At 41.2% G+C, this 144,179-nt stretch overlaps 4 protein-coding genes and 1 long non-coding RNA gene across 8 annotated transcripts; 1 reads left to right on the forward strand and 4 right to left on the reverse strand.

The window, feature by feature from the left end:
• Nucleotides 1–8,120: 8,120 nt before the first annotated feature.
• Nucleotides 8,121–14,396, reverse strand: LOC121870501. Its single transcript, XR_006089718.1, has 2 exons — nt 14,308–14,396; nt 8,121–8,636 (listed from the first exon to the last, which is right to left on the reverse strand). It is a non-coding gene; the product is annotated as an uncharacterized LOC121870501 (long non-coding RNA).
• A 17,543-nt stretch (nt 14,397–31,939) lies between these two features.
• On the reverse strand, nt 31,940–32,320 carry LOC121870493 (collagen alpha-1(I) chain-like). Its single transcript, XM_042372325.1, has one exon. It carries the CDS (start codon nt 32,318–32,320, stop codon nt 31,940–31,942), a length of 381 nt encoding a protein of 126 aa, XP_042228259.1.
• Nucleotides 32,321–33,496: 1,176 nt separating this feature from the next.
• Nucleotides 33,497–33,913, reverse strand: LOC121870494 (collagen alpha-1(I) chain-like). The gene has a single exon (XM_042372326.1). It carries the CDS (start codon nt 33,911–33,913, stop codon nt 33,497–33,499), a length of 417 nt encoding a protein of 138 aa, XP_042228260.1.
• A 380-nt stretch (nt 33,914–34,293) lies between these two features.
• Nucleotides 34,294–106,715, reverse strand: LOC121870502 (lachesin-like). Of its 4 annotated transcripts, none has more exons than XM_042372333.1 (11): nt 106,633–106,715; nt 75,425–77,257; nt 67,025–67,143; nt 61,781–61,988; nt 56,432–56,590; nt 50,504–50,743; nt 47,425–47,562; nt 42,303–42,452; nt 39,648–39,758; nt 35,789–35,878; nt 34,294–34,940 (listed from the first exon to the last, which is right to left on the reverse strand). In XM_042372333.1, the coding sequence occupies exons 2-11, from the start codon at nt 75,501–75,503 to the stop codon at nt 34,765–34,767; spliced, it is 1,470 nt and encodes a 489-aa protein (XP_042228267.1). In that variant the 5' UTR covers nt 75,504–77,257; nt 106,633–106,715; the 3' UTR covers nt 34,294–34,764. The 4 variants fall into 4 exon arrangements, with proteins under 4 accessions (XP_042228267.1, XP_042228268.1, XP_042228266.1 ...); XM_042372334.1 differs by lacking the exon at nt 106,633–106,715 and adding an exon at nt 106,136–106,561 and having other exon boundaries at nt 50,531–50,743; XM_042372332.1 differs by lacking the exon at nt 106,633–106,715 and adding an exon at nt 106,136–106,560.
• Nucleotides 106,716–134,557: 27,842 nt separating this feature from the next.
• On the forward strand, nt 134,558–142,721 carry LOC121870496 (ribosome-binding protein 1-like). Its single transcript, XM_042372327.1, has 3 exons — nt 134,558–134,571; nt 135,031–135,517; nt 142,356–142,721. The coding sequence occupies exons 1-3, from the start codon at nt 134,558–134,560 to the stop codon at nt 142,719–142,721; spliced, it is 867 nt and encodes a 288-aa protein (XP_042228261.1).
• The last annotated feature ends 1,458 nt before the right edge of the window (nt 142,722–144,179 follow it).

The raw sequence follows: 144,179 nt of genomic DNA on the forward strand, positions 1-144,179 counted from the left end.
TGGTAGAACAGGACGATGAAATACATAAAGTATTCATTTTTTAAAAGTTTATATATAGATACATAAATTTTTTTCATTAAATTTGAAACATCAATCTTTGTTAATTAAATTTGAAACAAAAGAAAACTACAATACCGTGTTTCTGAATATTTTCATTAAAATATTACATCCAACTATATTTTACCTTAACTGTACCTGAATGAATATATTCTCAGAAATAAATATGGAAATGTAATATTTTTTCCGAAATGACGTACGTATTAGTGGAATTTTTTTTTAATTTAATTCCAGTGGAAAGTGGAATACAATTGTGACGAAAACAATGACTTTCGCTTCCTTTCGTAGTTCAAAAGATGTTACCGTAATCGCTTTTTGAATGGTTTTCAGTTAAAAAACTGTTGTATTACAATAATATTCTCTCCTAATTGACTTGAATGGAAATATACAATAGATTTGTTGAAACTACCCGCGTTTCAGTGTAAAGTGTCGTAATAATATATGGTAAACAATGTGCCTTCGGCACTCGGTGTTTCAGGCACGGCCAGCCTCAGTTTATAGGACAAAGTGTTTTTACTGATAAATGGTTGGTGAGAGAAATCTCAACTTACATTACAAAAACTCAGTTAGACTTTTATCATGTGTCAAAAAGCTACAAAATGGATTTCTCTCACCAACCATTTATCACAGTGTACAAAAATAAAAGTTGGATTTCTCGCACCAACTTTTATTGTCTCTGATTTCTCTCACCAACTTTTATTGTCTCTGGTTTCTCTCACCAACTTTTATTGTCTCTGGTTTCTCTCACCAACTTTTATTGTCTCTGGTTTCTCTCACGAACTTTTATCTTATACAAAACTCAGTTGGATTTCTCTCACCAACCATTTATGTTGTCAAGAGTTCAACTGAGTTTTGTGCAATGATAAAAGTTGGTGAGAGAAATCCAACTGAGCATCACTCAGGTTTTTCACAAATAAAAGTTGGTGTGTTGCTCCTTTGGGGAGGTGATTTTTTCATTTGTGGGATTTACCAGTTTGAAAAACATTCTTCATGACAACAAAAATATCCCCAAAGATTACTGTAAAGCTGATTTACTTCCAAAATGATAAATGGTTGGTGAGAGAAATCTCAACTTACAGTACAAAAACTTAGTTAGACTTTTTATCATGTGTCAAAGAGCTACAAAATGGATTTCTCTCACCAACCATTTATCACAGTGTACAAAAATTAAAGTTGGATTTCTGTCATCAACTTTTATTGTCTCTGGATTTCTGTCACCAACTTTTGTCATATAAAAAACTCAATTGGATTTCTCTCAGCAACCATTTATGTTGTCAAGAAATTCAACTGAGTTTTGTACAATGATAAAAGTTGGTGAGAGAAATCCAACTGAGCATCACTAAGCTTTTTGACACATAAAAGTTGGTGTGTTGCACCTTTGGGGAGGTGATTTTTTCATTCTAGGATTTTCCAGTTTCAAAAACCTCTTCATGACAACAAAAATATCCCCAAACATTCCAGTAAAACTGATTTACTTCCAAAATGAAAAATGGTTGGTGAGAGAAATTTCAACTTACATTACAAAAACTTAGTTAGACTTGTATCATGTGTCAAAAAGCTACAAATTGGATTTATCTCACCAACCATTTATCACAGTGTACAAAAATTTAAGTTGGATTTTTCTCACCAGCTTTTATTGTGTCTGGATTTCTGTCACCAACTTTTATCATATACAAAACTCAGTTGAATTTCTCTCATCAACCATTTATGTTGTCAAGAAATTCAACTGACTTTTGTACAATGATAAAAGTTGGTGAAAGAAATCCAACTGATTATCACTCAGCGTTTTTACACATAAAAGTTGGTGTGTTGCTTCTTTGGGGAGGTGATTTTTTCATTTCTGGGATTTACCAGTTTGAAAAACTTCTTCATGACAACAAAAATATCCCCAAAGATTCCTGTAAAGCTGATTTACTTCCAAAATGATAAATGGTTTGTGAGAGAAATCTCAACTTACATTACGAAAACTCAGTAAGACTTTTATCATGTGTCAAAAAGCTACAAAATGGATTTCTCTCACCAACCATTTATCACAGTGTACAAAAATTAAAGTTGGATTTTCTCACCAGCTTTTATTGTCTAGATTTCTCTCAGCAACTTTTATCATATACAAAACTCAGTTGGATTTTTCTCATCAACCATTTATGTTGTCAAGAAATTCAACTGACTTTTGTACAATGATAAAAGTTGGTGAGAGAAATCCAACTGAGTATCACTCAGACGTTTTTAAACAAAAGTTGGTGTATTGCTCCTTTGGGGTGGTGATTTTTTCATTCTAGGATTTTCCAGTTTCAAAAACTTCTTCATGACAAATAAAATATCCTCATAGATTCCTGTAAAGCTGATTTACTTCCAAAATGATAAATGGTTGGTGAGAGAAATGTCAACTTACATTACAAAATCTCAGTTAGACTTTTATCATGTGTGAAGCTACAACATGGATTTCTCACACCAACCATTTATCACAGTGTACAAAAATTAAAGTTGGATTTCTCTCACCAACTTTTATCATATACAAAACTCAGATGGATTTCTCTCACCAACCATTTATGTTGTCAAGAAATTCAACTGAGTTTTGTACAATGATAAAAGTTGGTGAGAGAAACCCAACTGAGTATCACTCAGCTTTTTGACACAAAAGTCAGTGTGTTGCTCCTTTTGGTAGGTGATTTTTTTTCATTTCTGGGAATTACCAGTTTGAAAAACTTCTTCATGCAAACAAAAATTTCCCCAAAGATTCCTGTAAACCTGATTTACATCGAAAATGATAAATGGTTGGTGAGAGAAATCTCAACTTATATTACAAAAACTCAGTTAGTCTTTTATCATGTGTCAAAAAGCTACAAAATGGATTTATCTCACCAATCATTTATCACAGTGTACAAAAATTAAAGTTGGATTTCTCTCACCAAGCATTTAAATTGGCAAGAAATTCAACTGAGTTTTGTACAATGATAAAAGTTGGTGAGAGAAATCTAACTGAGTATCACTCAGACGTTTTTAAACAAAAGTTGGTGTGTTGCTCCTTTGGGGAGGTGATTTTTTCATTCTAGGATTTTCCAGTTTCAAAAACTTCTTCATGACAAATAAAATATCCTCATAGATTCCTGTAAAGCTGATTTACATCCAAAATGATAAATGGTTGGTGAGAGAAATCTCAACTTACATTACAAAATCTCAGTTAGACTTTTATCATGTGTGAAGCTACAAAATGGATTTCTCACACCAACCATTTATCACAGTGTACAAAAATAAAAGTTGGATTTCTCTCTCCAACTTTTATTGTCTCTGGTTTCTCTCACCAACTTTTATTGTCTCTGGTTTCTCTCACGAACTTTTATCATATACAAAACTCAGTTGGATTTCTCTCACCAACCATTTATGTTGTCAAGAGTTCAACTGAGTTTTGTGCAATGATAAAAGTTGGTGAGAGAAATCCAACTGAGCATCACTCAGGTTTTTCACAAATAAAAGTTGGTGTGTTGCTCCTTTGGGGAGGTGATTTTTTCATTTGTGGGATTTACCAGTTTGAAAAACATTCTTCATGACAACAAAAATATCCCCAAAGATTACTGTAAAGCTGATTTACTTCCAAAATGAAAAATGGTTGGTGAGAGAAATCTCAACTTACATTACAAAAACTTAGTTAGACTTTCATCATGTGTCAAAAAGCTAGAAAATGGATTTCTCACACCAACCATTTATCACAGTGTACAAAAATTAAGGTTGGATTTCTGTCACCAACATTTATAAAGCTGTCCTGAGTGGATTTCTGTCACCAACTTTTATTTCATATACAAAACTCAGTTGGATTTCTCTCACCAACCATTTATGTTGTCAAGGAATTCAACTGAGTTTTGTACAATGATAAAAGTTGGTGAGAGAAATCCAACTGAGTATCACTTAGCTTTTTGACACAAAAGTCAGTGTGTTGCTCCTTTGGGGAGGTGATTTTTTTCATTTCTGGGAATTAACAGTTTGAAAAACTTCTTCATGCAAACAAAAATTTCCCCAAAGATTCCTGTAAACCTGATTTACATCCAAAATGATAAATGGTTGGTGAGAGAAATCTCAACTTATATTACAAAAACTCAGTTAGACTTTTATCATGTGTCAAAGAGCTACAAAATGGATTTATCTCACCAACCATTTATCACAGTGTACAAAAATTAAAGTTGGATTTCTCTCACCAAGCATTTAAATTGGCAAGAAATTCATCTGAGTTTTGTACAATGATAAAAGTTGGTGAGAGAAATCTAACTGAGTATCACTCAGACGTTTTTAAACAAAAGTTGGTGTGTTGCTCCTTTGGGGAGGTGATTTTTTCATTCTAGGATTTTCCAGTTTCAAAAACTTCTTCATGACAAATAAAATATCCTCATAGATTCCTGTAAAGCTGATTTACTTCCAGAATGATAAATGGTTGGTGAGAGAAATCTCAACTTACATTACAAAATCTCAGTTAAACTTTTATGATGTGTGAAGCTACAAAATGGATTTCTCACACCAACCATTTATCACAGTGTACAAAAATTAAAGTTGGATTTCTGTCACCAACTTTTATCATACTGTATATAAAACTCAGTTGGATTTCTCTCACCAACCATTTATGTTGTCAAGAGTTCAACTGAGTTTTGTACAATGATAAAAGTTGGTGAGAGAAATCCAACTGAGTATCACTCAGCTTTTTCACAAATAAAACTTGGTGTGTTGCTCCTTTGGGGAGGTGGTTTTTTTCATTGCTGGGATTTACCAGTTTGAAAAACTTCTTCATGACAACAAAAATATCCCCAAACATTCCTGTAAAACTGATTTACTTCCAAAATGATAAATGGTTGGTGAGAGAAATCTCAACTTACATTACAAAAACTCAGTTAGACTTTTATCATGTGTCAAAGAGCTACAAAATGGATTTCTCACACCAACCATTTATCACAGTGTACCAAAATTAAAGTTGGATTTCTGTCACCAACTTTTATCATATACCGTACAAAACTCAGTTGGATTTCTTTCACCAAGCATTTATGTTGTCAAGAAATTCATCTGAGTTTTGTACAATGATAAAAGGTGGTGAGAGAAACCTAACTGAGTATCACTCAGGTTTTTGACACATAAAAGTTGGTGTGTTGCTCCTTTGGGGAGGTGATTTTTTCATTCTGCGATTTTTCAAACTTAAAGTTGGATTTCTCTCACCAACTTTTATTGTGTCTGGATTTCTCTTCCCAACTTTTATCATATACAAAACTCAGTTGGATTTCTCTCACCAACCATTTATGCTGGGTTGGTAATTTTTTCATTTCTGGAAATTACCAGTTTGAAAAACTTCTTCATGCAAACAAAAATTTCCCCAAAGATTCCTGTAAAGCTGATTTACTTCCAAAATGATAAATGGTTGGTGAGAGAAATCTCAACTAACATTACAAAAACTCAGAATTTATTCATGTATCAAAAAGGTACAAATGGATTTCTCTCACCAACCATTTATCACAGTGTACAAAAATTAAAGTTGGATTTCTCTCACCAATTTTATTGTGTCTGGATTTCTCCCACCAACTTTTATCATATACAAAACTCAGTTGGATTTCTCTCACAAGCGAGGTATAACAGGGCAGTGTAATGGATCTGTTGCTGTTTGTTTGTTTCATAAATGACATGTCAAAAGCTGTACACTCCTCCATACAAATGTTTGCTGATGATGCCAAGTTATTTTGGGAAATTAAGAACAAAGCAGACTGTAAAGAGCTGCAGAAGGATCTCTGTGAGCTTCAAGAATGCTTGAAGAAATGGCTGCTTAGATTTAATGTCACGAAGTATAAGAGGATGCACCTGGGATGTACCATCGGTAAGGAGGCATATGATATATCCCAACAGGATGAAGAAACTGCATTAATTGAGACTATGTGAAGACGACCTGGGTGTGTATTGTCAAGGTATTCGTTAAAGGTTGTTACATCTTCACACCAGTTATGATTAACTCTGCATTTATCCCTCAACTACGAATGATTGTACCAAAGGAAAAATAGGAATAAGTTTAAAAACAAAAATGTATTAACAATAATAAATTAAGAATAGTGGCAGCATATTAAAGAGAGCATTCAAAATATGAATCATGGCTGGTAGAGGTGGGGCCTGATGTCACATGGCGACTCAGGTCAACTGGATTTCAAGTACACAGGGTTACACTGGAGGCTGCATCTATCATCGAGGGTGTGAGAACTATGTTGAAAAGTTGCTGTAGTAGGCTAGTGGCACACACGAATTCTAGTGAGGTAACACGCTATGCCAGCTAGCTAGGTCGCTAGCGACAGGCCACACAGGTCACTACACCACCACACTGCAGCAGCTCTGCCACTCCATATATGAAAAGCTGAAGGATTGAACAAGTCCTACGCTTTGTACTGACTAAACTATTTACTTGTAACACCAGTTAAGTATGCCACTTCTTTGCTAAATACACTACATACATATACTGCATACAGGGGTATTAATTATTAATCATACTCACAGGGTGGAAAAGTGTCAGCTGTGAGGCAGGTCCCGACTAAGTGACATGGCCTGCCTTGCCGGCCTCTCACAACAGCTCTTGTAAAATAAATCTTTAGTTTCAAAACATGCACGTTTCAAACTCAAGCAGGATTGAAATAAGACAGGGTAATTCATTCACATATATGTTGACAATGAACTGAAGTTCTTGAGCCATTGTGAGAAGGTGAATCAGGCAACTAAAATAATAGGACTTATTAGGTCATTCAAATATCTAGACGGATCCCTCGTAATGATCTTCATGTGTGAAGTGCTTCCTCGTCTGGAGTACTGTCACCCCGTTTGGTCCCCGAGGTATACTAGGGACTGTCAGTTGATTGAAAATGCCAGCACTTCGGCACCTCAGCTACCCAGAGAGATAAGAGCACCTGCAATTGCCTACCTTATACAGGTACTACAGACGGGCAAGGGGCGACCTAATTGAGGTGTATAAACATCTCGAAGGGCACTATTCAGTCAAGTGTCCTTACTTGGAGCTGGCGGACGCTCGCCCCACAAGGGGTCACAGCTTAAGGTTGAAGACGCCACAGGTCCAGAAAAATATGGAGCAACTTTTTCGGAGCGAGTTGTGAACTCTTGGAATAATCAGCCAGTGTGTGTTGTGATGCCACCGAGTGTGACTCTTTCAAGACTAGACTTGACGAACACTGGAGCAGGTTCAGGTAGATTCAGGAGCCAGTGCATGCCCAGTACTTGCCAACAGCGCGTAACAAAGACGTGACTGATCACCCAAGAGGCTAACGAGTCGATCACTGATGAAGAGGATAAAAGTAAAGTAATATCACTTGGTACATTATTGTTATTATGAAATACTGTACTAAGAAGAGCACAGTAGTACTGTGGGATGTCCCATAATGTCTATTACCTGAATCATTATTTTCTATGTCTGCTGCTGTATTAGATGTTCGACAGCTGCCTGGCAGCCACAAGCAGGACCAAAGACTATTATAAGAAAGACGAGAAAGAGTCTAACTTTACCGATTAAAAAACCCGAAACCTGAGCTCTGATCAACGCCATATGTCGACAACGTGGTGAACTAAAAGCCCGGGTCGCGTGAGGGTCGCGTGAGGGTAGCGTGTCCATGTTTCCATGGTAACCAGCGGAGTGAACTTGTGTTTAACGTTTTCACGTTGCTGTATATCATTGAACATAAAGAATTTACTGTGTAATATTGTATGTGTGCGTGTCAGTGAGTACGTGTGTGTGTGTGCATGTGTACACATTAAGAACATCAAGGCAAAGACGTCAAGGTAATAGTATTACCTTGACGTCAATGATATATAACAACGTGAAACACAAGCTCAGGGTGATCTGTTTTTGTACGTGTGTATACAGCACACGAGTGATGGTGATGCCCACTCATGCTTAAATGACCCGGTCTTCATGTAAACAAGGGGCCCACAACCTTTTTATACTAGTCGGCCACTTCAGCTGGAAAATAATCAGCGATCGGCCGCAGCTGTATTTAAACAACAAAAGTCAACAATACATTCCACAGGATTGAATGAGCAAGCAGAAATGCAGGACTATATTTTACTTTAAGAAGAATTCTTACAAACAATACCAAAATAAAGGCATTTACTTTTGAAATACAAGAAAAAACAAAGAAAAGTACTTAACGATATATTGTGGTGCAGAAACAAGAAAAGACTTGTGATATTTTAGAATAAAAATGTCTTTCAGCTGTTACTATAAGGTAGCATAAAGCTGTTTTTTTGCAATGCAAAATAAAGGTTCACATTCCAGATACAGATTCACAGAACAATACTAAAACTAATGTGAGGGTTGAATCTGGATATGATTTGCAATTTCCACAAAATTTGGTTTAAATTTGGTAAAAGTAGCCTTCACAAGTTCTGTGGTGTGAATGTTGGTGAGCTTTGAATGGTACTTGTATTCACAAAGGTAAGCAAATACAGTTCTGATTGTTTTGCAATAACGAAGAATTCCTCTTCCCAATGAGGGTTAAATTTGAGATTTTCTTATTAAATTTTTCGTTTTTTTGTTGCTGGTGACGGCATGTTTCCTTTCAGGTCTGAAACAGAATACTGTACCTATATTACAGAACCTCTACCTGCCACCTGACTAAGAGTCACTCATATTTAAAAAAGTATTAATTGTAGCAATTAATTATAGACACAGTAATAGGCAAAAGCTAAATTTGTAGGTTATTCATAAAAGCCAAACAAAATGCAATTGAAAATAAGCCTAGCCTTGTCCATCATTCTGCTGGCCCCAGCAGACGAAATTCGTCAGCAAGCAACTTATCCGAACATACAGCTGTGATGTATGCAGAAATCCCCTCGTGTTTGTTATAAAAATGTATATGACCATCGTAATCCCAGTGCAGTTACTTGAAATATCTACGGTAGTGGGCGTAGCCTAGTAGCTATCAGTTAATGCAGTTTTGAGGTAGCAACAGAAACACACGACTTGCGATAACACAACTCTTTTCTTCTACATTAGGACTAAATAATTCATTGTTATATAAACTACCTTGTTCTACATACATTCACGATTAATTTATAATGTTATTATTTATAAAAGTTACCAATAATTGGGGCTGTGCAAAGAAAACTAGGGAGCTCTCATGGTGGATCAAGCCCGGGATGACGTCATGGCTTGTAGTGGCGTGGCAGATGTCAAAGTCCACCAGCAAGTCACACGAATCCCATGCTTGCGGTTAAAACTTCTGGCCACATAACCCGAATTTTGAACGCCGTTCAGCTGGCAGCATGTATAACAATTCCCGGCCACATATGGCCAGAAAAAAGAAGGTTGCAAACCCCTGACAGACGACCTGCGCCTTGCACACTAATGCCATCTGTTGATCCCGGGGCCAACTATATGCTATGTGGCTTACACAGTTTTTGCCTTGCTTTCCTGACTTACTTATTATAGTCTTTGGGCAGGACGCCCGGCCGTTATGATTTATGAGTAATGAGTGTACTGTGTCAGTTGTATCCAGTCTCTATGGAGTAAACATATCGCTCACGACCCGACTCTCCTTCCTCCCAGACACTGCACAATTATCATATGGGGTACAGTATGGTGCAGGTATATTATAAAATTTCCCACACATGTGTATTTTTTAAGACAGTGCATTACCTTTTAAAGTTGCTAAATAATCTCTACATTGAAAGAGAATTTTGCTAAGAATTAAGAAGTGAAAAAGGTACTTAAAAAATATTTATTCCATCTAAAATTTTCTGTCTACACTTTTGCACTTTATAGTAGTTTATAATCAGTTAATTGCTCCTCATCTTAAATACAAATGTTAACAATTGAAGTTCAGTACTGTACAAATAAAATAGCTATAATCATTTGCTATGTACAGGATCCAAGGAAGCCCCTGTGGCTACGGGTCTGGGTGGCAAAAACGATAATACTGTACAGAATTGTATATATCTAGACTCTGGCAAAGCTTTTGACAGCATTCTTCATGATAGGCTGAAGATTAAATTCGAAGGAAACGTAATTTGGCAAAGCATCCTAGCTTGGATCAGAGTTTTTTTTTAACCACAAGCAGTATGTGGTGATTACCGAGACAAAATTGTCAATGTGTACCTGTGACAAGTGAGGTACCACAGGGCAGTGTACTTGGACTGTTGTTGTTTGTTCATTTCATAAATGAACAAATTTTAATGATTAATGCTATATTATTCAGGGAAATTAAGAACTAAACAGATTCTGAAGCATCAAAGGAGATGCTTTCAGGAGTGGTCAAAGGAATGGCTGTACGATGCAATGTCATGAAATGCAAAAGGATGCACCTAGGTCGTATGAGGCAGAGAATCAGTGACTGAGAACAAACATGAAAAGGATCTCAGACCTTTGTATAAATCAAGCAAATAAGTAAGTGCTGTACAGTAGGTCTTATAAGAATGATATTCACAAAGCTAGATAGTCTGTCCCCCATAATGCTGTTCAAAGGAGAGGTGCTTCCCCATTTGAAGTATTGTCTCACTGCCATACCCCCGAGATATGCACTAAATACCCTGGATGTTACAAACTGGATTCCAATATATTTATCAGAGTAATCTGTGACTAAAATCCCATTTTTGTTTACATTAAAATCATTAATCTATATTATTTAACATCACTTTATTTACAATACAGTATTTACATTCTTTGTTATGTATGAAATATTATTGTTGTTTCTATGAGTAGGGTTGTGCTTTAACCTAACTAACTTATGGAATTAACACTGTTCCGACTTACCAACAGCTCAACTTGCGAATAGGGTCCAGGAACATAACCTGTTCATAACTCGGGGACTGCCTGCACATATATACAGTACAGCCAGGAGAAGAATACACACAAAAAACAACGAACACGTTGAATAATTCTGACATGATACCAACACGTTGAATAATTCTGACATGACACAAACACGTTGAATAATTCTGACATGATACTAACACGTTGAATAATTCTGACATGATACTAACACGTTGAATAATTCTGACATGATACTAACATGTTGAATAATTCTGACATGATACTAACATGTTGAATAATTCTGACATGATACGAACATGTTGAATAATTCTGACATGATACGAACATGTTGAATAATTCTGACATGATACTAACATGTTGAATAATTCTGACATGATACTAACACGTTGAATAAATCTGACATGATACCAACACGTTGAATAATTCTGACATGATACTAACACGTTGAATAAATCTGACATGATACCAACACGTTGAATAATTCTGACATGATACTAACATGTTGAATAATTCTGACATGATACTAACACGTTGAATAATTCTGACATGATACTAACATGTTGAATAATTCTGACATGATACTAACACGTTGAATAAATCTGACATGATACCAACACGTTGAATAATTCTGACATGATACTAACATGTTGAATAATTCTGACACGTTGAATAATTCTGACATGATAACACGTTGAATAAATCTGACATGATACCAACACGTTGAATAATTCTGACATGATACTAACATGTTGAATAAATCTGACATGATACCAACACGTTGAATAATTCTGACATGATACTAACATGTTGAATAATTCTGACATGATACTAACACGTTGAATAATTCTGACATGATACTAACATGTTGAATAAATCTGACATGATACCAACACGTTGAATAATTCTGACATGATACGAACATGTTGAATAATTCTGACATGATACTAACACGTTGAATAATTCTGACATGATACCAACACGTTGAATAAATCTGACATGATACCAACACGTTGAATAATTCTGACATGATACTAACATGTTGAATAATTCTGACATGATACCAACACGTTGAATAATTCTGACATGATACTAACATGTTGAATAATTCTGACATGATACTAACACGTTGAATAAATCTGACATGATACCAACACGTTGAATAATTCTGACATGATACTAACATGTTGAATAATTCTGACATGATACTAACACGTTGAATAAATCTGACATGATACTAACAAGTTGAATAATTCTGACATGATACTAACACGTTGAATAAATCTGACATGATACTAACACGTTGAATAATTCTGACATGATACTAACACGTTGAATAATTCTGACATGATACTAACATGTTGAATAATTCTGACATGATACTAACACGTTGAATAAATCTGACATGATACCAACACGTTGAATAATTCTGACATGATACTAACATGTTGAATAATTCTGACATGATACTAACACGTTGAATAAATCTGACATGATACTAACACGTTGAATAAATCTGACATGATACTAACACGTTGAATAAATCTGACATGATACTAACACGTTGAATAAATCTGACATGATACTAACACGTTGAATAATTCTGACATGATACCAACACGTTGAATAATTCTGACATGATACTAACATGTTGAATAATTCTGACATGATACTAACACGTTGAATAAATCTGACATGATACTAACAAGTTGAATAATTCTGACATGATACTAACACGTTGAATAAATCTGACATGATACTAACATGTTGAATAATTCTGACATGATACTAACACGTTGAATAAATCTGACATGATACTAACAAGTTGAATAATTCTGACATGATACTAACATGTTGAATAATTCTGACATGATACTAACATGTTGAATAATTCTGACATGATACTAACATGTTGAATAAATCTGACATGATACTAACACGTTGAATAAATCTGACATGATACTAACATGTTGAATAATTCTGACATGATACTAACACGTTGAATAAATCTGACATGATACTAACATGTTGAATAATTCTGACATGATACTAACATGTTGAATAATTCTGACATGATACGAACATGTTGAATAATTCTGACATGATACTAACACGTTGAATAATTCTGACATGATACTAACATGTTGAATAATTCTGACATGATACTAACACGTTGAATAATTCTGACATGATACTAACATGTTGAATAATTCTGACATGATACTAACATGTTGAATAATTCTGACATGATACGAACATGTTGAATAATTCTGACATGATACGAACATGTTGAATAATTCTGACATGATACTAACATGTTGAATAATTCTGACATGATACTAACATGTTGAATAATTTTAACAATACAGTATTACCCCGCTTTACACGGTTTCACTTTCCGCGATTTCTTCCGCGATTTCTCATTTACTCGGTACCTTGCCAGAACCGGGACTTTCACTTTCCGAGGTGCATCTACTCATATACGCGGGGAAGTATAATTTATTTTTTATTTTTTTTTATTTAGCTCATAAAATTCATACAAATTACCCAGCCAGAATATAATTTCCATGCTGGAATTCGTACAATATGATGATCATTTTGAATATAAACATCATGGATTTTGTATTAGACATACAAATTTTAGATCTAATGTAATAATTTGGTTTACACAAAGCAAATATTTTATCTTTTGTGCAAAATATATGAAGTTTACATTCAAAATATTCCTTGACCTGCAAGAAATCCAGAAATGTCAATTATATTATCCTAACTTTAGTCTGAGGTATTATTTATTACTAAACGTTAAAATCTAGTGGTTTCACCCAAACATTTCTCAGAGAGGTAGGAGCTAGTGAGCTGGGAAGAGGGGGGGGATTTGAGTCCATTATTTGAATGGACATTAACCTGACGACTGTATTTCTCTTAAATATTAATTGTGTGAGCATACCATCATAAAATTTAGATGTTATTTTTACTACAACATAGGTATTGTGTCGGAAAAAGTGGAGTTTGGGGGTCGGGCCAGTCTCTATTGGAATTAATCCCATATGTTCTGTTGTTCACTTTAATGCGGTTTTCACTTTCCGCGGTACCCTGTGGGTTCAATTGACTGCGTAAATAGTGGTACTACTGCACCTATATTTCACTACAGTATAGTGTCCTATATATGACCATCATTAAATTTCAAACCATTTCTTGTTTAAATATTCTAATTTCACTTCATTTCTCTTGGACGGGTGAGGTACAGCAGGTGTTATACCCTTCGCTCTGCGGTCACGGATAACCTTTCTCCAGAACATCTTGCATATGCGGTAATTATCAAAGAATGGCATACAGACATCTCTCTGTAGGACATTCTCAGAAATACAGTTCATAGACAAGTTGTACTCTTTGATACAGGGGTTAGTGTCCTCATGTATAATGCTTGTATCAGTCATCTTACAACCAGACTCAGGGTGTATCTTTACCTCCTCCCAGTACCTGTTGCCATGACTCCAAGATGACTTCTTTGTCTCATAACTTCTGCTGGTTTCTTCACGATGACTCTGCTCGTCTGTCATCAATCTGTGAGATGTAATTATGGATCATTAATTTTATCTTTGTCAAATAAAATATCTATAATTATTTACCTTATTTACCTAATGGTCAACCACTAGAGGTGGCCATTCCAAAGGAAGAAACCCAGTGGCTTGTGCCAGATCCTTCCAGTGTTCTTAATAATTTTGTCAAGGGCCATTTTGAAGCTGGTAGACTGTTCCAAAGGTCTAACAGCCTCTGTGTTTCGATGAAATCTGCACTATTCCACAAAGCCTCTTTAGGGCAAGCGGTTAGGGAGATTATTGGCTAACAAGAGCTGACTGATAGTCTGCTTCAATATGTGCAGTGGTGGTGGCGGCGACAAGGTAGTGTGAGGTAAGAGGGGATGGGTTTGGGGGATTGGAGACAAATCCTTATGCTGTGGAGAAGGGAGGGGGAAGGTCCACTGAGTCCAGAGGGCTGACCCCTCCAACTGTTACTATGTCTTAACATGTTGCAGATATATTGCTAAGCCCGATCAAAGTTTATACCATACTAATCTGACTGCAAAACTGGTGACTGCAAGATATTCATTTGATTTACTATATCACATCAAGAGAGACGGCAGTTTGGGGGGGACCCGGGAGAGACTATGGCCAGCCTATCTTTTGGTCTATTACAGCCTACTTTATCACCACCGATTATCCGGGAACTGATGGTCCGGCACCTCCTTTAGTCTGGACAAAATTATGAGAGGGCACTTAACTTCCCTCCCTCCCTCCCTCCCTCCCTCCCAGCCAGGGTGACGGTGGGTTTTAGGGTAAAAGTTTTTATCTTATAAAATATAGCTGACTAGACTTAGCAGAATATAAATTGCATTGCTGGAATCCTTGTAAGATGGTGATTAATTTGAGTATAAATATCACATACAGTGGTTCCTCGATTAACGAACACTATTGGTTCCACAGAGTTGGTTGTCAACCAAAAATTTCGTTAACTGAATCTATTATTTCAATGGGATATTGGGTAATTGGTTCCAACTCACAGAAAAAGTATACATACAGTACAAAGTACTGTATACCGGTAATAGAATTAACAAAACATTAAATATAAACTAAATACAGTACTGCACTACACAGTATACTGTACATATTGTATAATACTAAATAAAAAACAATAGACTATGTACTGTATTTTTACTAACTTTGAGGTGTGTGTGTCGTATTCCCGGCAACTTTGTTTACATAACAAACAGCTGACTGTAGAGGCAGTCGATGATGACATGCCATATTCTTTACAGAGTAGCTGCTCCTCGACTTATGACAAGGTTACGGACCCAAATCCAGGTCATAAGTCGAGTTGGTCGTACGTAAGTTGAAAATGCTCAAATTTTATACATAGGAAATCTAAAATGCATCTCTTTTTCTTCTCAGCACCACAAAACTCTCACTTTTAAGCTTGCCAGCCATTTTAAGGGGAATTACAAAAAAAAAATTGTCACTACACAGCGCAATCACTAACGTCGGGACTCGAAAAGACGTAATTTGAAAAGTTTTTGGTACTACTGAGGCGGTCGTATGTCCGGGTGGTCATAAGTCGTGGAGTAGCTGTATTGTATTGGCGGGCTAGCTGATCAGCTGATGTGCACAACAAAGCGTGTTTTTATTAAGGCTGTCGTTAATCAAAGTTTTGTTCGTTAATTGAACTGTTCGTTAAACGAGGGACCACTGTAGTTTGCACGAGATAACAAATTTAGTCTAGTGTAGTACATTTGAGTACAAAGTGTGTACAGTGACCCCTCGTTTAACGAACGCCTCGGTTAACGAAATTTCGGTTAACGAACTGCCTTCCATAAGGATTTTCAATTCGGTTAACGAACAAAAATTCGGTTAACGAATTTCTTACGAACCGACCTCAACATGTTTTCACTTGCACTGACTGGGCAACCAGCTTTAGTATCAGTCCGCCAATACATTAATCGGTTCTAGGGCTTAAATTCCTTACTATTTTAGTAAATATCAAGAAGTTTATACTATTCAATAATTTTAAAAGTTTAATATTCAATTTTTTAGTCATTTTAACAATTATTGAACATAATTGAAGGTAAAGTGACTAGTTTAATGCGCGGCATCCAGCCTCTTAACACAGCAAACAGGTGTTAGTCTCTCTCTGTTTTCACTGGAAGTAACATCTTGCTTGAGACTCTCTTCAACTAAATGCTTTTTTCTGTGTTTCCAAGCAAATTATTGGTCATTTTGAAATATATTTTACATATTGACAATATATAATGCAGTGCAGTGTTGATTTAAAGAAAATAATCTTGAATTACACCAAGAGAGCTAAAATTTTATGGGTGAAATGGCGCCATGGGGTGACTTCTCTTCCACCCCAATGCCTTCTCTTCTTCCTTCTCCTCCACCCCCATTCTAAATCATCATCATCATCATCCAGGAGCCTTCTACATACACACCTCAAAGTAAGTGAACTTTTCTACCATTTTTGTTGAATTTAGGAAATTTTCGGTGAGCTGGAACCAATTACCCAAAAACCCATTGAAACAATGGTTTCGGTTAACGAACTTTTCGGTTAACGAACGACCTTCTGGAACGGATTGAGTTCGTTAACCGAGGGGTCACTGTACAGTAATGTTGCTCAAAATTATGTTTTTTCACACTTAATTTATATTTAATATTTGTTTAATTTAAATTTCTAGCAGTCCATAGTGCTTTAGAGACACAGGAGGTGTATCATTAGTGGGTCAGAGGCGTATTGTTAATTTATTATTACCTGACCTCGGTTGGTCCGACAAAACGGATAATCCGGCAAGGCTTTGGCACCAAGGATCTGTATTAATGTATCATAAGTTGCCATAAATGTGTTCCATGGCCCTGCATGGAGGTAGAGAGCTCTTACTGATAATTCCCTTGTAGTTGGAGGTTTCCTTGTATTGAATAAAATTGTCTGGCATTAGACGAATTAAATTTTAAAAGTGGCGTCCCCATAGTGAAGGGTTAAGATGTAAAAAATTAGTTCTTATTGGTACATAAAAGACACATAAGATAATCTCAAAACCAAAATACATCCCTTAACCTACTAATTCCATAACACTTCTGATATTATCAATCATATGAATGACTGCACTGCCGCCCTAGCTAGCCTCGACCAACCACCCACACAGTGACCCAACACTACCACACCACCTCAATATATGATTACTGTATCAATGGACAGTCGCACAGTGTAATTTACAAGTTTTACTTTAATTCTGGGAAACCAGCAAGCGTAGTACACCAAGTCCTTGTTATTCACACTACCCTTTTACATGTTAGTTGGCTTACTGCATGATGAGGCTAGACTGTTAAACCTACAAGTACACCTATCTATAAACAGGTTAAACATTTACTTAAGATTACTGTACAAACAAATACATGGAAAGATTTTTCATCTTTGGGTAAGTATGAACAGAACAACTACAGGTAATGCTAGATTCCTTAGACAGACTGGTCACTTATACAAGTCCTGTATAACTTATAACTAAAGTGTACACTACCAATCACAATTTCAAATGTATGTTTTTTTTATTTTTAAATATAGGTTTTTAGTTTAGTTTTTAACCCTTTTGGTAGTTTAGTTCTTATAATTCAGCCAATAAACTTTTAATGTTGAAGTCTATTACCTGTAATGTATATTTTAATTATTTTGAGTGTTGATATTCTGTAAGAAGGGTGAGTTTGAACAGGGGGTGTTTCACTCTGATTTACATGAATTTGACCTTCATTTATGATGGAAATAAGTACCTTGTGGGGCAAAAATAAGCAAAAACGACTCAATTATCAGATACAGTACTGAAAACACATCTAACTTAACCTAACCAAAACTTACTTTAATTACCAGATGGAGAAGGCTAAAAGTGATGCCCCTTGAAGGATGAAGTGGTGCAGTATGGTGTTATAATCTTTATGAGACTTAAGAATGTCAACAGCTGTGGCTTCTTTCTCAAATACAGTAATATCTCCGTTAGCCGGAATCCCTCAAACCCGGAACTCTCCGATAGCCGGAATTGAAAATTTCTCGGAATACCATTCCCAAAGCTGGAATTTTCGGGAAAAGTCTGGCTTTGGAAATGATTTTCCAAAGGGCACATTTTCGGAAAAATTCTGTGAATAATTTTTCGTTACCCGGAAAATTCCGGGGATGAGGAATTTTTTACGGCTTTGAGAGAGTCGTCTCGTTACCCGGAAATCCCTCATTCCCGGAACTGCTCTGCACCAATTGTTTTGGCTAACGGAGATATCACTGTACTCGTTGAATTACACACCAGTCTTCCAATGAGCAACCTTCACAGACAAAATATGACAGTTGAGGATGACCTGATCACAAGATCTGAGGTTGAAGAGTTCCACAACAATTTAAAAAATGAGTTACTTAATGCACAAAGGGAGAACATACCGTACAAAAAACTCAGATCAAACAAAAATTACCCCAAATGGTTTAAAAAATTATTTAAAGAATATTATTGGACAAAGGAAGGCTATAGGTATATTATAAATCGTGGTGAAGTTTACCTCCAAGATTATTATAAGGTATTGGCCAGTAGGGTTAAGACCAAGATAAGAAAAACAAAGAGGAATAATGAACTGAAGGTAGCAAGGGAGGCAAAGTCAAACCCCAAGGGATTCTTTCAAATGTATCAAACTAAAACACGAGAAAAGATTGGACCAATACAGAGGAATTTTATAAAAAGAAAGACCGCTGTCCTGACTAATTCTTCCTCTAGTAAATCCTTCTGGTCCTTAACCAAAAACATCTGTAATAACTTCTGCACTCCTTCTTTTCCTCCTCTCTTCCGACCTGATAACTCTATAGCCAACTCTCCCCCTAACAAAGCCAATCTCTTTGGCACCTTATTCTCCTCTAACTCCACCTTAGACGATTCCCATTCTATCCTTCCTGCCCCTGCTCCTCCTACTGAACCTATGCACTTTCCTATAATCTCTACTCGCAGGGATGCCGGTGTGTTATCCAGGTTGGATGTGAGTAAGGCACATGGACCCGACGCAATAACCCCTCGTGTTCTGAGGGAGTGTACAGTGAGTTCTGCTATAACGTGTGTTTTGATAACGTGAATTTGCTCTAACGCGATTTATGAATAGAGGAACAATATTTGTATAACGCGAACGCCTGTTTGCTGTAACGCGATTTTTGCTTACTATTTCTCCAATTTTGTGGTATTAACTGTGAATATGGTAAAGAAGAATATCTCCAAGAAGCGTTCTGGTAATCGAATTCCCGGTGATGATCGTAAAAGAAAGGATATAACACTTGAAGAGATGCTCGATGTTATCAACCTCAAAATCACCCTTCTCCCCCATCAAGTTACATTCATATTTTTTCAAGGTAAAGTGTTACATTTACTGTATGATTTCATTATTAGATATGAATGTAACATTTATTTAGACTGTGCTATCCTTTGTGTTAGGCTAACTACTAATTTTTTTTTTATTTCGAGTAGTAATCTGCACCTAACCCTATTTTCTCCATAAGCCCTGTTATTTCTATTACGCGATTTTCTATAACACAATATTTTACAAGAACACAACTATCGCGTTATAGCAGAACTGACTGTACGTCCATCGGTAAAAATGACATGCTCTGACCTTACGACCGTCGGGACATACGACCGCGGCAGTCGTGACCAAAAATATTTTCAAATGACGCGCGCATTTTCTATACTGAAACATTTCTGTCCCGGGCGAGAGGGTGGGTACACTCACTCAGTGAAGCGCTTAGTTGGTGTTTGGCTATCGTATACTATACTGATCGCGCTGTGAACTTTCGTTATTATCGTATTTAACTGACTTTATAATGACTGGAAAGCATAAAAGTGAGAGTGCTGGTGGTGCTCCAAAGAAAAGGAGACAGGCAATTACTTTTGAGATGAAAATGAAGATAATAACTCAGCATGAGAATGAAAAACTGTAGCAACAATCTCAAGTGACCTAGGTTTCTCACACTCGACCATATCCACTATTCTGAAGGACAAGGAACGTATTCGTGATGTAGTGAAAGGAACAACAGGGTTCTGTTCTTTCACCTAGCCTCTTCCTTCTTTTTATCAAAGATTTACTTCACACTACAACTAATTCTATCCATTCTTAAGCTGATGATTCTACTCTTCACTCTTCTTCACATTTTCCCCTTCCTCCCTTCCTCCTAACTCTCAAATTAGATCTGTTTCTAGAGCTGATATCATTACTTCTACAGTATTAATGCGGATCTGTGCAGCACCTTCTGAATGGGGAGGTAGAAACTTGGTTAAATTCAATAGTAATAAAACTCAGTATTTACCAATTACACTTTATAAATTAGATGATCTCCCACCAATTACATTTTAGGATGCTATCATTCTGCCAAATTTGGAAATAGATATGCTAGGCCTCACCATTTCCTCCAATATGTCATGGAAATCAAACATCCTTAACATAGCTAAAGCTGCCTCCCGAAAGTTGGGAATGCTGTACAGATGCCGTAGCTACTTCACTCCTGGGCAGTTGCTTCAAGTATATAAAGGATTCATACGTCCTAACTTGGAGTACTGCTCTCACATCTGGGGTGGCTCTTCTTCTGTCCAACTGTTAGATAGGGTGGAATCAAAGGCATTTTGTCTTATTAACTCTCCTCCTTTAGTTGACAATCTTTCTTTTTCTCTTCGCCGCAATGTTGCTTCACTCTCTTTTACAAATATTTTAACAGGCAATGTTCGGTGGATTTGGCATCCTGTGTACCACCGTGGGTTCGTAACACTCGTCTTGCCCACGGTGCCCACCATTTCTCTGAGGATGTCGGTCACACTAGAATAACCCATTATAGTATAACCTTTCCTCACACAGCCAAACTGTGGAATGCTCTGCCTTCTTCTGTGTTTCCATACTTATACAATCTGTCTCACTTTAAAAAGCTGGTTTTCCGGCATCTTCGTGGTGTAGACTAACACAGAATAACCTTTCTTCTCAATTTTTAATTTCTTTGTTCTTATTTTTTCACCCCCTAAGCACCGTTGTGGGTCGTTTGACCTGTACTCGGGTGGGATAATTCCCGTAGAAAAAAAAAAAAGATCCTGGCGAGCTAACTGATAACGACGGAGAAAAGAGCAATAATCTAATTACAGTAGATATTTTTTAACAGTTTTCGCCACCGAAAATTTAAACATGATACCCGAGGCACTGACTACAGTATACACAGAGATAGTGAAGAAAATAGATTAAGCGAGATAGAAGTAACTAGTAACGATGTTAGTAAGCAAATAGACAAACTAAAGCCAGAGTATTAAAGGAATGTAAGGAAGAGCTTAGTATGCCCTTAGCAAATATGTTTAACATGTCCTTAAAAACTGGTGTAGTACCAGAATCCTGGAGGATAGCGAATGTAATGCCGATTTTCAAGAAGGGAGATGGATCTTGTACCTACTGTCCAATCAGTTTAACATCAATTGTAGGCAAATTACTGGAAGCAATAATTTCAAACTCTATTTGAAATCACCTGGAGAAGCACAAGTTGATCTTTGATTTCCAATATGGCTTCACAAGTGGGTGTTCATGTCTAACTAATTTATTAACATTCTTTTCAGCTGTTTCCGAATCAGTGGCATATCTTGACTTTAGCAAAGCCTTCGACAGAGTCCCCCACGAATGACTAATAAGAAACGTGGAGGCTCATGGCATTGGAGGAGATATTCTAAAATGGATTAGGTGCGTGGTTTAAGGACAGGAAACAGCGAATTAGCATTAACGGCAGTAAATCCGATTGGAGTAACGTCACTTGTGGAATACCCCAAGGCTCAGTACTTGGACCATTATTATTTATTAGATATATATAAACGACATTGATATTGGCGTAGACAGCAACATAAGTAATTAAATGAGGACACTAAAATAGGGCGAGTAATTAAATCTGACGAGGACTCCGCAAAACTACAGGAAAACCTAAAAAATTTTTTCGAATGGTCTGAAAAATGGCAGATGAAATTCAATGTGGACAAATGTAAAGTACTTAGTCTAGGAGATGTAAACAGAGAAACCAGATACCAGATGAACAACGATGTTACGGAGAAATCCGACTAAGAGAAAGATTTAGGAGTACATACAGTAATGATAAGTAGGAATCTTAAACCAAGTAAACAATGTGTATTTACTTAAAACAAGGCTAACAAGGTACTTGGGTTCATACAAAGGAGAGTTAGTTACAAGACTTGCGAGGTCATCCTAAAACTCTATCTTGTGCTCGTGAGACCTCACTTGGATTACTCAGTTCAATTCTGGTCACCGTACTACAGAATGGATATAGAATCCCTAGAAAGAATTCAGAGGAGAATGACAAGACTAATCCCAGGCATTAGGAACCTTGAGTACAGAAACAGGTTTAAGCATCTTAATTTGCACTCCCTCGAGCGAGTGAGGGGTGATATGATCGAGGTTTATAAATGGAAGTCAGGGCTAAACAAAAGTGCCATTACAAAGGTACTCAAACTATCCAACCAGGAGCGAACTTGTAACAATGGTTTTAAATAAAACAAATTTAGATTTAGGTGCAAAATAGGTAAACATTGGTTTGGAAATAGAGTAGTGGACGAGTGGTACAAGTTACCAAATATCATCATTAACTCGAATACGCTGAATAGCTTCAAACATAGGTTGGATGGATATATGAGTGATTGGGGTTGGGTGTAAACGGGACTGCCCAGTATGGGCCAATAGGCTCGCTGCAGTTTCTTCCATTCTTATGTTCTTATGACAGAAGCTATCTTCTCACAAAACGCCCATCGAGATACCACAGCATCATGTACACAACGTAAGTTCTTGCATATGGACCTTTTTCCAGAGATATCACCCTTTGACACTGTTGTTTGTTCTTACTGACTCCTTAAATGCTCTCCATGAGATGGTACGCCACACTCTGTTATTTATCCAATTCTCGTGTATATAATTCATAAGATCATTTAGAAATTTGATGACCGACTTATCTTTTAAAATGGCATACAAGGGAGAGATGTGTTCAGTAAGCATCATGGGAAGGGTAAATAAAATATTCAGTATGTGTTATGTGCCTTCTCTTCTGTATGCTGATGACAAACCCAGCTACTATGTTTCCCCCTAGATGGCCAGGGACCAATATGTCACTCCACCAATAGTTACTACTACAGTCCTTTGATTTTTGTTTAAAGTTTATTTATGGATGACACATAAGAGATACTGTATAAATTAAAAAAAGTAAAGGTGTAGTTTGGCTAACACGAGGAGTTTGTTGATTTTCTTTATTTTTGCTATACTAACTGTTTTGATGATTTTAAGTATATTAAAAGAAACAAAAACTTTCTAGTATAATTTTAATAATTTTTAATTTTTGATTTATTTTTTATTTACTTTATAATGCTTCACAATTCCTCCCGGCACCATTTTTGTTGTTTACCTAGCTGAATCCCTATTCAAGAGACGTTTCCTATAAATGACGGTGAATGCTTCCATGAATTCCTCCTGATGTACATGAACCTAATAGAACCTGACCTAACATACCCAACCTATGGGTATATTAGGTCAGGTTCTATTAGGTTCTCTGTATTGCCGTTTCTATGTCTGTGTTTATTAGCATGCTATTAGTGTGTAGAAAAAATTTCAACGATTTCTTTAAACTCCTTCTGGTGTTGGTCCTAAACTACACCTCTATCTTAAAATAGAGTAATCCTGGTGCAGATGGGTAACAAAACAAAGTGTTGTTCGACTTAGTTTATTCTACCACAGATGTTCTATGGATGATAGTTGGTAATAAAAATTATATGACAATAAACAGAACCTAATATAACCTCACTTAACCAACTAAAAAACCTACTTCACCTTACCTAACCTCCCAGGTTTCTTTGGTTAATTAGGTCAAGTTTTATAAGGATCTAGTAAATGTCGCCTCTTTTAAAATACTGTACTGGGAGCCACGAATTACCCAAAAGTACCCAAAAGTATAGCAAATAAGGGTAAAATCTTAACGAATATCTGCTATACATACACAAAACATGTTTAATAATATTTTTAGTGTAATTTTGTAAAAATAATTTGTAAGATGAAATAATAAACAGCGAAAAACTTTCAGTATTGACGTACGCTAAATCCAAAGAGTTGGTGAACAAGAGAGATAACTCAGATCCATGGTGATGCACTCGGCTAACCTAACCTAACCTAACGAAGAGTAAATCCTGCGGCTATGTTAAATACCCCAAAGTAACAGAAACATCGGTAATTATATCTCCATTTTGGATAGGTGACTCATTGGAATTTAGCGTTTTTTGCTGTTTATTATTTCATTATTTTGACTACATTTCAATGAAAACATTATTAATCAGGTTTTATTGATGTAAAACATATATTCGTTAAGATTTTACCCTGATTTAATATACTTTTGGGTACTTTTGGGTACTTTTGGGTAATTCGTTGAACCGTACTGTACTTACTTAAAAAGATAAAGAAATGAACGAAATCGAACAATTCCTTCTGGTGTTAACCATGTGTTCCAGTATTACCTTAAAATATTACTTCCTATGAATTATTTACGGTGTCATTAACATAGGGAAGCCTAGTTTGTATCACAGCAATTTCACCTGAAAGAATAATTAACAACTATAAAAGCATATCACTGAAAGTTATTTTAGTGAATGGTCACTACGGAATATTAACCCACTTTAGACTAAACACCATCTTCACCTTGTTTTATTAAATGTTCAGGCTCAGTTTTCCTCTTCTACACGACGTAACCGGACGTGATGGTCAGCAGGTCTTCACTGAGCCGGACGTGATGGTCAGCAGGTCTTCACTGAGCACAGCCACAAGTTGTTGTGGTCACTTACTTTTCTGTGACGTCATTTCCATTTTCTTTGTGAAAGTTTTATTAATTCTATAATCAATTAATTATTATACTTACTTATCTTCTCTAAACCTCAGAGGGTCATTTACTTATCTTTTGCAGACTATTGGAAGCTTTTGGATATGCACAGGCTCTTGAAGGTATTAGAGGAACATGTTCCAGTGATCGGCTCGTTAGCCGCTTGGGCGATCGGTCACTTCTCTGTTACGGTCTGTTGACAAGTACTGGGCATGCACCGGCGCCTGAATGTACCTGAACCTGCTCCAGTGTTGGTCAAGTCTGGTCTTGAAAGAGCTCACACTCGGTGCCGACACAACACTTTCTGGTAGATAGTTCCTAGAGTTCACAACTCTCACTCAGAAAAAGTTTGCCCTCACAGTTTTCTGGACCCGCGGCTTCTTCAATCTTGAGCAGTGACCCCTTGTGTGCCGAGCGTCTGCCAGCTCCAAGTAGGGACACTCGACTGAGTAGTGCTCCTTGAGATGCTTATAAACCTCAATTAGGTTGCCCTTTGCCCGTCTGTAGTATAAGCTAGTCAAGTTCAGGCGTTCCAATCTCTCAGGGTAGTTGAGGTGCCGAAGTGCAAGCACCAGTCTGGTGGCCCTCCTTTAAACATTTTCAACCAACTGACAGTCCCTAGAATATCTCGGGGACCAGCCGGGGTGACAGTACTCCATATGGGGAAGCACTTCATTTTTAAAGATCGACCTTCTTATAAGACCCAATAATTTATTTGCCAGATTTACCTTCTTCTCACAATGGCCCGAGAACTTCAGCTCATTGTCAACATACACACCTAGGTCCTTCTCACACACAGTCTCAACTAGTACATTTTCTTCATCCCGTTGGGACATATGGTACGCCTCCTTACCGTTGGTACGCCCCAGGTGCATCCTCTTACACTTCGTGACATTGAATCTCAGCAGCCATTCCTTCGACCATTCCTGGAGCCCACAGAGGTCCTTCTGCAGCTCTTCACAGTCCGCTTGGTTCTTAATTTCCCGAAATAACTTGGCGTCATCGGCAAACATTTGTATGGAGGAGTGTACAACGTCAGGCATATCATTTATGAAACAAGCAAACAACAGCGGGCCCAATACACTGCCCTGTCGAAAGCCTTGGCAAAATCTGAATAAATAATGTCGATATTACCACCTCGTTCCTGAATATGGGTCCAAATATCCAATACCTTGAGCAATTGTGTTAAGCAGGACCGCCCCTGCATAAAACCGTGTTGGCAATCCTTTACAAGTGGGGACGCTATTCTAGTCATAAAGTATATGAGACTAGACATATATTAAATTGGGTAAGAGTAGCGAAACCCAATTGTCTGTTTCTTCTTTCATTGAAAAACTTTTGTTTATATAATACATGAGTGTAAATCAACCGTAACTTCCACTATTTATGGGTGTGAAGGGAGAGGACGGCGGCTATGTAAATAGACCGTTTAATCACGTCCTTCCTATGTGAGATTATGAGGGAGACTTCTATGAGTAGTGACCCATCGAGGGAGAACAGAATAGGCACGTCGTCCTCCCTCGAGGGAAGACGGAACCATCCACGATGGCTCTCAAATAACGTTTTCCTCTAGTCAAGGATATCAAACTACTGCCCACTTTAGGTGACGCAGCTTCCCGTGGGCACACCTTATCACGTGCACCTCATAGCTAGTGGAAAGTCACAGGGGATGAATCAGTATATAAATCAAATGTAATTAACCCATTTATATAATTCTTGTTTATAAAACAGGAGTCATTACATTGTTCGGTCACCTACCACCCGAGCTCCGCGAGGACTAAACTAAACTCGCAGATAAACATCCTATACATAAGCCTAACCATGTAACAAACATATGTGTAAACACTAAGCTGGGGACTCTGAAACCATAGGCTCATCAACTACTGGGGTCCTTGCCTCAAGTGTCTTACGGGCTAGTATCTCATGTACAATGGCAAAATTGGATGATTCTGACTTAAAACACAAACATTATTGCCAATATCAACACAATCGTGGAAATCGTTAACTTGGGTAAGCAAATCACGGAATTACATGGCAGAAATAATCTTCGCCTACTTTGTGTTTTAGAACGCACCTTCTTAGCAATGTACAACTTTTGCTACTGTGACGCTAGATGAATGAGTGTGTGGTGCATAAAACTCTTTCTACGAAACATTCATGTTTGCAGAGAGCAATGGTACTGAGTTGTGAATGGTTCTACACGGCTTGGCTGAAAATTTACAGTGATACTTTAGTGTAGAACTATCATATTTTTAGTTTGAGAAGATGTGTCTGTGATATCATTAAAATATGTATTTTGAAAATTATGAACATTATTATCCACCCTGGGATCAAAACAAAATGTCCACGTTTTCTATGTCTAAGGTTTGAAAAATTATTTCGATACAAACTAAAGAAATAACCTTGTCCATCCATTTACAGGAAATTAATAAAATTCATAGTTAAAATAATTAAAGTATCAATAACTGAACAGGTAAGAAATAAATACTGGAAATTACGTCAGTATGTATTAAAATAAGTAAGGCACTTATAACACGATGTCCTATCAGTGTGAAGTTATGTCACGAACATGTAAATGTGTGTACTGTATATATTTAATGTATACCTAGATACTACATATTCCTTGTAGGCTTGATTGAAGAATCCTTTCTAGAATTTCTTGAAAACGCGAAATTGTTGCCGCAATCCCGTAGACTTGCATGTGTCACTCACATGAGACACAGCTGATTCCAAGGTCCGGTGACTGGGTCAATGTCCATGAAAATCATGAGTACAGCAAACTGCTGCTCCTGTCAGTAAACTCAAAGACTCTGGGGTTCACTGGGTACACTAGTGCATCCACCACAACATACCTCAGAATGCTGAGACCATCTCTCATGATCGAAGGTGTGTCATCACTGGGTAGGTGCTGGGGTGCTGGTAACTGGGAGTTACTCACGCCATACGAAAGAATTTTTTTGACAGGATGTTGATTGATGAGTAGTCACAACAACTGCAGTCACGTCCTGTCACACCCTGGGCAGTGAACGAATCATTTGCAGAAATTAATGTTCACTTCAGCTCACAGGATTTTGTACATCATCTTTAGATGACAAAACGAAAGAGACTCGACTATAACTTCTCACTACGGGATATATCACTACACTTGGATATTTCATGTAACAGGTCACTGTTTTTTGTTTTTCTTGTTTTGTAAAACACTGATGACTTGTTATGTAGAATGTGTATATAGACCGGAATGTTGTTACCCGTTACTGATTTCTTTGATTGTTGTAACATGTAACAGTAGTATAACGGTTTCTTTGTAGATCCGCTGCCACGTATATAACAATTCTTCTTCCTTGTAGTAGTAAATGTAACACATATAACAATATCTTTGATTGCTATTTCATATTTACGTTTACGTTCCATATATGGGCTCTTCTTCTTCACCAGTATGCCACAATAATGGGGAGGATAATTCCTCTACCTTTACCAACTGTCATATATGCAACAACCTTCCTGGGTTGTCATCACTTGTAACAATCATTTGAGAAGCTATTTCGGATACACGTCCAGATGTAGATCAACCGTATGTTAATCACTGTAGCTATGAGTACGACGGCTATGTAAATAGACCGTTTAATCATGTCCTTTCGGTGTGTGAGGGATTGAGTCGTAATTTCTATGAGTGGTGACCCATCGAGGGAGAACGGAATAGGCACGACGTCCTCCCTCGCGGAAAGACGGAACCATCCACGATGGCTCTCAAATAACGTCCTCCTCTAGTCAAGGATATCAAACTACTGCCTGCTTTAGGTGGCCAGGGAGCCGGCTACTTAATGCCTTAACTCAGCATAATATGACGAAGCTCCCCGTTGGCACACCTTTCGTTCATCCAAGCATTTACAAAACAGGATCTTCAGGGGCTCGGCAAGCTCGTTACTGAACTCTTTTAGCATTCTAGGATGCACCATGTCAGGGCCGGGACTCTTATGGACCTTTAGCTTTGACAGAATACTCCGGCTACATCAACGCTCTCTCCACCCTAGAAGTGCCATCCGTCAGTGACCTTCACCACCAAGCACCGGAAAGGTTTGGCAGCCAACTAATGCACCACCCTCGCCATCGCCACCTCCTGCCGCCCCCCACCCACCTCGCGCAGTCCGCCACTACAACAAAATTCAGCCCTTCAGAGCCACACCGATAGATATAAGAATAGCACCATCCCATCTATTGTTAAAATAATAAACAACTCCTGATTTATGTACTGTACAGCCCTGTAAATGTATTCAATGCATATTATATCATTATGTCTAAATTAAATGTAAGTCTGTATATTTTCAGCCACCGGCTGCAACCCTATTAATAAACCGTTTATTATTATTATTATTATTATTATTATTATTATTATTATTATTATTATTAACCCAATAAGTGGGGTTTGTTTGGTCAGGTTCTATTAGGTTCTAGGCAATATCGTGTTAATTTATGCAATGGTGAGGAGTTGTCGTTTCGTACACTTCTGGTCCGGGTAACTTCTGGTCCGCTACACCGGCTTCCGTCTATTCTCCGAAACTATCTCGTTTACTAAACTCACCGTATGTTGATTACATGGTGACGGTTCCTCCTAGGTAGGAGGACAAGGGGCGAGGTTTGTCTCACTGTCCACTGGTTTTGGAGTACCAAATTTGCCCCCACTACTTTCCCACTATATATAACCCACCAATTCCGTCTCCACAAAACTACAGGAAGATCTAAACAAATTTTTCAAATGGTCTGAAAAAGGGCAGATGAAATTCAATGTGGACAAATGTAAAGTACTGTACTTAGTCTAGGAGATGTAAACAGAGAAACCAGATACCAGATGAATAACGGTGTTATCGAGAAATCCGACTGTGAGAAAGATTTAGAAGTAATGATAAGTAGGGATCTTAAACCACGTAAACAATGTGTATTTGTTCGAAACAAGGCTAACAAAGTACTTGAGTTCATCCAAAGGAGTGTTAGTTACAAAACTAGCGAGGTTATCCTAAAACTATATCTTAAGCTTGTGAGACCTCACTTGGATTACCCATTTCAATTCTGGTCAGCGTACTACAGAATGGATATAGAATCCCGAGAAGGAATTCAGAGGAGAATGACAAGACTAATCCCGAGCATTAGGAACCTTGATACAGAGACAGGTTAACTATGGCGACATCGACTGGAGAAACGAGTTCACCCCAAATGACTTGAATAACCCTGCTACTCTTTTTGTAGAAACTCTGAGAGATAATTTTCTGTTCCAACATGTTAGAGACCTGACACATTACAGAGGGGAGCAGACACCCAAGCCACTAGACCTCATCATAAAAAACAAGAAGGGTATGGTGGCCAAACTGGAACACCTTGCCCCAGTTGGCACCAGTCACCATATAGTGTTGTCATTCAGATCTAACTGTTACCTAGTTCAAGATAAGGCCAGGCCAAGGTGCAGATATTACAAGATAAATTACATCGGGATGAGGGAAGAGATGAGGGGTATCCACTGGCCTGACTCATTAAGGCACAAGAACGCAGACACTACGCTGAATATCATAACAAGTAAAGTGACCCATTTGATCGATAAATATATACCCAAGACCAAACCCAGTGCCTCTAGGAATACGAGGGGATCCCTACACATGAACCATGCGGCGGTCGACAAAATTTAGAAGACAACCCAGAAATTCAAAACGTGGGTTGGGTCAAACGATGAGCAGCACAGAATGATGTATGCAAAAGCCAGAAACTAAGCAAAGGCAGAGTGTAGAAGTGCTGAAAAGGAGTTCCAGAGGCTGGTTGCAAGCGAGGTCAAGTCAAACCCAAAGGCGTTTTACCGCTATGCAAAGTCGAAATTAAAAACGCGAGTAGGAGTATCAGACCTGAGGCTTGAAGATGGTAGTTATGTAGATTCTGACCTTCCTGTGTTTGAGGACAGACGGTTCGACACATCACTGACCCACATTGTGTTCACAGAAGAGGTTATTAGAAATAAACTGTCAAATAATAATAATAATAATAATAATAATAATAATAATAATAATAAAGAACCACAAAGAAATACAAAATGAAAAAAAATCAAAAGTGAGAAACAATATATGTATGTTGTGTTGTCAATAGTAAGAGAAACAATTGAGATCCTGCAATTGTGTGTAAATGAGGCAGAAAGTCAGATCATCAACCTGGGACTTGGTCACAATTTTCGTGATGCCATGTGGCAGCAGGGTCTACCATAGACAACACATTATGCTTCCAATATCTTCCCAGGTGGTAGTACCTCCCTGTTTGGTAGCTGCCTAATACCTACTACCTATCAATGGGTATATCCGGGATACGGGCGGACATTTACCCAGAAGGGCCATGTGGGCCCCTTCACATTCATACATAATGGCCCTGCAAGAGAAATTGTTGGGTCTCATATAGAACCGCTAGATAGGACCCAGACGGTTCTTGGATACAAATGTCTGCAGGTACCGTACTGGCCCCTTCTGGGAGTTGAGACGATCTGTAACAGTGGCAAGTGAGAGTGGGTGGACACCTCCAGCCTCAACTCTTCCCATAATCGTTAATGAAGGCTTCTTACCTGAAGGTGAAGTAAGTGATCCAACCCTTCCAGTCCACCTCATAATTTATACGTTTATGAGGAGCTTAAATAACTCATTTTAATACAAAGACTGAAAGTGTAGGCGGTCCCATTTGTCCTACTGGTCCCATAGGTCCCACTGGTCCCATAGGTCCCACTGGTCCCATTTGTCCTACTGGTCCCATAGGTCCCACTGGTCCCATTTGTCCTACTGGTCCCACAGGTCCCACTGGTCCCATTTGTCCTACTGGTCCCATAGGTCCCACTGGTCCCACTTGTCCTACTGGTCCCATAGGTCCCACTGGTCCCATTTGTCCTACTGGTCCCATAGGTCCCACTGGTCCCATAGGTCCCACTGGTCCCATTTGTCCTACTGGTCCCATAGGTCCCACTGGTCCCATTTGTCCTACTGGTCCCATAGGTCCCACTGGTCCCATTTGTCCTACTGGTCCCATAGGTCCCACTGGTCCCACTGTCCTACTGGTCCCATAGGTCCCACTGGTCCCATTTGTCCTACTGGTCCCATGGGTCCCACTGGTCCCACTTGTCCTACTGGTCCTGGGTCCCACTGGTCCCACTTGTCCTACTGGTCCCACTGGTCCCACTGGTCCCACCCACCGGTCCCTTGTCCTACTGGTCCCATAGGTCCCACTGGTCCCACTGGTCCCATGGTCCCACTGGTCCCACTTGTCCTACTGGTCCCTGGTCCCACTGGGTCCCACTTGGTCCCATAGGTCCCACTGATCCCACTTGTCCCTGGTCCCACTTGTCCTACTGTCCCATGGTCCCACTGGTCCCATTTGTCCTGGTCCCATGGGTCCCACTGGTCCCACTGTCCTACTGGTCCCTGGTCCCACTTGTCCTACTGGTCCCATAGGTCCCACTGGTCCCATTTGTCCTACTGATCCTCCCACTGGTCCCTTGTCCTACTGGTCCCATAGGTCCCACTGGTTCCATTTGTCCTACTGGTCCCATAGGTCCTACTGGTCCCACAGGTCCCACTGGTCCCATTTGTCCTACTGGTCCCAGGTCCCACTGGTCCCATTTGTCCTACTGGTCCCAGGTCCCCATAGGTCCCACTGGTTCCATTTGTCCCTACTGGTCCCATAGGTCCTACTGGTCCCACAGGTCCTGTCCCACTTGTCCTACTGGTCCCATTAGGTCCCATTTGTCCCACTGATCCCACTGGGTCCTGGTCCCACTTGTCCTACTGGTCCCATAGGTCCCACTGGTTCCATTTGTCCTACTGGTCCCATAGGTCCTACTGGTCCCACTGGTCCCACTGGTCCCATTTGTCCTACTGGTCCCACAGGTCCCACTGGTCCCATTTGTCCTACTGGTCCCATAGGTCCCACTGGTTCCATTTGTCCTACTGGTCCCATAGGTCCCACTGGTCCCACTTCCCACTGGTCCCATAGGTCCCACTGGTTCCATTTGTCCTACTGGTCCCATAGGTCCTACTGGTCCCACTGGTCCCACTGGTCCCACTGTCCACTGGTCCCTGGTCCCACTGGTCCCACTTGTCCTACTGGTCCTGGGTCCCACTGGTCCCACTTGTCCTACTGGTCCCACAGGTCCCACTGGTCCCCATTTGTCCTACTGGTCCCATAGGTCCCACTGGTCCCATTGTCCTACTGGTCCCATAGGTCCCACTGGTCCCCATTTGTCCTACTGGTCCCATGGTCCCACTGGTCCCATTTGTCCCACTGGTCCCATAGGTCCCTGGTCCCACTTGTCCCACTGGTCCCATAGGTCCCATGGTGTCCTGGGTCCCCATAGGTCCCACTGGTTCCCATTTGTCCTACTGGTCCCACAGGTCCCACTGGTCCCATTTGTCCTACTGGTCCCATAGGTCCCACTGGTCCCATTTGTCCTACTGGTCCCATAGGTCCTACTGGTCCCACAGGTCCCACTGGTTCCATTTGTCCTACTGGTCCCACAGGTCCCACTGGTCCCATTTGTCCTACTGGTCCCATAGGTCCCACTGGTCCCATTTGTCCTACTGGTCCCATAGGTCCTACTGGTCCCACAGGTCCCACTGGTTCCATTTGTCCTACTGTTCCTATACGGACAGTGTGAATGCAGTGCTCTTGTTAACCCTCCTTCACTTCCCCAACTGTACAGGTAAGTGCACACTCAGCTGGGTCAACTGAGTGTGTCTCGGGCACGAACCGATGAAGCTTGCGGCAGGAGGTGAGAACTGTATCAAGTTTAGTTTTTTAATGAAACCTTTAAAATTATATTTAACTCAGAAAACTAAAATAATTTAAACTCAGAACAGACTTTATGACGGTCATGAGGGGAGGTAATGCGAGGTTACAGGTCAAGTTGTGGTCAACCATAACTATTTTGGCTTTACAACAGAGTACAACAAATCTGTTATTATAACAAATTAAACATATCTGTAAAATAGGAATTTAAGACAATATTAAATGTTTTAACCATTTTAATGATTCTGTATTTTCCATTTTAGTATCTTAAAGTACTGTACTTTATATATCTAATACACAGGCAGACACCATTCTGGCATCAATTTTTAATTGCATTAACTATCTTTAAGATTATTACTGTATTTCAAAGTAAATGAACAAAGGTGATCCTTGGCACACAGATATACTGTACACTGCGTGGCTTCAGGCTTCACTGGTAACATTACCCAGACGCTCTAAGCTTGGAAGATACAGTACAGGACCGGCATCATCAACAAGCTAAAGTTGTACAAGAACTAATCCCTAGTAAAAGCAGTAGACGGCAGGCAGACTCTCGCCCACAATCATTTAATATATTCAGAATACGGTGGTCGCTTTTGAGAATCTCCCAGTGAAAAAAAAAATTAAATTAGTTTCATGAAATAGAAACATTTACAGAAACATGACTACAAGACTTGTCAAATTCGTTGTCACACAAGTGTTGGTGGCGAGGCATAGAAAGCTGTGTTGGTTACTATGACAACAAGAACCACCGCCACCAGCAGGGCCACAGGACACGTCGCCTCTCCAGCGTCGTGTTCAACCACGTCAAGTGACTCCTGCGGCGACAGTCCTTGAGGCGTGGTTGGGCCGGTGTAGTGAGAACCTGTGTGGGAGAAGTAAATATTGGTTAATGACGTTAGGAAGTATTGCTATAGGTTATTATTAAGGTTAGGAAGTAGTGGAAAAGATTAAGCATCTTGATAATGTTAAGGAATCTGGGAAAGCTTCACAGTATGAAAATAATAGTAAGGTCTAAGATATACGTTTAGTAAACGATGAAGTGATAACAATTTGAAGATATTCTGAGAAGAAGAAACAATAAACAAACTTTTGGATATGTTAACGACAAAATAATAATGATGCATACAAGCATTTGTGAACGCACCTAATACAGTGGACTTTAGGAAGGTATAATCAATCTGGAGATATATATATATATATATATATATATATATATATATATATATATATATATATATATATATATATATATATATATATATATATATATATATAGAGCTACAGCAAGAGAAGAGAGTGAGTTTATTATTAAACACAAAATGTTGTATTGTTGAAGTGATCCGCCAGCCTCGGATAGTCCAAGAGCAATGTAATGCTTGTTGAATACTCCTGTAGACATACTATTACTGATTAGAGACCAAGAGTAAGCCTAAACAAAGGACCCTCCTGGATATAAGCAGCTGACAGCTTTGTTGGTTATCCTTGGTCAAGTTGCCTTACTATTTACCACTGTTGTTTACCTGCACTGTCTTGGTACACAGTTTACTCTCACGGCCTACCTGCACCGTATACCTACGTTGTCTACTATACATATATGCTGAACTGTATAACTGCAGTTATATACACACCTATCCAACTATAGACCTGAATGACAAATTTACTGAACAAATATTATTATTCATTTCTATTAGATAATTGAATAAGATTTACCTTCAAAGCTGGAAGACTTGCCTAGATGCTGCTGATCCATGATGTCGTTAACACCTTTAGTATGATGAAAACTGTGGTATTTCTTGCTTTCTGCAGGAACATGGAACAAACTCTTGTTATTACACCTGTTACCAGTGTACAGTGTATCATATTACTGCTTGATAATATCGGTAACACTTTTAAGTAATTTGCTGCATTGTACATAGTTTACACTTAACTTTCAAACAGTTCTCCATATCCTTGACGGTCATCTAATACACGATCACTAAATTGTCAATTGTCTAGAAATAGGTAATGATATAATTTGTACATTATATACATAAACAATGTCTGGCTGAGTTAGGGTGACAACATATTTTGGCATTGCGCTACAATTATCTTTAGTTGAACGTGAAAGTTGGCCCCAAAGGCCCGACGGTTCATTAGGGGCAGTGTGGATACAGCACACTGTATACTAAGTCTTGGCACACAAGGGGGCAGCGTAACCAGCTGTGTATTCGACCGCCTTCACTCCTCACCAAATGCCAAGTATCAACGTACTGTAGGTGTAATGGTAGTGTGGCCAGATAGACTAACACTGCCAAGCTTTATGTGCAGGAAAGCGATACACACGGGCCAGACTGATGCTAGCCGATCCACGTGCCGCCTACTTGATACTGGTAAAATATTTACTACTGGCCGCCGCTACCCAAGCACCAAGTAACTGAAATGATCCATACATGAACTTAATCCTTTAGAGGGCAGCTCCACACTTAGGTGGAGTTTGTAGCCTCGAGGTGAACTGTTTACTGTATACCTCAATTGCGTACTTCTATGCCACAGCTTTAATTAACAAAATCATTTGATTTTCTGGTGGACCAAACTCCAACACATGCCGAGATAAATCAGGATATAGTGTCTTTGTGTTGTAACGTAAGGATATTGAATGACCTCTTTTTAAATATACTACAGTATTCTGGACGAAGAAAGACACGATTCTTTGACGTGGGAGACTTCTTCTCTGAACACATTTTCACACACCACAAAAATTTAATCACATCTTCATACGGGGGAAAAAATAGGCGGCCACTACTTTTTAATTTATCAAAGAATGCATTTGGTTGTAGAGACTGAAGAATAATATTATGTAATATAGTTAACAGATGCCTATAATTGTTGTAACTAGCCTTTCTGCTCATGTAACTGTTGTCGAGTCGGCTGGCTGACGTGGCTGAACTTGGTTCGAAACTTGAGCCGAGATAGCTTCGTTCAGTCAGCCGATATATATATATACAGTACTCGTGGGCGGCCTCGGGAGTCTACATCGGATCTTTGAGGTGGGAAGTCTCCTTCGGAGCTCTGATGGAGGGCCGACAAATGTTGGTCCTTCCAAGCTCATTGCGAGATATGAGCCAGCGTTGCTGGCAAACCGAGTTTCACGATGACCCAATCGGGTCGTCGTCATGAATCAACTCTGAGTAAAGAGTCAGGTTGGCTGACAACAGACAGACATTCGGGGAGGGCTAGTGGTGACTTCCCAGCCTGAATGGTGTGCGAGTAAGAAGACCTGAGGAAAGAAGACCTGAGGAAAGAAGACCCGAGGAAAGAAGACCCGAGGAAAGAAGACCTGAGGAAAAAAGACCCAAGGAAAGAAAAAATACATCAGCTCCGGCCGAAATAGCCGAAAGGCGAAGTGGCCAGTAATCTTCAAACAAGAAAAAGAAGAGGCGGCCTCGGAATGGCCACGACTGCTGGACTCGGAGCTGTAAAGTGCCTTTTCTCTGCTGCCTGGTTGAGAAACCTGCAATTTCGTTGTGAATGGGCACTCAATCCTAGTGGTTGGCCTTACCAATAAGAACATAAAAATGGAGGAAACTGAAGCGGGCTTATTGGCCCACACTGGGCAGTCTCATTTACACCCAACCCCTATTGCTCATACAGTATATCCGTCCAACCTATGTTTGAAGCTATCCAGCGTACTCGAGTTAATGATGATGTTCGGTAACTTGTTCCATTCATCCACTCCACAATTTCCAAACCAATGTTTACCTATTTCGCGCCTAAATCTAAATTTGTCTAATTTAAAACCATTGTTACGAGTTCGCTCCTGGTTGGAAAGTTTGAGTACCTTCGTTATGTCCCCTTTGTTTAGCCCTGACTTCCATTTATACACCTCTACCATATCGCCCCTCACTCTACGTCTCTCGAGGGAGTGCAAATTAAGATGCCTTAACCTGTCTCTGTACTCAAGGATCCTAATGCCCGGGATTAGCCTTGTCATTCTCTTCTGAATTCTTTCCAAGGATTCTATATCCATTCTGTAATACAGTGACCAGAATTGAACCGTGTAAACCAAGTGAGGTCTCAAAAGCGCAAGATATAATCTTAAGATGACTTCGCTAGTCTTGTAACCAACACTCCTTTGTATGAGCCCAAGTACTTTATTAGCCTTGTTTCGAGCAAATACATATTGTTTACTTGGCTTAAGATTCCTACTTATCATTACACCTAAATCTTTCTCACATTCAGATTTCTCGATAACATCTTTGATCATCTGATATCTGGTTTCCCTGTTTACATCTCCTATACTGAGTACGTTACATTTGTCCACACTGAATTTCATCTGCCATTTTTCAGACAATCGAAAATTTTTAGATCTTCTTGTAGTTTTGCAGAGTCCTCGTCAGATTTAATTACACGTCCTATTTTAGTGCCATCAGCAAATTTACTTATGTTGCCGTGTACGCATATATCTATGTCGTTTATGTATATAATAAATAATCATGGTCCAAGTACTGAGCCTTGGGAAACTCCACTAGTGACGTTACTCTAATGGGATTTAGTGCCGTTAATGCTCACTCGCTGTTTCCTGTCCTGTAACCACGCACTAATCCATTTTAGAATATCTCCTCCGATGCCATGAGCCTACACTTTTCTCATTAGTCTTTCATGTGGAACTCGATCGAGGGCTTCGCTAAAGTCAAGATATACCACATCATAGTCGTGCCCGTTTGTCCACTGATTCAAAAACAGCTGAAAAGAATGTTAATAGATTAGTTAGACATGAACACCCACTTGTGAAGCCATGTTGGGAATCATTGATCAACTTGTGCTTCTCCAGGTGATTTCGGATATAGTTTGAAATTATGGCTTCCAGTAATTTGCCTGCAATTGATGTTATACTTATTGGACTGCAGTAAGAGGATAGTGATCTATCTCCCTCCTTGAAAATCGGTATTACATTTGCTATCCTCCAGGATTCTGGTACTACACCTGTTTTTGTGGACATGTTAAACAACTTTGCTAAGGGCATACTCAGCTCTTCCTTACATTCCTTTAATACTCTGGCAAATATCTCCTCGGGACCCGGTGACTTATTAGGTTTTAGCTTGTCTATTTGCTTACTAACGTGGTTACTAGTCACTACTATCTCGCTTAATCTATTTTCTTCACTATCTCTGTATGGAGTCGGTGCCTCAGGTATCATGTTTAGTTTTTCGGTGGTGAAAACTGTTGAAAAATATATATTCAGATTATTGCACGTGATCTTCTGAAGAAGTCAGGAATATGAACAACCTTTGAGTGTATATCAAAGGTTCATAATACCACAAGAAATATACCAGTCTTATCTCCTGCAAATACAACTTGTCAGTCAGTAACAGTGAACATAAGATAACACTATCTTCCACGAGACCGGTAATGTGTGTGTGTGTGTGTGTGTGTGCACAAGACAAGGGAAGTAATGAAGTAATTTACAAAGAACATATATGAGCATCGACCATCATTAGTCATAAATGGAGGACATATTACATCAGGGGAGCGACACTTATAGTGCTCACGACTATTGCAGGAACTAGACGAGAGAAACAAATCGCGTCACCTTTCTTATGTGTTGGTAAGGTCGCTGGAGGTTCCCCAGTAGCCTCGGTCGTCTCCGCATCATCCTGCTCCTCCAAGCCTCCGTTGAAGTGGGACTTGGGCGGGTCGATCTCTGTGGACGGCAGTGGGCGGCTGTTCCAAATCATTTCAGCAATATATAGGTAATGATGATAATTTACAGCAATCTAATGGGTAAACAAGTGAGGTGGTGTGTGGGCAGTTGTCGTGGGTCTTAAGTGTGGGCAGTTGTCGTGGGTCTTAAGTGTGGGCAGATGTCGTGGGTCTTAAGTGTGGGACGTGGGTCTTAAGTGTAGGGAGGTGTCGGGGGTCTTAAGTGTGGGCAGATGTGTGGGTCTTAAGTATGGGGAGATGTGTGGGTCTTAAATGTAGGCAGATGTCGTGGGTCTTAAGTGTGGGCATATGTCGTGGGTCTTAAGTGTGGGACGTGGGTCTTAAGTGTAGGGAGGTGTCGGGGGTCTTAAGTGTGGGGAGGTGTCGTGGGTCTAAAGTGTGGGGAGGAGAGAGTGGCGGGTGGAGAAGAGGGTGGTGGAGGGGGTGGGTGAGGAGAGGGTGGGTGGAAGAGAGGGTGGTGAGTGGAGGAGAGGGTGGTGGGTGGAGGAGAGGGTGGTGGGTGGAGGAGAAGAGAGATGAGCAGTGTTTTAGGAGCTGTGAAACAGTTACTGTAGACAGCACCTCTATCAATTAAATAATCCTGATTTGTTTTGAAGAGTTGAATAAGGAATAATAACATCTTAAATCCAACAGAATTATGTCTCTATTTCAAGTGCTCTTCTGAAGATCAAAGTAAACGGTATTGTTATGGGTAGAATATACAATTAAATTACAAAATGGGTAAGTACAACACTCTTAAGATACTCAAAGACTAAGATTTAGTAAGAAAGTTAACCTAAGTTCCACTCATGAAAAAAAAGTAGCGTTCCCGAGAGCAATAATAATCAGTAACAAATGTAATACGTCACTAGGCTCGTAAATGGATTTTTATTATAACTATACTTAATAGTAATATATACAAAATACACACAATTAAAAAAGTTATACAAAAGTTAAAAAAATCACTACAAACAGGAAACTGAAAAGAACACTGTGATGGTCTTCCATTGAAGTGTAAATAACACTTAGAAAGATCACTGGCCAGGAAGGAGTGCCGTCGTCAGTACAAAAAAAAAATGGAATGATGGTTTACGCCTGAAAAGTTTATTAGTGCGACCTCATACAAACACAGAAGGCAGAAGGACGAGACCCTAACCAATGCTAGACTATTAAATTCTTCCAAGATTTAATACACTTTCTATATAATTATTAAACGAGAGTAGTCTATGCACGTATTCAATGGAATACCCCTGGTATATGTAAATAACAAAAGGTCTACTATTAGAATTTAACCACGTTACTATCCTTTACTGGATGTAGCCCTAAATCTCCATTTTATACTGCAAGGATGTTTTATACCACCCAAAATGATACAGATAGAACAAATAACCAGACCAAGATTGTCCCTGCAGATTAGCACCGGTGACAATATTAAGTCATTATCAATTAGACTTAATTTACACCCATACAATATAACATAGATATGGATATGGTAATTTGAAACCTCTGGACCTTCAAAAATTTAAGAAAATAGCCAGTACGTCTGTTAGGTTTGCTGTCGTCAAGCTCTCTGCCGCGTGGCATCACGACATTGACCAGTCTCCGAGACCTGGCATCCTCATCTGACCGTTTTACCGGCAAAAAACACTTATACATTACATGGTTTTCTCCTAAACAACAAATCTATAATTATTTATATTTAGTGATTTTACTATTTTACTATGAGGTAGTTTTTCTATTAAATTTAGGTAACTAAGCAACATCACGTTGAAATATAGTTTCTGACTTGCTAGTAATTCGGGTGTTATCAGACAACCAAAGATACAGCGACCCCACCTGGGTCTCGTACTGGCAATACTTGGTAAAGTAAGGTTGTATGTAAAGGTGATTGTTATTGGCTGATTTATTTTCAGCTGTATCACTGAAGAAAATTTGATCTGAAAATCTTGTGGCAGCCCTCGTTCATAAATATAATTTCCTCATTATTTAAGCAAATATACGAACATTTGGAACTTCTCATGATCTTAAATAACAATGAACAGTTTATTATTATAACAATTCTACCTTTGGATTGTTCAATATTTATCCTGACAGTGATACATCCTTAAATAGATCCACCAATCACAATCACCTTTACATGCAGCCTTCCTTTACCAAGTATTGCCAGGGAAAGTGCGAGTACGAGCCCCAGGGTGGGGTCGGTGCATCTTTGGCGGACTGCTTTTAATACTTCTTAGTTTGGGTAAGAACACTGTCTTCACTTTTTGATGTGTGAGGTCTGCCACAAGTGAGGACAGTGTTGTTGTTGTTGTTGTAATACACTGTCCTCACTTGTTGATGTATGAGGTCTGCCACAAGTGAGGACAGTGTTGTTGTTGTAATACACTGTCCTCACTTGTTGATGTGTGAGGTCTGCCACAAGTGAGGACAGTGCTGTTGTATTATCAAACATTCCCGCGATCACAAAAATCAGCAGTGTGAGACACCCTGCATAACCTATTTGTCTGTGTCTCTCTCACCCTCTCCCTGTCTACCCCAACGTTACCATAGACCTTGATGGCTCCGTCAGTCTCTCCCAGGGAGTTCTTGGCCACGCAGCGGAAAGTACCGAAGTCCTCAGCTGTCACGTCTCTTATTCTCAGCTTCATGTGCGTCTTGTAGTAGCTCTCCTCCAGGATGGGCTCGTACCGCTTCCCTGCCAGGTGACGGACGATAAAAGCCCAGCCATTAGGTTACTGGATGAAGCACGAAGGTAGGTGCGGTGAGGAAGGGATTGTTAAGAAGGGGGTTGAACTAGGGAGTGTTGATAGGGTGGTTGAATTGGTTAGAGATTGTACGTTAATAGGAAGAAAAGTTGTCAGTTATTTGGGTAATATTAGAGATGGTTGAAATCTGGATATTTTCAGGGTCAGGTTTAGTACCGTCTCAGTGCGTACGTGCGTGAGTGTGCGTGTGTGTGCGCGCGCGCGCGTGTGTGTGTAGAGCCACACACAGGGTGGTGAAATGCGTCTAATGTGGCAGCATTATGTTAAGTGTTAAGGTGCAAGCACTGCTTGCTCCCTCTCGCTTTCAGCTGCCGCCGTTGGCTAGCCCTCGTGGCGAACAGGGAAGCAACTTGTCAGTACACGGCCTCTTCACCACGAAGACTCCTGCTGTGCCTCCTTGTGGCAACACACGGTAACTGGGTGCCTCGTGGGCCCAGGCTTGACCAGCAAGGGATCTCGGAGTAGCAGTGGGCCCCAGAGGGACAGCACATAGGCCCAATGGCATGTGGACACGTCCTGGCGCCTACCAACCACCGTGTTATGCTATTTCCAATAGAATAATAGAGTTGGTATTAACAACGTGTAAGGGTGGACTTAACTATTTAATAATCAAAACGTACAACACTGGTATGGCACACGGCAACACTCCCACGCCAACACTCCCACAACACACGGTCACACTGGACTCGCGCGCACGCACGCACACACACATACACTCACGGCAGGACTCCCACAGCACACACAGCTCACGGGAGAACTCCCACAGCACGCACAGCTCACGGCAGGACTCCCACAGCACGCACACCTCACGGCAGGACACCCACAGCACGCACAGCTCACGGCAGGACTCCCACAGCAAATACAAGCTCATGGCAGGATTCCCACACACACAGCTGCGCTCCCACAGCACGCACAGCTCACGGCAGGACTCCCACAGCACGCACACCTCACGGCAGGACACCACAGCTCACGGGTGACTCCCACACGCACAGCTCACGGCAGGACTCCCCACAGCACACACACAGCTCAAGGCAGGACTCCACAGCAGACACAGATCACGGCAAGAGTCCCACAGCACTCACAGCCTGTGGGCAGGTCTCCCACAGCACACACACAGCTCACACAGGACCCCACAGCACAGCCACAGCTCACGGCAGAACTCCCACAGCACACACAGCTCTCACTGCAGGACTCCCCACAGCACACACAGCTCACGGCAGGACTCCCACAGCACACACAGCTCACAGCAGGACCTACAGTAGACACAGATCACGGCAAGAGTCCCACAGCACCTCACAGCCCAGGCAGGTCTCCCCAGCACACACACAGCTCACGACAGGACTCCCCACAGCACACACAGCCCTGCAGGACTCCACAGCACACCCAGCTCACGGCAGGACCCCACAGCACACCCAGCTCACGGCAGGACTCCCCACAGCACACAGCTCACGGCAGGAACTCCCACAGCACACACAGCCACCGCAGACTCCCACAGCACACACAGCCTCACGGCAGGACTCCCACAGCACACATTGAAGCCCGCTGCAGGACCCTACAGCAGACACAGATCACGGCAAGAGTCCCACAGCACTACAGCTCAGGCAGGTCTCCCCACAGCACACACACGGCTCACGACAGACCACAGCACACACAGCTCACGGCACCCCACACCCAGCTCACGGCAGGACTCCCACAGCACACACACAGCTCACGGCAGGACTCTGGCCAGCACACACAGCTCACGGCAGGACTCCCCACAGCACACACAGCTCACGGTGGAAAATTCCCCACAGCACACACAGCTCACGGCAGGACTCCCCACAGCACACACAGCTCACGGCAGGACTCCTACAGCACACACAGCTCACGGCAGGACTCCCTGCAGCACACACAGCTCACGGCAGGATTCCCGCAGCACACACAGCTCACACGGCAGACTTCCCCACAGCACACACAGCCCACACGGCAGGACTTCCACAGCACACACAGCTCACGGCAGGATTCCCGCAGCACACACACAGCCAAGGCAGACTCCTGGGCCAGCATTGGGCCAGATCACGGCAAGAGGTCCCACAGCACTACAGCTCAGGCAGGTCTCCCACACACACACAGCTCACGACAGTGACTCCCACAGCACACACAGCCTCACGGGCAGGACTCCCACAGCACACCCAGCTCACGGCAGCAGACCTCCCCACAGCACACACAGCCACGGCAGGACTCTGCAGCACACACACAGCCATGGCAGGACTCTGGCAGCACAATTGGGCATGCAGGACTCCTGCAGCACACACAGCTCAGCGGCAGTGATCTCGCAGCACACACAGCTCACGGTAGATTCCCACAGCACACACAGCTCACGGCAGGATTCCCGCAGCAACACACAGCCTGGCAGGACCTCAGCAGCACACAGATCACGGCAAGAGTCTCCACAGCACTCACAGCTCAGGCAGGTTCTCCCCACAGCACACACACAGCTGGCCGACAGGACTCCCACAGCACACACAGCTCACGGCAGGATTCCCCAGCACACCCAGCTCACGGCAGGATTCCCAGCCACACACAGCACACAGCTCACGGCAGGATTCCCATGCACACACAGCTCACGGCAGGACTCCCACAGCACACACAGCTCACGGGGACTCCCAGCACACACAGCTCACGGCAGATTCAGCACACACAGCTCACGGCAGGACTCCCACACACAGCTCACGGCAGCTCACGGCAGGACTCCTGCAGCACACACAGCTCACGGCAGGACTCCCACAGCACACACAGCTCACGGCAGGACTCCCGCAGCACACACAGCTCATGGCAGGACTCCCACAGCACACACAGCTCATGGCAGGACTCCCGCAGCACACACAGCTCACGGCAGGACTCCCGCAGCACACACAGCTCACGGCAGGACTCCCACAGCACACACAGCTCACGGCAGGACTCCCACAGCACACACAGCTCACCGCAGGACTTCCACAGCACACACAGCTCACGGCAGAAGGTGTTGACCGGGCCAGCCAGGAGTCCGACTGCCGGGGTGATGGTTCGCGGCTGCCAACTGACCTCCGTCACATCACCTCGTAGTTCCGTCTCATTGGCCAGTTATGACGCGCTGTGACGTTGATTGGAGTCAGTATTGCTGCTTGACCCAGCCAACGAGTCCTTATCCAGCTGGTCCACAGTCATGGCATGACATTCGCCCCTGCTAAAACAAATTTTTCTTTTGGAAAGGAAATTTTCACAATTCTATGGCCCTGTTTCCAACGTTGGTTCATCTATTGATTATCTGTATCATTTACCATTAGTCTAGAAAGAAGATCAGCTCCGACATTTGCCTTTCCTCCGATAAATCGAATCGTGAAATTGAATTGTTGGAGGTATAACATCCACCGCGTTAATCTTGCATTTGAGTTTCTAGATGTGCAGAGGCTTGTTAAAGGCAGGTGATCTGTTTCTAAGGAAAACTTTTCACCATATAAAGAACAATTATTTTTTATACCTTCCACTACGGCTAATAATTCTTTTTCAACCGTGATGTAATTCTTCTCTGCGGTTGGTGGAGAAGTCTGTGCACGAGAATTGAGAGCAGCAGCAGCAGTGAGGGAGATGACAAAGACCATGACGTGGAGGATGAATTATTCCAGGCCCTGTACGAGACCCCCCGCAGGAATGAAAAAATACAGTGACCTTTTCAAGTGTTTCCTGGGGGAGAAACCTTCGAAAAAAGTTTTCGACAAGGACACCTTACCCCAACGAGGCCATGAGGGAGTTGTTCATCAAATACGACACCTCCATCCTCTCTAGTGCTTGTCGCTCATTCTGCCGTCTTGAGGCCCAAGAGCAGCAGAATGAGCGACAAGCATTTTGAAACGCTAGTATTCTTGTGGGGGAACAAATGAATAATTAAAATTATATAATATAAATCATAATAAATAATTGAAAATGAATGAATATTTTTTTTATTTTGCATATGTTACTCCCATACACAGGAGAATATGCGTTTCGGGGCTGCATTTGTACGTCACTGAAAACTCGTTGACGCTAGGTGTTGACGCTGACGCTAACGGCGTCAATTTATGAAATCGTTTACGCCGACACTGACGCATCAAATTTCTTGGCCGTTTACCCTGACGCTGGTGGCGCCACTTTTTTTGTTGATGCATACAACACTGTGCGTCCTATATACAATAACTATCCAATATTTCCCCTCTGTGAAGTATTGATGTCTTAGTCCCCCTTACCAGCCTCCCGGCTGAGTCTCCCCTGGCTGGTGTGTGGGGGAGGGCCAACTGTAAGCCTATATCACCAGTCGACCGCAACCATACACAATTACCTCCCTCACTCTCTCCACCTCTCACGGGTGTAACGAAAGAGAAAGAAGAAAAGGTATATAAATAAATAAGTAAATAAACAAAGAATTAAAAAGACATTGAAAGAGTAAGTTGGTACATAAAATATGTTACATTAAAGTAGGGACACATATAAACAATCCATTTGTTACAGTGGTGGTGGTAGCAGTAGAGTGTGTGAGCTGTGGAAGTGTGGTGGTTGTGGTGGTAAAGTGTGTGAGGTGTGGTGGTTGTGGTGGTAGTGTGTGCGAGGTGTGGTGGTTGTGGTGGTAGAGTGTGTGAGGTGTGGTGGTTGTGGTGGTAGTGTGTGTGAGGTGTGGTGGTAGAATGTGTGATGTGTGGTGGTAGAATGTGTGATGTGTGGTGGTAGAATGTGTGATGTGTGGTGGTAGAATGTGTGAGGTGTGGTGGTGATAGTAGTAGAGTGTGTGAGGAGTGGAAGTGTGGTGGTAGAGTGTGCGAGGTGTGGTGGTTGTGGTGGTAGAATGTGTGAGGTTTAGTGGTTGTGGTGGTACAATGTGTCAGGTGTGGAGAGAGAGAGAGCTTTACTCACCTGACACTATCATGTCACCGTTAGCGTTGGTCCAATAGTTGATACTCTTGGGGTAAGCTTCTGTGTGGCACTCAATGGTCAGGTCCTGGCCCACGTAAGCACCCTCCAGCTGCTGTGGCACCCCAGTCATAGGAGGGACTGTTACATAAAAAAACACTCGTAACTATTGATGTTTTAACTCCGGGTTTCTTAATTAGCATGAAAATTTTAACCTACAAGAAAACATATTTTTGTAGACGGAAATGAGGTTGGATTCTAAAGAATGGGGTGGTGGTGGTAGTGTGTGAAGTGTGGTAGTAGTAGTGTGTGAGGTGCGGTGGTAGGGTGTGCGCAGTGTGGTGGTAGTAGTGTGTGAGGTGTAGTGGTGGTAGGGTGAGTGAAGTGTGGTGGTAGTAGTGTGTGAGGTGTAGTGGTGGTAGAGTGTGTGAAGTGTGGTGGTAGTAGTGTGTGAGCTGTAGTGGTGGAAGGCTGTGCGAGTTGTGGTGGTGGTGGTAGGATGTGTGAGGTGTGGTGGTGGTAGTGTGTGAGGTGTGGTGGTGGTAGTGTGTGAGGTGTGGTGGTAGAGTATGTGAGGTGTGGTTGTAATGGCCCCTGTCTCATCAACAGAAGTATTATATAAATGGGTTATTTACATCTGATTTATATTGAGATTCATCCCTGTAACTTTAAACTGGCTATGATGTGACATGTTCAATGCACGTGATAAAGTGTGCCCACGGGAAGCTACGTCATACTATGCTGAGTAAAGGCATAAGTAGCCAGCTCTCTGGCCACCTGAAGCGAGCAGTAGTTTGATATCCTTGACTAGAGGAGGACGTTATTTGAGAGCCGCAGTGGATGGCTCCGTCTTCCCTCGAGGGAGAGCGACGCGTCTATTCCGTTCTCCCTCGATGGGTCACTACTCAAAGTCACTCACACCAACTAACATCGAACGGACGTTGATCCACGTTTATATTACATAAACGCCGTCCTTTCTTCTCACACTCATAAATAGTGGAACTTACGGTTGATCTACACTCAGGAAATATATAAACATAATACTTTTCTAATAAAACAAGAAACTTCGATTGGGTTTCGTTACTAAAGCCCAATATAATATATGTGAACCAACCTGGTTAATTGGGAATTAACCAACCGTTTCATATAGGTGGGAGCGGTGGGACTTCGAGGGGGGACGAAGTACCAATTCCATTCTCCCTCGATGGGTCACTACTGAGAGAGTAGCACTCCTAAACTTACATGGAACGGAGGGGAAAGTAACCCCCTTTCTCTCTCTTCACGCTCATAGATAGCGGAAGACATGGTGACACTTACATGGTGGTAGAGTGTGTGTGAGTGGTGGTGGTGGTAGAGTGTGTGTGAGTTGTGGTGGTGGTGGTAGAGTTTGAAGTGTGGTGATAGTGGTAGATTATGTGACGTGAGGTGTGGTGGTGGTAGAGTTTGTGAGGTGTGGTGGTAGAGTTCGAAGTACAGTGATGGTAGAGTGTGTGTGAGGTGTGGTGGTGGTGGTAAAGTTTGAGGTGTGGTAGGGGTGGTAGAGTATGTGAGGTGTGGTGGTGGTGTGTGAGTGAGTGTGTGTGGTAGTTTGATGTGGGTGGGTGGTGGTAGAGTGTGTGTTAGGTGTGGTGGTGGTGGTAAAGTTTGATGTGTGGTGGTGGTAGAGTGTGTGTGTTAGGTCTGGTGGTGGTGGTAAACTTTAAGGTGTGGTGGTGGTAGAGTATGTGAGGTGTGGTGGTGGTAGAGTGTTTGAGATGTGTGGTAGAGTGCATGAGGTGTGGTGGTGGTGGAGCACGTGGGGTGTGGTGGTAGAGTGCGTGAGGTGGTGGTAGAGTGTTGAGGTATGGTGGTGGTAGAGTGCGTGGTATGAGGTGTGTGGTGGTGGTGTGAGGTGGTGGTGGTAGAGCGTGAGGTGTGGTGGTAGAGTATGACTGCATGTGTGGTGGGAAAGTGAATGAGGTGTGGTGGTGGTGTGGAGTGCGTGAGGTGTGGTGGTAGAGTGCGTAAGGTGTTGTGGTGGTAGAGTGTGGAGGTGTGGTGGTGGTACAGTGTTTGAGGTATGGTGGTGGTAGTGCGTGTGGTGGTGGTAGAGTGCATGAGTTGTGGTGGTGGTGCAGTGTGAGGTATGGTGGTGGTAGAGTGCGTGAGGTGGTAGTGGTAGAGTTCATGAGTTGTGGTGGTGGTGCAGTGCGTGAGGTGGTGGTAGAGTGTGTGAGGTGGTAGTGGTAGAGTGCGTGAGGTGTGGTGGTGGTAGTGTTTGAGGTGTGGTGGTGGAGTGCGTGAGATGTGGTGGTAGAGTGCGTGAGGTGTGGTGGTGATTGAGTGTTTGAGGTATGGTGGTGGTAGAGTGCGTGAGGTGTGATGGTGATTGAGTGTTTGAGATGTGGTGGTGGTAGAGGGAATGAGGTGTGGTGGTGGTAGAGTGCGTGAGGTGTGGTGGTGGTGGTGGTGGTGGTGGTGGAGCGCGTGAGGTGTGGTGGTAGAGTGCGTGAGGTGTTGTGGTGGTTCAGTGTTTGAGGTATGGTGGTGGTAGAGTGTGTGTGAGGTGTGGTGGTAGAGTGCGTGAGGTGTGGTGGTGATAGAGGTGTGTGAGGTGTGGTGGAGGTGGTAGAGTGTTTGTGAGGTGGCGGTGGGTGTGTATGTGTGTGTGTGTGTGTGTGTGTGGTGGTGGTGTGTGTGTGTGTGTGGTGTGGTGTGTGTGTGTGTGTGTGTGTGGTGTGGTGGTGTGTGTGTGTGTGTGGTGTGGTGGTGGTGTGTGTGTGTGTGGTGGTGGTGTGTGGTGTGGTGGTGGTGGTGTGTGTGTGAGGTGTGTGGTGGTGGTGGTGGTGGGTGTGTGTGTGTGTATGTGTGTGGGAGGTGTGGTGGTGGTGGTGCTAAAGTGTGTGTGAGGTGTGGTGGTGGTGGTGAGGTGTGGTGGTGGTGGTAGTAGTGTGTGTGTGTGTGTGTGTGTGTGAGTTTTGGTGGTGGTGGTTGAAATGATAAAGTGTGTGAAGTGTGGTGGTGGTAGGGTTTGTGAGTTGTGGTGGTGGCGGTAGTAGAGTGTGTCAAGGAGATACTCACTACCACCACCTCCAACACTCACACTGAACACGGAGATGGGCTCTTTTACTGATGGAGGGAGGAATGCCGTTGGAAGCGATGCACAAGTAGGATCCCATCTGCAGACGAGACACCTTTTTCAGGACCAGCGTATCTCCTTCTATCACTCGTGTCGAATCATCCACACCAAGTCTTGAGGTTCCAGCTATATCCACACTAGCTGCAGTAGTCTCTCCTTCACCCACATCACGAGATATTGACTCAGTATGACTCTCACCTCGTGCTGGAAATACAAAATACATCACCCTCATATATTGTTACAGATCAAAACACCGATACAAACAACCTGGTGTTTTGCCTCGCTTCCATAACATTACTACCTAAATCTATAATAAATTACAACCTAAAGCTACAATATATTACAACCCAAAACTACAATAAAATACAACCTAAAACTACAATAAATTATAACCTAAAGCTACAATACAATACAACCTCAATAATTCTATTAATTGCAAAACTAAATGGTTCTGGTAAAGGAAAAAAAGAACATTTGTAAAAGTTTTTTTCCCCGTGTTGCCTGTCTGTGTCAACACATGCAGTAGGTCACCAGATCACCTCAGGAACTTTAGTACAATAAGTTAGTCGATGCGCAATAAGTTGGATTTATTAATATACAATACTCATAAATGACTATTGAAGTTCAGGAAATACATATTCATTGTTATTAGAAAATGTCTTCTTCTAAAACACAATAGTTTTTTCGTACTTCACTATATATACTGTATGTGAAGAGCCGAACAGATTATAAAAAAATATTGGTTCTTTATATTCACTCTCAATTTTATCTCACAATAAATAACAAAAGAATAACACGGCATCAAGTATCAACGAGCAGGAATTATAAGGATAGTCTTTATGTCGCCATTATTTCCAGTGTTCGTATTTTGTGACACGACAATGGAGAATTTAATATCCATTCGCAACTCGCTGGTTCAACATCCTAGGCTAAAAACACAAACATCTTGCGAGGTAATGTGTATCAGTGAGGTCTTGGGAGGTTGCCGCGTGCTGGGGGTAATATACTGTACTTGACGTCTCAAGTAAGCATCTCCATTCGCTCAACATTTACCATTATGCTTAAGAAAACCTTCCTGGGAAAAGTTTGCAAAGTGACGGCAGCATTTCAATATCGTGTAGTGTGTGCCCACCTAATCTTTGCTTCTTGTAAACGGCTTCTCAGAGTCACGAATCATTGAAATTTTCCTACAGTCGCGTTTCAGCAGAAGATAGAATATCACATACACCTAAAATTTTCTTTGTTATAATAAAGGCAAATGCAAAGTGATATAATAAAAAAATATAGAAATATATGTTAAGATGTTATTATAAGATACATGGTGCACAAGGAACACACACAGACACATTCACTCACATGTAATACTTTTTTGTTCTTAAAGTACAGTCACCCAAAAAAGTCCTGTCGCGAACCACAAACCCCGAGATTCAGACTCGTGAACCCGAAGCAGTAGACACTGATACATTATTCTGTCCATAAATGCTTCGGATTCAAGAGTCTGAATCGCGGGGTTCATGGTTCGCGACAGGACTTTTTTGGGTGACTGTACATGTACCCTGTATAGTAGGCCAAAGATGCACCGAGCCACCGACCCCACCCTGGGTCTCGTGCTCGCAATTTTACCTGACAATACTTGGTAAAGGAAGGCTGTATGTAAAGGTAATTGTGATTGGTGGATCTGTTTTCGGCTGTATCACTGTCAGGATAAATATTAAACAAACCAAAGGTAACATTTATATAATAAACTTTTCATTGTTATTTAAGGTCATGAGAAGTTTCCAAATGTTCTTATATTTGTTTAAATAATGATGAAAATTTGATCTTGTGGCAGCTGTGGTTGTAGTTGAGTTGCCAATTCATTAATAAAATTTTCTTCATTATTTAAGCAAATATACGAAAATTTGGAAACTTCTCATAACTTTAAATAACAATGAAAAGTTTATTATTATAAAAATGTTACCTTTGGTTTGTTTAATATTTATCCTGACAGTGATACTGCGGAAAACAGATCCACCAATTACAGTCACCTTTACATACAGCCTTCCTTTACCATGTATTGTCAGGTAAAATTGTGAGGACGAGACCCAGGGTGGAGTCGGTGCATCTTTGGCTGACTGTATAGTTCTATCGTGCACAAAAGTCGTGTCCACTACCCAGCCACAGTGAGGTTTCGAATAGCCTTGAGTCTGAAGTTTCGAAACAGCTGGGGGAAATGCTATGGTCGGCCAACAGATGTCGCCCACTGTAGTGTGTGGGTGTGGGGGGGGGGGGGGGGGGGTAGAGAGGTGGGGGGGTTAGGAGGTGGGGTTGGATGAGAGGAGGTGGGGTTGGATGAGAGGAGGTGGGGGCTGGATGAGAGGCAGGTTTATCTATTATTTATACCCCATAATTTCAAGCTGCCTTTTTAATTAAGTTTTGTCTTACAGTTGTTTCTTTATGGTTACGAATTCATGGAACAGGTGCAGTGCCCTGGGTGCTTATTGCCTCTTAGGTCACAATGATACTTTAAAGAATGGAATATATTAAGGATAAAAGCGAAATATCCAAGAATCAGGGTGAAGGGCCTTGGTCAGCTAGTTTTACTCAGCAACCACGTCACAATTTTGTTGTTATTCCGACAAAGAGATTATGGTAATATTTATTTATATTCCACCCATCCTTTGCTTAATAAATATTTGTGATAATATGCAATATTATATAATTATATACTTATGTTAAAAAGAGTGGAGTGAAAAAGTTATTAGTATTGTAAAATAGTATTTCGACTTATACTAGTTCCAATTCTTCCAAGTTCCAGTGTTTAAACACCCCACCACAATAAGCAAGCTTCATATATTTTGCAGTGTGCTCAGTTACCGTTAATATTGTGTGCTGAACATCATGGGCATTTCAATGATGGTAGCAATTGTAACTATATAATTATCTTGTGTTATAACACGACACATTCCACGACGTGTCATACAGATCATTGTATACCACACAATACATAATTTGTGGCTGTTAAGTTACTTTGTTATGAATTTTCATGCGATACAGTTCAAGACATCATTAAAGACATGGATTTAAGATAACACTGTAGATGCGTTAATATATATTGATTGTATTTACAAACAATACTAAAATCCAAACAATACACCAATACACACATCTTAGTTTTTGGTCCAGCCTCCCATTGCATTCAGGACTTCATCAAGGCGATTAGGGGATGGAGTCGACCAGCTTCAGGCACACCCCTGGTCGTCGACGTATACTCTCCCACACGTCGTAAACTTTGGCCTCTATTGCTGCACAGGCTCGCTGCTCCCCAATATCCCAATCACATTTCATCATGTCCCAAATATGTTCAATAGGATTAATATCACATCCTAGTGTTGGCCAGTCAATGACCTCAATTTCAAGGTGATCCTGGAGGTAGTCCTTCACTATGTTGATGGTATAAATGGGACTGTTGTCATGAACCAGATTGATAGTGTGGGGGGGATGGAACTGTCATAGCCCAGACTGTAGGAATTAGCACTTGCTCCAGGATGTCTATATACTGCTCACAAGTGAAATGGCCATTGATCTTGACCAGTTCACCTGGCCCATGTGCCCACATCCACCCCCAGAATGACACTGACACTGCGCGATGTTGAATGTGTTTCTCATTGGTAGCATGTGTTGGGGGGCCGCCAGCACTGCCTTACTTCGGCTCCCACTGACCTGAACACCGTTTCATCGGTAAATATAATGGTTCTCCAGTATTCTTCTCTATGTGGAAGGTATTCCAATGCAAAGCCGAGTCGACTCTCCTTGTGAATAAGTGTTAGCCACCCTTTGTCAGCTGGAATATTGCAGTCGATCCTGGCTTCATGAAGTCGGCGTCTCGTCGTTATGTGATGGCAGTTGAGGTACATATTTCTTGTATGCTCCACTGATGTTCGCATTGGATATGCCGTTGCAGCTGCCACGATCATGGCGTCCATCCTTGCCGACGTTACTCGTGGCCTCCCACTTCGAGGTTTCGTCTCCACTGAGCCCTCTTCCTCCCACAGGCGGATCCACCTGCTAATCATCTTGGTGCACCTCCCCACTTCGACAGCATTGTTCGGCACAGTTGCCCCGGCTCTCCGCATCACGATGATTTGGCCTCACTCAGCAAATTCATTCAGGTGTAAATCACTGTTCCAATCTTTTTTCTGACACCCGTTTCTAGAATTTAATATACATAATCTTTTATTGTCAACAGGTTTTGTAACAAAACTATACTAAATTTTTTCTCATTTATTGTAAATTACATACATCAACAAATGATAATATGAGATCAGAATTTTACCTTTAAATATGTACTAATAATATTTACACAGTGAACACACCCGAAAGATTGTAGAAAATTACTGTTGTATGACCCTCCGGTTTGACCCTGTTGACAGCTGATGCAGTACTTTAAAAACTACACTAGAAATATGGACTGTAGTGTAATATTAAATCAGAGTTTGAGACGTCAGAAAGTTTATTTTGGGGGTCCTGGTTTTCATTTTATTTTCTCCCTTCAGGAGTGGGAACACGACCACTCCTCCCCACAACCTCCTATTAACATTCACAACAATAACTTTGCCAATAAAAAGTACTTCTCTTCAGCTGCTTGAGACGATAATATTTCACAATCTAGATAAATTTTCAACTATAAGAACAGTGGAAGCTCATGGAATTGGAGGAGATATTCTCAACTGGATTAGGGCGTAGTTACAAAACAGGAAACAGCGAGTAAGCATTAACGGCACTAAATCCGATTGGGGTAACGTCACTAGTGGAGTACACGAAGGGTCATTACTTGGACCAATACTATTTATTATATACATAAACGACATAAATATCTGCGTAGGCAGCAACATAAGTAAATTTACTGACGACGCTAAAATAGGGCGAGTAATTAAATCTGACGAGGATTCCGCAAAACTAGAGGAAAATCTAAAAAAATAATTTCGCATGGTCTGAAAAATGGCAGTTGAAATTCAATGTGGACAAATGTAAAGTACTTAGTCTAGGAGATGTAAACAGAGAAACCAGATATCAGATGAACAACGTTGTTATAGAGAAATCCAACTGCGAGAGAGACTTAGGAGTAATGATAAGTAGGAATCTTAAACCAAGACAAAGTGTATTTGCTAGAAACAAGGCTAACAAAGTACTTAGGTTCATGTAAAGGAGTGTTAGTCACAAAACTAGCGACATTATCCTAAAACTATATCTTACACTTGTGAGACCTCACTTGAATTATGCGGTCCAGTTCTGGTCACTCCACTACAGAATAGATATAAAATCCCGAGAAAGAATTCAAAGGAGAATGACAAGACTAATCCCGGGCACAAGGGACCCTGAGTACAGAGACAGGTTAAAGCATCTTAATTTGCACTCCCTCGAGAGATGTAGAGTGAGGGGCGATGTGATCTAGGTGTATAAATGGAAGTCAGGGCTAAACAAAGGTGATATAACAGAGGTAATCAAAGTTTCCAATCAGGAGCGAACTCGTAGCAATGGTTTTAAATTGGAAAAATTTAGATTTAGGCGCAAAATAGGTAAACATTGGTTTGGGGAAATAGAGTAGTGGACGAGTGGGAAAAAGTTACCAAAGATCATTAACTCGAATACGCTGGATAGCTTCAAACATAGGTTGGATGGATATATGAGCGATAGGGGTTGGGTGAAAATGGGACTGCCCAGTATGGGCCAATAGGCCCGCTGTAGTTTCTTCCATTCTTATGTTCTTATTGTATTCGTCATCTCACAAGTATGACCATCGTTACTCCCTCTCGATAAGTACCTTCATCATCATGGCACTCCAGTACACCACATTACAAGGTATTGAGATAATGTACACATACCCTAAAACTACACCTGTTGTTTACTCACCTGTGTTTCCATGGTCGGGAATAATGTCTAAGTTGTCTTCTCGCCGCCAGATGATGGTCGGTGGTGGATGACCTTTGGCTCGGCAGGTCAAGGTCACATCTTGACCTTCACGGATTGTCAGGTCACCGGAGGATTCACGGTCAATAATATCGGGTGGAACTGTAAAGAATGAGAGATTCGCGGTCCTTGTTAAATGAAAGATAATAACACATCATACAGGCCATTTTGTTCCGATAATTTCCGTCAATCACTCACCATGTTATGTAATACACGGTACATGGCACGCATCTTACCATTCTACCACTAAACTTCTCGTCACTCACTAACCATACACCTTATCCTCGAGTCACTCACCCACTCAATACTTATTTATACTCCCACGTCAACCGCAACCCTACGTTACTGACAACAACCCAACGTGAGTTATGATAACCCTAAGTTACTTGTAACATATTCACGTTATTTGTGACAACCCTACGTTTTTAAAACAAAGCTTTGTTAATAACTACAACCACACATAATATAACCTTGTGGTAGTTGTGTTCTGACCTCACTAGGGGAAAGGTCACGGCAGGGTTAGCTCTCGAGGGATAATTATCAGATATGGCCAGTGCTATGTGTGGTCTGGGGTGTGCGAGTTTGTTGGCCAAGCTGGAGAGGGCCAAGGAAGAATTAGAGAGGGCCACATTGGAGAACCTGAAATTAAAGGAAGAGATATCAAGGATGAAGGAAGAGGCGAGACAAGGAAAGCCCGTGTCTGACGAAAACTCAGGCGAGTGGAAGGTTGTGAGGAGAGGGAAGACCAAACTGGTGGTGAAAAAACACACCAAGGATACATCAACAACGATATCAACAGCTAAGTGTACCAACTCGTTCAGTCCCTTGATAGACGAATTGGACGTTAGTACAGTGAGGGACAGGGCTGACAAGGAAGGTATACAAACTTTAATTGTTGGCGACTCACAGGTAAGGTACGTGGACAGGGCTTTTTGTGGTAAATACAAAAATAGGATGAGGGTGTGTTTGCCAGGAGCTGGGGTGGGGGATATAATTGACAGGATGGACAATATCTTATCTGGTAATGGGAACAAACCCATTATCTGCCTCAGTGCAGGAGGCAATGATATTGGCCGGTGTAGGAGCGAGGAGCTTCTTGATAAGTTCAAGGCAGCTATAGATGGTATTAGGACTAAGGGAGGGATCCCTATCATATGCGGTGTCCTGCCTAGAAGGAGAGTTGGCAGTGAATGGTTGTCAAGGGCGGTTGGTGTCAACGGCCGTCGTGACAGATATTGCAAGTCAATATCAGTCCCACTCATTGACAACTGGGACAACTTCTACGGTAGAAGGGACCTTTATGCTAGGGATGGGGTGCACCTGTCTCGGGATGGGGTGCACCTGTCTCGGGATGGGGTGCACCTGTCTCGGGATGGGGTGCACCTGTCTCGGGATGGGGTGCACCTGTCTCGGGATGGGGTGCACCCTGGCGGGGTCTCTAGAGGGGGCAGTTCAAAAGATATCGAAGTCTTTAAACTACTAGGGGAACATATGGGCACGGGGGTGGAGGAGACTGTAGTGGGAGCGGGTAAACAAAGTGAAATTTTACAGAGAAATAGTGTTGGGAATGATGACAAAGCTAAATTAGACAGCGAGATAAGACCTAAACGCGGTAAAGGGAGGACTCAGAACACGACTAACCTAAATGTCTACTACGCGAACAGTAGAAGTATGAGAAACAAAATGGATGATATTAGGCCCTTGGTATGTACCGAAAAATTCGATATAATAGCATTCACTGAAACATGGATCAACCTAGAGTCACGTGAGTTACCTGTCGAATACCAAATTGCAGGTTACAAATTGTTCCATACCGACAAGCAGACCAGGAAAAGAGGAGGAGTAGCAGTCTATGTCAGGGATAACCTGAAGTGTGAAATAAACAAAGAAATAAAAACTGAGTGGAATACAGAAACAATTTGGATAGAATTAATCGACGGTAGGGAAAAATTTATCACAGGAGTAATATATAGACTTCCCAATCTTGATAGAGTTAATGAGCGACTTATCTGGGATGATATGCTCAGGGCTTCCATACACAACAAAGTCTGTATCATAGGTAACTTTAACCTTGGCCAAATAGATTGGACTGACCTTACGGGTAACTCAGTATCAGAGGATTTTCTCGAAAAGATCCAGGACTGTTTCCTAAGTCAACATATAACCGAACCCACCCGGGGTAATGATATACTCGATTTAGTTCTGTCAAACAGAGAAAACCTCATTAGCAATGTCGAGGTAGGGAACGAACTTGCAAACAGCGATCACAAAGAAATTAGATTCCAGTTAGATTTTCAGGGCGGACGTAAGGAAAATTCCATTAAAGTCCCAGATTTCAAAAGGGCAAACGTTGATAGTTTGAAGAGGCAGTTGAGGGAAGGGGTATCACGCCTGGGGGTGACTCACACCGACCTCACTCCACCCGCGAACCTGACGGTTGACACACAGACCTGATAACGAGATGTGAGATTGCCGAGTTCCACGACAATATAAATAATGAGTTACTTAATGCACAAAGGCAGAACATACCATACAAAAAACTCAGATCAAACAACAATGACTCTAAATGGATAAAATTATTATTTAAAGAACATTATTGGCCAAAGGTAGGCTATAGGCAGAAGGATAAATCGTGGCGAAATTTACTTCAGGGATTATTTTAAGGTATTGGCGACTAGGGTTAAAACCGAGATAAGGAAGGCCAAGAGGAATAATGAGGTAAGGATAGCAAGGGGGGCGAAGACAAACCCCAAAGGATTCTACCAAACGTATCAAACTAAAACACGAGAAAAGATTGGACCAAGACGGTCAGATACCGGCGAGCTAACTGATAACGACAGAAAAATGAGCAATAATCTGAATAAATATTTTTCAACAGTTTTCACCACCGAAAAGTTAAACATGATACCCGAGGCACCGACTCTATTCAGAGATAGTGAAGAAAACAAATTAAGTGAGATAGTCGTGACTAATAACGATGTTAGTAAGCAAATAGACAAACTAAAGCCTAATAAGTCACCTGGTCCCGATGAGATATTTGCCACAGTATTAAAGGAATGTAAGGAATAGCTTAGTATGCCCTTAGCAAAGTTGTTTAACATGTCCTTAAAGCAGGTGTAGTACCAGAATCCTGGAGGATAGCGAATGTAATACCGATTTTCAAGAAGGGGGATAGATCACTATCCTCTAACTATCGCCCAATCAGTCTAACATCAATAGTAGGCAAATTATTGAAAGCAATCATTTCAAACTCTATTCGAAATCACCTGGAGAAGCACCGATTGATCAAAGATTCCCAGCATGGCTTCACAATCGGGCGTTCTTGTCTAACTAATCTATTAACATTCTTTTCATCAGTTTTCGAATCGGTGGACGAGGGGCACAATTCTGATGTGGTATATCTCGACTTTAGCAAAGCCTTCGACAGAGTCCCCCACGAAAGACTAATTCGAAAGGTAGAAGCACATGGCATCAAAGGTAATATCCTTAAATGGATTAGGGCGTGGTTACAGGACAGGAAACAGCGAGTGAGCATTAACGGCACTAAATTCCATTGGAGTAACGTCACTAGTGGAGTTCCCCAAGGCTTAGTACTTGGACCATTATTATTTATTATAGACATAAACGACATAGATATATGCGTACACGGCAACATAAGTAAATTTGCTGATGACACCAAAATAGAACGTGTTATTAAATCTGACGAGGACTCCATAAAACTACAGGAAGATCTAAACAAATTTTCAAATGGTCTGAAAAATCGCAGATGAAATTCAACGTGGAGAAATGTAAAGTACTCAGTATAGGAGATGTAAACAGGGAAACCAGTTACCAGATGAACAATGATGCCATTGAGAAATCCGACTGCGAGAGAGATTTAGAAGTAATGATAAGTAGGAACCTTAAGCCAAGTAAACAACGTGTATTTGCTCGAAACAAGGCTAATAAAGTAATTGGGTTCATACAAAGGAGTGTTAGTTACAAGGCTAGCGAGGTCATCCTAAAACTATATCTTGCGCTTGTGAGACATCACTTGGATTACGCAGTTCAATTCTGGCCACCTTATTACAGAATGGATATAGAATCCTTGGAAAGAATTCAGAGGAGAATGACATGGCTAATCCCGGGCATTAGGAACCTTGAGTACAGAGACAGGTTAAAGCATCTTAATTTGCACTCCCTCGAGAGACGTAGAGCGAGGGGCGACCTGATAGAGGTGTATAAGTGGAAGGCAGGGCTAAACAAAGGGGACATTACAAAGGTACTAAAACTATCCAACCAGGAGCGAACCCGTAACAATGGTTTTAAATTAGACAAATTTAGATTTAGGCGCGAAATAGGCAAACACTGGTTTGGTAACAGACTAGTGGATGAATGGAACACGTTACCAAATATCATCATTAACTCGAATACGCTGGATAGCTTCAAACATAGGTTGGATGCTTATATGAGCAATAGGGGTTGGGTTTAAATGGGACTGCCCAGTATGGGTCATTAGGTCCGCTGCAGTTTCCTCCATTCTTATGTTCTTATGTTCTTAACTCACTAGACCTACATCACATAATCACAACAAGACCTGCATCACATACTCTCAAGACCTACGTCACAAACAGCAAGGCTTGCGCCATATACAAGAAGGCGTTCGTCACATATGTGCGTCGCATACAACAATACCTGCATCACATACTCACAACAAGACCTGCTTCACATACACGGCTAACATCATAATTATGCTCACAACAAGGCCTGAGTCACATACTCACAAAAAGATGTGCCTCACACACTCACAAGACCATCGTCGCACTCTCACAGCAAGACTTACCTTCCTCACTTCAAGTCCAGGGTCATCTGTAAGTTTCCCTGAGGTTCTCTCACGCTTTACCTCACTCACAAACTGGTTTCTTATTATATTCTTACAAAATATAAATAATACATTCAGAAACAAATCAGCTAAAATCAGTGTGTTACCGTCGACGCTTAACTTTGCCTTTGGTGTTAGAATATGACCTTACAAAGTAGTTTTATATATGAAACCACTGGTAGTTATTCTTAATAGTAATTTTCCTCTGGGTTTGTCCATAAAGCTTCAAGTTACTCACCCATAAAGCTTCAAGTTACTCACCCATTAAGCTTCAAGTTACTCACCCATTAAGCTTCAATATACTCACCCGTTAAAATTCTTGTCACTCACTAACGATATAAAGTAACTTACAATATATTACTTTAAGTAGCGTCACTCACGGATTTACGACGTGGTTGTTACTCATTGACTCTCAAAGTAGTGTCACTCACCTACAACATCAACGTATCCTTGGCGGGACCTCATAGGATCAGTGTTCACCTGACACATGTACCACCCACGGTCGATCTCCCTAACGTTCTTGATTTTCAGATGCCAAGTGCGGTGGTCGTTGTGTAGCAGCGCGATCCTTGGGTTCCTGGTGATGACTTGCTTGTGGATGGTAAGGATAGTTTGTGTGTCTACCTGCACCCACGCCACCTGTGATGGAAAGGTGGGAACAGTTGTCATTACCTGAATAGTTCACCTGCACCCACGCCACCTGTGATGGAAAGGTGGGAACAGTTGTCATTACCTGATTAGTTCACCTGCACCCACGCCACCTGTGATGGAAAGGTGGGAACAGTTGTCATTACCTGAATAGTTCACCTGCACCCACGCCACCTGTGATGGAAAGGTGGGAACAGTTGTCATTACCTGCTTAGTTCACCTGCACCCACGCCACCTGTGATGGAAAGGTGGGAACAGTTGTCATTACCTGAATAGTTCACCTGCACCCACGCCACTTGTGATAGAAAGGTGGGAACAGTTGTCATTATCTGAATAGTTTACCTGCACCCACCTGTGATGGAAAGGTGAGAACAGTTGTCATTACTGAATAGTTACCTGCACCCCGCCACTTGTGATAGATAGGTGGGAACAGTTGTCATTATCTGAATAGTTCACCTGCACCCACGCCACCTGTGATGGAAAGGTGGGAACAGTTGTCATTACCTGAATAGTTCACCTGCACCCACGCCACCTGTGATGGAAAGGTGGGAACAGTTGTCATTACCTGATTAGTTCACCTGCACCCACGCCACCTGTGATGGAAAGGTGGGAACAGTTGTCATTACCTGAATAGTTCACCTGCACCCACGCCACCTGTGATGGAAAGGTGGGAACAGTTGTCATTACCTGCTTAGTTCACCTGCACCCACGCCACCTGTGATGGAAAGGTGGGAACAGTTGTCATTACCTGAATAGTTCACCTGCACCCACGCCACTTGTGATAGAAAGGTGGGAACAGTTGTCATTATCTGAATAGTTCACCTGCACCCACGCCACCTGTGATGGAAAGGTGAGAACAGTTGTCATTATCTGAATAGTTTACCTGCACCCACGCCACCTGTGATGGAAAGGTGAGAACAGTTGTTATTACCTGAATAGTTCACCTGCACCCACGCCACCTGTGATGGAAAGGTGGGAACAGTTGTCATTACCTGAATAGTTCACCTGCACCCACGCCACTTGTGATAGAAAGGTGGGAACAGTTGTCATTATCTGAATAGTTTACCTGCACCCACGCCACCTGTGATGGAAAGGTGAGAACAGTTGTTATTACCTGAATAGTTCACCTGCACCCACGCCACCTGTGATGGAAAGGTGGGAACAAGATTATTACATGCAGTTTTTATGAGAGGAAGTTTATGATTTTACATCCATATAATTTGATCAGAGGGGACAGGAGGAACAAACACTTGACCAGAGCCTAAAGGGACAAAATATAAAACAATGCACCAATAATACAAAATCGACATGAAACCAAAGAGTTAGTTGATTGACAGAAGAAGTCAAGGATACTTAACAGACTAAGGTGAATAGAGTAAAGTGCTATGGCAAGTGTACAAAAGGAAAATAGAGGTACACAGATCTTAATGGGAGAAATACAATAGTTCACACGAGATAATATCATCTCATAGCAAGTTTTAGGCCTGTTTGGTTGCAGTCCTTATCGAGAACGGTGACGTCCACGTACTGTATATTAACGGGTGGTCATGTTGTTGAGCTGGTTCCTTACCAGAGTGAGGTATGAACGGCCTCTACACCCATTGTTCATTCCCAACCGAGCAAAGCAAAGCCCTGGACAGTAAACATGAACGAAAGTTAAAAAATAAGCAAACACAAAATAAAAACTGTAACGTGGATTGTGAGGACATTATATGAGGCTGGTAAGTGTTGGTATTGTTGTAGACCAGAAGTTGAGCAGTAGTGTAAAGGGATACCGGGCAGTGTGAGAGTTTTGTTAGTCAAGTTTAATGCTCAACCGACGAACTTGGTAATAATACAGGTTTATGCACCAACAAATGATAGTGAGGATGGAGTCCTAGAAAAATATTATGAAGATTTAAAGAAAGCAAAAGACACCGTAAAGTTTAACGAATGTCTGATTATAATGGTTGTTTTTAACGCCAAAGTTGGGAAAGGGAAAGTAGCACCTGAAGTAGGACCACATGGGTTGGGTAATAGAAATGAGAGAGGAGAAATATTAATTGACGTTTGTAAGGAAAACAAGATGATAATTGCCAATACTTGGTTTGAGTAACACCCTAGGCATCTGTATAAAGGGGTCTCACCCCAGGACAATGTAAACACCATAGTCAGGAGTCAAACAGATTACATTTTAACTCAGGAAAGATTCAGAACTTCAGTGACCCAAACCAAGACCTATCCAGGGGCAGAGTGTGGGTTAGACCACGTCCCAATAATGAGTTTAGTGAAGCTAAAAGTAAAAAGAAAAACGATGGACAAAATCAAAACAAGGGCAGGGATGGAAGGTGAAATTGAAAAAAAAAATGGTTTTCAGTATTGCTAGAGGGTGACGTTGATGAACAAGGACTAGGACAGCAATTTAATAATTACACAGAAGTAGTTTTAGAGACACTCATAAACTTAATAGGACATAGGGGGAACGAGGCTGACAGTGAGTGGTTGACAAATTAAATTTTAAAGAAAATAGATAGACGAAGAAATTTGAGAAAATGAAGTGCGGCTTAAATAAAAATTAATAAAGAAATTCAAAGGGAATGTAGACAGGCCAAGAAAGATGACCTGGAAAGGTAATGCAAGGAGACTTAAAATGATGACAGAGGGCATAATTATAGGGAGGTGTACAGAAAGATTAAACAAATGAATCAGGAAAAAATAAATAAATGGGGTCGAACTATTAAGAGCAAAGACAATAAGCTCCTTTTGAGGGAGAAGAAGTAAAAGAGACTGACAGAGTATGCAGAAGAACTATACAGAGATAAGGGCAGAGTAGCGGTAAGACACGAAATAGAAATAAAGATCGAAACGCGAATTCTGGAAACAGAAGTTGAGGAGCTGTGAGAAAAATGGAAATGATAAAGCTTGTGGGGCTGATCAGCCTCCAGCAGAATTTATAAAACAAATGGACAAGAATGGGATAAAATGTTTGATTTAAATATGTAATTCTATATACTGTAAAGGAGACCTTCCCAGTGATAAAAAAAAACAATATTTGTATTATTACCTAAAGAGCCAGGAGCCTTAGAGTGCACCCAGTTTAGAACAACATACTTAATAAGTCATGCCCGCAATGTTTTATTACACATAATTTTAAGTAGAATAACGCTTAGAATAAAAAAAGTGAGTTATCTTAAGAGCAAAATTTATTTAGAAAGGCAAAAGGAACTAGAGAAACTATATTTGGTTTTGAGAATTTTGAGGTCCAAAGAAATTTGTATATCTGCTTTGTTGATTTTGAAAAAGATTTTGATAAACATACAGAGATCTTGGAAAAATATAGGCATTATGATGGAGATGTCAGAATTTAAAGAATCTTTACTGCAGCAGGAGGCTGCAGTGTTAGTAAATAATGAGCAGCTTAGTAACTGGTTCACAGTTAGATAGGGAGTAAGACAATGACGTGTTTTATCTCCAACATTGTTTACTATATTCAGAATTCTTAATGAGACTTTATATGGGAAGGACGGATGAAAGGGTCAGAAGTGTGGACACTTTAAGCAGACACTAGAAAGAAGTTGGAGGCTATTTGAAATGTGGTGGTGTAGGTGAATGCTAGAAAAACAAATGCAAAAGTACTAAGAATAACAAAAACTTCAAGAAAAACAATTGGAATGTACAGAAAAAGAAAAATGAGATACCTTGGTTATATAATTAGGGTAGGAGGCCCAGGGGAAGGCAGAAACTGGGATGGATGAAAGAAATTAAAAACTTGGTCCCCAGAGAGATACAAAACCTTAGAGGATTGGTAAAAAAACAGCCTGAGAACGTTTAGAGTGGAGGACTGTCGTTGCCAACCCTCCGATATGAAGACGGTACTCTGATTGATTGATGTTGGTGGACGTGGTTAGGAGTTAGGAGTCTTTTATATTTAGTTCCTGTGTTTGAACCTTTACATGTGCATATTTTGTGGCTAGCTGTGATGTATAAACCCTGCCTATGGTTGTATAGTGCTTAACTGTGATGTATGAACCCTGCCTATGGTTGTATAGTGCTAAGCTGTGATGTATGAACCCTGCCTGTGGTTGTATAGTGCTTAGCTGTGATGTATGAACCCTGCCTATGGTTGTATAGTGCTTAGCTGTGATGTATGAACCTTACCTATGGCTGTTGTAGTGCTTAGCTGTGATGTATGAACCCTTCCTATGGGTGTATAGTGGTTAGCTGTGATGTATGAACCTTACCTATGGTTGTATAGTACTTAGCTGTGGTGTATGAGCCCTGCCTACTGTATAGTGCGCGGATCATGAACTATAGGTTATGTCGTGTTCAGTATGGGAATGTTGATGTACTGATCTATGATGCATAGGAGTGGACTTTAAACTATTGATAACTTATTATGACTTTGGTGTGTGATGATATTAATGTGGATCTATTGTGTGGAATTTAGTTCTGGATATAGAGTCTAAACTGGATATAGAGTATAGATCTTAACTGTGTTGTTGATTGTTAAGGGTTGCGGTTGTGACTCTTACACATCAAACTCTAGATAGAGTCATCCTCTACCTTATAACCCTGGTGGAGGTTATAGTTCTTTGTTTATAGCCTTGGAGGGAGGTACTGTAGAGTTTATCTTTGACCTGTATGGTAGATGCAGTAATCATTATATTGGAGCTCTCAAGAGGTTGTAGACGTTGAACTAAACCCCTGATGAGGTGTAACCCTTAGGAAGACCTGACCTCAGCAATACAAATCTGAGAAGGACCAAACCCTTAAATTACGTCTGAGGGAACGTCAGTCTCAAGAATTCAGGAAAATCGGAACCTTTTATCAAGGTCTTAAGCTAAACATAACGTTTATCCAGAAGTTCTCTGGCACACGTAGCTCTGACCACTATCGCTTACAGAACTCGTGGTTGTTACTTGATAACTCGAGAGGAAGGTGAGGTAGGTGTTACCCACAGCGAACAAAAGGCCAATATTTAGAGCCACGAGGACCGGTGTCATTATCTAGCAGTAGTGCTGAAGCTCACAGTTGAGTGTGACCCTTACCTTGAAGCCCTTAAGCTGCTCGACAGTGCAGGGCAGGAGAGCGTCGCGCCCCACCGTTACCGTAATGTTAGGGACGTTCTCCACAAATTTCGGCAGAAGACCCACGTCTTCACTGCTTCCTAGAAGAGATGAGAAGTTCAGGTGAGTTTGGAAGATGACGGAGTGATGAAGGAGAGACAAAGTGAGTATAAAAGAGGAGATAGTGAATGGAACAAGAGAGAGAAAAGCCGGATAAGTGTGGCCGAGGAATAATAGGAAGGAGGTTGAGAATACACGAGTGACATTTACTTATCCCCTTCGTCACTTATCAGCTGACTAGGTAGTCTGGGGAAGAAGGGGGGGGGGGGGTCAGACAAATTTCTATTGGTCAGTGTAGTCATGTACAGTACCACACATGCAACGACTCTTCAATGTACAGTTGGGGACTTTTCCGACTGACACACTCAGCGTTGTCAATCAACCCTCCCGTGAGGTGTGAACCTCGAGAGTATCGACTCATGAATCCGAAGCCTGCATACATATATATACGAGGAGGCACAGAGGGGCACGTAACCTGCAATGTTTGGGGATTTTTGCACAAGTGTTCATGATCGATGCCTCATCCACACTGCCAGAGCAGCCAAGCAGTGGTTTGCTGACCAAGACAATTTGCGGCTGCTGGATTGACCTATTGAGGGGGGGGGCTATATAAACCCCCATCGACAATTTGTGGGCGAACATCATGAACACATGGAGACAGCTAAGGGGAAATTATTTGCCCACACGACAGCAGAATAAGAAATGTTCTGGAACAAGCTTCAACTCAGCAGGAATAATGTAAAATCGATGCCTGACAGGCTTCAGGCTGTTGTTGAGTTGAATACCATTATTAATGTAAATACTAGAGGGATTCCATATCTGTCTATAAACCTACGAATAAATTATTGCCTTATTCTTCATAATACATTTGTCTTTCATACTGGAAATGGAGAGTTACTATGAGAATGTCAATGACCAATAAAAGAGCAACGAATGGGGGAAAATAATAGGATATCCTTAGAAAACTTATCACGAGTATATCTTTGCAAATGGAATAAGTCATGTGGTTTGATATTACATCTCACACCATACATATATATAATATACTGAATATGTACTGAAACGATCGAAACATTTATTGCCATTAAAGATGTCTATATATGATAGGAAGCAATATATGCATATTAGGCACAAAAGAAACTTGTATATATTAATAGAAAAATATAAATGCAATAATATATCAAGGAACATTTGAATAAATGTAGTCTTTCATATGTTGAGGTGTAATACTTTAATCCTGGGACGTTAGAGCTCATGGATTGTTGATATAAAGTTAATCTTGGGTTACTGGGGTTGTTGTGTATCATTATGACACGTTGAGTAAGGACGAGTCAGCTAATAGTTGTTGTGGTTAACAGTTTGAACAGATAATTGGGGATGTTCAGTTTGATACTGTCTTTGTTCAAAGATTTACCTAATCATTACAAATGGAAGATTATGACAGAAAACTATAAAAAATCATCTGATCATGCTTGAAAACATACATATCGACACCAAGATCACTCATATTGACCAACTACATCAATTTCTATAAGAAAAATCAACTTTTGAAAATCAACATGGCGGCCATCTTGAAAAATGGCCGCCATCTTGGATTTTCAAATGACCAATAAGGCAGACTTGACCAGTAACCATTAGAGAATTACCATGCCAAATTTGGTGCTTGTATCACCATTTGCATGATTCTCTTGAAAAATTGCATTTAGCTGCCCCACTACACTGCTGACAAAATGCAACCGAGCAGTTGTAAGCAGTGTTCAGGTTGAAGGTGTGATCGATGGCATAAGGTGTCCGTTGGTGAGTGACACAGCCTCGGAGCAGACTTTTGTGAGGCCGGACATGGTTAGTCATCGAAAACTGCCTTAGACATCGCAGCTCTGCGGGATAACTGGACAATGTGCGGTACTAAAGGGACCAGTGGATATCAGCATCAAGCTGGAAGGGGAAGAAGAAACCCTACAGGTTTATGTAGAGGACAAAACAAACCCTTGCATCCTGGGTCTGGACTACCTCCTTCTTCGCAAGTGTCAACTGGACCTTGGCTCGATGCATTTGACAATAAAAGGAAAGTGGGTACCGCTGAGGACTATGAAGCATGCAAGTGCTCAGATTACAACTAGGCGGGTTGTAGTTATTCCCTCAAGATCAGAGGTGCGGTTGCCACTCAATGTGAACGGTGCCTTGCATACCTGTCTGAGAGTGATGAAGCCTGATTGTCAGCAGTGTTGCTGGAGAGAGGCAGTTCCAAGAAGTGTAGTTGCACTACAATGGAGGAGGATCCAGCCGTTACTGAGGAAGGCCTTGAGACGCTGTAGCTGGAAGATCAAGACCAGCGACCAGTGGTCGAGTGGATGAACCAGAGCTCAGTTCGGCCAGAATGGGAGATGATCTCTGGAGCAAGTCCTACGACTAAAAACTACTGGGCGCAGTGGGATGCTCTTCGGCTGAAGGATGGTCTGCTGCAGTGCCAGTGGGTGACTACCGATGGCCTCAACAGGTACAGGCAGACAGTACTTCTCTGGAAAATGGGGTCAGATATCCTGAGAGAGATGCACAACAATCCAACCAGTGGACATCTGGGAGTGAAGAAGACCCTGAGTTACCTGCGGCTAAGGTTTTACGGGGTTGGCATGTGGAAGAGTGGTGCCGTTCATATGATGTATGCTGCCCCAGTAGTGACCAAAGCTTCACACGCGTGCCTCACTGCAGTTGTACCATGCAGATGCACCAATGGAGAGGGTCGCAATGGATATTGCCGGACTTCTTTCACTCACTGCAAATGAAAATAGGTACATCTGTGTGGCCATGGATTACTTCACTAAGTGGCCAGAAGTATATGCCATCCCGTATCAGGAAGCCATGACTGTTACCAGGGTGCTGGTGGACCAGTTCTTCTGCCGGTTTGGTGTGCCCCATGAAATTTTGAGTCAGCTGTGTTCAGCAAGTGCTGTAAACTGTTGGGCATAAGGAAGACTAGGGCCCCTCCACTTCGGCCCCAGTCAGACGGAATGGTCGAAAAGTTTAATAGGACCTTGGGACAAGAACTGGCCAAGTACTGTGTTGAGGGGCAGACAGAATGGGACCAGAAGCTGCCTGCTTGGCTGATGGCATATCGGTCGGCTGCCCACGAGTCAACTGGAAACACCCAGTCAAACTGATGCTGGGTCACGAACTGCGACTGCCAGTGGACCTGCTGACAGGAAGACCAACTGATGAAAAACTTCCTGAAGAAACCACCAGTTACGTCAAAAGCCTCCAAGAAAGGTTGACGGAGGTCCACCACCAAGTTCGAGGAGCTCTGGAGTTCTCGGGTGAAGTGATGAAGTGCAGCCACAAAGTCAAAGCAAGCCAGTTCCGTTACAAGGACGGTGATAAGGTCTGGCTGTGTAACCCTCTGCGGAAGAAGAGTCAGTCATCGAAGTTGCAGAGTCCATGGGAAGGACAATATACTGTACTGTAGTGGAACGCCTTTCAAATGTGACCTACCGGATCAGGGGAAGAAGGAAAGCTCAGCCGAAGGTAATCCACGTCAAACGTCTGTGGCAGTATCATGGGCCAGGGCAGTACACCTGGGAAGACTGAGGAGCAGTCACCTACCACCGACGAGGACCAGACCGGAGATCCTGGAAGAACTCAGGGCCGTACCGATCAGGGGAACCCTACCATGGACCATGAAGAGAAACACTGTTCCCTCTTACCAGAATTGGACGTGACAGGGGAAGGGGACCGATCTGAGGATGTGACTGAGGTTGCTGCGCCAAGGGAGGACTCTGAAGACATCCCAGTACGTCGACGGCAGCAGCGGAAGAAGAGGAGACTTACCAAATTTCAGGATTATTATGTATATAGTGAATGAGTGTGCCGGAACGACACAATGATAAGGGAGGGATTAGTGTTATAATGTTTGATAACTAGGTGTTTTGATTGTTCTGTCCCAATCAGCAGTTATTTTAGCAAATTTGGGGAGATTTTCTTGTATATTTTGATGTATTTTCTGGAATGTATTACATAATTTTTTGTTATGATTTACATCTTATTGGAAGCCTAGATCACTCTACAATTCTCCAGGCGTGTCTTGAAACAACCTCTCGCGTCTGTACGTCGCTAGAATGCTCTAGGCGTCTGACGAAACACATATAAAAGCGGTCCTGCTCAGAATGTAAAGGACAACAAACCTATTAAAATAACTGAAGATAATTGTTGTGCAAGTATTGTAGAAGCGTGGTGATCAATATAAAGGGAAAATAACGAAGGAATTGTACACTAGTAGTGTTTCCGACTACAGTATATATTCGAAGTGAGAAGTCCAGCTGTGAGCCATTGCTCTGTTTAAAGTGTTGTGAAGAGTTAGTGGCTATTAAAGAAGAGTACAGTGCACAAGTGCGTTTCTGTGACCTGTTGGAAATTTGCCTGCCTGTTGTTGTCTGTACACTGATACCGATCGTCGGGAGATTACCGGAGACTGGCGGGACAGCCAGTGGTAATTCGACGACACTTGTGAGATATCTACTGCTTCTGTACATACGACGCTGGCCGCTGGTAACCAGTGGTGGATAGTTTGATAGTTGTTGTTTATTGTATTGTTCTACTTAGTAACCGAAGCAAAGGAATATTATACGTGTTGGACAAGATATTTTAGTGAAAGCTCCGTGCGCTGACTGCACATACGACTACACACACATTTTACGGAGTTCTATACCTACCTTAGTCCAGTACTGACCTGTTTAGCTTCAATATGATGAAAGTTAATTATATCATCTCTAGTAAACACTGAAAACATAAGAAAATAAGTGTATATCGTATTTACCTCGTGTGTATATCGTATTTATTTCGTGTGTATATCGTATTTACCTCGTGTGTATATCGTATCTCGTGTGTATATCGTATTTATCTCGTGTGTATATCGTATTTACCTCGTGTGTATATCGTATTTATCTCGTGTGTATATCGTATTTACCTCGTGTGTATATCGTATTTATCTCGTGTGTATATCGTATTTATCTCGTGTATATATCGTATTTATCTCGTGTGTATATCGTATTTACCTTGTATATAGCGAGGCATTAAAGACAGATCAAAACAAGATAACAAAGAGAGAAAGAGAGAAGATGAAGATGTAAACTAGGACATAACAGAAACACAAACAGCAAACAGAGAGAAAGATTAGAATGGAAACTGGAGAGAAACGTAAATATAAAGAGAAGAAGATAACCAGAGAGAGGACACATGGAGAGAGGAGGAGGAAGGCAATTGGGTTAGCTGGAGTTGGTTGTGTGAAGGATAATAGGAGTGATATTAGACCTTCACCAGAGACGCTGTGACGGAATAGGTAAAGGGGGGAACGACATCAAGTATTCAGAGGCCTCTATCTTATGTAAGCACTGAGGATTTTAATCTCAGGCTATGGCGAGACTCTGTGTGTGTGTGTGTGTGTGTGTGTGTGTGTGTGTGTGTACGACCTCTAATAAATATATATGAAAGCGTGCCTGTATGTATTTTCATAATTGTCGTACTTATGACTGAGTCTTCAAATAGTCGTACGTTTGTCTAGGTGTACGTGTGTGTTTATGTGTATGTCTGTATGAATGTTAAGCGGGAATATAATGTAACAACACTAGGGAATCACAGTTGCGAAGAGACTAAACTGTGAATAGGAAAATTGGTATAATATCTTCGTGTAGCTTCGTGTCCCCCCCAAAAAATCTATCTCGTGTCCCAGCCAAGCCCCCAGTATCTGCCAGTCTCACTTCTCATCTTCACTGCTTCTTTCTTTCACCTCACATTGGTTTTTGTTTTATATGCAATTATTTTATCTGATTTTCTTCATTTTTAATATTAATTTCCACTGATTTTTTCAACTCTGTTAACTTCAGTCTAGGGAAACAAAGGGTGAGTGGATACAGTACTCGGCTTCTATCGGAAAGTTCACAGGTTCGGACCCAGCTTATCCGCACTTCACCCAGCCGTAGATGGGCACTGAACTCCACATATGGTGAAGTATTGTGTTATATTGGTATGTGGTACTAGGGCAATTATACCACTGACATACTCTTCCGGACACAAATATATAACAAACGTAACAAGAGGTTGAGTGAATATAAGAACAAATATATCAGCAGATCAACACAGCAGCTCTGGGCTGTCATGCATGCTGGTGGGTCATGACGGATGAATGAGACCAATATAATATAGCAATGTAATATAGTACAATAATATAACAAAATAATATAGTAATAAAATATACCAATATAGCATAACATAATAATATACATTGTTCATGATAATTATAATGAGTTATATAATATTACCGTGGGTTATAGTTGTTATACAAGACTTTAAGAAGATCCGTTCTATCCAATGTGATATAACGTATCGAAAGAACTTAAACGGCGGGTGATGATTAGAATAGATGTTCTGTCTGTAACCCTGTGTAACATATGCCTGGAAGAAGTCATCTTTTTATACACCAAATGTTTGACGTCTCCGGCACACTTAGCCAATAAAGAAGGTACAGCCAAGGTAGGATAAGAGAACAGCATCTACAGACTCTGCCTGGTCGCTTGGGGCTACCAGGCACTTTCCGCCTCAACAGGATACAGCCAGAAATATTACTACATCACCCATGGTTAAGACATTGTAGGCAAAGGGTTATGTTACCGCAAACAGTAATGAGTAGGAAGACACATGAATAAACATTGTTAGGCTGTAATGTCAGTGATGTCATTAACATAACTGCCAGTGATGTCATTAACTTACCTGCCAGTGATGTCATTAACTTACCTGCCAGTGATGTCATTAACATACCTGCCAGTGATGTCTTTTACATAACTGCCAGTGATGTCATTAACTTACCTGCCAGTGATGTCATTAACTTACCTGCCAGTGATGTCATTAACTTACCAGCCAGTGATGTCATTAACATAACTGCCAGTGATGCCATTAACATAACTGCCAGTGATGTCATTAACATAACTGCCAGTGAAGTCATTAACTTACCAGCCAGTGATGTCATTAACTTACCAGCCAGTGATGTCATTAACATAACTGCCAGTGATATCATTAACTTACCTGCCAGTGATGTCATTAACATACCTGCTAGTGATGTCATTATCATACCTGCCAGTGATGTCATTAACTTACCTGCCAGTGATGTCATTAACATAACTGCCAGTGAAGTCATTAACTTATCTGCCAGTGAAGTCGTTAACTTACCTGCCAGTGATGTCATTAACATACCTGAAAGTGATGTCATTAACACACCTGCCAGTGAAGTCATTAACTTACTTGCCAGTGATGTCATTTACATAACTGTCAATGAAGTCATTAAGTTACCTGCCAGTGATGTCATTAACATACCTGCCAGTGATGTCTTTTACATAACTGCCAGTGATGTCTTTTACATAACTGCCAGTGAAGTCATTAACTTACCTGCCAGTGATGTCATTAACTTACCTGCCAGTGATGTCATTAACTTACCTGTCAATGATGCCATTAACATAACTGCCAGTGAAGTCATTATCATACCAACCAGTGATGTCATTAACTTACCTGTCAGTGATGTCATTAACTTACCTGCCAGTGATGTCATTAACTTACCTGCCAGTGATGTCATTAACTTACCTGCCAGTGATGTCATTAACTTACCTGTCAGTGATGTCATTAACTTACCTGCCAGTGATGTCATTAACTTACCTGCCAGTGATGTGCCAGTGATGTCATTAACTTACCTGCCAGTGATGTCATTAACATACCTGAAAGTGATGTCATTACCTGCCAGTGATGTCATTAACTTACCTGCCAGTGGTGTCATTTACATAACTGCCAATGAAGTCATTAAGTTACCTGCCAGTGATGTCATTAACTTACCTGCCAGTGATGTCTTTTACATAACTGCCAGTGAAGTCATTAACTTACCTGCCAGTGAAGTCATTAACTTACCTGCCAGTGATGTCATTAACTTACCTGCCAGTGATGTCATTAACTTACCTGTCAATGATGCCATTAACATAACTGCCAGTGAAGTCATTATCATACCAGCCAGTGATGTCATTAACTTACCTGCCAGTAATGTCATTAACTTATCTGCCAGTGATGTCATTAACTTACCTGCCAGTGATGCCATTAACATAACTGTCAGTGATGTCATTAACTTACCTGCCAGTGATGTCATTAACTTACCTGCCAGTGATGTCATTAACTTACCTGCCAGTGATGCCATTAACATAACTGCCAGTGATGTCATTAACTTACCTGCCAGTGATGTCATTAACTTACCTGCCAGTGATGTCATTAACTTACCTGCCAGTGAAGTCATTAACTTACCTGCCAGTGATGTCATTAAGATAAGGGCCCAAACCCCCGATAACAGTAGAGGGGGGTGAACCATCTTGAACTCTCCCATGACTTCTGGCCAGCAGTTCTGAACCACACTTCTGGCCAGCAGTTCTGAACCACACTTCTGGCCAGCAGTTCTGAACCACACTTCTGGCCAGCGGTCCTGAACCACACTTCTGGCCAGCGGTCCTGAACCACACTTTTGGCCAGCGGTTCTGAACCACACTTCTGGCCAGCGGTCAATTCACTCTTGCTCTGTCGGTCGTCTCAGCCACTTTGTGTTCTTGGTCGCCAGGGGGTTAGCTCTCGGTGTTATTTCCTCATATTACTAATGTCCACTTAATAATGGCCGCTTTATAATGACTATGACCACTTAATACTGACCACTTTATAATGACCACTTAATAATGACCACTTAATAATGACCGCCTACTAATGACCACATAATAATGACCTCTTAATATTTACCAATTAATTATAACCAATTAATAATGACCACTTGATAATGACCACTTAATAATGGCCATTTATTAATGACCACTTAATAACGGACACTTAATAACAGTCATCTAATAAGGACCACTTACTAATGACCACTAAATAGTGACCACTTACTAATGACCACTTAATAATGGCCACTTAATAACGGCCACTTAATAACGGCAACTTAATGACCGCTTAATAATGACCACTAATTAACGACCACTTAACAACGGCAACTTAATAACGGTCGCTTAATAACAGCCACTTAATAACGGCTACTTAATAACGGACCACTTAATAATGACCACTTAATATTGACCACTTACTAATGGCCTCTTAATAAGGGCCACTTAATAACGGCGACTTAATAACGACCACTTATAAGCGACCACTTAATATTGGCCACTAAATAATGGCCATTTCATAATGGCTACTTAATAACGACCATTTGATAATGACCACTTAATACTGACCACTTATTAATGGCCACTTAATAATGACCACTTAATAATGACCTCTTAATTAAGGCCACTTAATATTGATCACTTAATAACTATCAAATAATGATGGCCACTTAATAACGGCCACTTAATAATGGCCACTTAATACAGACCACTTAATATTGATCACTTAATAACGATCAAATAATGATGACCACTTAATAATGGCCACTTAATAATGACTACTTAATAATGGCCACTTAATACAGACCACTTAATATTGATCACTTAATAACGATCAAATAATGATGACCACTTAATAATGGCCACTTAATAATGGCTACTTAATTATGACCACTTAATAATAACCACATAATAACGGCCACTTATTATTGATCACTTAATAACGGCCATTTAATAGTGACACTTAATAACGGCCACTTAATAATGACCACTTCCTAACGGCAACTTAATATTTATCACTTAATAATGGCCACTTAATAATGACCACTTAATAATGACCAAATAATAACGGCCACTTATTATTGATCACTTAATAACGGCCATTTAATAATGACACTTAATAACGGCCACTTAATAATGACCACTTCCTAACGGCAACTTAATATTTATCACTTAATAATGACCACTTGATAATGACCACTTGATAATGGTCACTTATTAAAAGTAATGTCTTCCAATTTGTACTGTAATACCGTTTTGAAGTGATTACATTTATATCAGTAAATATCTATGTAAATGTTTATTATCGTGAGCATCTTAGTTTGTTATATTTTGTTGTTGTTTTGATCAGTTGTCATAGTAACAGCGCTAAGTTGGTGTGGCCTGCAGTCTGGCGCTGGAGAGGGAAGAAGTAGCAACTCGTGACCTCCTGTGTCTGTGAAGGAAGGAGGGAACAGCCGTAAGTTAAATGATACATAATTATTTGTTTTATTATTGTTTTATGAAAAGTTGAAAATGTACACTGGTAATTAATTTCATTTAGATTAAGGTCTATTTTTTTCTTCCAATATCTTGCAGTAAGAATTAAGCCAACAAAAATTTTGGGATTTATAGGAATAAATTTTGGGTTGAAAAGGAAAATTAATACCGTCTGTGGATATGAATAGCCTATAAAGTTTATGTAAAGAAGCGTTAAGCGCACAGGTACTTGACCACAAGAACACCAGTTCGATTCCCCACCCCCCTCTTACCTTTCCTTTTATTGCAAGACACACAATGAAAACATTCAACAATCATAAGATATTTGTTTATTGTGAAGATTAAAGGATTACCTGTAACTAAGACACAGACTCTCTCTCTCTCTCTCTATATATATAAATATACTAGCGGAATCGCCGCCCTTTCGCTAGGCCACAGAAGGACGCCACCTTCCGGGAGGCTCCACATTGTCTCACTATAGTGCATTAAGGTAGACCACATTTTTGGTTTTGCCATTTGCAGCATGTACAGATTTTTGCCAGTTCCCACTCTGGAGCATCCAACATAGAACTGTCCATGAGAGAAGCAAGGAAACACCATCCATCATCACTACATATAACATCATCTATCATCACTACATATAACATCATCCATCATCACTACATATAACACCACCTATCATCACTACATATAACACCATCCATCATCACTATATATAACATCATCCATCTTCATTACATATAACACCATCCATCATCACTACACCAAGTATCATCACCCATCATCACTACATATAATACTATTCATCATCACTACATATAACACCATCCATCATCACTGCATATAACACCACCTATCATCACTACATATAACACCATCCATCATCACTATATATAACACCACCCATCATCACTACATATAACACCACCCATCATCACTACATATAACAACATCCATCATCACTACATATAACACCATCCATCATCACTGCATATAACAACATCCATCATCACTACATATAACAACATCCATCATCACTACATATAACAACATTCATCATCATCACTACATATAACACCACCCATCATCACTACATATAACAACATCCATCATCACTACATATAACACCACCCATCATCACTACATATAACAACATCCATCATCACTACATATAACACCACCCATCATCACTACATATAACACTATCCATCATCACTACAGATCAGTAAAGTAATTTCCGAGATTCTCGTGCGGACACATACACACACAAAAAAAACACACAGACATACTTCTTTGTTTCATGAGCGAGCGAGTGCTTAATGACGTGAACTATATTGACTCAAGGTAATACTTAAAATGGATGAGCAAATGCTGTATTGGCTGGTGACATGTGTGGAGGTGTGAGTTGTACAAACCCTGCCCAGTGGTAAGGTCGTGAGAGTTGGGGACAGCCAGGTGAGGTTCTCAGATAGGACTTTTTGTGAAAGAGATAGGAAACGTAGGACTAGGGTGTGTTTTCCTGGGGCTGGGATAGGGCATGTAGCCGAGAGGATAGATAGGGTTTTGTAAGGGGAAGGTACCAAGCCAGTAGTGTGTCTTAGTGTAGGAGGTAACGACATAGGAAAGGTTAGGAGTGAGAAACTTTTCAAGAGGTATAGGGAGGCGCTAGGGAAGGTTAGAGATTGGGGAGGGATCCCGGTAGTATGTGGTGGTTTGTCTAGAAGAGGGGTTGGTGGTGAATGGCTGTCCAGGGTAATTACTATAGATTGCGGACTGGAAAAACATTGTGCAAGCAATGGTTGGGCATTCATTGATAACTGGCGACGATATCTATGACAACGACTACATCACAGTCGTGACGGGTTACACTTGTCTCGCGCGGGGATAAAGACGTTGTCTGCATTCCTGGAGCGTGAAATTGTCACTCCAGAGGGGGGCGGGGGGTCACCAGTAGAGAGAGGTCAGGGTAAGTGGGAGTAAAAAAAATAAGCAGGTCCTGGGGAGTAAAATTGGTTACTCAGGACAAGGGGTAAAACAGGACCAGGGAAGGGTAGGTTTAAATGTATACTATACAAACAGTAGGAGCGTTGGAAATAAAATAGACTTGCTGAGAGTGGTTGTATGTACCGAGAGTGTCGACTTCATAGCAATCACCGAAACTTGGATGAATCTGGCGAGCAAGAACTTTTGATCAGAGTATCACATAGAAGGGTACAACCTTTTTCACAAGGACAGGGAAGGTAGGAAGGGGGGAGGTGTCGCACTCTTCGTCAGGGATACATTAAAATGTTGTATTAATAATACAATAAAGGACGAAATAGGAACCGAGTCGGTATGGGTAGAAATTACGGAAGGAAGAGAAAAACTAATTATGGGAGTGATTTACAGGCCCCCAAGTCTTGGCAAAGAAGCAGCTCAGCCCATATGGCAGGAAATGAGTAGGGCAGCAAGATACCTGTGCATTATGGGGGATTTCAACTTCAGAAATATTGACTGGGACAACGTTATAGGTGACTATGAAACTGAGGACTTCCTAGAAGCAGTACAGGGAATTTGTTTAAAACAACTAATTACAGAACCTACTAGAGGTGACAATATATTAGACCTAGTATTAACAAATAATGAAAATATTATCAGAGTTATCACAAGAGGGGAAGAACTAGGGAACAGTGATCACAGAGAAATCAGGTTTACCCTAAATTGGAAAACGAAAATAATGACAATATGGTCAGAGTCCCAGACTTTCGATCGGCGGATTATGAGGGGTTAAGAAGGTATCTAGATGAGGTCACCTGGGAACGGTGAGGTCAGTTTCCGGTAGGAATGGGTGAGGTCACCAGCGACACAACATTTGATGACGACTATTCTAAATTCACTAGTATACTACGTAAAGCACAGGAACAAAATACCTGTATGCCATACAGAAAAATTAGGCCAAATAAGAATGAGCCAAGGTGGATGACCAAAAAACTTAAACATGACATAGGAATAAAGAAAGAAATTTATAAGAAATTAATGGGAGAGGAGGTGCAGCTCAGAAATAGGTATAATGAACTATCTAGGAATGTTAAGAAAAATGTAAGGAAGGCAAAGAGGGACTACGAAATCAGGATAGCAAGAGAATCCAAGGCGAATCCTAAGGGATTTTTCCAGGTATATAGGACAAAGGTCAAGGACAAAGTGGGGCCTTTAAAGTGAGAGAGAGGGGAAGTGATCGATGATAGTGAGTAAATAGGCAAAGCATTAAACAGCTACTTCCAACCAGTTTTCACAGAAGAAATTCATGAGGAAACACCAGAGGTGGAACTGATATTTAGGGGAAATGAAGAAGAGAAATTAATGAATATCACTATCAGAAAAACTGGATGTTCTTAAGAAGATTAATAAATTAAAGACAAAATCCCCAGGGCCGGATAAAATCTTCCCTTGAGTTGTGAAAGAGTGTAAGTAACAGATTAGCAGACCCCTCGTAAATTTATTTACAAAATCATTACACACGGGAGTTGTGCCAGACTTGTGGAAACAGGCAAATGTAGTACCCATATTAAAAAAGGGAGACAGAGCATCAGCGTCAAATTACCGACGTCAGTTGTGGGGAAATTTCATGAATTATAGTAAATAGCATCAGATCTCATTTGGAGAAAAACAAATTATTCTACGACTCTCAACATGGATTTACAAAGGGAAAATCTTGTCTAACAAATCTGCTGTTATTTACTTAGACTTTAGCAAAGCATTTGGGAGAGTGCCACATCAGAGGCTTCTGAGAAAAGTTAAGGCTCATGGTAACGAGGGGAAAGTTTTAAACTGGATAAAATCATGGCTCACTGATAGAACACAGAGGGTCAGCGTTTGATGAATTTCAATGTGAGTGGGGCTGTGTAACCAGTGGGGTTCCCCAGGGGTCAATACTGGACCCACTCTTGTTCATAATCTACATAAGCGATCTAGATACTGGGATCAGCAGTGACATAAGCAAGTTTGCGGATGACACGAAAATAGGGCGGCAGATTAATTCAGGGCAGGATGCAAATGCACTACAGGAGGATTTAAATAAACTGCAGGAGTGGTCAGAAAAATGGCAAATGAAATATAACACCAGTAAGTGCAGCATACTTACAGAAATATTGGAAGAACAAATACTGTCAATGTATCCAGACTTAACATCAACCTAGAGAAGTCGGCTTGTGAAAAAGACTTAGGGGTACTCGTAAGCCCGGACCTTTGGCCTAGAAAACAGTGCGTTAATGTTCGAAATAAGGCAAACAGAGTAATAGGTTTTATATCTAGAAGTGTAAGTAATAAGAGTGCGCAAGGTCATAATGCAATTATATCTTGCACTAGTCAGGCCGCACCTCGATTATGATGTTCAGTTCTGGTGCCCTTATTATAGAATGGATATCAATTCACTGGACGCGGTGCAGCGAAGAATGCTGAAAATTATTCCGGTACTTAGAAACCCTCCATATCAATATAGGGTAAAGAAACTAAACTTGCATTCCCTAGAAAGAGGAAGAGTGCGGGGAGATATGATAGAAGTTTTTAAGTGGGTGAAAGGAATCAATAAAGGGGATATAGATAAAGTTCTTATAACATCCGAGCAGGATAGGACTCGGAGCAACGGATTTAAGTTGGATAAGTTTAGGTTTAGGAGGGAGATAGGAAGGAACTGGTTCACAAATAGGGTGGTGGACGAGTGGAACAAGCTTAGCAACTTTGTAGTGAGTGCTGGAACGCTGGAAAGTTTTAAAAGGAGGCTAGATAGATTCATGGATGATAGAGAGTGGTAGTAACTCTCAACAGGAGCTGCCATGCACAGGCCAACCGGCCTATTGCAGACTCCTTATTTTCTTATGTTTTTATTAGATATTTGCAGTGGTGGGCACGGTTCTGCTAATCTGCTAACAGCTAATTAGCGAAGCTAACTTTCTCGTTAGCGGATTGGCGTTTTCGCTAACTTTGGAAACCATTAGCGGACCAATTAACTTCCACTAAATTTAGTTCCGCTAACTTTAAGTCCGCTAACAAAATTTATACATGTTTGTTCCTGTCTGTTGTAAGGTGTGACGCAGCAACGCGTGTCTCCAACAGCCGGTCAGGCACGCTTGGCTGACTGGCTGTTAGTACGTGCAAAGATTTCTTGAGGGCCAAGAGAGCCACCCTGTCAGATGGCAACTTTGAGAGGCTGATGTTTATGAAGGGCAACCAGCATCACGTCGAGGCGATTATTAAAGTTTAATACTTTTTTTACAGTAAATGAAGACTCTCAGTATATGTTGAAAGAATCATAGAATGTAATTGTAAACTAATGTATAATTTCATTTCTCATTTATTTGTTAATTGAAATAGGATTTTTTCTATCAATATACTTGGTTATGCTAAGTACTGCATAAGTTCATAACCAGGATGTCATCCAAGGTGTGTGCCAAACAAAATTTTCTAAAAACTTACTTTTCATTAAAGTTTAGAGTTTTCTGTTTATTTACATGACTAAGACCAACAATAAGTTATATAAAAATGCACTGGTATAATGTGTCTGTGGTTGGTATTGCATATTTGCATGAATAATGAATAAGGCCGATAGGTTGTATGAGAATGCAAATTAATTATTTGTGAAATTGTGTAGTGTACACCTTGATAAGTTGATCATCATTTGATCTTGGCATGATGCTATTTGCTACCTATGCTATACAGTACTATAGTTTTTGGATTCGTTTAATACTTTCTGTCATTTCGTACAGTAAATAAAGATTATAAAGTGTATGTAGAAACTTGAATGTAAACTAATGTTTAATTTCATTTGTTCATTTAATTATTTGTGTACACCTTGATCATCATCTGATCTTGGCATGCTGTACCTTCTTGGAAAGCTCTATGTCTAAGCTAAAAGACAACATATGAAAATTTCAGCTCTAGGTCTGTTTTTAAGGGTTTTAGAGCCCCCCCCCCCCAAAAAAAAAGGTTAGCGGTTAGTGTTAGCTTCCGCTAATTTTTTTAGCTGTTTAGCGGTTTAGCGTTTGCTTAGTTAACTTTTTAGTTAGCGGATTAGCGGTTAGTGAAGCTAACTTTTCGTTTAGCTGTGCCCACCACTGGATATTTGCCAGAGTATTAAAGGTATGCAAGGAAGAGCTTAGTATGCCATTAACAAATTTGTTTAAAATTTCATTAAAAACGGGTGTGATACTGATGTTCAAGAAGGGAGATATGTCTCTATCCTCTAACTACCGTCCAATCAGTTTAACATCAGTTGTAGGCAAATTGCTGGTAGAATAATACGGAATACGAAAAGGAGAGGCTCATGGAATTGGAGGAGATATTCTAATATGGATTAGGGTGTGGTTACAAGACGGGAAGCAACGTGTAAGCACTTACGGCACTAAATTCGATTGGGGTAACGTCACTAGTGGAGTAACCCAAGGCTCTGTGGACAAATGTAAAGTATTTAGTCTAGGAGATGTAAACAGAGAAACCAGATATCAGATGAACAAAGTTGTTGTAGAGAAATCCGACTGTGAGAGAGATGAGGAGTAATGATAAGTAGGAATCTTAAACTAAGTCATCAATGTGCATTTGGTCGAAAAAAGGCTAACAAAGTACTTGGGTTCATACAAAGAAGTGTTATTTACAAGACTAGCGAGGTCATCCTAAAACTAAATCTTGCGCTTGTGAGAGCTCACTTGGATTACGCAGTTCAGGTCTGGTCACTGTACTACGGAACGGATATAGAATCCCTAGAAAGAATCCAGAGGAGAATGACAAGACTTATCCCGGGCATTAGGAACCTTGAGTACAGAGACAGGTGAAAGCATCTTAATTTGCACTCACTCGAGAGTCGTAGAGTGAGGGGCGATATGATCCAGGTGTATAAATGGAAGTCAGGGTTAAACAAAGGTGATATAACAAAGGTACTCAAACTATCCAACCAGGAGCGAAATCAGAGCAATGGTTTTAAATTAGACAAATTTATATTTAGTACTAGATAGGTAAACCTATATATGAGCGATAGGGGTTGAGTGTAAACGGGACTGCCTAGTCTGGGCCAATATGCCCGCTGCAGTTTCCTCCATTCTTATGGCCTTATACTCTTACATTCAACTTACATAATGCTGCATACCTGTTGGTGTCTCTAACCAGCCCGTGACTAACAGCGCGGCAGAGTACAGGAGTGTGGCAGAGTACAGGAGTACAGTAGAGTATAGGAGTGTGGCGGAGTACAAAAGTGTGACAGAGTACAGGAGTGTGGCAGAGTACAGGAATACAGTAGAGTACAGGAGTGTGGCAGAGTACAAAAGTGTTACAGAGTAAAGGAGTGTGGCTGAGTACAGGAGTACTGTTCAGTATAAGAGTGTGGCAGAGTACAGGAGTGCGGCAGAATACAAAAGTGTGACAGAGTACAGAAGTTGTGTGTGGCAGAGTACAAGAGTTGTATGTGGCAGAGTACAAAATTTGTGTGTGCCAGAGTACAGGAGTTGTGTGTGGCAGAGTACAGGAGTTGTGTTTTTCAGAGTACAGGAGTTCTGTGCGGCAGAGTACAGGAGTTGTGTGTGGCAGAGTACAGGAGTTGTGTGTGGCAGAGTACAGGAGTTGTGTTTTTCAGAGTACAGGAGTTCTGTGCGGCAGAGTACAGGAGTTGTGTTTTCAGAGTACAGGAGTTCTGTGCACGGTGCGGCGTTGTGTGTGGCAGAGTACAGGAGTTGTGTGTGGCAGGTGCAGGAGTTGTGTGTGGCAGAGTACAGGAGTTGTGTGTGGCAGAGTACAGGAGTTCTGTGCGGCAGAGTACAGGAGTTGTGTGGCCAGGTACAGGAGTGGCAGAGTACAGGAGTTGTGTGAGGCAGAGTACAGGAGTTGTGTGAGGCAGAGTACAGGAGTTGTGTGTGGCAGAGTACAGGAGTTGTGTTTTTCAGAGTACAGGAGTTCTGTGCGGCAGAGTACAGGAGTTGTGTGCGGCAGAGTACAGGAGTTGTGTTATATGATTCGCGGGCCTTCACATGATAAGGCAGGTGGCCGTGGGACAACTGTATTACTGTATAATAGTCAGTTGTATTGCTGTGTTACGGGGAGAAATTCTGCACATTACCTTGTTATTGGTACAGGTAAGAATTGTTCTACATTGTGATATAAAGAGAGGCAACCTTGCATAGTGACCACGTTCCCCTCGTGCAGTACGCAGACTACACACAGCCGAGCACAAATAAATAGAGCCTGATTGGTACTCACAGCCAAATCATGAAAAATTAGCTTTCTAATTTAGAGAGCTAAGCGTTGGGAGATTAAATTATGACTTTTTATGAGTACTTCACGATGCTCAGCAGCGAGTGACTCTCGGAGACAAGACTTTAGAGAAAGTGTAAAGAATAAATAAAGAATAATAATACGTACGAGGATATAAATAAGGTAGAACTTTGAGTATTATAGATAATATCATGATGCAATGTGGCAGAAGAAGTAAAAGAAAGGTTGGTCGAAAAGTAAATTCAAATTAAGTTACAATTTACCGTATAAGCAGAAAATGAGGCAGATTGGGGGCTGATCAACTTCCAGCAATATTTTGTATACTAATGTGTAGACATGTAATCAAATGTTTGATTGAAATATACAGTTAGTACAAGGCGAGACTTTCCCAGTTATTCCACAAAAGATAACGTATTTATGTTATTATTTAAAAATGCCTGAAGACTTAGGGTGCACTGAACCCAAGACAATTAGTTTAATAAGCCAAAGAGGAAAAAAATAATTATAAATTGCGAAATACAAGACCTTGCAGGTAGAGTTCTTCATTCTTTATCACAACTATTCTGTAAATAACATTTTCCTGGATACTGTCGATAAGGAGAAAGAGCTTGGCGCTGTGAAAGATCAATCACTGAAGACAGCACAACTGGGAGAAGCAGTGACAAAAGCAATCCTAGTTTTGGGAATTATAAAGCAAACCTTTGAGTACAAAGATAGGAACTGCTCCTTCAACAGTACAAATCTCACATACAGTTGCCTTCACTTCCACCTGGTTTAGTTAACATTGCCAATCCTCACTCTCTTTGATGAGTGAACCCAGGGAGTATCGAAGCATGAATCCTAAGCGCCCACGAGATAGGGAGAGACTCCCAGAATGCCCCTAAGGAACCTCGCAATAGTAGGGAGAATAAGAATGCTAAATAAACATTCCACCTCTATCACTGAATGCAAGCATTTCTTACATGGTTATAGTTTTTATACCTGCTAGCTGCTAGACGGTGGCAGTGTGGCGATGTATGGGGGGGAAGGGGTCGGGGGTTTTCTTCGCCGATAATGTTGGGAAAACCTTAAAACTTTATTGTGTCCAGTCTTCTTTATTATGTGGACATCATGCATATACATCATAAAGCCACCAATACAGTCTTTGACAAATAAGTGATCATACACAGAATAAGTCATTCTTCATGACGGTTCACTCACTCAGTATATATTATATTATTATTACCGATCATTACAAAACTACTGTGAGACTCAGGATGTATAATTAAAATTTAGACCTTCTCATAATATTCGGCCTTTATACACGAGTTCTGTGTCTGACACCTGACTTTATACTTATCCAAGATCATCGTCACTGGATTGTCCCTGATCTTCATCACATTGTTGAGGCGTAAAATAGGTTGAGGTGAGTTTGGCGGCGGCATTTAATAAACTTCTGGTAACGTTTAATGTATGGTTCCAGAATTCTTAATGAGAGAAGTTATAAGTAATATTGAAGGACTGTAAGTTAATGGTAAAGTACTAACAAACATATGCTATGCGGATGATACCGCTCTTACAAAAACTCATTAACAGATTAGTGGTGTAACAGCGCCTTTGCTTTATATAAATACACCCAAATGAATAACACTAACTTATTCACCAAATGATTCACCATGTTATTCATGACTAGATCACTTAAGTTGCATCTTTCTCAGGAGTCGAGCCAGGATCAGCTGATTTAGCAAACAGCCGCTCGCTTCGCTTAATCTCTCCCACGCCCAGAGAAGAGCAGTTCACTTACTACCACTGGACAGGGAAGCTGGGCACTTAATATAAGTCTTATCTCAAAGTGTTATTCACAACACTTCCCTGGAGAGGATTCACAATTTATTCTCTCAGATTGTATCTGTGTATATACCTGCTTCAGCAATAAAACAGAAAACTCCCAGAAGTGTTTACATCCAGAACTTAATGTGACACCAAAACAGCTCTCACAGTAGAAGATGGCAACAAATATGGGTTAAAAGTTAATCCTGTAAAGACTACAGTAATGGTTGTTTCCAAATTGAAAATAAATCCCCTAAATAAAAATTATGATAGGCAACAGGGCCCTTAAACAAGTGGAAAAGTTGTCTGTATTTGGGAAATAACATTAGTTGTGATGGTTAATGTATGAAAGGAATCAAAGCAAGACTGGGGCAAGTGAAAACAGGACCTAAACTACAAATTTAAGAAAAAATGCTGCTGGAATGCGATTATTAGTCAGGACCTGTTGTATGGGTCAGAAGCATCGACACTTTCAGCAGACACCAACATTTTCTTGGATGACTTTGGAATGTGGTGTTATAGGCGAATGTTACAAATAAGTTACACTGACAGGAAAACAAATGAAGAAGTACTAAGATTGGCAAAAACTTTAGAAGAAATACTTTAAAGTTACAGGGAAAAAAAATCGATACTTTGGTCATATAATTTGGGATGAGGGGATAATAACAGAAATATTAATGGGCAGAGTTGAGGGTAGGAAGGCCAGGGGAAGGCAGAGTCTGGGATAGATGAATAGAATTAAAAACTTGGTCCCCAGAGAGATACAAAACCCTAGAGGATTGGTTAAAACAGTCCGAGAACGTTTAGAGTGGAGGACTGTGGTAACCAACCCTCAGATAAAAGGACGATACACTCATTAGGCAGCTTACACCGAGATTTGTAGTTCTGAAGGCAATTGTGTGTATTTGTATTGATGAAATGCTTCTTTAACATAAAATATGGCCTAGCCTGTGTATGGTCACTTATTTCTAACATATTGGTTGTTTTATGATATATCTGCTGATATAAATATTTTTCAAACAAACCCTGATAATTTGCGAGTTGACAATCAAATTTGAACATCAGGAATAAGAGATCGCAAACGAGTATTTATTCCCAGCCTAACTACCAATATACTGTGTGTGTAGCAAGAAATATTTTCACGGTAGAATTAATGTGGAGAATGGTAGGCTTTATCGTGGAGTGTGGTGTGAGTGAGGGTGTGTGGTGGTGACAGGAATGGTCTTCATATACTTGCTCGTAGCCTTCATGAGTGATTAATACAGACACCAAGCCTGGTATTGTCAGTTAGAGTACAGAGAAGTCTAATATCAGGTCACCTTGGAGGAAAGCTTACAAATAACTTTTAAAGTTTAGATAAACTTCAGTATACTCATCCAACTCACAATAATATAGCGCCTTTATTCTGAAACAGTCTATGTCTGACCAGCCACAGTGATGTCATGTCACCCATTTTACTCCTTCACCACATGTGACTTACGGTGACGCAACTGTATCATCAATTACCATTAACAGCATATTTATTCCATCAGTATGATACAGTATAGTGTCCTAGCATACAGCAAACGCATACTGTACAGTATGAATAACATTTCTCCTTATACAATGGCACATTTTGCCTGACAAAGCAGCTAGCAGGCAGAGTATGAATGTTGTCCACATAATAAAGACGAGTGGACACAATAATGTTTTATTGTTTTTCCCAATATTATTTAAAGCCACATTTGTAATACCACCATTCTCACATTGAGGAAACACTACTAAACATGTGGGTGCACCTCTCGGCGAAGGGAACCCCTCCTTCTCCTTATGGCACACCTCGCCACACTGCCACCGTTTAGCTGGTTGGAACCAATGACGATATATTTTGTAACCTGCATTAAAACTATAACCATGTTAGAAATGCTTGCATTCAGATATTGAAGTGGAATGTTTATGTAGCATTCTTAGACTAGCTAATATTGAGAGGTTCTTTAGGGCCTCTCCGGGAGTCTCCGGAAACTGTACACTCACTACAAAAAGTATCTTTTTTTTTTTTTGCTAGACAATATGAAACAACGGACGACGGATTTTGACAACCCTACCGACAACAGTAGTCGAGGTGTTCAATCTGAAATTCATCGGACCTCATCCTGCAGATACTTGTACTGTACGTCCCAGTCTTGATTACTGTATACAGGCATGAAACTCTACTCCCAGAGAGATCTAACATCCCTAGAAAAGGTTCACCACAGAACCACTACGATGATTCCTCAACAATGTCATCTAGATTATCCAAGTAGACTGAGGGCCTTAGAACTAACAACCCTTCAGACAAGGCACAATAGGGCAGCTCTCATTGAAACATTCTAAATCCTGAAAGTGATGGAAAACGAGAACCCGGGACTCATTTTTGTGATGTCCCGCACCACCAACACGAGAGGACATAACTACAAGCTCGCCAAGTTATCATGCAGAATGAATATAAGGAAATAATACTTCTTCACGCAGAGGCTGGTAGACCTATGGCCCGGCCTACCAGCCCAAGCTGTGGAGCCAAGAACACCACTTGATAAAATTATCAAGAACAATGGAGGGATCCTACACAGGCCACTGGCCTTCTTCCCTCGGCATGGTCACCTCTAGTGGGGTGGCCATTGGGTAAATAAGGTTATGGGAAAATAAATTTAAATAGAATAAAAATAAGACAATGAGTTATTTGAAAATCAAAATGGATTTAGATATAAAAGGAACCAAGGAAAGTTTCTTTTGTTTGAGGATGATAGAAGATGATTTAATGTAACAGCCCATCGCCATTATTTATGTTCAACCAAAACATTATGATAGATGCTTTAAGTTGTATTAAAGGGATAATGATAAATGGTAAGCGAATAAATAATAGGTATAACTGTTGCTTCTGTAGGGAGTGATAACAAACTTCAATAACAGAAAAAGGTGCAGAATAAAGGATTAAGGATGGGTTATGACGACGATGTTTCACCTAACCTAACCTCTTAACACGGGGGTTCATAATTAGGGGTAAATTACTCCCACGGGATTAACTTGGCATATTTCGAAGGTAACGACAGTTCATCAGATAGGACTGATAGATCCACTGTCCTCTGCTTCGGTGCTCCTGAACAGCTGCATCAAAGTTAAAAACAGACTGAATCCTGGAAGCAATACCACATCTTCCCTGACAAAGTTATCACCACGTATTCAAAAAATGGCCACCAATCAAAAGAACCATTTTGCTCATTAGTAAAACTCATTTCTTGTTAATTTAATGACTTTTGTATTTCATTTTAATATTGCAATTACTATATAATACACAATTGGCAATAAAGGAGTGGCATAAATTAAATATGGAGTTTTTATTTGCAATCATGCAAAGTGTGGTAATGAAGACAGTGGCCTCGACAAAAAAAATGAGTATTGCTGTCAGGCGTGTTTTAGGGTACTGCCTGAAACTAACTGGGAATCTCTGACCTAAACCTTTGACTAAGATGACTTAACCCCTTGAGTACGATGAATTAACCCCTTGATTACGATGAATCAGCCCCTTAAGTACGATGAATTAACCCCTTGATTACGATGAATCAACCCCTGACCACAATGTCATCGTACTCAAGGGTTAACCAGCAATCAACGCCTTCCCTCCACACGTCTCACGAGTCCTTAAAAAAATTCCACTTAAATTTCATAAAGCACAAGGGATACTAAAACCACAACAACAACATAAACCACAACATCAACAAAAACATCAACAACAACTGAATGCGACCCGATTTCATTATGCGGGAACAATAAACCTTTAAGTGAATTTAGCTTTACCAGTACGAGTCATTTATAATGATGACCAGAAATATTTCTAACTTCAGGGTGAGTGAGTATAGCTGACGTCCCGAAGGTCTCTAGTATGTTGTGGGTTCTTCATACTTAAAAACAATTTCTTACTAAGAGATATGTTATTCAGTATTACTTTTAACTCACAAATTAAGATTTCTTCGAGAATTAAACAACTAAAATATGACTAATATTATTTTATTAATTACAACTCTTATCTCTCATTAATAATATAGCTACAATTATTATCTCTCATTAATAATATAGCTACAATTATTATCTCTCATTATTAATATAGCTACAATTATTGTCTCTCATTAATAATATAGCTACAATTATTATCTCTCATTAATAATATAGCTACAATTATTATCTCTCATTAATAATATAGCTACAATTATTATCTCTCATTATTAATATAGCTACAATTATTATCTCTCATTATTAATATAGCTACAATTATTATCTCTCATTAATAATATAGCTATAATTATTATCTCTCATTATTAATATAGCTACAATTATTATCTCTCATTAATAATATAGCTACAATTATTATCTCTCATTAATAATATAGCTACAATTATTATCTCTCATTAATAATATAGCTACAATTATTATCTCTCATTAATTGTTACGAACCCCTCCACCCAGCACTACGAAGCACGCCATCTATTGTCCTGATCTACCTACCCAGCACCACGAGCAACGCCATCTAGGGACGAGACACGAGTATGACTCGTCTTAGTTACCACTCCGAGGTTTCCCTTCTCCCTATCCTGGTTGTTGCGTCACCTCCTCAAAGTCTTCTTTGTCAGCTCCAATTCGAGGAGAGGGCACTTGGCTCTGGGAAGTGACCACAGGATCATCTATCCTCTAAACCTACGTGCAGTGACTACCTACCGTCTTCTACAATACTCAGCCTTACTCGTCAGCCATCTCAGCTCCTCACTTAAGTACTAGTATCTTGTATTAATTTCCCCACGTCCACTTGCTTCGAGATTGTTTTATGTTTATTAATATGTATATACTGTTAATGTTTAGGTTAAGTTTGGTTAAGGGTAATTTATAAGCTGAATATTTTGTTAAGGGATTTATGGTACTCTATTATATACAACGAAAACTCGCATCCTTTGTCTACCCTTTTATAGTCCGATTGTCTTTGTTTTTTTTTTTTATTGTTGTTACCTGTTGGGATCTGGGTAGACGTATAACTATATTCTAAATCCCCAACTCGTAACATTAATAATATAGCTACAATTATTATATCTCATTGATAATATAGCTACAATTATTATCTCTCATTAATAATATAGCTACAATTATTATCTCTCATTAAAAATATAGCTACAATTATTATCTCTCATTAATAATATAGCTACAATTATTATCTCATTAATAATATAGCTACAATTATTATCTCATTAATAATATAGCTATAATTATTATCTCTCATTAATAATATAGCTACAATTATTATCTCTCATTAATAATATAGCTATAATTATTATCTCTCATTATTAATATAGCTACAATTATTATCTCTCATTAATAATATAGCTACAATTATTATCTCTCATTATTAATATAGCTACAATTATTATATCTCATTAATAATATAGCTACAATTATTATCTCTCATTAATAATATAGCTACAATTATTATCTCTCATTAATAATATAGCTACAATTATTATCTCTCATTAATAATTTAGCTACAATTATTATCTCTCATTCATAATATAGCAACACTTATTATCTCTCATTAATAATATAACTACATTTATAACTATCTCTAATCAGTATTATAATTCCCGATAATATATTGTAGCACCTGTCAGCCAGATAGTAATTATGGGGTATCATAGACAGACACAGGTGATAGCAGTGACAGCAGCGTCCAACCCTCTCACATCCTAAGACAATATCCCTCTCTTCACTAGTCCTCCCCTCTCCATCATCAGCACTTACGGTCTTAGCGTAATGATTGAGGCCGTAATGAAGGTATCTTATAAATACTGCTGCATTGTCTTCCTGAATACGTTTATTAATGCAAGTGTTGCGTGTAGTGGTATGTGATGCTAATGAAGGAGGTGAGGTAATCCCCTAGACTGACTCTGGAGCTAATACACGCCTCGTATTCTCTTCGTTATTCTCCACCTGGTCGACGCTCACTTCCCGCCCTGGGTTGGTAAGAGCTCCTGTACGGGTCCCACATTGTATACTTAATACTAAACACGTCACTTAACCAACAGAGAAAATTTAATCTCGTAAGGAATATTGTTTAACATATCATTAACTATAAAAAATAACAAATTCATGCATGTTGGGTAAATTATATTGTTGGCCACAAAAATGAACAAACGAACATTATTATTTACATAATATTAACGTATATAATTATCTGTGTTAACAAGTTGGTTCCACTCCTGCGTTTACCACGTAGCGTTACCAATGCTCTCTCTCCCTGAAGTGTGAACCATGAAATCTGAAGTGTGAATTCGAAGCATTTGTTAGTGAACGGGGGGGACAGGGGAGGGGTTGTGTTGGGGTAGGTGTCTTACTGTAGCGGTGGGAGGGGAGACGAGGTACTGTGGATGAATAGGGAAAGTGTACAGTATATCAGTTGGGAGAGATTATAATGCAGAATAATTCTTTGACAGTACGGACGGGGGTTTCCTCAACTGAGTGTGATCGTCTCGCACTAGCCAGATGAAAATACTGAAGTTACAGTAGGATGAGAGAGAAGGATGAATTCGTGTTGTAGGTAAGGTGTTCCTCACCTCCAGTACCCCGTCTCCATCCCCCCAACAGAAAGACACCTACCCCGACACACCCCTCCCTTCTCCCTCACGTTCATTAACAAACGCTTTCGAATTCACACTTCAGATTTCATGGTTCACACCTCAGGGAGAGAGAGCATTGGTAACGGTACATGGTAAACACAGGTGTGGCGCCAGCCCAGCTGTACCCATTAACTATAGCTAAGTCGGCTGTGAGTGCTGTGAGAACACACTAACAACCTCAGGACACCATCAGGTCAACCACACACTATAAACACAGTCGGCAGCCATAAGTAGTTATGTGAAGAACATTAGTCACTCGCACTGTGTTGGCATGTCTCATCAGGAATAAACTAGTAGACATATTTACTTAGTCTCTTACTGAGTCTTATTGAGGACTTTGATGTCAATATTTAGAACAACTTTTGTTGCCCAACTAAGCTTTGTTTACCAACTTGGTCTCAAGTTGTTCAGAAAATTGCCAAAGTTTTCCCATAACTTACCTGTTGACGTTGTGTTATTACATTTAATGTTGTTCACCCTTTTCGCATTTATATATATATATATATATATATATATATATATATATATATATATATATATATATATATATATATATATATATATACCGGATGGTGATAGGTGTTCCTGTTTATTGTTATAACTTCCTGGAAGTTTGTTCTGATAACCGTTCTGATCACCAGAAGATTCACCTCACCCTATTTCACCTGGATATCAAGCACCCTATAGCTCATCTAACTTAACCTGACTTAACCATTCAGGTTCAGTCAGGGTGTTTACTGCAATAAGACTTGAGGTTTCTAGTGTTGCAAACTAGGCGCAAATAAATTTGTTTGTTTCTCAAATTTGCATTCAAAGTCCTTCCAAATATTTGCCCGGGGGCGGGGTTCCATTACCTGGCATTAGAGCAGGGAGGTCAATAAAGGTCTCCGTCAATAAGACTCAGGATCAATAAGACTCGGGGTGAATGTCTAATTATTATAAAGATAAATAATCCTATAAAATCATCAACAACTGGGTTATAGTAGACATTGATTATGAAGAGTATAAATATTTTTAAGCGGGTTTCATCGGTCATGGAGTTCCTTTGAGGATTTAACATTAATATATCATTACTGGGGATGGTCCGTGTCATGCTGTACATCTTGGTGATCATTTTCTTTAAGAACAAGAGAACGACATAAACAACCACCACCACAACAGCAAACAACTTTAATAAATAAAAATATATCCGTTATATATACAAACCAATATATGAAGGGAACTAACAACTAATAGTGTTCCCTCTAAACCAGTGGTTCCCAACCTGTGTTCCGCTCAACCCCAGGGTTCCGGGAAGAGGTATCAAGGTTTTCCGTGGGACAGCACAGGTCTCATCGGCGTCCGACTTGAAAATTTTAGAATCCTGACAAGTTAAAATGTGCTGGAGTGGCAGACCGGAAATTATCGAACTGGTGAATGTGAAAAGTGAATGAATTTGTTTAACGTCATATTTTTCTATAAAACAATATTTCAGACCAGTGTTTAGGATACCAAATAAAACCTACACGCGTGGACTCTCAAAGTCGCCGCGACACAGAGATGGCGATTGGTGTTGCCGTAGGCCTGGCCTTAAAAAGAATTACCATTTTTGAAAAGTCTGTGCATAAGGATGTGTTGTTGTGCCAAGTTATTGAAACCACTTCAAAGATCAGGATATATTTAACATCTTGGACACTTTCATATAAAGAAATAATCTTAGTTAGGATCTCTGCACAAATGTTTGCACTGACGATGCAAAAGCAATGAATGACCCAGTAAAAGGTGTATTGGTTCTCATCAGAAATGTGGTACCAGCAATAGAAAGTAGACACTGTTGCATTCATAGAGAGGCCTTAGCTGTTAAAAAAAATGTCAAGTGAACTAAAAGTTATACTTGATGAAGTAGTCAAGGTGGTAAATTTCATCAAAGCTCGACCACTTAATTCCAGTGTTTACTTGTCTGTGCCAGATGGGCTCCACTCACACTACTCTGTTACTACACACGGCGGTGCTTTGGTTATCCCGCGGCAAAATTCTTTCACGTTTGTTTCAATTGCGACATGAGATTCAAATTTTTCTGGAGGAAAACAAGAGTAGATTCACTGATAAAATCAAGTCTGGCGAAGGAAACTGGCCTATCTTGCAGATAGTTTTTCAAAGTTAAATGAGCTGAACTTATCACTGCAAGGTTCAAATACCAACATATTGAACCTTATAGACAAAATTAAATCCTTTCTCAATACCGATTTTTGAAATGATTGTTCAAAGAAAAACTAAATTTAAGTTTTCTTTTTTCTTCAAATCTTCACGAATTCGTAAATGAGAATGGCTTGACACTGGATGAAGGTTCAAGAGACAGCATAATTTAGCACCTAAAACAATTAAAGAATACTTTGTGAGAGTATTTTCCCAAGAAGCCAGACCCTCTCACATGGCTGCGCAATCCATTCGTGGATTCAAGTACTGTAATGGAGCAAAATTTGTCAACAAACGGAAAAGAGCAGCTAACTGACATATCAACTGACCTCACACTCAAAACTATGTTTCATAAGGACTTACTGCTTCCTTTTTGGATAAAACATTTACATGAATATTCTGACATTACAAGAGAAGCTTTGAAACATCTAATGCCCTTTGCAACAACGTATATGTGTGAAGGTGACTTCTCACGCTTCATCGATACCAAAAACAAATACAGAAACAAGTTGGATGCGACACCTGATATGCACCTGCCAGATTGTGATGGAATCTAGCCAAAAACAAGTCCAACCATCACACTAAAAATGGTAAGAATCATGCTGATGTGTAATACACCCTTGTTAACTTTCTTCATGCAGTAGAGATCAAGGGTTTAGGTACAGTAATTGGAATCGCATAAAATTGCAATATGTTCACAAAATTCTCCAAATAGTAAAGTTTGTGTGATATATATATATATATATATATATATATATATATATATATATATATATATATATATATATATATATATATATATATATATATATATATATATATATATATATATATACACTAGCGGAATCGTCGCCCTCCGGACGGCTCTTTCGCTTGGTTCAATATTTCTTAAGAGCATTATAGGAGTTCCAATCTTGAGAGTGAGGTGGTGAGGAGGCATTCCACCGGGCTCCAAAGAATTAAGGAATTCTGCAGGGTGGACTGCTTGGTCCTGGTCGATTACTGTATCAACAGATTTGAATGAGGTCTCACTGCCTGGAAGCTGTCTGAGTAGAGTCATGTTGATTTCAGCCACTGTTTCATTCTTTGGTGCCAGAATTGCTCGTTCACGCAGCCACTTGTGATCCATGTAGTGGTGAATAATGCTTGGGTAGACCATGTTAGTGAGCTCAGTTGAGGACTTTACAACATTTCCACATCCTTTTCAACCTCTGTGTGGTTTAACGGGTCGGGTCGGGTCGGGTGTGTCGGATCGGGTTGGTTGGGTTTTTTTCTGAGATCCCCACATGACACTTGCTATCCATGCCAAGTTTGGTCCGGGCAGCTCATTCGCCAGGACACGGTAGGAAGCCACCCTCTGGGAGGCTCCACATTGTCTCACTGTTCAGTCCCCAAAACTCCATCAATAGTTCATTAACGGTGAAAGTAAGTTCCACTACAACGGTACAGGAAAGTATAATTTTTCAGCATTAAACTGTTATTATTTTATTGTCTAATCATCACTACATATAACACCACCCATCATCACTACATATAACATCATCCATCATCACTACATATAACATCATCCATCATCACCACATATAACATCATCCATCATCAATACATATAACACCATCCATCATCCCTACATATAACACCATCCATCATCACTACATATAACATCACCCATCATCACTACATATGACACCATCCATCATCACTACATATAACACCATCCATCATCACTACATATAACACCATCCATCATCACTACAGATCGGTAAAGTAGGTTCCGAGATTCTCGTGCCGACACAAAAACACACAAACTTCTTTGTTTTATATATATATATATATATATATATATATATATATATATATATATATATATATATATATATATATATATATATATATATATATATTTTTTTGTTAAGACCGTGTCGTATTTTTCTATTTTTTTTATATAACATGCTTCCATGTTGTTCCATATTATTCCTGTAATGATGTGTTATATTTACTATTATATAATCTAGTCACCTTACCCTGTGCTGTTAAGGTTTTAACTGTTATTATTTGTTCAAGCCCATCTTATTTCTTCATTTAGTATTGTAACAAGCATTCTTAGTTTCTCTAACGACCATCTGCATCGTTAAACGACCCATGTTTCACAGGCTGGTCGCATTGGCGGGAAACGACCCTATATACTGTATAGTACTCCACCTGTAGACAGAGTTCAGTCCAGTCCTCTCGTCATTCAGTTCACGTTCTTTTGAGTGACACTTGTCACCTGTTACTTATACGTTATTTTATTTCTGTGATTGTTCCTGTTGCCACCAATGTGGTATATCTATGTGAGTACCTATTTATGTCTCGTATGTGTCCATCAGTGCTTGCTTAGTTACATTTAAGTAATTCAGTGTTGTTTCACGATAGTTATTTTCAGTGTTAGTTATTTATATGTTTATGCAGTGTTAACGTAATCCAATGCTTTATTTTTATTCTATATGTTTAAGCAGTTCTGTTGAAGTTTCGATGTTTTAGTATCATTTGTGTCTTAAAGGTTTCGATAGTGAATCAATTTGTTGTGACAGCCCACGAGGCTCTTTATTATTGTTATTATTTAATTTAATTAAATTCTTAAAGGTTTACTTTATTTATTTATTTTTATTCTCTTTTAATTTACTTCACTTTTTTTTGTTTGGTTACGCCTAGAACCTTGGATATTAAAGTAAATTAAGAGACGGCGTAACATATATATATATATATATATATATATATTTAACTGAAAAAAAAAGTGAAATTTATTACATGACTAAGGAGTCTACAAGTAAACACTGTCAGAAGTAGGTTACAATTCATGTTTAATATGTGACCTGTTTATATCATAATTTTTTGCATTGTGCCTGACTACATAATTACGTTGTTAAGCAGCGTAATAACACACAATTTCTTCGTTACAATTCTGTCATATTTCTTTTTGAGGTGCAGCAATATTTAACTAATTTTCATTACAAATCATATCCGCCGTAATTCATATTTGACATGTGTGCATTTGTGATATTAACTGGGAGTACATTTATGTGATCAAACAAAATAACATACTTTTCCAAGTTACAATTCTGCGATAAATTGTATGCAGTATGTCATATTTTACATCTGACACGTACACGTCATCATTTGATTAATTCTCTATAGGAAGTTAAGCAACACACATACAATTTTCTAAGTTGAAGTTTGAAATACGGTTTCGGTAGTAAATTTTTATAAACACCATTGACGAGAAAGCTGCCTCACAGACATGGGTGGTTCCAAATTTTACCAGAACCTTGATAGCTCGACTTTTTACTGATGAATGTTTCTTAGATAAAGTAATCCAAAACTTTGCTCTGTCATCATAGACGTCAAAATTCTGCCATTTTAAAAGCATAAGAGCCACACCGTTTTACGTCTCTCTTGAACGGAAACTGAACAAAATTAAAAGACTCTGTAAACAACTCAGGGAATCTGTCATTGAAGATTGTTGTCAGGTTCTGTAAATATTCCAGCAAATCGTGTTTGTCCTCCGTGAGATCTAGTGTTTCATCAGAATCAACATCTATCGTAGCTGTGAATTCCAAGTAGTGATGGAAAAGACAAAACTGTCAGCTTCACCTTGTTCTTGGAGTATCTGCTGACAAACGCCCTTATTGCTCACTGAAGTTCAAACACTCATTTACCTTTTCCTTGAAGTTCAGTATTGAGTTTGTTGACATGATCAAACACGTCTGTCAGGCGAGCAAGGAAGTGGTGGTCACGAAAATAATGAGCATTCTTATGACCCTGATCCTGGAGGGAGGTTGCTAGTTTATTTCGAAGAAGGAAAACCCTTTCCAAGGTCTTTTCCTGTGAGAGCCTTCTGACAGCAGTGTCTTGTGTTCACTATTTTCAGCAATGCACAACTGCTTGAATAAGCGCGTGTTCAGGTCCCTAGCCTTGACGTAGTTGACAGTTGTTATAACTACCTGCATCACATCAGAGAAGCTCGGAGACAGGTCTTTTGATGATAAACTCCAACGATGGATGATGCAGTGATTTGTTTTAATTTTCGGATGCAATCTTGATATTATTCCATATAATCTTATGTTCTTCCCTATGATTGATGGAGCACCATCCACGCTACATTCACTTACTTTACTTCGGTCCATGTTATTTTCTGTGAAAAACTTATCTATAGCATTGAAAATATCCCCTCCTCTCGTGGTGGTTTCAAGTGCAATGTAAGCAAGCAGTTCCTCAACTACTGAGGACTCCTTAAGAAACCTTCCAATGGTCAGAAACTGCGGCTGTGATGTAATATCCATTGACTCATCTACTGCCAGTGCTGTCCATGGGGAATTTCTGAAGTCTTCCAAAATTTGATCCTTCAGGTCTGCTGCAGTGCACTGGGTGTGTCTTGTTGTTGTGTTATTACTCAAAGTACAACCTTCAGCAGCTTCAGTTATCTTCTTGGAAAATAGTTCACCTACAAATATAACACAGAAGCTTCTTAAGGCTGGCTTAATAACGATCTCTCCCTCCGTGAAAGGACGTTTCTGCTGAGAAATGAGGAAAGTTGTCTTATATGAAAAGATTTCCATCTTCGCTTTTTGAGACAGAGCTCTGGTCAGAACAGACTGAGACTTAGTCAAATTGTTGTAACGATAATGAAAAATTCTTCTGCGAGCCTCTTCTGACAGTACAGCAAGGTTGGCGTGAGTTTCCAAGTGCGTCTGACCGCCGCAAGACACAAGTGACTTCAGCGATCTTATGAGCTCTATGCGACCCCAGCGACCCCATGACCACTATGCGACCCTTTATGATGCATCCTGCGACCCCATTTGGGGTCACGACCCCGTGTTTGGGAACCATTGCCCTCGACCATGGGTTAGTTAAGACGTCCTCATCCACCCCTCCCTGAAGGGAACGGGACGCTACAGTGTCCTTTACCGTGACCCCGTCCTGTGGACTGTCAGTGACACGAGACTAAGTGTGCCAACCCAAGGTTTGTATTCCCCGTGGAAAGATCACGTGTGGAAGTGTGGAAGCCTGGTTGCAACAAGAGCGATCCAGGCTGGCAATAAATGTATCACTTGAAGAATTAAGGCTCTGTTAAGTCATACCCATAGTAGAGTAATCACAGGTGTGTCCCAAGTTGAAAATTCCGTCTTTAGAAGATTAATTTTATTACGGCGTGAATGTGAGTGACTCATATATCCCTGCAAATTGTAAATCATTGTATGGAAGCTGGCCAAATAAATGTAAGTGCAATTATCTGCCCGTATCTGTGATCCTATCTTATTATTACTAAAGGTAATGACTGATTGGTTATGACAAAGTACAACCAATAACTTAGATGGATGTTGAAAATTAATGGAACTCATTAAATCATCATTTATCAAGTATAAATCATGGAATGTCGAGTGGTGGAGTGAATTTCTACGTAGATACACCATAATCTCCTGTAAGTAACTAGTGTGAAGGTATCGAATTCTACGGCAAGAAATTAAGAAACATAATAATAATATCATAACATTATACGCCATCCAGACTAATAAAATCCGTGACACTGGGCAAACAGCACGATGAGTGTGATGTTCCATATACTCAGTGGGAGCTTGACGCCGCCCTCACCAGGGGTAGGTCTACTGCCCCTGGGGAGGACGGAGTAACCTACAATATCATCAGATTACTAAAGAGTGTGCCGGGCAATCCATTATTGCATTGTACAATATGAGTCATGCCGTAGGCTAACTACCCATATCATGGACCAACAGTATTGTCGTATCAATACCGAAACCAGGACAGCCTGATGCCTTTCGTCCCATATCACTAGCCAGCTGCCTTTGTAAAACTTTTGAGATGATGCTTCTTGGCAGACTTATATAGAATTAGAGAACACATGTCTCCTAACATAAATGGCGTCACCCATGGTAAAGGTGTACATAATTGCATCACCACATTCCAAACTGTGCATGGTGATGAAAGGCACAGATAACCCACATTTCTTGACCTAAAAGTTGCATTTCATATTACCCATTGGCAACTGATATTGTTACACTGGATAAGTGGTTACCTAACCAACAGAAGTGCTGTTGCACTGTTTCAGGGTTACAAAGGTGAAGTTAAAGATATGCAACTTCGCACCCCCCCAAAGTGGAGTACTTAGTTCCACTTTATTTAATGTTCTTACGAAAGCATTATTAAATTTAATACCAGACAACCCCAGCAATATCACAATCAGCTATGCTGATAATATTCTCATACTTATCGTAAAATGCAAACCACCCTGAAACATGTACATGCAGACTGTGAGAACCTCGGTGTTATTGTGTACACTGAGAAAACTAAGGTGTTCAACAAACAAGCTGGTAACCGCAAACGCGGCCCCGCCAAGTTCAAGATAGGTAACAACACTATTGACTATGTTTCTTCTTTTAAATATCTTGGTGTTTCCGTCCCTTGTACCCTACCTGCCATACAACAGCTAACCCGCTAATGTACTGACAGACTGAAACCTCTTAGATGTGTAGCGGGGTACAGTCCGCACTATGGTACTAATATTAGAATTGTTTAATGTACCTAGGCTATATAAGATCTCTGATAGATTACCACGCACCAGCCCTGGTCCTTCGTGACGGGAAAGGTATTGACAAGCTCGAAAAATGCAAAATAAAGCCCCCAGAATTATCCTAAGATGCCTCATGGGCACTAAAGTACTTAATAAGAGAAAAGAACTTGGTATACCCAATGTCAAGGGTAGAATCATTGAAGTCAACCTCATGATAGCCCTGAGGCTTTTGCGTGGTGATCCTGATAACATTATTTCCTTAAAATTGCTAGAATGTACGAACCATGGGACTGGTGAATATAAATGGATCCAAACTACAGCTACACATATGAAGATGTTTGGACTAGACCACCTGTGCAAAGCTGAGACACAACAGCGCTTCCTTCCACAATACCGACATATCCGCCTAAAAAAAAAAATATTATGCAAAATCTTTATCGCCAACTCATTGCCAAAGTGAGAGCTCTTGAACACATACACACTCTACAGACTGATGATAACATCACACAGACCATCTACACTGATAGATCTCTTAACACCGCCTGTGGGAGGGCTGGAAGTGCTGTCGTTGTGACTCAACCTGGCGGTAATACAATTAAAAAAGGAGTTGGAATTAACAACTGGGCATCCACTCTATAAACTGAATAAGTTGCCATACTCACAGTTATTAAATTTATTGAAACCACTGTTACTGACAGTCTCATCATCACTGACTCTCTATCCTCACTAATTGCCCTTGACACCCTCGACTCAAGTTGTCACGCGCTTATCTCTGAAGCCAGACACAAATATGCGTACCTTGTTGACCGGGGTGTCAGATTAAACTGTTGTGGATCCCCTCTCACATAGGCCTCAAAGAACATGACAGAGTTGATGCCCTCGCCAAACTCGCGTCTAACAAAGACACCGTTGAATACAATCTGGGACTATAAAAAATAACCTTTAAAACTGTAATTAGGAAGGAACTTATTGATGAATTTGACGAAACCAGACAGGTGCAAACAGGCACTAGTCGATCTACTGTCGACCATAATGAGATGTATCAAATAAAACATGTATATGGAGCAAGTAACAAGATCACTAGATTGCAAGTTGTTGTAACCGCTACACTAAGGTTAGGATACAAGTAACTCTGGCAGTATGTTCCTCAAGCAGATGTGAACAAGACTAAATGAAAAGTGTGTGGCCAGACATATGGCCACACATTCGAACACCACGTCCTCGACTGTGTGAAGATAGAACCTTTTAGAGACAGGTCCAAGCACACTGTGTGTGAAATGGCAAAACACTCTAACGCGAATGGCAAGATAGCTGACATATTAACATTGTATCCACTTTTTTTGCACTTACAGCGTAGTAGCTATATCAACTCCCATGTATAGAACCAAACACACAATGTGCTTGAATACCTCACACTCATATGTGAATAACAAGTGTGCGGCCAGATATACTGCCTCACACTCCTATACTCACGCAGTTGCGAATAAGTTACCCTCTTTGTGTAGAACTAAACGAAGAATATATTAGAAATTCTGTGTAACATTCAATGCCATAATATCCTGATCACGGGGGTTAGTTATACTGACCCGTTGTGAAATCGATTCTGTACAACTTTTGTGCTACCGCTCACCACCTCCCTCACTACCTCCCTCACAATCTCCCTCACCACCTCCCTCACTACCTCCCTTACCTCCTCCCTACCTCACCTCATCTCCCTCCCACCTCCCTCACCACCATCTCCCTCACCACCTCCCTCACTACCTCCCTCACAATCTCCCTCACCACCTCCCTCACCATCTCCCCTCCTACCTCCCCTACATCACCATCTCCCTCACTACCTCCTCACCATCTCACCCTCCCCACCACCTGCCTCTCCATCTCCCACCACCTCCCCTGACCATCTCCCCACACCATCTCCCTCACTAACTCCCACCATCTCCCCTCACTACTCCCTCACTATCCCCCTGACTATCTCCCTCACCACCTCCCCACTCCCTCACCCCCTCCTCACCACCATCTCACCCTCCACCCTCCCTCCCCTCACCTCCTCACCACCTCAACTCCACTCTCCCACCACACACCTCCCCCCACCATCTCCCCTCCCACCTCCCTCATCCCCTCTCCCATCTCCCTCACCCTCTCCCCCACACTCCTCACCATCCCTCCCTCCCACCACCATCACTCCCTAACCCCTCACCACCCTCACCATCTCTCCTCACCTCCCTCCCTCACCACCTCCCTCCCTCCTCCTCCCCATCCCCCCCTTCCTCACCATCTCCTCCCATCTCCCTCACCACCTTCCTCACCACCACCTCCTTCCCATCTCCCTCCACCCCCCTCACCATCTCCTTCACCACCTTCCTCACCATCTCCCCTCCCCCACCACCTTCACCACCTCCCTCACCCACCACCTCCTCACCATCTCCCCTCCCATCTCCCTCCCTCACCCCTCCCTCACCACCTCCCTCCCATCATCTCTAACACTACTCTCGTCACCACCTTCCTCACTATCTCCCCACCACGTCCCTCACCATCTCTCTCACCACCTCCCTCACCACCTCCCCACTCTCCTCACCATCTCCTACACCAACTCCCTCACCACCTCCATCACCACCTCCCTCACCACCTCCCTCCCATCTCCCTCACCACCTCCTTCACCATCTCCCTCCCCACCTCCCTCACCACCTTCCTCACCACCTTCCTCACCATCTCCCTTCCCATCTCCCACACTACGTCCCTCACTACCTCTCTCCCCATCTCCCTCCCCATCTCCCTCACCACCACCCCGTGTACATCATAAGGTACTGTGTACATCATAAGGTACTGTGTACATCACAAGGTACTGTGTACATCACAAGGTACTGTGTACACCACAAGGTACTGTGTACATCACAAGGTTCTGTGTACATCACAAGGTACTGTGTACACCACAAAGTACTGTGTACATCACAAGGTACTGTGTACATCACAAGGTACTGTGTACACCACAAAGTACTGTGTACATCACAAGGTACTGTGTACACCACAAGGTACTGTGTACATCACAAGGTACTGTGTACATCATAAGGTACTGTGTACATCACAAGGTACTGTACATAAGGAGCAGTATACAGTAACTCTGTGAACTGTGCCAGAAAAGTAAGATGTTCACCGCTAAGATAATTGAATAATTCTGAGCAATAAACTGTGTTCCCACAATATAGTGGTGGGTGAGGCAGGTGGTGCAAGCTCAGCCATCGTTGCTGGCTGGCTACTTGTTAATACAGATCTAATGTTAATACAAAAGGGTTTGAGCAATGTAACTTTCCTTGAATACAGATGATGATTTACACGAAAGCAGTGGTGATACTCGGGTCACTGGTGGAGAAAATATACTCACAGTTGTACTATAGATCTTCATGTCGTTTTACAGTATTTCTCTGGTTCATCCATACCTCAAGTTTCTCGAGGTTGGTGAGTGTCGCCGTCTGTAAAGTTCAGAGTTCTTCACTAAAGATGCCTTAATACTGTCGATAACGATCTGTTGGTCCCTGTTTTGTCTCTCTGACGTAGTGTTAACATCTATGGTACGTGCTGTGGGCTTTGTTAACGTTAGAGTATCGCTGTTATGCCACTTGCCATTTTAATGTGACACACTACAGTTGTTAACACACAATATTCTCTGGTACAGCAAGTGGTCTATAATTCTTGTTTACTAAGAGTCGGTGACAACGGTGTGCAGTTGTTTGTTATTTGTTTAAAACAACATTTGCACTTGTCTACATTTCATTTGTCTATATTAGTCTAACCATAATGTTAACTTATAAAAAAATAACTTACTACATAACTATTTATATAAACTAAGACAGGATCACAACAAACGTTGTTTTCTATTACCATAAGTTCATAGCGGCCAAGACAATATAACCGAGAGACCCAGCGGGAGGGAGGACGTACAACCAACCGCGCTGAAAACTGTCCCAGCACTAACTGGCTTACTGAGTCGCTCACACTATACCTTCACCCTCACCTTCCCTGTAGAGCCAGGCCACGCCCCAACGCCTGTCAGGACAGGCCCCCGACAATTATCAGTCACGCCCCCAACAATTATCAGTCACGCCCCCAAAACTTATCAGGCCACGCCCTTAACACTTACTAGGCCACACCTCCAACACTTGTTAGGCCACGCCCCCAAGACTTACCAGGCCACACCTCCAGCAATTGTCAGGCAACACCCCAACACTTGTCAGGCAACACCAGCAACACTTGTAAGGACACGCCCCCAACACTTACTAAGCCACACCCCCAACATTTATCAGCCCACATCCCCAACACTTACTAGGCCACACCCTTAACTCTTGTCAGGCCACACCAACAACAATTGTCAGGCCATACCCCCAACACTTATCAGGCCACACCTCCAGAAATTTTCAGGCCACACCCCAGCACTTGTCAGGCCAGACCCCCACCACTTATCAGACCACACCCCAGCGCTTGTCAGGCCACACCCCCACCACTTATCAGGTCACACCCCCAGCACTTATCAGGCCACACCCCCAGCATTTGTCAGCATCGTTAAAGTGATACTGCATGTTAATTAACAGTAAAAATGGACTAGAGTTTGATCCAAAAAGTCCTGAGGTGAAATTATATATAGCCAATGGACTGTCTAACTTACAGGGAATTTCGGGCCAGAGAAGTCTAGTAAAATCTTCATCTTGTTCCTGTACTTTAGTCCTACTCTGAGAACGGCCTTGTAGAATGTCAGTCACACAGGCATACGTTTTACTTAGTCCTACATTTAAGCATTATATCTCTTAATTTCTCTGTTCAAGCGAGGTATAGTACATCTTTGGAAGCTCTAAACAGTCTAGAGCTGCTATTAAATACCACCCTTATAGGAGACTTCCTACATAAAATCACTTCTACGTTGGTTCTTTTCCGCAATTCACATAACAAAGTTTGGATTTGTCCCTCAGCGGCTCTATGATTAGTGAGTAATCGAGGGGCATTCAATTTCTATGGTAAACCCACCCAATATTGACCGTCTTCATATTTCACTGTTTCTAAATAATGCTCAATGGTAATGCCATCTTCGGGAGTTGACTGATCATGGATTATTCCTAAGGTGTCAAAATACCAAAGTGTGAGGATCGGATCAGTATTTTCGTCTAATATTTTTTATATTTCGGAGGGCACCATCTCTGCCCTTATGTGTAGGGAACCATGAGAGCTTGTGGCGTTACAAATACCGGATCCACCAACTATTTACAGAGACAACAGGCTTACTGAATGGTAGAGGACGCATTATTACTGTAAGCCCTCACCTCCCAGCACTGGTAAACATTTGAACGCCAAACTTATTGACAACCCTGTTAAAAAATCGTCCACAACAATCGGAACCAATGGTGAGTTGATAGATCCAACTACATTAATATTAATGTTCCTATCAGCCAATTTTACGCCCTTAGTTGATACAAAATCTACAGTGTCTTTCAAGCCTTTGTGTACATTTTGTCCACTACTGCTGCTGTTACTCCACACTTATATCTTCCCAGCTGTACCAGAGGTCTAACCAAGTCAAATATTTGGGAGTCCTTATTGGCTAGAAATCCCGTTATAGCCAAATTTACCTTACCAACTGTCGGCACTTCAGTGCGCGGCTCATACAGCTTCTCGGCAGATATATGTTTTTTTTTTTTTACTCCTGTATCAAACAAAGCTTTCGCCTTCAGGGACTGGCTTCCCTTGTTTAATTTGATCTCAGCAACAGGTATAAAGCAGCAGGACTATTGATAGAGTTGGGAGTTTTCGTTAAAGACATACCCATGTATAAAGAGCATTTCCTCCTTCTATTCGAGGACACAAAGCTGAAAGACGCTTGGCCACATTGCATTGGTAATATATGGACAGCTTAGCAGAGCATTTAGATGATTTATGGTTTGATTCAAGTTAAATTAGACATCTACCTAATTCCTTTAACCTTGACAGTCTGATCGATATATCAGGATAATTCCTACAGTATTGAGGGTTCCATTACAGAATTTACAGGTTTTATTATTATTGTCCCTCAAAAGAGACTTAGGTTTAGAACTTGTTTCATGACTAGTTTGATAAAGTTTAGAGGAAAGACTAGATTTTGAAGGACTGGTTTTGTTGTTTTAGAATCAAGTCGTTCACTGTTAACCGGTGCGGTATATTTGCCAACTTGGCTCTTTTATCTGCAATCTTTCCTTTGGTACTTTATTTTTAACATTCAATTCACCTAAATCACTGTTGCCTTTGGGACACGGATTTTCCCTTCCTTGTAGATTGTTTTGTTTACACAACTGCAGAAGCCTCTCTTCTATCTGTTATGCCTAGTCATAATTTGTTATTATATTGTTTGTAAACTTGGTGTTTTTATTGTTTTTTATTCCAAGCGACAGCTATTTTGGCAAGTTTAGGAAGATTTTCTTGTATATATTGATGTATTACCCGTGGGAGAATTTTATGGAATGTATTGTGTCATTCTTGATATGACTTATTTCTTATTGTAAGCCTAGATCATTCTAGAATTCTCCAGGCGTGTCTCGAACCGACCTCCAGCGTCTGGACATTGCTGGAATGCTCTAGGCCCGCAGGGGTCACCAAACTACGGCCCGCGGGCCGGATCCCAAGTCCTTCCCCGGCTCGTGGTAGCTCCGCCTACGCTCTGACGTTACCGGAGCTTTCGTTCTGGCTTGCAAGTATTGAACAGAATGATTATGCGGCCCGCGCTCGTCATTCTTTCAGTTATCCGGCCCACTGTGAAAAAAGTTTGGTGACCCCTGCTCTAGGGAGTCTAGGCGACTGACAAAACATATAAGCGGCAGCGAACGGCCTAGAGTCAGTCAACCGTTTCTGTTAAAGTACAACGAGCCTAGTAAAACAACTGAAGATAATTGTTGTGCGAGTATTGTGGAATTGTTGTGATCAATATAAAGTGCAAAGACTACGGAATTGTACACTGGTTGTGTGCAGACTACAGTGTATAATCGAAGTGGTAAGTCCAGTTGTGAAGCCATTATCCTGTGAGCAGTGGTGTGAATAATTCGTGACCATTAAAGGCGACTACAGTGCACAAGTGTGTTTCTGTGACCTGGTGGTAATCTACCTTCCTTTTGTTTGTCTGTACACTGATACCGATCGTCGGGAAATTACCGGAGACTGGCGGGACAGCTAGTGGTAATTCGACGACACTTGTGAGATATCTACTGCTTCTGTATTTAAGACCCTGACCGCTAGTAACCAGTGGTGGAAGCTGGGTAAGCGGAGAAAGGAGGGCCGCAACATATCTCTTTGTAAGTGAAGTAATTCTTATTGCATCTATGATACAACTCGTCATTCGCCCTTTGAGGCAACTTCCTTTGAACTATTGGGTATGTAATTTATTAACCAGGAAGCAGATGTTAAGTCCTGCACGGAATTCAACGCCTTTAAAGTAAAACTCAAGATGAGACGAAACTCTATTCGAAATCACCTGGAGAGCACAAGTTGACCAATGATTTCCAACATGGCTTCACATGCGGGCTTTCATGTCTGACTAATCTATTAGCATTCTTTTCAGCTAGTTAGCTAGTTAACTTAATGTCGGGTTCACCCATAGAGGCCAACTCGTAACAAAAGTAAGGTAATTTAAAAAAGGTTCCAGGGGAAAAGGGTGGACATTATACAAGGAGGAGTTTTTAATATTTAATAACAATAATGACTAGTTATAAAGACAAATCCTAACCGCTAACCTTACACCGGTGCCCTAGCTAAACATATAAATATACTAACTAGATACAAACTATAACATGGGGACAAGAGCAAAGAGGAGCATAGAACAACTTAAGCCATCTACTTCTCTCTGTGATGAATGTTATGGTACGACGGATGATTAAGGCGGTCACTTGAAGAGCAGGAACCCGGGGAAGGTAGAGGTCCTTAGGGCGAGTCACTGATTGAATAGTTTGAGTACCTTTGTTATATCACCTTTGTTTAGCCCTGGCTTCCATTTATACACCTCGATCATATCGCCCCTCACTCTACGTCTCTCGATGAAGTGCAAATTAAGATGTTTAACCTGTCTCTGTACTCAGGTTCCTAATGCCCGGGATTAGTCTTGTCATCCTTCTTTGAATTCTTTCTAGGGATTCTTTATCCAGTCTGTAGTAAGGTGACCAGAACTGAACTGCGTAATCCAGGTGAGGTCTCACAAGCGCAAGATATAGTTTTAGGATGACCTCGCTAGTCTTGTAACTAACACTCCTTTGTTCTGTTTGGTTCTTTCATCCCAGAAGGACGTCCAATTATCTTCCACAATAAATTCGGGTAATGATAGAACGGGTAGGTGAAGTTTAGGTCGGTTGACCTACCCAGTAGCAAGGACTTTATACAGTAAGCACACTCCGCTGTAACGTCATCAACTTTAGCTCCGACCCATTCAATGACGTTATCTGTGGTGACCGGTCCATAAGGACTACCAAAAATTAGCGGCCTTGCCTCGGTTGAATGTCTTATGTTCTCATAGTCCTCAAAAAAATAAGTGATATACAAAAAAGAAAAGAAAAATATTACAAGGAACTCCCCCAACAATACAAATGGCTGCATTTATAAAGTCCCTTGCAAGGAATGTAATATGTTTTACTTAGGCCAGACAGGTAAAGATCTTGTAACTAGACTTAAACAACATAAATATAGTGTTAGGACAGGCCAGGAATCCAATGCTCAGTTTGTTCATTTGAGGGATAATAAACATTGCATTGACTGGGATAATGCCTCCTCAATATTACCTTGTAATTCAATTGACAGTAGGAACATTATAGAATCTAGTCTCATTAAACATACCGAATCCGTTAACATGAATTTGAGTAATGGTATGTACAAATTGGACAATTTTGTAATTTAGAAGATTTGTAACCAGGTGAGAAGGTTGGGTCAGTTTTCCCTCTGACCTGACTACCGACCACTGCGGTGCTTTTGTGAAGATTAGTAGGGTCATTACCTATACTTGACCTCTGTGGGCTTGATCCTACCCTCCTCTGTATATATAACTTGTTCCGCACTTCTTCTTTAGTTTGTACTCACCCCTGAAGATGTGAATTACACGAAAGCGCCTGGGAACTTCATGTTTTCTTTTTCCTAAACATCGAATCACCAAAAGAATAAAAATAAAGCATTGGATTACGTTAACACTGCATAAACACATAAAACTAACATTGAAATTAACTAACGTGAAACAACACTGAATTACTTAAATGTAACTAAGCAAGCACTGATGGACACATAAGAGACAAGAATAGGTACTCACATTGATATACCACATTGGTGGCGACAGGAACAACACAGGAATAAATTTAGTATAAGTAACAGGTGACAAGTGTCACTCAAAATAATGTGAACTGAATGACAAGGAGGACTGGACTGAACACTGTCAGTTGGTGGACCACTATATATAGGGCCAATTCCCGCCAAAAACCGGCAGGTGGGTCGTTTAACGATGCAGATGGTCGTTAGAGGAAAAGAATGCTTGTTACAATACTAAATGAAGAAATAAGATGGCCTTGAACAAATAATAACAGTTAAAACCTTAACAGCACAGGGTAAGGTGACTAGATTATATAACATGGAAGCATGTTATAAAAAAATAGAAAAATACAACACGGTCGTAACAAAATATATATATATATATATATATATATATATATATATATATATATATATATATATATATATATAACAAAGATGTATGTCTGTGTGTTTGTTTATTTGTGTCCGCACGAGAATCTCGGAAACTACTTTACCGATCTGTAGTGATGATGGATAGTGTTATATGTAGTGATGATGATGGATGGTGTTATATGTAGTGATGATGGATGATGATGTTATATGTAGTGATGATGGATGTTGTTATATGTGGTGATGATGGATGATGTTATATGTAGTGATGATGGATGATGATGTTATATGTAGTGATGATGGATGATGTTATATGTAGTGGTGATGGATGGTGTTATATGTAATGATGATTAGACAATAAAATAATAACAGTTTAATGCTAAAAAAATATACTTTGCTGTACCGTTGTAGTGGAACTTTCATACACCGTTAATGAACTATTGATGGAAGAAGAAGTTTTGGGGACTGAACAGTAGTTGCAAACAGGGAGCTGCTCAGAGAGACAGACTACTCATTTGAAGTTCTGCTGAATTTACTTGAAGAAAATGAGCCTCACCTGGTGCCTGATCAAGCAAATGCTTATGAACAGATCTTGCAAGCGATAGAAGCGGAGCAGGGAGGTATGATCTTTCTCGATGCACCTGGCGGGACAGGAAAAACATTCCTGATCAACCTTCTGTTGGCCAAATTACGTCATCAGGGGAAAATTGCTCTTGCTGTGGCATCCTCAGGCACTGCTGCAACACTACTAAAAGGAGGACGTACTGCACACTCAACTTTTAAACTACCTCTCAACCTCGCTCACAATGAGAATCCAGTGTGCAACATCAAAAGAGGATCGGCAAAGGCAAAACTCTTAGAAAAATGCAGCCTTATAGTCTGGGATGAATGCACTATGTCTCACAAGTTAGCGTTTGAAGCATTGGACAGGACATACGAGAAAATGACCAGCTCATGGGTGGCATTAAAGATAAGGTGTGGGGTTTATTCTACCTGTGTTAGTCTCAGGTACGACCCTTATTGTAGCAATCACGACCATGATTATAACAACCACAACCATGATTATAACAACCACGACCATGATTATAACAACCAAGACCATGATTATAACAACCACAACCATGATTATAACAACCACGACCATGATTATAACAACCACGACCATGATTATAACAAACACGACCAGGATTATAACAACCACGACCATGATTATAACAACCACGACCATGATTATAACAACCACGACCAGGATTATAACAACCACGACCATGATTGTAACACCACGACCATGATTATAACAGCCACTACCATCTGGAAAACGGTGTCGCTGTACGCCGTCAGCAGGACGGCAGTTGCGTACTAGCCAAGCAGAGCGTTCGAACTTTCACGCCTCGGTAAACTGTACCACCGGACTCGCCACCGGGCACGAAGGGCCCACGATCACTTGTATAAATTCTAAGTTACGTCATTGTAAAGAAGCCAATGGTGAAGGACATGGGCATGAGCTGTGCTTGATCTCTCCATTTATAAATTTTGAAATGAAAGTTGGACACAGGGCTGAAGCCTACTAAGCAGGTCATAACAAGACGGTGAATAGTTTTTAAGTCCAACATCATATTGTGCCGATAATTCTATTTTATGAATTGTAAATTTTTTAGGCAGTTGCATTTAATTCAGAAGAAAAAATGAATGAAGGATATTCTCTGCCTTTTTAGTTATTATGATGGTTCCCACCCCAACGAACTTGTAGTTTCCCAGGGCAAATTGACGGCCTCTCTTGACTCCCGTCAACTCCATCAATCTTCAAATCCCTTTGATAAAGTTTGGCTGGGAAGTGTATAAAATCATATCCTTCTATCGTCCTCCTTAGGGCTCAATTGACTGACTGGGACACTGCAGGATGTTGCAAGGAACACTGGTCCATCGGGTAAGGGCTTGCATGGTTCATATCAAAGTAATGGACACTTTGGAGTGACAAGCCCCTTCTATTAAATGAAACACCTGAATTATTTTGTCAGTCAAGGTCCTAGCAATCACGTTCTCGGTGATATCATACACCTCCTAAGTAAACGATTGTTTCGTCGTGTTCCCACTACAAAATAGCATTTATACGTGGGTCATCCGCAACTTGCTCCCAGGGAGCCCTGAAGAAACGATTCCCACATCCCACCAAATTGAAGAATTGTGGTGTTCGTGTTCTGGGTATTAAGTTCTATATACAGGAGCGAACACAAACACCTGTATAGTTTTTTGTAGGTTCTATTTACTGGATAAGAGATATGTACACAAGGGGGGTAGCGCTCCTCAACCTGTCTGCTGGTCAACTGCTCTCTAGGCGACGTATGGGAAGTGATACATTAACAGCTTCCATAAGTCACCAGGCACATTAATTAGGCATGTGGGACATTGATAAATACATTGCCACACGCTACTAGCTAGGCTGAATAAATAGTACATAAATGGAGCACATACATAAAATACATACATAATATAAATGCAGCATACAGAATATACATACACCTCCCTCCCCCCTATACGCTCATAGCAAAGTCTTGAGCGGACCTTTTCTTTTGGATCTGTTCTGAGCGTCGAGGGACTTGATCACTGGGAAGGGTATGGGACTCAACACTGGTGGCGGGGTCAGCAGAAGGCAGTGTTACGGGGCGGAGAAAACGGCGGTTCCTCCACCACACACGACCACTGGGTAACCGCACCTGGTAGTCCCGTGACCTACCGAGACCCATGACTACGCCTACTTTGTCCCAACGTAGGGAGGTCGGGTCCTGAACACGGACTTGGGTGCCGACACTCAACCTGGGGAGAGAACGGGCGTGGTCGTTGTAGCGGGCGACGACGTCTTGAACACGTTCGGCGGCTCGGCGATCACAATCCTCTGTCTTGGCCTGCCACTCCTTGGAGAAGGATTGAGGGTGAGCAGGGACACAAGAACGAAGGGGGCGTCCATACAAAACCTGGGCAGGGGAGCGTCCGGTGTAGTTAGGTGTGTTGCGGAGTTCAAGAAGACCCCGGTCGAAGGCCTCGCAGTCAATATTCCCAGAAGGGGCCACCTTAAGGATGAGGTGCTTCAAGGATTTGACAGCAGCCTCAGCGTGGCCGTTGGACTGCGGGTAATGGGGCGATGACAACACATGCCGGACTCCCCATCGGTCAAGGAACACAGCAAAGTCCCGGCTTGTGAACTGAGGCCCTCCGTCGGTTCGCAGGCGTACAGGAACGCCCACGTCACGGAAGTAGTGGCGGAACTTGCTGATGGTGGCGGCAGACGTCGTGTCATTACTGCACTTGATGACAACCGGCCAACCAGAGAGACGGTCGACGATAACAAGGAAGGACTTTCCTGACACAGAGAAAAAGTCGGCCGACACAGACTCAAAGGGGCGGGTGGGGTTGTCGTCACTCATGAAGGGTTCCTGCTGCTGGCTGGGTTGTAGTACTTGGCAGGGCTCACACGCACGGACAACATTGGAGATGTCGGAGTTGATGCCGGGCCAGAACACAGTCTGTCGTGCACGTCGTTTGGTGGCCTCAGCTCCACGGTGACTGTCGTGAAGGCGAGCCAAGGCGTGGGGACGTGAGGCAGCAGGGACAACTACACGTGCTCCGTACAGAACAAGGTCTCCGTCGCAGTAGAGTATGACCACTCCTGCAGTTTATTTAAATCCTCCTGTAGTGCATTTGTATCCTGCCCTGAATTAATTTGCCGCCCAATTTCGGTGTCATCCGCAAACTTGCTTATGTCACTGCTGATAATAGTATCTAGATCGTTTGTGTAGATTATGAACAAGAGTGGGCCCAGTACTGACCCCTGGGGAACCCCACTGGTTACACAGCTCCACTCAGATTTAACACCATCTACGCTGAACCTCTGTGTTCTATCGGTGAGCCATGATTTTATCCAATTTAAAACTTTCTCCTCGATACCATGAACCTTAACTTTTCTCAGAAGCCTCTCATGCGGCACTCTGTCAAACGCTTTGCTAAAGTCCACGTTATATCACACAAAACCACTACCCGAATATTCGTAGGTGCTTCTAGGCTCTGCGGGACTGGTTGCTACTAGGTTTTATATACAATTTAAGATTATTAAATGGAACTGTACAAATTAATTACCACAAGAGTGACATACGGTACACAATTGTGACAGGCGGCCGGCAGGGTCAGGTGTCTACACGTGCGCCAACATTCATCTGAGACTTTACATGGGGATAAGAGGTAGGAGTGTTAATTAATTCTTAGTGTTGAGCTAATTGAGCTGTCATCAGAGAGAGAGAGAGAGAGAGAGAGAGAGAGAGAGAGAGAGAGAGAGAAAGAGAGAGAGAGAGAGACAATCGATAATTTAAGTGTTTTTTTATGAAGTCTGCTGAAGACTATTTGAATGGAATTTGTTAAGTGTTTGATAATTATTCTACAGTATAATGAGAGCGGGTTCCGTAGGCCTCAAGGCTCATTAGGGGCAGTTTGGATACAACACACTATAGAGGTTAAGGACACACGTCACATAAGAGCCTTTAGTACCCGGTGTCATGCTGTGCAGCCCGAGTTTACATAATTTAGTGCCTCTCTTAAGTAATAGCATTGATACGACCTATGAAAACGTGTCTTGTTTAGGTGGGAGTCAGTAGCTATCGTCATATTTAACTTGATATTGTTTCAGGGTTCAGTTTCCAGTATAATTTCAGTAAGTCAAAACAACACACCTGTAAACATCACATCTGTCAATACCAACACACCTGTAAACATCACATCTGTCAATACCAACACACCTGTAAACATCACATCTGTCAATACCAACACACCTGTAAACATCACATCTGTCAATACCAACACATCTGTAAACATCACATCTGTCAATACCAACACACCTGTAAACATCACATCTGTCAATACCAACACACCTGTAAACATCACATCTGTCAATACCAACACACCTGTAAGCATCACCACAACTGACACAGTAGTACCAACAGAATAATTTACACAGGTATACGTGGCAACAGAAACCCGCTTCACCATAAACATCTTCACAACAATGGCAACACTGACAACTAACACCAACACCTCCTCTAACACCAACACCTCCTCTAACACCAACACCTCCTCTAACACCAACACCTCCTCTAACACCAACATAACACCAACACCTCCTCTAACACCAACACCTCCTCTAACACCAACACCTCCTCTAACACCAACACCTCCCTAACACCAACACCTCCTCTAACACCAACACCTCCTCTAACACCAACACCTCCACTAACACCAACACCTCCACTAACACCAACACCTGTAACACCAATACCTCTTCTAAGAACAAAATTTGCTCCATCCGTTTCTTTAAGACACCTAATTTCCCAGCGGTAGTGAGGAGAATTTTTGGAATTTTCTAAGATTTCCCTCATTGTACCAGTAATTGTCGTTGGGATGGTTGTGGCGGCGGGAATTGGAGCATCAGGAGTGAAGAAAGGAACACACACATACTTATTTGTACTTATGTGATTCGGTCGCCAATACGTGGGAATCTTTCTAGAACTCTGGAGTGAATCAATGATATTCATATATATGTAAATGATTTTGGTGCAAAGTTACGGAAACCTTCTCAGCAACTCTTAAAAATAACTTATTAATGTCAACCTTGCTTGTTCGTGTGTGTTAGAAGAAAGCCACCATGCTTGTTAGCTAGAGGGTTTAGTAGGCCGTAACAATATAGTTATGACTGTAGTATTGTATGGTTATGACTGTAGTATTGTATAGTTATGACTGTAGTATTGTATAGTTATGACTGTAGTTTTGTATGGTTATGACTGTAGTATTGTATGGTTATGACTGTAGTATTTTATGGTTATGACTGTAGTATTGTATAGTTATGACTGTAGTATTGTATGGTTATGACTGTAGTATTGTATAGTGATGACTGTAGCATTGTATGGTTATGACTGTAGTATTGTATGGTTATGACTGTAGTATTGTATGGTTATGACTGTAGTATTGTATGGTTATGACTGTAACATTGTATAGTTATGACTGTAGTATTGTATGGTTATGACTGTAGTATTGTATGGTTATGACTGTAGTATTGTATGGTTATGACTGTAGTATTGTATGGTTATGACTGTAGTTTTGTATGGTTATGACTGTAGTATTGTATGGTTATGACTGTAGTTTTGTATGGTTATGACTGTAGTAATGTATGGTTATGACTGTAGTATTGTATAGTTATGACTGTAGTATTGTATGGTTATGGCTGTAGTATTGTATAGTTATGACTGTAGTATTGTATAGTTATGACTGTAGTATTGTATGGTTATGACTGTAGTATTGTATAGTTATGACTGTAGCATTGTATGGTTATGACTGTAGTATTGTATGGTTATGACTGTAGTATTTTATGGTTATGACTGTAGTATTGTATGGTTATGAGTGTAGTATTGTATGGTTATGGCTGTAGTATTGTATAGTTATGACTGTAGTATTGTATAGTTATGACTGTAGTATTGTATGGTTATGACTGTAGTATTGTATGGTTATGAGTGTAGTATTGTATGGTTATGACTGTAGTATTGTATAGTTATGACTGTAGTATTGTATAGTTATGACTGTAGTATTGTATAGTTATGACTGTAGTATTGTATAGTTATGACTGTAGTATTGTATGGTTATGAGTGTAGTATTGTATGGTTATGACTGTAGTATTGTATAGTTATGACTGTAGCATTGTATGGTTATGACTGTAGTATTGTATGGTTATGACTGTAGTATTTTATGGTTATGACTGTAGTATTGTATGGTTATGAGTGTAGTATTGTATGGTTATGGCTGTAGTATTGTATAGTTATGACTGTAGTATTGTATAGTTATGACTGTAGTATTGTATGGTTATGACTGTAGTATTGTATGGTTATGAGTGTAGTATTGTATGGTTTTGACTGTAGTATTGTATAGTTATGACTGTAGTATTGTATAGTTATGACTGTAGTATTGTATGGTTATGACTGTAGTATTGTATAGTTATGACTGTAGTATTTTATGGTTATGAGTGTAGTATTGTATGGTTATGACTGTAGTATTGTATGGTTATGACTGTAGTATTGTATGGTTATGACTGTAGTATTTTATGGTTATGACTGTAGTTCTGTATGGTTATGACTGTAGTATTGTATGGTTATGACTGTAGTATTGTATGGTTATGAGTGTAGTATTGTATGGTTATGGCTGTAGTATTGTATAGTTATGACTGTAGTATTGTATAGTTATGACTGTAGTATTGTATGGTTATGACTGTAGTATTGTATGGTTATGAGTGTAGTATTGTATGGTTATGACTGTAGTATTGTATAGTTATGACTGTAGTTGTATAGTTATGACTGTAGTATTGTATGGTATTAGTATTGTATGGTTATGACTGTATGGTTATGACTGTAGTATTGTATGGTTATGACTGTAGTATTATATGGTTATGACTGTATTATGTAGTTGTGTATAGTTATGACTGTAGTATTGTATAGTTATGACTGTAGTATTGTATGGTTATGACTGTAGTATTGTATAGTTATGACTGTAGCATTGTATGGTTATGATGTAGTATTGTATGGTTATGATTAGTATTGTATGGTTATGACTGTAGTATTGTATGGTTATGACTGTAGTATTGTATGGTTATGACTGTAGTATTGTATGGTTATGACTGTAGTATTGTATGGTTATGACTGTAGTATTGTATGGTTATGACTGTAGTATTGTATAGTTATGACTGTAGCATTGTATGGTTATGACTGTAGTATTGTATGGTTATGACTGTAGTATTTGTATGGTTATGACTGTAGTTTTGTATGGTTATGACTGTAGTATTTTATGGTTATGACTGTATTATTGTATGGTTAATTGAACACATAATTTGTTTGCAAGTCTTGGTGCTCCAGGAGGTGTGACAGAACACTTGACTATTGGGACGAGGAGCTGTGACACAGTAGAGACCTCTGGTGGTAGCAAGGCTGGCAGCACGGTAAGGTACGGTATTTTTTCCGTTTTCCGTTCCTGTCAGAAATGCCGTACCATAATTTCGTACCGTATTCTCAATTTTTTCATCCTGCATAGTACAGTAAACCTCGTACCATAATTTGTACCTTTAAAGAAATTTATTTCAAAATTGAATTAACTAAATAACTATACCTCCTTTGGTTTTGTAGATAGATAAGCACTAGACAATATGAGTATATTTTTAAGGGCTGTTAATTCTAACAGTTGTAGGAATGCTTGTTTAGTTTAGATGAAACTTTAACAGGAACTATAGCCAGCTGATGTATTCCAGCAAAAAAAAAAACACACACACACACACACACACACACACACACACACACACACACACACACACACACACACACACACACACACACACACACACACACACACACACACACACACACACACACACACACACACACACACACACACACACACACACACACACACACACACACACACACACACACACACACACACACACACACACACACACACACACACACACACACACACACACACACACACACACACACACACACACACACACACACACACACACACACACACACACACACACACACACACACACACACACACACACACACACACACACACACACACACACACACACACACACACACACACACACACACACACACACACACACACACACACACACACACACACACACACACACACACACACACACACACACACACACACACACACACACACACACACACACACACACACACACACACACACACACACACACACACACACACACACACACACACACACACACACACACACACACACACACACACACACACACACACACACACACACACACACACACACACACACACACACACACACACACACACACACACACACACACACACACACACACACACACACACACACACACACACACACACACACACACACACACACACACACACACACACACACACACACACACACACACACACACACACACACACACACACACACACACACACACACACACACACACACACACACACACACACACACACACACACACACACACACACACACACACACACACACACACACACACACACACACACACACACACACACACACACACACACACACACACACACACACACACACACACACACACACACACACACACACACACACACACACACACACACACACACACACACACACACACACACACACACACACACACACACACACACACACACACACACACACACACACACACACACACACACACACACACACACACACACACACACACACACACACACACACACACACACACACACACACACACACACACACACACACACACACACACACACACACACACACACACACACACACACACACACACACACACACACACACACACACACACACACACACACACACACACATCAGTCAATGGTATGGTGCTTAAAGAACCTGTGGACTAAACAAATGACACACCCTCCCTTCCCTAGCCACCTCATCAATGTTGACGCAGCTGAGCAAACAAACAACCATTCGCATTATATGCCAGACGCCCCACGGCTTGACACAACCACTTCCAGCTACCCACCAGCCCCCTTCCCACTGACTTATAGAGGAATTTGACGCAGCAAAACGCCCGACAAACTAAAATTAAAACGCTCTACCACCCCATTGACTTTCATAATGAAACTATTCAAGGAGTTCTCCCCGAGCTGCTAAACCTTGGTTCCATCATCAATGCCTTCAGTCAAGCCAGATGCCCAGCTGACTGGAAGACCTCTTATGTATCACCAGTCAAGTCAACCAGCCAATAACTTAAAACAGCTGACCTATTGTAATCACCCCATACCCACCTAATCCAGAAAGTTTTGTGTTGACTGGTGCTGATATTGCAGGAGTCAGACCCGCACTCATAAACATGAAAACTTCTCCACCACCACTGTCTTGTCTGATTACATATACCGCCATCTCGAGAAACGAAAACGTCTGTAGCTGTCGCCTCATTGATTTCACTAAAGCGTTCGACCTAGTCGACCACAATATAATAAACAAAGCTATTGACCCGGCTTGGAGAAGTCTCTACCATGGCTACAGACCCCCAGGACGATCCAAGCTGTTGCGCTTCCTGAGGGCTGTCTCCACCTCTCAAATACTCACCTGTGGCGTCCCCAAGGCACCAAGATGACCACTCTGCTTCCTTATGCTCATCAATGATGCCCCTAAGAGAAGCCCCTTTTCGCTGGAAATATGTCGACGACTCCAATTGGGATCAGCGTCAACAATTCCGCCCCAACTATACCGCCCTTCAGATTTATTGAACAGTCTCCAAACTGGGCCACCAACAACCATGTCACCATCAACCATACTAAGACAATGGGTTGCACATCAATCCCCTCCGACATTGTCCCACCTCCTTCCATTACCCTAGTCCGAACAACCCAGGTTGTAGATTCCAGAAGCCCTCGGCGTCACCATAAGACAACAAACAAATTGGAAACCACACGTCAGTGAAGGTCAAATCCTCCAGTTTCCGTCTCCACCTCCTCCGCTGACCTCAAGTCCCGAGTTCCTGCACCGAGTGCCCCTCAGTGTTCATACAACATCTACTTTCAAGCTCAATGCCTCCCCACCTGGTCTTCTCCCTAAATGCCACACAACGAACACCTAGAAAAAGTCAAAGAGCATGCAAGATTATTCTCTCCCTTCTCATCCACATATCAAGAAGCGCCAACACACTGACCTTTCTGACTCTCACCACCATCACCACGACCTCATCTGCAAATTTGTAAGAGCTTCTACACCATCCCCACACCGGCCCTACTACCACCTGAGATCCCCTGTCCGAGAACTGCTGTTCGACACCACAACCGCATCCAGCCCATATGCACGAACTGATCGCTATAAGAACAGCAGTCCCAAACCCATTGTAAAAATTATCAATAACATGTAATAAATCAGTGTATTCACCCCCAGTAAACACTGCTCCCTACACTGTCACTATGTTGAAATGAACTGTATTTTGAGCTGATCCCCATCTGCTACTATATGTCTTATTTGTGCCACTTATGTCACTTGTATATTATTTGTAATTCGTAACCCATCTCCAAATATGTAACTGTATATTTCAGCCTCTGGCTACAAGCTTCCTTTAATAAACCAGTTAATTAATATATAACACACACACACACACACACACACACACACACACACACACACACACACACACACACACACACACACACACACACACACACACACACACACACACACACACACACACACACACACACACACACACACACACACACACACACACACACACACACACACACACACACACACACACACGGCTTGACACAACCACTCTCCCTGCTTACCTACCAGCCCCCTTCCCACTGACTTAGTAGAAGAATTTGACGTAGCAAAACGCCTGGACAAACTAAAATTAAAACGCTCTACTCAATTCCATTGACTTACCAATGAAACCCTTCAAGGAGGCTCCTCCTGAGCTTGCCAAACCCCTGCTCCATCATCAATGCTTCTCTCAGTCAAGCCAGATGCCCAGCTGACTGAAGACCCTTATGTATCACCAGTGCCCAAGTCAACCAGCCCACAATTCTAAATCAGCTACGACCTATTGCAATCACCCCAATACCCAGCCTAATTCCAGAAAGTTATGTGTTCGATCTTATGCTGATATTGCAGGAGTCGTAGACCAGCACGGCAACATGAAAATCCTCCACCACTCACTGTCTGTCAGCTTTCGATTACATATACCGCCATCTCGAGAAACGAAAAACGTCTGTAGCTGTCGCCTTCATTGATTTTCACATAAAGCGTTCGACCTAGTCGACCACAATATAATCATCAACAAAGCTATTGACTCGGGCTTCGGAGAAGTCTTATACCATGGCTTACAGATTCTCAGTGACCGACGCCGCTGTACGCTTCCTGAGGGCTGTCTCCACTTTCAGTCACTCACCTGTGGCGTCCCCAATGCACCAAGATGGGACCACTCTGCTTCCTTATGCTCATCAATGATGCCCTAAGAGAAACCCCTGCTCGCTGGAAATATGTCGACGATTCCACCATTGGGATCAGCGCCAACAATTCTGCTCCCCAACTATACCGCCGCCCTTCAGGATTTATTGAACAGTCTCCAAACTGGGCCACCAACAACCATATCACCATCAACCATACCAAGACCATGGTTATGCACATCAACCTCTCCTCCGACACCAGCCTCTTCCATTACCCAGTCCGAACACACTCCAGGTTGTAGATTCCACGAAGCCCTCGGCGTCACCATAGACAACAAACTAAATTGAAACCACACGTCAGTGAAGTTGTCAAATCCTCCAGTTTCCGTTCCCCACCTCTCCGCCGACTTCAAGTCCCCGGAGCCTGCACACGAGCTCTAGTGTTTACACAACATCCATACTCCCAAGCTCACCTATGCCTCCCCCACCTGGTCTTCTCCCTAAATGCCACACAACGTAAACACTCCTAGAAAAAGTGCAAAGAGGGCATGCAAGATTATTCTTCCCTCCCTACTCCACATATCAAGAAGTGCTCAACACACTGACCCTTTCGACTTCACTATCACCACGACCTCATCTGCAAATTTGGTAAGAAGCTTTCTACACCATCCCCGACACCGGCTCCTACTACCACCTGAGATCCCTTGTCCGAGAATTGCTGTTCGACACCACAACCGCATCCAGCCCATACGTGCACGAACTGATCGCTATAAGAACAGCAGTCCCAACCATTGTAAAAATTATCAATAACTTGTAATAAATCAGTGTACTCTACCCCAGTAACCACTGCTCCTTACACTGTCACTATGTTAAAATGAACTGTAGTTTGAGCCTTTCCCCATCTAGTTATTATATGTCTTATTTGTATCACTTATGTTACTTGTATATTATTTGTAATTCGTAACCCATTCTCCAAATATGTAACTGTAGATTTTCAGCCTTCTGGCTGCCAAGCTCTTTCAATAAACCGTTAATTATCACACACACACACACACACACACACACACACACACACACACACACACACACACACACACACACACACACACACACACACACACACCTTCACTACATTATACACATATCTAAAGTTAAACACATCCTCACTATACCAGCCACTTTAAGTTCTTCTAGTATACAACAAAACAATATCATCTCTGGTATAAATTCATTTTCTGGCGTGTCAAGCACAATCTACCGCGTGTCAAAGATACAAAAATATTTAGCAACATAACCTGCTCTGATTAATTACTCTATTCAAAAAACTCAAAGGTGGATCACACAGTTTAAAAATGTTAATAGCTTATCAAACTCCTGAAAACCTTAATTAAATCATGTTTTAGCAAATATTACGAGATCTGTGTAAATAAACAGGCGAGACAAGACAAACAAGAGAGATTTACTAGTATTAACCTCTGACATCTTCGTCATGTTAATTCATCTGCCTGTTAGCCTCTTGGGGGAGTAAGTCACGTCTCTGCTACATACTGTTGGCAAGTATTAGATATGTACTGGCTCTCTGTTACACACTGTTGGTAAGTATTAGGCATGTACTGGCTCTCTGTTATGCACTCTTGGTAAGTATTGGGCATGTACTGGCTCTCTGCTACATACTGTTGGCAAGTATTAGACATATACTGGCTCTCTGTTATACACTGTTGGTAAGTACTGGGCATGTACATCTCTGTTAGACATTGTTGGAGTACTGGGCATGTACTGGCTCTCTGTTGTACACTGTTGGTAAGTATTAGGCATGTACTGGCTCTCTGTTATACACTGTTGGTAAGTACTGGGCATGTACTGGTTCTATGTCATGCACTGTTGGTAAGTACTGGGCATGTACTGGCTCTCTGTTATACACTGTTGGTAAGTACTGGGCATGTACTGGTTCTCTGTTACATACTGTTGGTAAGTACTGGGCATGTGCTGACTCTATGTTACACACTGTTGGTAAGTACTGGGCATGTACTGGTTCTCTGTTACATACTGTTGGTAAGTACTGGGCATGTACTGGCTCTCTGTTATACACTGTTGGTAAGTACTGGGCATGTACTGGTTCTCTGTTACATACTGTTGGTAAGTACTGGGCATGTGCTGACTCTATGTTACACACTGTTGGTAAATACTGGGCATGTCATTCTCCTCTGAATTCTTTCCAAGGATTCTATATCCATTCTGTAATACAGTGACCAGAACTGAAGTGCGTAATCCAGGTGTGGTCTCATAAGCGCAAGATACAGTTTTAGGATGACCTCGCTAGTCTTGTAACTAACACTCCTTTGTTTGAACCCAAGTACTTTATTAGTCTTGTTACGAGCAAAAACACATTGTTTACTTGGCTTAAGGTTCCTTCTTATCATTACTCCTAAATCTCTCTCGAAGTCGAATTTCTCTATGGCATCGTTGTTCATCTGGTATCTGGTTTCCCTGTTTACATCTCCTATACTAAGTAGTTTACATTTGTCCACGTTGAATTTCATCTGCCATTTTTCAGACCATTCGAAAAATTTGTTTAGATCTTCCTGTAGTTTTGCGGAGTCCTCGTCAGATTTAAAAACACGTCCTATTTTAGTGTCATCAGCAAATTTACTTATGTTGCTGTCTATGCCGATATCTATATCGTTTATGTATATAATAAATAATAATGGTCCAAGTACTGAGCCTTGGGGAACTCCACTAGTGACGTTGCTCCAATGGGACTTAGTGCCGTTAATGCTCACTCGCTGTTTCCTGTCCTGTAACCACGCCCTAATCCATTTAAGGATATTACCTTTGATGCCATGTGCTTCTACCTTTCTAATTAGTCTTTCGTGGGGGACTCTGTCGAAGGCTTTGCTAAAGTTGAGATATACCACATCATAATTGTGCCCCTCGTCCACCGATTCGAAAACTGATGAAAAGAATGTTAATAGATTAGTTAGACATGAACGCCCGCTTGTGAAGCCATGTTGGGAATCATTGATCAACTTGTGCTTCTCCAGGTGGTTTCGAATAGAGTTTGAAATGATTGATTCTAGTAGTTTGCCTACTATTGATGTTAGGCTGATTGGGCGGTAGTTAGAGGATAGTGATCTATCCCCCTTCTTGAAAATCGGTATTACATTCGCTATCCTCCAGGATTCTGGTACTACACCTGTTTTTAAGAAGATGTTAAACAACTTTGCTAAGGGCATACTAAGCTTTTCCTTACATTCCTTTAATACTCTGGCAAATATCTCATCGGGACCAGGTGACTTATTAGGCTTTAGTTTGTCTATTTGCTTACTAACATCGTTACTAGTCACTACTATCTCGCTTAATTTGTTTTCTTCACTATCTCTGAATAGAGTCGATGCCTCGGGTATCATGTTTAAATTTTCGGTGGTAAAAACCGTTGAAAAATATTTATTCAAATTATTGCTCATTTCTCCGTTGTTGTCAGTGAGCTCGCCGGTATCTGACCGTATTGGTCCAATCTTTTCTCGTGTTTTAGTTTGATACATTTGGTAGAATCCCTTGGGGTTTGTCTTCGCCCCCCTTGCTATCCTTATCTCATTATTCCTCTTGGCTTTCCTTATATCGGTTTTAACCCTACTCGCCAATACCTTATAATAATCCTGGAGGTAAATTTCGCCACGATTTATCCTTCTACCTATAGCCTTCCTTTGGCCAATGATGTTCTTTAAATAATTATTTATCCATTTAGGGTCATTGTCGTCTGATCTGAGTTTTTTGTATGGTATGTTCTGCCTTTGTGCATTAAGTAACTCATTATTTATATTGTCGTGAAACTCGGCAATCTCAGATTTCGTTATCAGGTCGGTGTCATCTGTCAGGTTCACGCCCAAGCACGACACCCCTTCTCTCAGCTGCCTCTTTAAACTGTCAAAGTTTGCTCTTCTGAAATCTGGTATTTTAGTGGAGTTTTCCTTAAGTATGCCCTGAAAATCTAACTGGAATCCAATTTCTTTGTGATCCATGTTTGCAAGTTTGTTCCCTACCTCGACATTGCTAATGAGGTTTTCTCTGTTCGACAGAACTAAATCGAGTATATTATTACCCCGGGTGATTTCGGTTATATGTTGACTTAGGAAACAGTCCTGGATCGTTTCGAGAAAATCCTCTGATTCTGAGTTACCCGTAAGGTCAGTCCAATCTATTTGGCCAAAGTTAAAGTCGCCTACTATACAGACTTTGTTGTGTATGGAAGCCCTGCTCATTGACGCTATCAAGATTGGGAGGTCTATATATTACTCCTGTGATTAATTTTTCCCGACCGTCGATTAATTGTATCCAAATTGTTTCTGTATTCCGCTCAGTTTTTATTTCCTTATTTATTTCGCACTTCAAATTATCCCTGACATAGACTGCTACTCCGCCTCCTTTCCTGGTCTGCCTATCGGTATGGAACAATTTGTAACCCGCAATTTGGTATTCGACCGGTAACTCACGTGAGTCTAGGTTGATCCATGTTTCAGTGAATGCTATTATATCGATTTTTTCGGTACATACCAAGGCCCCAATATCATCCATTTTGTTTCTCATACTTCTACTGTTCGTGTAGTAGACATTTAAGTTAGTCGTGTTCTGAGTCCTCCCTTTACCGCGTTTAGGTTTAAACTCCCTGTCTAATTTAGTTTTGGCATAATTCCTAACACTATTTCCCTGTAATCTTTCACAGCAAGCTTATCTATGAAGCTTGGTTATCAACACGTCTGATTCGCGTGAGGGTTGAGTGAAGACTCTGAGAGGAAAAACAGAGCTTATCTGTGAAGCTTTGTTCGACGTCCTTCTCTCGTGAGAGTTAAATAACTACTGAGGGAGGAGCGGCTCCGAAGAAAGCTTAGACAGCTTCTTTACAGACGCACCCTCCAGTGGACAGTTACCGATCACGTGTTCAATGAATGGACCACATGATCACTGCATGACATCTCATTGCTCATGGAAAGTTACCGTGGGTGATGGAGTTATACAAGACAAATGTAATTAACCCACATTTATAAAATATTACTCTCAACAATGAGACAGGGGCTATTACAATAATGAGTAAAACATGTGGTGGCAGTGACCAGAGGCAGTTTACTTGACAACGGGTGTTATAGTGACGTCAGCGTGAGGACACAAGAAACTCCACCTGGTAGGGTAGTTCAAGTGACACTCGGAGTGACTCAACAAACATTATATAATGTGTGTTAAGTGCGTAGTGGATAAAAAGTGTGACATTATAAAATAACAAGATTCGACACAAGTTTCAGGCTAAAAGAATCTCTCGAGTATCAACAAAAATCACCAAACACACACAGTCTGCCACAGGTGAGTCAGCTAACACCTTCACTACGGGACGCTACTTTAATATTGTATTTAGCTGCCGCCACACATTATTATTGTTATTCAGCTCAGAGAACCACAAGGGGTTAATAGCATGCTGACCCAAGCGGACCTCAGCGTAACGAGACACACCACATTTTCTGTGACCGTCTCAAACTGTAAACATTCTTGCATATGCCTGACGTGTGTGTATATCCAGTGTACACGACCAAGGTGCACACTCTTATACTACGACGTGATCAGAATCTTCAGTGATGCATTTAGCAGTGTAACGCCATCACCCGCGTGACGTCAACTCTACAGAACTCAATATTGCAGTTCACTGCTTCCATTAGGTTAGCACATAAACATACATTATTTTACAACTACATAAATACAATTGAACATTAAGCAGACTTCACACGGGAGTTATCATAGGACCAAATGTACACACATCTACTAAGCTATATACTCATCTCTGTTACATCGTTAAGACTGTGAGAGCTCGGCTAGGTCTGACTGCGCGATGTTCTGGCACCATTGTGTAGGTATAAAACACACACACACACACACACACACTACTACTACTACTACTACTACTACTACTACTACTATTACAACTACTACTTTGCTGTCACTCGGAATCGAGTATAATGATCCCCCAGCTATGAGACAATGATATGAGTTTTTAAGGATGTCACCTTCGTTGGTGAGTTTTAAGGTGACTAAAGAGGCCGATACGGGACCGGCAGGGTCGTTCACAGATGTTGCACATGTGGATGGCTCCATCTAGTGTCAGGCTAATTCGAAAGTAATGACACCTTCTCGGGTAGTGTTTCTCCAAGCGTTACGGTGTGGAGTAATCGTCTCCTAGGTTAGGGGGTCGATTTGGCACTTTTCAGGTTTGTCTGAAGTCTATCCTTATACCTTTTCAGTTGCCCGCCAGTGTTACATATATTATTCATTAGTTGACTATAAAGTAGCTGCTTTGGCAGTCTACTGTCGTCCTTGTGGGTAACATGGCCAGTCCAACGTAGTTGTTCACGGATAATGGTAGCCTCGATGCTCCTACAGGTGGTGTCAGCAAGAATACTGGCATTTGTTCTCACCGCCATATAGCAGGGTGGGGAGGACCACTGCTCGATATACGTGCAACCTTGTAGATAATTTCAGCTCCCTACAGCTGAAGGCACAGGTACAGAGTCTGCCAAAGGCTTGATATGCACATCTGATCCGATGTTGAATTTTGCATCTCTGTCCGCAATGGTGGACAGGTGGGAGCCGAGATACTGAAAGTGGGTAACATTAGAGAGGGTAGTACCGTTAAGCTGGATGGATGGTGGAAGTGTGGCTGAACCAGGGGCAGGATGAAAGAGTATCTGAATCTTACGTACTGTACATTCACCTTAAGGCCGAAGTGTGCATAAGCATCTGCGTAGGTGTTCAGGATCTTTTGTAGGTCGCGTTCAGTGTGAGCAACAAGGGTGAGGTCGTCTGTATGCGGATGTTCAGTAATGGAAGCTGCCAACACCTGTGTTCGTGCCTGGAGTCGTCGTAGGTTGAAAAGATCCTTCATCCGGTACTCGATGTCCATCCCGTCGGCTAAATTGGCACTGGCTCGAGTAAGGAAGGCAGCCAAGAAAGTGGAAAAGAGAGTTGGTGTGCCAGTACACACCCTTGATTATCCTCTGTTTGGATGGGGAAGAACTCAGACTGGGTGCCATTGTGCAGGACACTGCCGTTCATGCCACCGTGGAGTTGCCTCATGGTGGCAATGAATATTAGTGGGCAGCCAAAACGGCTGAAGGTCCGCCAAAGGGTTTCCCTGTAGACCGAGTCGAAGGCCTTGGTTAGGTCGATGAAGGCCATGTACAGGTCACGATGCTGCTCTCTGCACTTTTCCTGTATCTGACGGGCAGCAAAGATCATGTCAGTGGTGTCACGTGATAGTCTAAAGCCACATTGACATTCTGGGATGAAGTTTTCCGCCTCAGGGAGAAGTCTGTTTCGGAGGACTCGGGTGATAATCTTGCCAGTTGTACCAGTTGTGCCACATTCTGACCAGTCTCCCCTGTTCTTATAAATATTAGCGATGGTGGCGTCTTTAAAAGTTTGGGAGATTTCCTCCTTTTCCCCTACATTCTCCAGTAAGCAGAGGTCCTCCTGATTTATATACCTCGGCTAGGATTCCATCAGGCCCTGAGGCTTTGTTATTTTTCATCTGCTTGGTGGCAGTAGTTACCTCATCCAGGGATGGAGGATAGCTGAGATGGGTCAGTTCTGGATGCTGAGGGACCTGCTGGGTAGTCAGGACATCCACATCAGTGTTTCGCTTGAGCAGTACGCTGATGGATGTCTTCTTCATCTTTAATTGGGGAGTTACCATTGGATGAGCAAAAGGGGACTGTGCCATGAATAAATTGACTCATAAAATGTTTTATTATAATTGAAAAATTCGTGCATGCGCGCTCACACACACACACACACACACACACACACACACACACACACACCAATATAGTACTTAATAAGCCATCACTCACAGAGTCCCCTGGTTATCTGTTTGACCCCTTAATATGTAGACGCAAGTGTTGTGTCAAACTTGTAGGCTTCCCGCACTTAGATACAAATCTTTCACTGGTCGAGGTGAGACAACACCCTTTGTCATTCCTGACACTTCTTCTTGCCATGCACTCATAACCGCTTCTATCTCACCCCCTGATCATTCGTCACCATTAATCATTCCACCTCATTGTAACAATACCTATTATTTTACCTTTTATTTTCCTTATTAATTCTTCTTAGTTCTTAATTCTTTATTTTCCTCTTTATTTTCATTCTGTCATTCTCTGTATACTCGCAAGGTGGAGGCGAGGCGGGAGGAAAGAGGGTGTGTGAGAGGAGGTAGGAGGAGCGCGGGCTGGTTTGTGGTCGGCAGCCGCCCTCGCACACCAAGGGGAGAGGGAGAGAGACATGGATAACTGGGGAATAAGGGTAACCTGCGATAACTGAGACACTAGGGGAAACTGGGATGTGTGTGTTGTTACTCAGGACTCACTGTATCACTACAGTGATACAGATATCTAGATACCGGGATCAGCAGTGACTTAAGCAAGTTTGCGGATGACACCAAAATAGGGCGGCAGATTAATTCAGGGCAGCATGCAAATGCACTACAGGAGGATTTAAATAAACTGCAGGAGTGGTCAGAGAAATGGCAAATGAAACTCAACACCAGCAAGTGCAGCGTACTTAATATTGGTAGAACAAATACTGTCAACGTATACAGCCTTAACAACATCAACCTAGAGAAGTCGACTTGTGAAAGAGACCTAGGGGTACTTGTAAGCCCGGACCTACGGCCTAGAAAACAGTGAGTTAATGTTCGAAATAAGGCAAACAGAGTATTAGGTTTTATATCTAGAAGTGTAAGTAATAAGAGTGCAGAGGTCTTATTGCAACTATATCTTGCGTTAGTCAGGCCGCACCTCGATTATGCGGTTCAGTTCTGGTGCCCTTATTATAGAATGGATATCAATTCACCAGAGTCGGTGCAGCGAAGAATGACGAAAATGATTCCGGGACTTAGAAACCTTCCATATCAGGATAGGTTAAAAGAACTAAACTTGCATTCCCTAGAAAGACGAAGAGTGCGGGGAGATATGATAGAAGTATTTAAGTGAGTGAAAGGAATCAATAAAGGTGATATAGATAAAGTTCTTATAATATCCGAGCAGGATAGAACTCGTAGCAACGGATTTAAGTTGAATAAGTTTAGGTTTAGGAGGGAGATAGGAAGGAACTGGTTCACAAATAGGGTGGTGGACGAGTGGAACAAGCTTAGCAACTTTGTAGTGAGTGCTGGAACGCTGGAAAGTTTTAAAGAAAGGCTGGATAGATTCATGTATGATGGAGAGTGGTAGTAACTCTCGACAGGAGCTGCCATGCACGGGTCAACCGGCCTATTGTAGACTTATTTTCTTGTGTTCTTGTGTACATACCACCAAGACACTTATAACAACTCAACTATTCTTAATAGGGGAGGGATGAATAAGGACTCTTATTAACGGTTACTGTATTTATTGAATACTTTCATTAGGATTTGACAATTACACTTCAAAACAATAAACCTTTGCTCCTAGTTAGTCAAAGGAAGGCCACGTATCACACAACAGATGGCAACTTAAGGATTTACCAAATAGAATACACCCAAATACGTGCCATGTGGCCACCACAGACACACCTCTCTCCACAAAAATCCAACACAGACTCCCGGTTTGAAAACCGAGAGCCTGTCTTGCTAGGGTAATTGGCTCATGCCTCAGGTTTCTCGGCACTCCTGGTTTCGGCGGGAACACCGTTGTGTAGTGTGTAATGGCGGGTAATCTTTGTCTTAGCAAAATTTTCATATATAGTATTTCCATTAAGACATGACACAATTTACTCCCCAAAACATGGCTTTGTTACATTATTCCTGACCTCTTCTCCTATCCCCTGACATTTCCTCCTCAGCCCTGACCTCTCCTCTTCGCTGCTGACCTCTGCTTCTCAACCCTGACCTCTCCTCCTCACCCCTGACCTCTTCTCCCATTCCCGACCTCTCCTCCTCACCCTGACCTACTTTTTTATTCTCGTTTTCTTTAACTTCTTCAGCCAACACCTGCAGAGGGAAACTTAATTAATCCCTAATTAACTCACAATTGAAAATAAATTAAACCTTTCGTGTTTGTGATGGTCGCGACTCGATGATCCAGGTAAGGTAAGGTAAGGTAAGGTAAGGCAAGGTAAGGTAAGGTAAGGTAAGGTAAGGTAAGGTAGTCTCACCTGTCACTTCCTCTGTAACTCCAAAAATAACATTTCCTGACTCGAGAATATAATGATAATAAAAACCTTGGCTGTCACGAGAACCAGTTAGATATCCACTTTACTCTACATCCACTAGACTATCATCCACTACACTATCAACCACTAAACTATCATCCACAAAGTGACTACACTATCTTTTACAACAGTGGTAACAACACTATCTACTGTACACTATAAATTATGAACATAATCTACACTACACTAATACACTTCCACAACATAAATATATTTGGGTCAGGTGCTGCTAGGCCGACCGTCGCCCTTAGTTTAGACGAATTTATCTCAGGGTGTTACACCTTCTGGGGGGGGGGGAGGGCCAAACACTAGGGCTAACTAACTCTCTGGGGAGCAGGCACCCCGGGGACAATGGCAATTTGGAAGAGGGTAGCCTGAATGATGGCACACTGAATGTTAGCACACTGCATGCTGGCACACTAAATGATGGCACACTGGGTGATGATACACTGAACGATAGCACACTCAATGATGGTACACAGAACGATGGCACACTGAATGATGGTACACAGAACGATGGCACAGTGAATGATGACACACTGAATAATGGTACACAGAACGATGGCACACTGAATGATGGTACACAGAACGATGGCACACTGAATGATGGTACACAGAACGATGGCACACTGAATGATGGTACACAGAACGATGGCACACTCAATGATGGTACACAGAACGATGGCACAGTGAATGATGACACACTGAATAATGGTACACAGAACGATGGCACACTGAATGATGGTACACAGAACGATGGCACACTGAATGATGGTACACAGAACGATGGCACACTGAATGATGGTACACAGAACGATGGCACAGTGAATGATGACTGTCGCGATCCCACTACCCTTTATACTTGGGGAGTGAATCCTACCCCAAGTTATTAACAAATAAAGGTACAAATAGGGAACACGGCAATAATTATCTCCACCAAATACCTACTCAACTAAATGTACTTGAAAAAGTAAGAACAGTTGAAATAAGTGAATTACAAAAGGGAAGATAATTAATTAATTCAATTTATGTTTTAAAGGGAGTAATGCTTAGCAAACATGAATTTAAGTGAATAAGTAATTGTATAATAAAATAAGAGTGATGCCGGAAGGGCGAAACTATACTGTAAGGAGTTAGACCAAACAAATATTACTTAACATTACTATATTACACAAGACATACGAAATATATATATACAACAATCAATACAAAATTATTATCCCTACCAAACAGGAGATACCTTACCACCAGGATCCCTTCCTAGGCCTAACTAAACGTGTCACTAATACCTGATACCCCTAGGGCATTGCAGAGACTTGATAAAGCACTAGACAAAGGTCAAGGCTAGAGAACGAATAGACACGTCTAACCTATGCCACGGATTTTCGCTACTGAGGAGCGTGGGCACGCCGAGCAGCGCGTCTCACGTGATCCAGACATTTGCTAGATATTTTATATAATTAATTAACATTACTCTTGAGTTGACTTAACAGAGTAAGACAATGATGCATATAAATTACATACATAAATATACAATCAACCTAAGTAACTAAGAACAATAATAATATAATAAGTACAATTAACAAATTATTAGTAGCTTGTGTGAAATGGAAGCGTGAACAGATGCAGCGAGTTGCCCGAGCGCTCAGGCACGTGACACCTCCCCCAAAAAAGTGAGCTTACAACTAACTGGAAGCGAAAATGGATATACAGCTACACAGTGAAAGTAATAACTAACACAATTGGTTTAAATCAATATGAAGCAAAATAATTCATAATATAAACACAAGGTACTCAATGACAATAAAACAAAAAATAATTTGCATATAGACATAGTTACTAAATAATCAGACTCGAGAAAGTGCATCAGCCAACACGTTCTCTTTTCCGCGGATATGGGAAATGTTCAAGTTATAGGGCTGAAGTGATAGAGCCCACCTCAAAAGTCTTTGGTTGGTATGTTTCATCTTGTCAACAAAAGTAAGTGGGTTATGATCAGTGAACACTTGAATGGGATAAGCAGTGCTGCCAATATATACCTTGAAGTTTTCTAGTGCCATGATCAGTGATAAAGCCTCCTTTTCAATGGTGGCATAGTTTCTTTGATATTTATTAAATTTTCTAGAAAAATAGCACAGCGGATGAAGCACGTGATCACTCTCACCCTCTTGCAGAAGCACAGCACCGGCGCCAATTTCACTGGCGTCGACATGGAGAGTGAACTGTTTCTGGAGGTCAGGTGCAAGTAGTACAGGAGCATTTGCCAGCAGGGATTTAAGATTCTCAAAAGATTCCTGGCAAGCCGTAGTCCACTTGAAGGTTTTCTTGCCACTCAGCAGGTCAGTCATGGGAGAGGCAACTGAGGAGAAGTTTGGACAAAAACGGCGGTAGTACCCCGCCATACCCAGCAACCTCATCACACTCTTCTTATCGCCTGGCACTGGATACTGTTGAATTGCCTCAATTTTGGCTGCTATAGGCTGGACTTCCCCTTGTCCGACCACATGCCCCAAGAAAGTGACGTGGGCATGGCCGAACTCACTTTTGACGAGGTTCACCGTCAGCTTGCTTGCAGCCAGTACGGAGAAGAGGGCTTGTAGACGACTCATGTGATCTTCCCAGGAACTGCTGAAGACGATAAGGTCGTCTAGGTAACAGCGGACACCTTCCAGACCAGACGTGATGAAATTCATGAGGCGTTGAAAGGTTGCAGGGGCGTTCCGCATACCAAACGGAAGGACTGTGAATTGGTACAACCCCTCAGGAGTGACAAAAGCAGAGATGGCCCTGGAGCGTTCAGTCAGTCTTATCTGGTAGTAGCCCTGGAGGAGATCCAATTTGGTCACGTACCTTGCCTGTCCAAGATCGTCGATCACATCGTCGATGCGTGGCAAGGGATAACCATCGGGTTCAGTGACGGCATTTACACCTTGCGGTAATCCACACACAGCCGCATTGACCCATTCGGCTTTGGAACTAGAACAACAGGGGATGCCCATGGACTGATGCTGGGTTCGACGAGGCCTAGCTCTTGAAGACGCTGTACCTCGGCTCGCACACACTCCCGCTTGAAGGCATTAAGACGGTAGGGACGCTGTCGGATTGGCTTGGCTCCCCTGGTCTCAACGTCATGCTCCAGCACTGAACAAGAGAGTGGGTAATCACCAACTATAATAAGATACTCCTGTAATAGAGACTTTATATTATTGGCTTGGTCACTAGAGAGATGACACAACTTAGCACTGGGGTCCTCCAAGATAGTAGAGTTTTCAACTTTTACACTAGACCCATTCATTATTTCAGAAAAACACTGATCTTTATCATCCTTACACTCTGGCACAATGATACAATTTGGCAAGGATTGATCAACACAAGCAACTGCTTTTCCCAGGGTTTCGTTACGAACGTGATATGACTTTAAAAGATTGACATGGATAAGGCGTTTTTTCTTACGCCGTTCAGGGGTGCTAATCACATAATTCACGGACCCCTGTTTTTCTAGTACTTCATATGGACCACTGTATTTGGATTTAAAAGGGTGATCATGTAAGGGCAGGAAGGCCAACACCTGCTCCCCAACTTGGAATTCTCTAGGTTTTGCCTGATGGGCCTTATCAAAATGCAGTTTCATTTTCACCTGAGCACACCTTAAGTTGGACTGGGCAAGTTCTACAGCCAGACGCAACTTCTCCTTGAATTGGACCACATATGAAGCTAAGGGCGTCGCGCTCTGATCACTCAACCAACACTCTTTTAACACCTTAAGAGGCCCTCGCGCCTCATGTCCATAGACGAGCTGGAAGGGCGAGAATCCTAGCGACTCTTGTTTACTGTCCCGAACAGCAAACAAAAGCAGGTCAACTCCCTCGTCCCAATCCTTCCAGTCTCCAGACAGAAGGTGCGCAGCATGAGTTTTAGTGTCTGGTGAAATCTCTCTACCACCCCCTGTGACTGAGGGTGATAGGCCGAAGACCTCAACTGCCGGACTCCCAGGGTTTGCATTACCTGATTAAACAACCGGGAAGTAAAATTGGAACCCTGATCTGACTGCACCACTGTAGGAAGGCCTACTTGAGTGAAGAAGTGGGTTAAGGCTTTGATAACATTCTTCGCTGTGATGCGGCGCAAGGGAATGGCTTCAGGATAACGGGTTGCACAATCAATAATGGTTAGCAAGAACTGATGACCACGAGGGGTCTTAGGTAAGGGACCGACACAATCTATGACCACCTTACTAAAGGGCTCTTCAATGACTGGGATAGGCTGCAGAGGGAATGGTTTAACACTGGGGTTCGGTTTCCCCGCTACCTGACAATCATGGCAAGTGCGACAGTAAGAGCTGACGTCTTTCTTCATCCTAGGCCAAAAGAACTGGGATAAAATTTTTGCATAAGTCTTCCTAACTCCTAAATGACCACCCACCCCATCATGAGCGATACTAAGTATGTCCTGCCGCAAAGGTTTGGGAATAACAACTTGATGATGAACTAACCAAGGGTGATTGGCAGGAGAATTGGAGGGACGGAACTTCCGCATTAATACACCAGACCTAGTGTAGTAGCAATTTGATTCTTGCTCAGCTTCTGTCTCAGTGACTGACCTATTGAGAAAACCTACCAGCTCAGGATCCCCTGCTTGTAGCTCAATAAACTTACTTCTAGTGATGGGAGAGGAACCAAAACTAGTGACATCTGGGTTCCTATCTCCATCAGAACTACTCTGGAGGTTATCTGGTGGTGAGGAATCCTCAAAGAATTCACTGAGACCAAGATCAGTATGGTCCGGCTGAACAAGATTATCCTCGGACTTCTCACAGTCCTGGAGGGAAACTTCATCAACTTCACTAGTCTCTTCTACTTCTGTACTGCGGCTCATGCTACGGGTCACAGCACACGCAGGGAACAACCCTGGAAAGTCTACTTCTAACTGCACAGTATTATTCTCGGCAGTGGGACAAGATGAGATCACAACATTAGGGAACATCATGTCGCCAACAAGGTCATTTCCTATCAATAGAGAGACCCCTTCTACAGGTAAGCTATCTACTACTCCTAACGTGACATAGCCTGACTTTATGGATGACCGCAGGTACACTTGACAAAGGGGAATACGCGACCCACCGGTCAAACCGTTCACCAGCACCCAGCTACCAGTATAGCATGAATCCAGGAATGGAGCAGCTTCTTTAGTAACAAGAGATAAAGCTGAGCCTGTGTCTCTCAAGAGTTTAACAGAAATGGGTTGACTGAATTGATCCAAAGCTAAGGAACCAGGAGAACAAAATGGTTCAAAGGTTGATATCATAGAAGAGGGGGAAGCATTCAGGGCAACAGTCTGACTGAGGGCAGTGACACAGGGCTCCAATAATTTCTCCGATTGCTCGGCCACCCTGACCAAAAGAGTGGGGGATCCATGGTGAGAGGAATTTCTTTTCTTTAACTTGAGACAGTCGCTGATGACATGTCCTGGCTTCTTACAGTACCTACAACTAGAGTTTCTCTCACCAGTAGGAGTGGATCCACCTGTCCCATGGACCATGGGCTCACCCGGGGTAGATGATGCAGAACCTGAGGGTCGGGTCGGTATGACAGGAGGCAGGGACCCCGATGTAGATGTTGGTGTGGGCCGCTTGAAGGAAGTGAAGGACTGGGACATGGGAGCATAAGACCTGGAATTTACATTTCTATTAGTTAAGGAATAATGGTCAGCCACTGGACCAGCATCAGCCAGGGTACAGATACCTCTCTGATCCAAGTGAGCTCGAATGTCGCCTGGGATACACTTTCTAACCTCCTCTAGCAGGATTAGTTCAACAAGCTTGTCATGTTCTACATGGGCAGACTCACTTTCAATCCACCTCCGACAAAGAACCTGTTTCTGCCTGAAGAACTCCACAAATGTTTGTTTGTCAGTCTTCCGGCAGTTACGGAACTGTTGCCGGTAGGCTTCAGGAACAAGTTTATAGGCGCTCAAAACCGCGGACTTAACAAGGGCATAGTCTCGACATTGATCCTCAGAGAGGGCAGAAAACACATCTAATGCTTTACCAGTGAAAGATCTATAAATAAGTTGAGACCATTGAGAAACAGGCCACTTGTTAAGTCGGGCAATTTTCTCAAAAAGAGAGAAGAATTTGTCTGGTTCTTCCTCATTAAATTTAGGAACACTGTTGAGACATTTGTCTACACTGAATGTTGAAGTATTACTACCTTGAGCCAAACCTCGTTGTTTGAGAGTTTCCAGCTCCACCTCGAGTCTTTTGAGTTCAACTTGTAAGGCCAAATTACTTGGTGTAACAATTTCCTCTGAATTTCCCGACGGTTGGGCTATGATTTCATTGTCAATAAGGTAGTTGAGGACAGCCTCTTCTAAACTAGACTTATTCATGGAAGAGCGGCCTTCTACTTCATAATAAGCAGCGAGGGATTGCCACTCTGCCTTAGTAAGCCCCTTCAGTACTTCGGCTGAAGGTGAAGCCAAAAAGCTTTCCAGGTCAAACATGTTGAATTCAAAATCGAGTAGCGAAAAAAAAATAACCGTGGCAGCTAAGCTAACTAGCTAGCTAATTAATAATATCAAAATGCAATAAACTGTGAAACACAGCAAGGGATTAACCAAACACCTGGTACACAAGATAAGGGTTAACTCACCAGTAGCTTAAGCAATAGCAGGAGCAATATAAATGAACACTGTGAACACAGCAACTTGCATCCAAAAATACTTAACGATGAAACAACACCTGGCGAGTAACAACACTTGATATGACGCAACAATGGCGGTTAACTCCCGGACACAGGCCCCCACTTGTCGCGATCCCACTACCCTTTATACTTGGGGAGTGAATCCTACCCCAAGTTATTAACAAATAAAGGTACAAATAGGGAACACGGCAATAATTATCTCCACCAAATACCTACTCAACTAAATGTACTTGAAAAAGTAAGAACAGTTGAAATAAGTGAATTACAAAAGGGAAGATAATTAATTAATTCAATTTATGTTTTAAAGGGAGTAATGCTTAGCAAACATGAATTTAAGTGAATAAGTAATTGTATAATAAAATAAGAGTGATGCCGGAAGGGCGAAACTATACTGTAAGGAGTTAGACCAAACAAATATTACTTAACATTACTATATTACACAAGACATACGAAATATAAATATACAACAATCAATACAAAATTATTATCCCTACCAAACAGGAGATACCTTACCACCAGGATCCCTTCCTAGGCCTAACTAAACGTGTCACTAATACCTGATACCCCTAGGGCATTGCAGAGACTTGATAAAGCACTAGACAAAGGTCAAATCTAGAGAACGAATAGACACGTCTAACCTATGCCACGGATTTTCGCTACTGAGGAGCGTGGGCACGCCGAGCAGCGCGTCTCACGTGATCCAGACATTTGCTAGATATTTTATATAATTAATTAACATTACTCTTGAGTTGACTTAACAGAGTAAGACAATGATGCATATAAATTACATACATAAATATACAATCAACCTAAGTAACTAAGAACAATAATAATATAATAAGTACAATTAACAAATTATTAGTAGCTTGTGTGAAATGGAAGCGTGAACAGATGCAGCGAGTTATGCGAGATCCCGAGCGCTCAGGCACGTGACAATGACACACTGAATAATGGTACACAGAACGATGGCACACTGAATGATGGTACACAGAACGATGGCACACTGAATGATGGTACACAGAACGATGGCACACTCAATGATGGTACACAGAACGATGGCACACTCAATGATGGTACACAGAACGATGGCACAGTGAATGATGACACACTGAATAATGGTACACAGAACGATGGCACACTGAATGATGGTACACAGAACGATGGCACACTCAATGATGGTACACAGAACGATGGCACACTGAATGATGGTACACAGAACGATGGCACAGTGAATGATGACACACTGAATAATGGTACACAGAACGATGGCACACTGAATGATATCACACTTGATGATGAGAACTCTGAACGATGGCACACTGATTGATGGTACACTGGATGATGACACACTGAATGATGGTACACTGAATGATGGTACACTGGATGATGACACACTGAATGATGACACACTGAATGATGACACACTGAATGATGACACACTGAATGATGACACACTGAATGATGACACACTGAATGATGACACACTGAATGATGGTACACTGAATGTTGACACACTGAATGGTGACACACTGAATGATGACACACTGAATGATGACACACTGACTGATGACACACTGAATGATGACACACTGAATGATGACACACTGAATGATGGTACACTGAATGATGGTACACTGAATGATGGTACACTGAATGGTGACACACTGAATGATGACACACTGAATGATGACACACTGAATGATGGTACACTGAATGATGACACACAATGATGACACACTGAATGATGACACACTGGATGATGACACACTGAATGATGACACACTGAATGATGACACACTGAATGATGACACACTGAATGATGACACACTGAATGATGGTACACTGAATGATGGTACACTGAATGGTGACACACTGAATGATGACACTGAATGATGACACACTGAATGATGGTACTCACACTGAATGATGACACAATGATGACACACTGAATGATGACACACTGAATGATGACACACTGAATGATGACACACTGAATGATGACACACTGAATGATGGTACACTGAATGTTGACACACTGAATGATGACACACTGAATGATGACACACTGAATGATGACACACTGACTGATGACACACTGAATGATGACACACTGAATGATGACACACTGAATGATGGTACACTGAATGATGGTACACTGAATGGTGACACACTGAATGATGACACACTGAATGATGACACACTGAATGATGGTACACTGAATGATGACACACTGAATGATGACACACTGAATGATGACACACTGAATGATGACACACTGAATGATGACACACTGAATGATGACACACTGAATGATGACACACTGAATGATGACACACTGAATGATGGTACACTGAATGATGGTACACTGAATGGTGACACACTGAATGATGACACACTGAATGATGACACACTGAATGATGGTACACTGAATGATGACACACTGAATGATGACACTGAATGATGACACACTGAATGATGACACACTGAATGATGACACACTGAATGGTGACACACTGAATGATGACACACTGAATGATGACACACTGAATGATGACACACTGAATGATGACACACTGAATGATGACACACTGATGGCACCCTGAATGATGACACCCTGGATGATGGCACCCTGAATGATGACACACTGAATGGTGGTACACTGAATGATGGTACACTGAATGATTGCACCCTGACTGGTGGCACCCTGAATCATGGCTCCCTGAATGATGGCACCCCGAATGATGACACACTGGATGGTGGCACCCTGAATGATGACACCCTGGAT

Source organism: Homarus americanus, unplaced genomic scaffold (assembly GCF_018991925.1).
Source record: "Homarus americanus isolate GMGI-L3 unplaced genomic scaffold, GMGI_Hamer_2.0 scaffold44240, whole genome shotgun sequence".
Lineage (NCBI taxonomy): Eukaryota > Metazoa > Arthropoda > Malacostraca > Decapoda > Nephropidae > Homarus > Homarus americanus.

What these genes read in the sequence shown, in the direction of transcription:
- LOC121870493 (XM_042372325.1), bottom strand. Translation starts at nt 32,320, where the DNA reads ATGGGACCAGTAGGACAAATGGGACCAGTGGGACCTATGGGACCAGTA.
- LOC121870494 (XM_042372326.1), bottom strand. Translation starts at nt 33,913, where the DNA reads ATGGAACCAGTGGGACCTGTGGGACCAGTAGGACCTATGGGACCAGTA.
- LOC121870502 (XM_042372333.1), bottom strand. Translation starts at nt 75,503, where the DNA reads ATGGGAGAGTTCAAGATGGTTCACCCCCCTCTACTGTTATCGGGGGTT. An exon ending in AGCCCATCTCCGTGTTCAGT is followed by an intron (nt 47,563 to 50,503) that starts GTGAGTGTTGGA and finishes TTTATGTAACAG; the next exon opens with TCCCTCCTATGACTGGGGTG. An exon ending in CTTACCAACACATAAGAAAG is followed by an intron (nt 35,879 to 39,647) that starts GTGACGCGATTT and finishes ATGTTCCTGCAG; the next exon opens with AAAGCAAGAAATACCACAGT.
- LOC121870496 (XM_042372327.1), top strand. An exon ending in GTACACAGAACGATGGCACA is followed by an intron (nt 135,518 to 142,355) that starts GTGAATGATGAC and finishes AATGGTACACAG; the next exon opens with AACGATGGCACACTGAATGA.